The 144,179-nt window shown below is 33.1% G+C and overlaps 10 protein-coding genes across 26 annotated transcripts in view; 7 read left to right on the forward strand and 3 right to left on the reverse strand.

Annotated features, from left to right (window-relative positions):
• LOC128888004 (protein cycle) overlaps positions 1–10,375 on the forward strand; it is a 101,767-nt gene extending 91,392 nt beyond the window's left edge. For 8 of the 10 annotated variants that reach the window (XM_054144572.1, XM_054144580.1, XM_054144573.1 and 5 more), the window contains 8 exons: positions 220–402; positions 2,598–2,838; positions 3,484–3,622; positions 4,725–4,843; positions 4,930–5,012; positions 6,317–6,477; positions 8,959–9,106; positions 9,605–10,375. In XM_054144572.1, the coding sequence (XP_054000547.1) occupies positions 220–402; positions 2,598–2,838; positions 3,484–3,622; positions 4,725–4,843; positions 4,930–5,012; positions 6,317–6,477; positions 8,959–9,106; positions 9,605–9,789 (1,259 nt within the window). In that variant the 3' untranslated portion in view covers positions 9,790–10,375. Of the gene's footprint in view, positions 1–219; positions 403–2,597; positions 2,839–3,483; positions 3,623–4,724; positions 4,844–4,929; positions 5,013–6,316; positions 6,478–6,699; positions 8,939–8,958; positions 9,145–9,604 lie in introns of those variants that run through there. The other 2 variants (XM_054144577.1, XM_054144579.1) reach the window with 2 other exon arrangements.
• Positions 10,376–14,020: 3,645 nt separating this feature from the next.
• On the reverse strand, positions 14,021–18,615 carry LOC128888018 (transcriptional regulator ATRX homolog). Its single transcript, XM_054144599.1, has 4 exons — positions 18,320–18,615; positions 18,008–18,150; positions 17,744–17,939; positions 14,021–17,679 (listed from the first exon to the last, which is right to left on the reverse strand). The coding sequence occupies exons 1-4, from the start codon at positions 18,508–18,510 to the stop codon at positions 16,092–16,094; spliced, it is 2,118 nt and encodes a 705-aa protein (XP_054000574.1). The 5' UTR covers positions 18,511–18,615; the 3' UTR covers positions 14,021–16,091.
• A 252-nt stretch (positions 18,616–18,867) lies between these two features.
• LOC128887998 (breast cancer type 2 susceptibility protein homolog) lies at positions 18,868–24,068 on the forward strand. Its single transcript, XM_054144557.1, has 12 exons — positions 18,868–20,597; positions 20,787–20,933; positions 21,012–21,100; positions 21,201–21,434; positions 21,503–21,653; positions 21,727–21,939; positions 22,008–22,218; positions 22,292–22,485; positions 22,560–22,819; positions 22,910–23,093; positions 23,171–23,446; positions 23,557–24,068. Exons 1-12 carry the CDS (start codon positions 19,053–19,055, stop codon positions 23,935–23,937), a joined length of 3,885 nt encoding a protein of 1,294 aa, XP_054000532.1. The 5' UTR covers positions 18,868–19,052; the 3' UTR covers positions 23,938–24,068.
• A 135-nt stretch (positions 24,069–24,203) lies between these two features.
• On the forward strand, positions 24,204–27,962 carry LOC128888036 (uncharacterized). Its single transcript, XM_054144635.1, has 6 exons — positions 24,204–25,097; positions 25,290–25,761; positions 25,897–26,198; positions 26,502–26,740; positions 26,825–26,993; positions 27,060–27,962. Exons 1-6 carry the CDS (start codon positions 25,069–25,071, stop codon positions 27,301–27,303), a joined length of 1,455 nt encoding a protein of 484 aa, XP_054000610.1. The 5' UTR covers positions 24,204–25,068; the 3' UTR covers positions 27,304–27,962.
• A 3,503-nt stretch (positions 27,963–31,465) lies between these two features.
• LOC128888052 (arrestin domain-containing protein 2) lies at positions 31,466–45,194 on the forward strand. The gene is made up of 6 exons (XM_054144670.1): positions 31,466–32,077; positions 34,075–34,199; positions 35,194–35,411; positions 40,366–40,512; positions 42,848–43,069; positions 44,492–45,194. Exons 1-6 carry the CDS (start codon positions 31,965–31,967, stop codon positions 44,681–44,683), a joined length of 1,017 nt encoding a protein of 338 aa, XP_054000645.1. The 5' UTR covers positions 31,466–31,964; the 3' UTR covers positions 44,684–45,194.
• Positions 45,195–45,342: 148 nt separating this feature from the next.
• LOC128888100 (UPF0235 protein C15orf40 homolog) lies at positions 45,343–47,553 on the reverse strand. Of its 4 annotated transcripts, none has more exons than XM_054144740.1 (4): positions 47,066–47,553; positions 45,910–46,003; positions 45,698–45,837; positions 45,343–45,619 (listed from the first exon to the last, which is right to left on the reverse strand). In XM_054144740.1, exons 1-4 carry the CDS (start codon positions 47,189–47,191, stop codon positions 45,530–45,532), a joined length of 450 nt encoding a protein of 149 aa, XP_054000715.1. In that variant the 5' UTR covers positions 47,192–47,553; the 3' UTR covers positions 45,343–45,529. The 4 variants fall into 4 exon arrangements, with proteins under 4 accessions (XP_054000715.1, XP_054000716.1, XP_054000717.1 ...); XM_054144741.1 differs by having other exon boundaries at positions 45,698–45,825; positions 47,066–47,543; XM_054144742.1 differs by lacking the exon at positions 47,066–47,553 and adding an exon at positions 46,547–46,808.
• On the forward strand, positions 46,895–49,452 carry LOC128888070 (coiled-coil domain-containing protein 124). Of its 4 annotated transcripts, XM_054144690.1 has the most exons (5): positions 46,909–47,036; positions 47,571–47,838; positions 47,937–48,101; positions 48,256–48,524; positions 48,637–49,452. In XM_054144690.1, the coding sequence occupies exons 2-5, from the start codon at positions 47,740–47,742 to the stop codon at positions 48,833–48,835; spliced, it is 732 nt and encodes a 243-aa protein (XP_054000665.1). In that variant the 5' UTR covers positions 46,909–47,036; positions 47,571–47,739; the 3' UTR covers positions 48,836–49,452. The 4 variants fall into 4 exon arrangements, with proteins under 4 accessions (XP_054000666.1, XP_054000665.1, XP_054000668.1 ...); XM_054144691.1 differs by lacking the exon at positions 47,571–47,838 and having other exon boundaries at positions 46,895–47,036; XM_054144693.1 differs by lacking the exon at positions 46,909–47,036 and having other exon boundaries at positions 47,728–47,855.
• LOC128888010 (uncharacterized) lies at positions 48,934–61,014 on the reverse strand. Its single transcript, XM_054144590.1, has 3 exons — positions 58,206–61,014; positions 50,176–50,557; positions 48,934–49,637 (listed from the first exon to the last, which is right to left on the reverse strand). Exons 1-3 carry the CDS (start codon positions 60,071–60,073, stop codon positions 49,512–49,514), a joined length of 2,376 nt encoding a protein of 791 aa, XP_054000565.1. The 5' UTR covers positions 60,074–61,014; the 3' UTR covers positions 48,934–49,511.
• Positions 61,015–82,840: 21,826 nt separating this feature from the next.
• Positions 82,841–86,045, forward strand: LOC128887709 (uncharacterized; the record flags this gene model as incomplete). Its single annotated transcript, XM_054143909.1, has 3 exons — positions 82,841–83,077; positions 84,695–84,958; positions 85,981–86,045. Coding segments are annotated over exons 1-3 (543 nt in total), but the record flags the coding sequence as incomplete, so codon positions are not given.
• A 36,181-nt stretch (positions 86,046–122,226) lies between these two features.
• LOC128888003 (uncharacterized) overlaps positions 122,227–144,179 on the forward strand; it is a 46,532-nt gene continuing 24,579 nt past the window's right edge. The window contains exon 1 of one of the 2 annotated variants that reach the window (XM_054144570.1): positions 122,227–122,693. The gene's annotated coding sequence lies outside the window, so the exon portion shown is untranslated. The remainder of the gene's footprint in view (positions 122,694–144,179) is intronic. The other variant, XM_054144571.1, reaches the window with a different exon arrangement.

Here is a 144,179-nt window from a genome sequence, read left to right on the forward strand (position 1 = left end):
ATTTAAAATAAAAATATCTGATATATCCCATACCATATATGTTTTATTAGAAAATAAAATCCTAATGCTACTTCTGAAAAACTCGCTATAAACAATTATGAATTGGCACTGATGTGAATTTGATACAAAGTAATTCTATCATCTTTTTCAGTTGCGACATGAAATCTAAGTTACTGTACTGACTAAAAAGAAGTGTATTTTTGTTTCTTATTGTTGCAGCAATGTTACCAGTGAAGACGGACGTACCACAAGGTGTATCGAGACTCTGTCCAGGTGTTCGGAGGTCTTTTTTTTGTAGGATGAAACGAAAAGTGGAAAGTGTTCGTTGTGGCAAGTTACAAGTAAAAGAGGAAGCTGACACTACCAGCGGCTGTCATCGACGAAAAAAGCAACAAAACGTCGGTAAGCAGTTTTGCATTAATTACAAATCAAATAAATATTCGTCTGCTTCAAAGAATTGCCTTCGGCAAATTCAATAAGAATTATAGATCAGTTAGAGCAAAGATTATATAAACATAAATAGTTGCAAAGAATAATTTTCAGTATTAAATGTTGTTAATGCCTAAAGTTACGTTAAGGTTTCTGGTTTTTGAAACACACTTTTAGTTTTACAGAACAAAATTGTTATTCTAGAAATTAAACGAAAATGTGGAGTTAGGTGAATATATAGGAGTTAAATAAACAATAGGAATCGAAAAGAAACAATAATTAATGACAAAATTAGAATGAAAGGAAGTGCAACTAATTTGATTAATTTAGTTATTAGGAAAATAAAGGAATAGTCATGTGTTATATTTTTAAAATTGTTATATGAACAGGCATATACCAATTTTCTGTCTGAATATTTATTATGATATAAAACCGACAAGCTCTGTGAATGACAAATATTAAATGTCATAAAGACATCCAAAAAATCTTAAAATACAAAAGATGGAATCTTTTGAGATAATATAATCAGAAAAGAAGTTAAAACCAAGACCGAAAAGTTGGATTGAATAATTTTTGCTTACAAACTGTTATCCTTTATGATCAAATAAGACAACGTATCTTTTCAACGCGAGGCTTTGATAGTCCTGAGTACAAGTGGAAAAATTTGTAACAGCTGGAAAAGGATACTTTACGTAACTTATTATAAAACAAATTAACGAGTGGCAATAAATGTTTGCCTAGACATTCGCGGATTACAGTCGTTTCGTTGCGTTTTCCCGGAAGTTGATTCCGTATTTTCGATGAAAAGAGAGCCCATTATCCGGTCGTAACAATAACTGGAGTTTTTTTTTGTCCACGAACCAGGTAGATAAGACTGGAAATATATTGTTCTTTTCATAACGATGAATGTTTTCATAATATCTTAAAATTATCTTAACGGAAAATAATCTCTTAACAATATTCGTCATTTAATTGTCAAAGATTTCGAAGAAATTTTTATACAAACCTTGCTTTAACTTCTTGTCAGACGTAAATTTAAATGCATAAAGTAGATAAATTGCAATATTCTAAAAAATACGAGTTTAATTTTGTAAGAAGAGTCATGAAATGTTTGTAGAATAAAAAGCTGATATTTTTTGTAGTTAAAATAAATAAAGAAGTATTTATTTTTCCATGACGTTTGGATTTAAAGTGATAACTGTTTTCAAACATAAATAAATCTATAAACAAAAATAATTTGTGAAACCCTGATTATGAAATATATAACCTTTTATCATTCAGGAAAACATTTATAACAATTTTAAAAATATGCAACGCTACGAGGGCGTATTAAACATGCATCAGTAAAGGACTTATAGCATCTCTGACTCCTTTTCCTCATTCCTGAAATATCTCGATACGAATATTTGCCGCGCGACTCGTCAAAGGTGAAAAGTGGACACCATTTCGGTGACCGGTGAAAGGATCCCTTTAAATACCTTTCTTCTTGTACATTCTTTTTCTACATTTCTATTTCTAATCGTACACTTCTTTCCAATGTTAGGCAAATTTTTATATCAATGGAAAATGATACATAACAAATGTAAATAATATTCTAATTCCAAATATATAAATAATAGAAAATGATAGTATGGTGATTTTATGTATAATATTTAGTTTGTAGATTGGAAGTACGAAAAATAATTCAAACTTTTGAAATCTTGAAATCTTGACGTTCAATGACGAAGCTTTTCAGAAAACATTTATGTATATTATTATACATAATAATATTAATAATAATAATATATGTCATTCTACATAAAATAGTATGACAAATGCTAATTTCCTGAACATAAATCAATATATATATTTATATTACATAAAAGATTGCAATGAGTTATAGAATATTTCATAAAGTAAAAGAAATAATCCCCTTACCACCCCTAATAACTAAAAAAGAATAAATAATTTGTAATACTTCTATCTGTTGTCTAGTCTGTCTCTGTAAATTTACTTTATATTTCATCAGTATGAATGAGTAAAAAGTGAATTAAAAAAAAAGTCCGGCTCATCCAAAAATATTGTACAACCTATGCATTGGTTCCTTTCATTTATAATAACTAAATCGAATGGAATAGCGTTGTACTTTACTGTGTAATAAAAATCAATTTCAACGCGTATTTTCACAGATTGGAAGTACTGTGTGATTCAGTGCACTGGTTACCTAAAATCTTGGGCACCAGCAAAAATCGACCTCGAGGAACAGGAAGGTGACGGGGATGGGGATGCTTGCAATTTATCCTGTTTGGTAGCAGTCGGTCGTTTGCAGTCCACAATACCTGCGTCCTTGCCTAAGAAGCCACGATTAAGGCCTATAAAATTTATTTCGCGACACGCAATGGATGGGAAATTCCTATTCGTTGATCAAAGGTAATATTTTGTCAACAACTTTGGCATTAAATAATTGGAGGCTCATCTAATCGATTAATTTTATTTCTCGAGACATCTAATAGTTTAGACAGTGAAATTATGTAAATTATAAATGATACTATAATAATTCTTTTATATCTCGTGGTAGTTCCATTTTCGTGAATTGTTCAGTGATATATTGTAATTATGTATTTTATCTCGCGTAAAAATTGAATAGGGTGTTCATAGCGCGATACGAACTCATTTTAGTCTTAGGATGAGTTACTATAAATTTCTTACTATAAGTTACTATAAATTGAGAAGTGAAATAAGAAGAAAAAGGACAAATTTCAAATAGTATACACAAGAATGAAATTACAAGAAATGCCTCAACTTCATTTTCGTGTATATTATTTCAAATTTTATTTTTTTGTATATCTCTTATTTACGTTTAACTGAAATTGCAACAAACATATCAAACTAGTCCCAAGACGAAAATAAATTTTAATAATTTCGTACAAGTAGACTACCTTCCCAATGAATATTCTATTATTCCATTCTCTTTCTGTTCAATCATTAATGTTTCGAGATATCGAAGAGTTGCGTTAAGAATGTACTGTTACAGTCATTACTCATAAAGTTATTGACAGTGATAAATATTTTCAGGGCTACCTTAGTATTAGGTTTTCTACCGCAAGAGCTCCTCGGTACGAGCATGTACGAGTACTATCATCACGATGATATACCTCATCTCGCGGAATCTCACAAAGCTGCTCTTCAGGCCACTGAATGCGTCACCACGCAGGTAAATTGAATATTCAAAGAATCATAGAATGGTGGCTTTTTTTAATATCTAAATTAAAATATGAAGACTCTTTAATAGTCATTAACTTTGTTTAAGTAAAATGATATATTTTTGTACTTGTTTTGAAATAGCGAACTTCACGAAGGAAAAGTTTATTTATGTATTGTTTCTGGTTGACAGCGATTAGATTTTCCGATTCACAACGTAGAACTGTATCTCTTATGTCGAATATTACGCAATGATTGTGATCGTTGTTTGGAATTTCCAACGCATCACAGACACAATTGACGTGTTCGGCAAATATACTGTTCACTCGAAGCTGAATATTCACTTTTGCTTCTTCTGACGAAGATCTCAAACTCGTGAACCTTGACTATGTTTAGTAATTTAAATTTACGTGTAATTAGTAATAAGAGTGTATAGACACTCACGCCAATTATTCATTTATTTCAATGCATTACATTGGCCTAAATTTTGACCCTCTTCAGGTACAAGAAAATAGAATGTAAAATAAATTTGTAGCGATATAAATTATAATAATTATAAAACTAAAAGAAAAACGTAAAATGTTGTAGAAATTTAATTAAAATGACAATTGTAGAAACTAGAGAAAATTAAAGTACATGTGTATGTGTATTGAAGGGAGTATGGAGAACAATTCTGGGTTACAGAGAATATGGTACTACGAATAAGTAGAATTTAGTTCTTTCTTTCTCCGCAGAATATAATCTTCTATGATCTTTTCTTTTCGTTTTAATTAATCCCATTCAATAATATTTCCTAGCTTTAAGTTTTAAAATTATTATGATTTATAACTGCACAAATTTTATTTTGAATACTACATTTTTTGCAACGCATATATTCAATAAATGAATACTAATATTGCTGCATACACACTTATAATTGACTACGTACATGTATATTCATATCACTTTTTGAAAGAGCAGGCAGTTACGTTACTTGATATTTCTGTTTAATAATATTCACGTAATGTATTTCGACGTACACGACCAAAAATAATTTCTTATGGTAAAGTTTTATCAAATATTATTATAACTATTAATTGCAAATGTTCGTAACGAAATCGGATGGATTTCTTCAGATATACAGGTTTAGAACCAAGGGTTCCAGCTTCGTGAACCTTCAATCCGAATGGAAATCGTTCAGAAATCCGTGGACCAAAGATATCGAGTACCTAATAGCTAAAAATTCTGTTACTTCGTAAGTATCAACGATATTTTGTACGATGTTCTAGTAAGATGGAACGTATGTAAGCGCTTTTATGAATGAAACTGATCTGTGTGCAGCTGTGACCCTCGTTCGACCACAAATAGCGGAAATAGATCTGAGGATTCCAGCGTTCAGGGCAACTACGACTATTTCACGCAAAGTAAGAGTAAAATATATTAAATATATCTCCAACGTAAAGAACGTTAATCCTTGTAAAATGTTTTGGATCTAAGTACGTATTTAATCTGGTAGTCAAGTGGAAACACCTTTACAAAAAAAAAACTCAAAATTCCTAATATTTATACCTGTCGAAAAAAAGTCGTGGAAAATTCCTAGAAGTATTATTGTGAAAATTATTTGCTCAAATACAAGGTGGACCTAGTGAATGTAGCAAGTTGTAACTACATTATTAATCCTGTTAGAGAAAAATGTCAAAAGAAGAAGATGAATGATTTACGGAGTACTATACATATACAGGGTGTCCCAAAAATGTTGTAACATCTTGAAAGAGGTGATTCGGGGGGTGATTTGAAACAACTTTTTCCTTAGCGAAAATGTTGTCCGAGGCTTCGTTGAGGAGATATTAACGGAAAATACTGACCAATCAGAGCGCGCGTATACCGTTGGAGCGGCCGCGGTAGCGAAGGCTATGTGCTAAGCGGCCGTGCTCGTACGCGAACAAGTGACTCGACGCGTATCGAAGGACATTGGACGCGGCCGCTCAGCACGTAGCCCTCGCTACCGCGGCCGCTTCAACAGTATACGCGCGCTCTGATTGGTCAGTGTTTTCCTTTAATATCTCCTTAACGAAGCCTCGGACAACATTTTCGCTAAGGAAAAAGTTGTTTCAAATCACCTTCCGAACCACCCATTTCAAGGTGTTACAACATTTTTTGGACACCCTGTATATTTGCACGACCACATTTTTTTATAAATGCAATGGTGCATGTGCATTCCTATCCGTCCCTTTAGTGATCTATAAAATGTATAGAACTTGAATATATCTCATATCAGAGGTCACCTTAATTAAATAATGTAAACAATTAAAAAGCGTTGAATAAAATGTACAGAATGTAATCAATAAAGCATTTGAGGATTTTCTTCAATAGATAGTAGAATGACAAAAGGATTCAATGTATAAAAAAAACAGATATGCATTCTTGGTGACTCCGATTTTTTAATTTTCATTTGTAAACAAATATCGAAATTACAAATATTAAGTTCACTTTTAGGAATGTTCTCGCCTGGTTATCAAGTTAAAAGTATCGCTACTTATTTCTCCAACCCAGTGTTTCTTACAAGCCTAACACTGTCCTTTAATAAAGTGCAATCTCAAATTATATTAGAAAAAATTATTGTGAAAATTTTCAGTCCTTAGAGTGCAGATTGGAGTTGTATTCTCACAAGAATACTATTCGTGTTAGAAAATAGTAATCGACTAATTGTTTATAATTTTCTCTGTAGGTAACGGTGGATTAGAAAGATTGATCTCAAGCCACGTAGAGGTAAGTAAAATCGGACGACAAATAGCGGAAGAGGTTCTGGACCTTCAAAGACGCGGAGAGGATTCTTCTTCCGGTAGCAGTCCTGTGCCAGGACCAGAACCTACTTTGTTAAATACCGAGGTAGATACCCTACGAACCCATTCCAACTCACCTGCGTCTCAATCGAATTTATACACTCCAAATTCTTCCGATAGAAACATTCGCTTCAGACAAGGGGAAAATTACAATTTAATTTCATTGGTACACTTCTATTAACGCCTCTTATGTTAACCTTTTGCGGTCAAAGAATATTTATAATATGAAATTATCATCTTAAAGTAAAAGTTTCAAACCAAATTTCAGGTGCTCTCATCGATACCCATTGAAGAGGAACAGGCTGCATAAATTTAGAAGGTTTTAATTGAATTCTAAACTAAAGAGACCAATTCTGTTCAATATTTTTATACAAGCGGCTTAATTTGGTGGCTGTCAAAGAGGTTTATACAATTGAGTTTATTTTCTCTTGAGAAAACGTCATTAAAAAAGTAACTCAAAGTATCATTTAATAAAACAGAAATAAACAGATAAACATTTTTCTACTCGCACAGAAATGGTCAAAAAGGTGAAATTCGTCAACCTATATTCAACTTCGTCTAACTCTAAGCACTTTAATTGTACATCAATTTTAACTAAATGTAGTAAAAATTATTAACAGTCGAATGCTAGGTTATTATCAATTTCTGAAGCTATGTTCGTCGCAAGGTAACATCTCATGGTCAAATTTATCCATATCGCTACAAATTAATTTATTTGTGGCTACATCTACACATTCCTGTATCGCACACCTTTTATTTTATCCTAATGCTCTTAACCGTCGTCAATTTCTTGGTGAAGACATAAGAGTATGAGTTAAGAGTTTTCTTTGCTGGAACTTTCCAGCCAATCCAAACATCGAATACCCAAACAAAGTGTCTCAACGTTTAGTCGACATTGCAAACTTTATCGAGAAAGATGCTGATGGAGGTAGAGTGAACAGTTACCCACAGCTACACAAGTCTACGCATACCCATCTAATATGATACGAAATACTTTCTTTTTTTTTTTTATTATTTAAAAACCTCAGATAAGGTTCATATATACAGTAGTATGTATAATACAGTTTACGTGTACATTATATCCACAGTTTACATTCTTTTAAGAAATCAAAAATACATAGACAAGCTGCAATATTAGGTTTCGCAACAAGCGATTCAACATTAAGTGGGAGACAGTTTCATTTTTTGGAGCTTCTTAATTAGCTTGGTCCTTGAACTATCGTAGAGCCTGCATTGCCAAATCACATGATTGATGTCTTCGATTTCATAGCTGCATTTACATTTAGGGTCGCTTATTATCTTAATGCGGGCAAGAGAGCCAGCAAGATTATGATGCCCAGACCTAATACGATTTACTGTGACAATAAATTCTCTTTTATGTTTACTGCGAAAATACCATGGTCTGCTACTGTCATTGAGATATAATTGAAAGCATTTCATCCCTTTAAAGGCACCCTGATCCTTGATCATACTCAAAGTGACTGTTACATATACAGTGGGTGTAGAAAGTATTCGTACACCGATCAATTTCCAAAAATAATTATGTAAAATCGTAATTTATTAACTTATTTTTTATAAACAATGACATTCTACATATTCTCGAAAATCTCTAGAATAGATAGATAGAGTACAAACAAAATAGCTATTTATGTAAGTTACGAAATTAACACACACAAAAAACAATTAATCGATAGAAATATTGAAGAAATAAGTATTCGCACAACTGTTTAAGTTTTAAAACTTCATTAAAAAAAAAAAGAAATTTACATTAATTTACAAGTATATAATACTTCCTTCGTGGGATTTCCTTTTGATTTTATAATTATTGCAACTCTTCTAAGCATTAAATTAACTAAATTATTAGTTATTCGAAGTGGGATCTTCTTCGATTCCTCTATTAGAGCCATTTTTAAAAGTACTTTACTGGAAATTTGGTGTTTTCTAATTCGCAAGGAGCAATAAACTAATGTGTTTAATCGTCATAAAAATCGTACAAATATTTATTGCTTCTATACTTTTACCAGTTTTCCCATTTTTTTTGTTAATTTCACAAATTATATTAACTAGTAAATATTGTTTGGACTATATCCACACTGTATCTTAGAGACTTTCGAGAATATGTAAAATACCATTGATTACAAAAAAAGATGTTAAGAAACTACAATTTCACACAAAAGTTTTTTGGAAAATTGATCGGTGTACGAATACATTCTACACCCACTGTATAAATAAAAATATACTACTTTTGTGGCATCCTGAACCGAATTTTGAACTGGACAAAATGTTCCTTTATTTTGTTTGCTCCAGTAATGAAACGAACGACGAATCACTGATACATTTATACGCCTGATTGAACACATTCAATTTCACGAGTTGATTTCACTTTAAAATAAATCAGTCTACCTGAAAGACGAGTGAGCGACAGACCGCAAAGGGTTAATTTAGAAAATAGAAACTCGATATTTCGATAGAATTGTCTAAGATTGCTCATGTCGCAAAATTTTGCAAGAAACTTCGTTCTTGTTAGTCCCAGATTACCACAACCGCATCGCCAGAAAGAGTGCAGGATGTGTCGCAATCGGCGAGAGGTAGCAGCAACAGTAGCAGCAATCCTACACCAACGTACAACCACATTGCAAACAACTTGCAGCTGAACAGCATCGCGAACGACCAAGGTCATAGCTATTACTGTCTCTAAGGAGTCGTTTTCTTGGTGTGTAGTGTGATTGCCGGATTTACCAAAGAAAGATTAGCCCGCTCAGAGAAAACAAGATCAAGAAAATCTTGATCGATTGTCTTCGCGATTGCGAATTGCTGTTTTTCTTTGAGCGAAGTTGGGCGAAGGAAGTTCGTACTAAATATAAAAAAAAAAGATATCGAATCATATCGAAGAAAAGAAATACGTGTATTAAATTTAACGGTATATGCATTCCTTCGCAGTTTGCTATCTATTATTGAATTTTGATCTCCTCGCAGAAGCAACAAACTGATACAGGATATTTTCAATGTTGAACCACAATAGCTTGGATTATCAAAAGTTCGAACATCCAGCAATCAAGCCCGTAATACGATTATTCGTTTGGTAGAGCAATATCGTTTAAGACATTGATAACCGTAATACGCCAAGACATTGATGACTGTTGCCCATAACATAAAAATGCCCCTCCTTGTAGGAACGTCACCTGATGAAGACATGATGGATATGATCGGTGGTACGACGATAAACGAATCACCAAACCCGGTTCCGTCGGATGGCAACGACGAGGCAGCGATGGCCGTGATAATGAGCCTTCTAGAGGCCGACGCAGGCTTAGGTGGCCCCGTGGACTTTTCCGGTTTACCCTGGCCGCTTCCATAGTACATTTTAATCATGACGAGAGCAGTGAACTTCAGTGCCTGGAGTGCGACTCGCGTTTACTGTCCTAGTACCTAGAGAACTGTGTACACTGTACACAGCATCAAGTGAGGACCAAGTTGATATTTCTCTTTACGTTGTGTTTGAGTACGTGATCGATGTCTTATCATACCTGTGTTTCCACGTTCTGGGAATTCTGGTAATCGAACATTTCCATAAGTTCTCCTCTCCAATTTTTGTAAATAATTTGAGAACGTGTTTGGTGCTGAGACGGTGCTGTTTAAAGAATGCGGTTATTGTCGAGCGTTTAATTTAATAGACATATCATTTCTGTGATCAAGAACAGGATATCAAACGTACACGAACAGTTAATCGAATAAGTTTAAGTGAACTTTTGTCTTCATTTCGTGTGAGAATGAGACACAAAAATCGGTCCGGAGTTCGTGGCCATAATCTTCAAGCAATCGTCGCGTCGTAAACAGTTTCATCGAGGGTGATTCGTTGATAAACTTAAATGACCTTTGAAAATAAAACATATTTTTTTAATGTCACGTACAAGATTATTAAAAGGCTTTTCAGTAGACTGTAATCGAAGGTATGCTATTTTTAATTTTTCTACGCGAATGGATGCGACCTGAATACTTTGATAAATTTACATTTATCGTAATTCTAGTTGGCCTTGTTGATTTAAACAATTGTTTAGAGGTGCCAATTTAGAATATTCGCTCAAGACCCTCGCGCGACAACATCGGGTCTCCTACCTCAAGTTTTGCATTTTACTTTAATCTATTGATCTACTTCCGCCTAGTTTCATCTTCGATGAGAACAATATGCAGGTCGGTCTGAGTAGTAACACAAGCCACTTAATTATCTCGAAAAGCGTAAGTATTAAGGAAAAACTAATCGAAAATTGCACGATTCAGAAATAAGTATGGTAAACACCGATTGTTTCAGCCGCTCAAAGCCATCGTGAATTGCCTACAGATATATCTGTTGCTCCATTTATTGTATCGTCATACAAATACGCATACACTATTACAAAAAAAGGACTTGACTTGCCCTCCTTAAATAATATAAATAAATGAATAAACAGAAATCGATATAAATAAAATCAAATATTCGGTTGAATTGCTAAGTCTAATGATAGACACTAATATTTGTTAAGTGATCGGGTATCTACACTTAGTGGTTGAAATATAGGAACAAGGACATGTATTCTATCACTCTGCAGAAGTAGATCGAAATTCTCCTTGTTAATCTCTTAAAGACAAAGAAACGTAGTCGTACAATAAGAGAGCAGATGCCACTGACGTTCCTGATGTCATTTGTAGACTGGTGAAAGGCCTTGAGCAACCAAAACATCCAATAAATTTGAAGGTTTGAAAGCCTTCATTGTATAAATCCTATAATGATAATAACACCATCCCATTTAAAGAAGTAAAGATAATATTGGAACGTTTAACGTGCAGAAATATAATTATCGTAATGATAACAACCCCCCGTGAATCGTGCAAGTTTCGTTGAAAAAATGTCTGAATATATTTTCGAAGATATTTAAGTGACTGGACCACTCTGCACATACCCTGAGGTTTATTTTAAAAAATCGATTATATGGATATTTATATGTATATAAAATTGCACACTATCCGTTTCGTATGACGAAGACCTAAGCTAATGCTGTACATATATGTATCTCAACCTTTTACACGGTTATTAGTATAAATGTCTTGTCGTGCCACTCAATACAAGTGAAAGTAACACCTTACGGTTGTCAACACACCGTGAGAAATATTAGTTCTGAAAGATCTAATGATGAGATGTCCAAATTAAGGTCATTGAAATTTGAATTACGACGAATTCACTATACTACCTAATAGAGTAGTGGACCATAACAGTATACTAATATGCGAGACACGTATAGACAGACTCGTGCATTCGTATGTGTCAGCGGACTCTACCACTCCACTAAGTGGTATGGTAAAGTCGTCGTAATTTAAATCTCAACCGGCTTAGCCGTGGACATTTCTGATCTAACAAGGGAACATATCCAATTGTCACACACCGATTTTGATAAAATTGATGTGGTAGGTAGTTCTTAAAAAAAAATATTTGACACGTATTTTTTTTATCGGCAATCGTTCATATCGAAGGGGTGAAAACAGCTCCTAAAGTTGCGGGTGAATACAATGTTTTTTTAAATATCTTGAAAAGTAGAGGAGCTAGGACAAAATTTTTTTTTCAAAACGATGCATTTTTGAATGGATAATTTACTCGTGCCAAAAGAAATTGTTTATTTATTTATTTATTTATTTGAATAATTTATTTTTGAAATCAAATCGGCGTGTGACAATTGGATAAGTTCCCTCGTAAGGCTAGATGCATACTATCGATTTTCGCACGCATAATGGTTTAAACGCTATAGAAGTAGGTATGAATTCAAGAACAAATGTAGTATGACGCTTGATCTTCAAGCTCCAACATAGAAAAGATGATCAAGAATTTCTTATTTGATGGTTTTCGAATTCAATTATTATTTTGTTTTATAATTAATAGATCTCAAAACTCAAAATTAGCTCTGAAAATGTTTAATACGTTCGCCTATTCGATTTCTCAAATATTACTCACTCTACAAAGTAGAAAGTCGGTAATATGGATCATACAGGGATTTAAAGAAGCTCTCTGGAGGTACTAGTTCCGTCAACTAAGAAATGAGGAACTCAAATGTTTCAAATGCGCAAGGTAAATGGGCAAAAGACATTTACTACCACTACTACACGATGCGTAGTCATACTACACGAAAATACATAAAAGAACCTCATCACAGGCATCGTCATTGAGTAGCTTGCAACGACAAATAGTCTTTTGCGCATCTGCCTTCCGCATGTGCGGCACTTGGGTGACTTGTTTTCCCATTAACGGTGGTAGTAGTTCCTAAAGACTTTGTCCCCTGTTAATATATGGCCTGTATGCTTCTTGGTGACAGATTAAGGTTGCGTGTAAATATGTATCTCTCAGAATGCGTGATATGACGCTAAGCGTACCTAATTAAATTGTAAGAAACCATGGTAAGTCGTTTTGGGAGTCGTGAAGAGTCACGATGTTCGGTACGACATTCGTTGTTTTAAGTCAGTGGTTCTTAATCGTTTTAATCTCACGCATAATTTAAAAGAAGATTCTTAAACTTTCGGCACAGTTTAGAAACAGTAGAACTTGATATAATTCTCGAACTTAAATAGTCATAATATGAAGAATTCAGTAACAAATTGCTTGTGCAATACACTAACATTCGACAAAGGAAATAACTTGGTCCAAAGTAAGCGTCAGTTTAAATATAAGTATCTATATGTCATCTTGAACATCTATGTCTATTCATGTGTCTATAAACATCTTCTTGAACGTATTACATTTAGGTCTTCTTCGGTAAAGCATACTGAAATGAAATATCAGTCTAAAAAAAAAAAGAAATATTAAAAAAGAAACGTTAGGGTCAATATCGCTATAAAGGTCACTGATACAATTTTAAAGAATTTGGTAATAATATTTTCATATGACATCTAATTGATCTGTATTCTTTAGTTTGAATATGAATTAATTTATGAATATATACATGAAGAAGAAATAATTTCTTTTCAAAAAAATAAAATTGATCCAATAAAATGTTAAACTGATGCTGGTTTCAGATCTAAATTTTACCTCTATTGAATTGTGATAAAAAAAAACTATTAAAGTGGTTAAGAATCACTGCTTTAAAAACTTAGGACCACGACAAGAATCGGACGACGCGATATTAGAATCGAGTGTAGTGACTAAAACACGATCAATGCCATCAGCGTCTGCTGTGATGAGTTGTTAGGTTACAAATGCTATAAGATTGCAAGATGCTAGTACACTAATTAGGGGTGTCTTGTGATAACATGAACGAAACCTTCGCGCCGTTTCACTTCCAATACAATTCTAAGATTGAGGCAAAATTGGCTATCGAATTAAACATTTGCTCTGGTGATTGAAATCTTTACTTTTTGGATTACAATGATCTCTGATCATCGTACATTCTTGGAATATAAATTTTTAGAGACTCTCGAAATACACTCAAGGAACCATGTATCGATGCAGAATATTTTATTCTTAAATAGATGTAGAATTCTTCTATTTTTTGTTTAGCATTTTTCATCACGAAAATAGATTTTTATTCAAGTAAGTAATTTATTCGTGTATATCTCGTTTCTGCGTACCCTTTTCATTATATGTATAATCTTCTTGTCTCAGGTAAATCTTGCCTCGGATTTGTATTTTTATAAACTTTATCACGTAATTTTTTCACGCAACGATACGTCCTATTGTTTTCTACATATAGATTTGTAAAAGAATATTTTTCCAAATTACTCCATTATGCAGCTAAGTGAATCGATTTAAACAAAAATTAATTTACATATGTTACATAAAAATAATGTACATAAAGCGTGTATATGTAAATAAATATATATTACCACACAATATAGTATATATGTTATTTCAAACAAAATATTATTGCGCGAGGAGAAAATTTGATCACACTATTAAATATAGAAAAATTTATATAAGCCATTCTTAAAGTTCACATCATCTTTTTCTTCAATCATTTAAATTTCCTTATAAAGCATTATGAATATCGGGAAACAAAACATATTTTTTAGAGTATATATTTTAATTACAGTAAATCTTACTAGTTAAGTATTGCATTGTTTAATAATTACTATGCTGATTATTTTAACAAATTTTAATTTCATCCATTAAAATATTCGTACTAAAATGGAAGAACTCTGCTGATTAAATTAAAAAATTACTACATCATTTTCTGGTATATAAACTAAGTATGTTAATCTTTAATATATTTTGTGAAATAAAATGAGCCAATCGTATTATACTTACCTGAATGTATATAAATGACATTAACATTTTCAAGCTAAGAATTTCGTAAGGTAATTCGTATTTGCAAATGTCAAAATGAACTTGCCTATATACGTTTTCAAATTTTATTATCTTCGTACATTTTATTATTTTTATTATATTTATACCACAGCAATTAACAGTAGTATAAAATTCCGTCAAAATTCAAATTCGCAGAACATGCAATAATTGTAATGTAAAATACTAAATTTGTATGTACCAATAAACATGTTTTTGTATTTCTTAACATTTACCATCACTGATTCCGTAAACATTCTGAAGCCATCTTTACTAAATGTAATTTTTTTAAGTTTACATTGTTGTACATTACAATAGGAGAAAAGATGTAGATATAAAATTAGAAAACATCAAAATATCTTATAAAAATTTTTATTACTGTAGTCTATAGAAGTCATATTTGTACTTTAATTTGTCAAATATATAATATTCGCTAAAGTCATGATATATTTATTTGATGGTAATGTCTTATCGCAATGTGATACATTATGTACAGGTGAAACTCACCGCTACATAAGAAATACGAAAATAATAATAAAATAAAGTCGCTTATTACACAAAAGGAACAAAAATATAATGAATCGTTAAAGTTCATTGACAATTTATATATAATATATACAAGTTGATTGTTAACATAGTTAGTATCAATATTTTCATATGTATATATAATGTATAGATACAGGGTGTTTCTTAATATGTGGGTGCTTTTCAGAAGGTAAGGTCCCGACATCAGTACGAATTGAAAAGTCCATACCAATTTGCGAACTGAGACTTCGTTGTCGAGATATAAGCAGTTGAAATTTACAGGTGCGACTTACGGCGCGGGCAGTTTGGATCCCTGTTAGCTGCTCGCGCGACCGTAACATGTACGCACTCACACAGGAAAAATACACACCGATGCACACTCGCTGGTGCAAAATGACCTAGGAGTCTCCAAAACAGTTTGGGCCAGGTAACGCGAGGTCATTACCATCCAGTTTTCACGGGTTAGTCCAATGACCTCGTACTACCTGGCGTAGAATGTCTCGAGTCATTTTCCACCAGTGAGTGTGCGTAGGTGTGTATTTGTCCCGTGTAATTGCGTATATGTGCGACCGTGCGATCAGCTGATTGGGCTGAAACATCGCTCGTACTGATGTCAAGATCTTACTCTCCAAAAAGGGCCCACATATTAAGAAACATCCCGTATACACATACACTTGTGCGTGTATATGTCTGTTAATATATCCTACATACATGTAAATGTACTTATAGTACTTTATATTTCTCATGCATACACGTGTAATGAATTCTTTCTTTTTACAAAGTATGTTGACCACAGTCTATGTTATCAAAAAGTACATTAAAATGCTCTACATGCCCTAGCTATCACTTGATCTTTCACATTTAACTTTAACCTTACTAAAGTCAAATTCAGAATTGGATTTTCTAGGTTTATTTAATTGTTTACTTGGCGATTTTTTGCTATGTTTTTTCTGTTTTTCATCATCACTATCTCTCTCATCGTCGTCCGATGTAACGTTCGTTATTAATTTCTCTGCTTTTACTTTTAACTTCCTATTATTTCTGAGACCTTCTTCATCATCACTTATAACAGTATTCAAATTAAATTTATGTTTCTTCTTAGGCGAATTTCTATTTGAAGAGTCTGTATCATAATTTTCTCGAATGTTTTCAGTTGCATCATTATTGGTAGCAGTATCAGATACTTCTTCTTTAACCACGCTATAATCAAATTCAGGTTCTACTTTAATTTCACTTATGTCCAGAAGATTCTTCTTTGAACGTTTTTTCCGTTTCTTTTTAATTGTATTATCGTTGGCATCTTCTTCCGCATCATAATTAGAACTGCATGTAGATATATTCAAGTCAGAATCTTTTTTCAATACTTTCTTTGTTTTTACGTGATTTTCATCTTCACTATTCACTTTTTCTGTCTTTATCTGCATATGTGGAAACACAAATTCAGACTCTGATATACTTGATGTTTTTGAACGTCTTTTTACCGGAGTCTTTTCAGGTTTTCTAATGCTCGTATCACTTTCAGAAACCTCTGCTTTTACAGAGTGTTTACGTTTTCTATGTTGTTTCTGGGTTGGAGCATCTTCTGTTTTAACGTTCACTTCGTTCAGTTTTTCCGTTTTAATATCAATTAATGGTTCTGTGTTGTCTATATCAGATGTTCTGGTCTTTGAGATCTTTTTACTCGAACTCTTTATATATTTATTTACAGTAAAATCGTCTGCAGAATTATCAGTTTCATCTGCGTGTTTTCTCTTTGTCGAATTTTTCTTTAAACTAATTTTGCTTTCAGACATATTTTCTCTCACAATCTGTTCTGAAGTACTACTTTCGGAATCTTGTTCTAATTTTATTTTGCTAACTCTATTTTTGGATTCCATATTAGATACATTGTTCGATATTTTTAGTGGAGATTTTACAGACTTTTCATTGTTCCCTTCATCCATGCTACTTTGCGAACTAAAAGTATTGGATTTTTTCTTTGCCTTTTTCTTTATAGTAGTAGATTCTTCTAATTCTTCAATGTCCTCAAATTTACCATTTATGGAACTGTTGTTCAGGTGCTGTTCCTGCACCGTTTCTGTCTTAATCGATTTACGTTTGGATTTTTTAGTTTCTTCAGATTTTTTAGCACGTTTTTGATCTTCCTTCTTTACATCAATGTGTTCGATTATTTTCTCTTTTTCAATTTTTTTCTTAGATTTTTTTTTATCAGAAACTTCTTTCTTTATTTCTGGTACATCATCATCAGAACTATGTTCAGAGTCAGTAGCAAAAAATGTATGTCGTTTATTATTCTTAGCAATAGTTTTTAATTCCTTATTACTTATACTTTCATCGTCATCTTTATTGTTGTGACTATTGTTATTAGACGACAACCTTCTATTAGGTGTTTTTTCTGTTAGTTTACATCCTCGTAAATAATCACTGAAATAATAAAGTCATAAATAATAGTAGACTAATAAGAGAAACAAATGAAAATATTACTTACTCTGGATTTAAAGTACCACGAATAAATGGTAATTTACTACTAAAATCAAGAAGAGTTACTTTAAATCGTACTTCTTGACCAATTTCAAGGTTATCACCAGGCCAATTCTCTTCGTCATCTAGTTTTGGAATTGATACGTTGAATGCTTTATGTACAAGAACACCAATATGGTCTAATCCTTTCTTATTGACAATTCCTATAGATTATTACTCGTAAAATAATAAATTAAAAACTTTAAAGCTGCTTAATAGTAAAACAGTTTACCTTTTAATGAACAACCCACTTCAGGTCTAAATATATAAAAATCTGCTTCAATGTCAACATGAATAAAACAAGTATCATAAAATATGTCACCTAATGGTGTTAGCAACTTTGGATTTTTATAAGCTAACAGGAATCCTTTTAACCTGGAACAAGTAAAATTTTAGAAATGCGATAACCATTTATAATTTTCTAAAAGCTATGTAAACAGAACCTCAAAAGCGTTTGTTTTTTTTAATCATTGTATGCCAAAAATACGTTAACAAAGTGAAAATTTATAATTTAAATTAAAATAAAAATACACTTGTTACGTACTCATCATCGTAAGAGTTTAAATTCGAGCTAAGTATTTCATTTAACGCGGCATTCAGATTCGTTAAATGAAATGGGTGCAAACCAAAGTGTTTTTTAAATTTTTCAAAATAAACATGCGAGTCTTCATCCTCGAGTAGACCCGTGAGCTCTAAAATTGACCACGTAATTCCTGTATATGTTTTAAATTTCATTTTGATAAACTAGACAATATAAAACGATTTTTCCGTCAAAAACACATGTATCATTAGAAAAACGTGCAGAGGTTAAGTGCGTATTTTGCCGGTACAGCAGACAATCGACAAGGATCACGGTGACGTACGTTATCAATATTGTTTTATCACGAAAGAATAGCATTACTTTCTGGGGAAATGATTTTCATTCGATTTCTAAATTCTTCATAAATTGGAAAAAGATTTTTAGGTAGATTTAAAAATTCTGGAATAACAAACTCAAATTAGTCAAAGTAGCTTTCATATTTTATATATTGCTCTCCGTGGTTTGAGCCAGATCTATTTGGATCTATTACGATGTATTAATTTGTAAATCTTAACAGATGGCACTGTACGACATATAAATTTAATATAAATTGCGTGGAAGTCGTAAACACATAATAAGCAATAGAGTTTCTTATACACGTAATATGTTAAAAAATCACGAATAGAATTATAAAAGTATATATGACTTTTATTGCCAATATTATGTAGAGGCAAGTTTTTTCAATGAATATATTCATATGGAATACAAAGTAAATTCAGTAAATATGAATTTCAATAATAAAAATGTTACCTCTACATTTGGTTTTACTACGGCTGGTGGTAGTTCAATCAAAGTGTCTGATACAGCATTATCGAAAGCACAGCAACTTTTTAAAGACGAATTAAATGAAACTGTCAAAGATGAAGAAGCATGGAAACTTCAAATTCAAACCAAGATACCTGATGCGAAAGTAGAAAATACTGGATTTCAAATGTTAAATGGTGAATCTCTTGAGACAAGGAATGGAGCATTATTAAAAGGAGTATTACATTCTGCAAAAATCATAGATAATAAGAAAAATGCCATTGTCCCTTCTGGATTCAAAACCGCTAGTGGCAGATCAATTGATATTTCTGATGAAGTCTTGTCAAAAGCAGTTCAACAATTTGAAGATAACATAGAGGCACAGACTAATGAATTTAATATGTGTGAAATCAATAATAAATTTCAAATCACAGACGAAATGTTATTTCATAAAGAAACCATAGAGAGTTCAATAAATGCAATGCCTTTGATAGGTTTTAGTACTGCAAGAGGTAGTTCAATTAATGTTTCCAAAAAAGCTTTGACAAAAGCAAAGCAGTTATTTGCAAATGATTTAGAGGATGCACATGAATTTGAAGACATGCATGTAGTTGAAGAACAGTTGAACAAACAAGAAATACAAGTTAAAAACATTGGGTTTCAAACTGCAAGTGGTCAGGATATGAATATCTCAGAGGAAGCTTTATTAAAAGCAAAAACATTGTTTAATGAAGAAACCTTGGAAGATTTTGAAAGTAGTACCTTTTTAACTAAATCTTTGCAGAAACGCAAAATAAAAGATTTAGATGAGGATGTTCCGGTAAATAAACAAGTACCATCTAATCAGTTTAAAAAGTTACGATTTAGTGGACAGTTTGAAATTCAAAGAAATGTTCACAAGAATGTAACAAATACTGAAAACAATCAAAATCATGCAGTTCCTTCAAAATCAATTGAAATTACAATTGCAACCAATGATGTTGATGAATTAGTTGATAATATCCAACAGAGTGAAATGAATTCAGAGAATAATGAAATAGATGATAATTGCTTGATTTCACATGAAATTATAGAGAGTGCAGCTGCACTTTTAGCAGATGAAAAAAGTTCAGATTCTTGTGAGCAATGGATTTCACCCATAGAAAATATGGAGAATAGAGATGTTTTAAATGTACCATCTAGTCCTGTAATAGGTGGACAATTTATTCCTAAAAAGCGAAAAAGTATAATGAAAGGTAAAAAAAAGAAAAGTCTCAATGGCTTGAAGAATAAAAAGCATAAATCTGTCCACATAGAGGAATCAGAACAATTAAACGATAATTGTGTAAACTCAAATCATTGTATGAAAGAAGAAACTGATTTATTAACAGAAAAGCAAGAATTCACAAATAAAGAAGAGAAAGTTGTTAGTGATTTTGATGACACACAATTAATGATGTTCTTCATGGATGAATCTGCAAATATCTTAGAAAAACGTTTAGAAGCTGGCATAGAACAAGTAAGTTATATACTTTGTATAGATAAACTTTCAATACAAAGTTTGTAATACTATTTAGAGTTGGATCTCTTTATTTCAAAAGCCTCTATAAACCAAAATTTGATTCATTTCCAATTACTAAAAGGCCTATAAATTTATTTGTTGTTTACACTATACATTCTTTCATTTTGATCATTATTGTACTTATAGGATAGACAGATCAAGTTGAAAGAGATTAATAAACCAAAGCCAACGATTAGTGTACTATATTTCCATAGGAAAACTAATCGTAATAATCGTGTATCTTGGAGAGAAATTAGTAAAGGGGGTACACCTATTCTATGTACATATGAAGAGGTAATTAGAATCAAACAAAAATGATATCCATTGCAAATTAATCTACTGAATTGTATTCGTAAATCCTTTTGTTACTAGCTTGTTAAACGAAAATTTCCACCAGAAATTTTGGATGTAACAGCTGATAATGCAGAAGAATACAAATTTCAGTGTAAAGATTTTTATGAGTAAGAAATGTTTCAGTTAATAATATATTTTCAATTATATTTTGTACATATATATGTGTACTAAATTCTTCATAAATTAAATATATCCTAATATGTTTAGGCAAGATATAGTACAAAATAATATTGAGGGTATACAACTGGAAGATGGAGCACATTTGATTCTAGATGAAAATGGTTATGTAGGGATAACAAATATTAGGAGATCTTTTTTAGCAAGTCCAGGAGTGGATCCTAAATTGATTCCTACTGAATGGGTGGAAAATCATTATAAGTGGATTGTATGGAAGTTAGCATCAATGGACAGAATAAAATTTACTTCAGTTACTTTGCCAAGGTACAAATTGTAATTATGTAAATAATTTGAAATTAATAACAATGCATACAAATGTAATTGCTTTATAGAGCATTGACTCCTGCTAGAGTAATGATGGAATTAAAATATCGTTATGATCGGGAAATTGACAGATCTGAAAGATCTGCTTTAAGAAAAATTTTAGAAAAAGATGATGTGGCATCTAAGAGGATAGTTTTGTGTGTATCATGTATTTCTGATGTAAGTTTTTGTGTAGTGTAGATAGGAAACTATTTTAATGTAAATTGTATAAGATTTGTGTTTTCTTGTATAGTGTGAGGATACTGCCATTTTAAATCAAAGTTCAGCTCAGTTGAAAGCATCATCAAAAAAAGTAGTGTTGACGGATGGATGGTATAGTGTTCAAGCATTTATTGATCAAGCAATGATTCAAAATGTAATATCTGGTAAAGTAAAAGAAGGGACAAAATTAATGATATACGGATCTGAATTATTAAATAGTGATCAAGGATGTTCACCCTTAGAAGTAAATATCCTTTTTTAAAATAACTTTTCATGCTATTGATTAGTATACTAGAAATTATTAATTCATAGGTCCCAGAAAATGTATGTTTAAAAATACATACAAATTCTACGAGAAGAGCAAGGTGGGATACAAAATTGGGATATATAGCACCTTCGGGGCCAATGTGTATTAAATTAAAAAGTATTTGCCCTAATGGTGGTTTAATTGGGAAAATTAAAGTTTTAATTGCGAGAGTATATCCAATTCTGTATTACGAGAAAACTGCAAGTGGAGAATCCAGTGAGACATACACTTTTACGAATTTTGTGGTCTTTAATTGCATTTTCAACTAGTCTATATTCTGCAATTTTAGTTTTCCGTAATGCGAGATGTGAAGAGAAAGCTAATATTGCTTATGAAAAGGAATATCGATCGATAATAGAGGCATTTTACACCAAAGCAGAGACAAATTTTTCTACAAAAAGAAGAAAAAATGTTTCAAATCCAGATAGTATTGATTTAGCAGCAATTGATTTGGATGAAGATTGTGAAAGATTGTCAAAAAAGGTATTGATTGAAGTTGTAGGATCTATGTAGTTTTTCTTTTTTTTTTTTTTTTTTTACATGTCATATTGTTACAGGAATTTATTACAAAACAAGAACAAGAGCAACTAATAAATAAATGTCGCATGAAAGAAGAAAACTTAAGGCAAAAATTGGAATCTAGATTGCAAGAAAGTTTACCACCGCCACGACAAGTGACACCAGTTTTAAAAATTCGAGTTATTGAAGAAGAGTCAAGCGCTATTCTTTCAATTTGGTCTCCCAATGAAGAACTTCCAGATATTCTAAAAGAAGGAAATTACGTATCGATTTGTAATATTACGTCTTTGGCGAAAAGGTATTGTATATAGTATATGATTGATTTTATATATCTTTTTATTTTTAATTATTGTTTAATTATCACATATACCTTTCTATATTTTAATAGGGGTAATGAGTCGCAATTAAGTACAAGTCGAAATACATTATTTAATCGAATAAATGATTCTAATATAATTTATCCTCGGAGAATTTATACAGCATTATGTGATATAAATAAATCCACCTTTGCTCCAACTTATGGAGAATTTGATACTGTGGGAATTGTTGTTTCTATTGGCAATGAACCAAATGTACGTTGACATTCAAACCATGTATTAATTATAATAAAACTAAAAATAATTGATGTTTTTTTTTTCTACTTTTATAGGGTATGAAAAATTTTGAAAGTGTATATTTCGCGTATCCATCTACGAATTCTGAGTCTTCGTATTTGTCAGTACTGTTTTGGAATGGGATAGCCACTCACGGATATGCCGAAATTTTGACTGTGGGATCTTTCGTTGCTTGTAGTAATTTAGAATGGCGACGAGCTACATCGTGGAATATACCAATAGCCTATTGCACAGAACGAAGTACTTTCACGCGAAATCCTCGGCAAAATCATCTTCAACAACCATTCGAAGATTTAAAGCGCTTGATTACGGTACTTATATACATATTTTGAAAACATTTATAGAAATGAATATACTTTTTTTTTTTAATATATACTGTACGTACATAATTAGCATTTAATAATTATAAATATTTTTTAAGGACAATAATACATATATAACTAAATGTGCGGCAGAAATTTTAGAAGAAGCTCCAAAAAAATCTATAACTAGAATGTCGGATCACTATACGCCAGATAGGAATATTGACAAATTTTTATCGAAAGAAAATAGGAATTACTCATTGCCAGAACTTTCACAAAGGAGTTTAACAAATAATGAAACAGTAAAATCTGCTTCCATACAAAGGCGACTTGAAAAACTACAATATTATGGTGAACCATCAAGTCTATCTCCAATTGTGCTCAAAAATAGCTCGAAGCGTGTATTATTAGATTTTCAATCCCCTGTTCGATCATCAAGTGCGAAACCAGAAAAAGCTCAGATATCATTAAGTACAAAATTTGCACAAAATCCCAGATGATAATTTATATATCTTCAAGTGTTAGGTATTTATCAAATGATTGGATTGTTGTTAATTTAATATCCAATGGAATGTATAAACTATTTATAATATTTTGTGTATAATAAATTATTTGTTAAACTTTCATGGTAGGAATATGTATTAATTAATTTTAACCAAATGTATAATTGGAATTTGAAGTACATATTCAGTAAACATCTACAAAAAAATGCTCAACCTGCTTTGCATTCAAGTCAACTGTTGAATTTGTGCATTCAAAAAAAGTGAACAGAATTATTTTTATTTTTGTAATGTACTTTAATGTGTATATTTTATATTTATTTTTAAAGATTTCAAAAGGGAACAAATAACATTAAAGGGAAAGATTTTTGTACATAATTGTTTTACAATTATAACCAACAAACATCAAAGTATGTAAAAACTTAATTTTGTAATGAAATATACTGGAATATTTTACATTACTTAATATTAAATAGTATTAAATCATCACTGTCAATACAACATTGGATTCTTTCTCCCTTCATACTGTGCAATTTTATTTCAGCAACTATTTCTGTGAAACTCCCGCGTTCATTAAATAGTTACTACAAAGACATTTCTCCACCTATTTACTTTTGAATCATTCGTAATGTGTTCGAATATTTGGTCTGTATCGAATAATTACTATTCATTTTTTGTTTTTTACGAGTTACATGTTATCTAAATTTTCAGAATAAACAAATCCTTTTGAGCAATATGTCAATGAACGGATGTTTATAGAGAAATTGGATAGTTTAGATATTGACCAATAGTAGGTACGCGATTTCGGTTCGGTATGTGAAGCATGCCTATTTGTATAAAATATCAATTCTGGTTTCTGCTATATGTCAAGTATGTCAGTTGATTAATCCGTATCTGATGGTAAAGTTATGTTTTTTTAATTAGCCAAAGGATTTACGAATCATTTATGATGAGATGGCGATAAAATGATTCAAATTAAAGTTTTAGGCCAAAGATGCTCTTATAATAAAATAATCAATAAAATTATCGTGCACTCTGAAAGATTTCGCGTAACAAGAACTACGAAAAGGTTTTTGATTAAATGATAAAAGTGACTTTAATTGATCGAAGATACATTTTAAGAAGCATGAAATGCATAAAAAAACACATAAACGGAGCATGTACGTCTTGTCGTAATGTTTTCTTTAAATGTTAAATCGTATTGCTTATATTTCATTATATTAACTTAGTTTAATACATATTTTTGTTTTTTAACTGTTGATTTTTTATATAAAAATTTGTAAAATTTGTGCTAAATAGGAAATGTCTTTTATCACTAAATAAATTGAAATAAAGTTTATATTTGAATGTAGATTAAATTCAGTTACACAAAAAGTAAAAGCGACAGAAAACTTACCAAAAATAAGGGATTATAAAGATAATGAGAATGAATCAAGTGACCACTTTCAACTGCCAAGCTTACAAAAGAAGAAAGCTTGGAAAGATATTGACGATCGTGTGTCAATATGGAATGAAAGTACTACAGCAACATGTGTATCTTACTCATCAGAATTGGAAGACATTGCAACACGGAAAGTTATACAGCAATGGGATGCTATTGAAAATACACTTTACGAAGATGGTGATCAAGTGACACAAACAGCTCTTTTGGAAGAATGTATTCAGTGGAGAACACAAATACCACATTTAAGAATAGTTGGAAAGAATTCATTTCTATTACCTACAGACAAACAGCAAGATCCAGAAAAGAATTATAATCAAATAAAAGATACTTTTGATTCACTTGATGAAGATATATTTTCAGAACATAATTTTTCCACAAAGGTAAGATATATTTTCTATATTTTTTGTTTATTTTATTTAAAAATTTCATTAACACATTCCATAAGTTTATAGGAATACTTTGCTAACAAAAAAATTAAAATCTATATCATGAAATGGATGATCTATAATTTACAGGAAAGAAGAATTTCGTCAAAATATAGATTGCAAAGCACACAGCAAGATAAAGTCTTTGATATGCTTTTCGAATATGTAATGTCTGAGTTATTTCCAAATAAGGAAAATGGAATTGATTCATTGGGCAATGAATTAAATGATGTTTTGCAAATACGTATGGCACCTGTTCACAGTAACAAAAGTTCTGCAAAAAGTACAAAGTTGAGCTGGTTTGAAGAAACCATTCCTCTTGAAAATAAATTTCCAAATAGTAGGAGTAGAGGAATAGAAGCTGCTCAAACAAAGATTGGAGAAACTCCAAAGTATGTATACCATACATCTCTGACATAATCATATAATTTTCTTTATTTCATTTAATATTTTAAAGATAAGAGAAGTATATGGTTACATCATTTGATATTTCACAAAGCTTACCAACAAATAAAACAAAAATTTATATCTTTATCTCATGAATATACTTACTGTATCTGTTAATAATAGCCTGTAATGATTTTCTTATGGTCTTAGAAAAGTATTTTATATACAAATTATGTGTAAGGACATATGATTATTTACTGATGATTCACTGTATAATTTTCTATAAGAAATATATTTGGTGTTTACAGAAAATATGATAATCTTAAACATAATGATAGAATAAAAAGTGGACGAGATACAATGGGTGCCGTGGAAGATAAACTTTTTAGGCCTCACACTAGTAGAAATAAACTTGGAACTGTTTTTAATGAAAAAATTGTAGTTAGTCCTGTGCCTTATATTTTGTCAACTAGAGAAAGTTTTTCTACTATCAAGACTACTCCGATTAAGTTTATGGGACAAACATTAGATGTTACTACATTTCCTGGTGCGTTGTATATTTTTTTAAGTAATACACGCGGTATTCAAACGGTTCATAATATATTTTAACATTATTACTATTTTATACTAGGCTCAAGTAGAAATATTTCTTACTTCAAAAATTCAGGGAAGAATTCAACTGCGACAAAACTTCCAAATTATCAATCTGCTTGGCATGCATCTGTTTCTCCTGCCAGGTGGCCGACAAATATAAGGCTTGCTCCATTAGATACTTCACGACTTCCCAATACCAAGAATAGGTATGTAGAATATATTGTGATATTCTGTATCTATAAGTATCTCTTATACTGTCCTTATAATTTTAGATCTCTGACATCATCGTCGGTAGTTTTACAACGCAACAGAAAACCCTTAAGTCCTATTTCTCGTTCCACTCTACCTTACTCTGCACAAACTACTCATAATAATAACGAAGCTTTAGAAATTCAAGGAAGACATATAATACCTGGACAATCTCCTAAGCTAAGCATGGATAATACTGGTTGGGATTATAATGCTAGAAGTAGAAATAGCAAAAAGAAAAGAGGGCAATCAATAACGAAAATATAATGAATATGAATCAATTGTATTAGTTGCAAAAACGAATTTCATATTCGCATAAAATTATTTTTATCTTTATAACTTGAACAGTTATACTATTTTATAGAAGTAACAAGAAGAGAAGTGTAAGATCAGGATGTAATTGAAACAGTTGATTTAAATTGGTTAGGGTAAAAAGTTCAGTTTTTTATATTAACATAAGAGTTTTATTTGTGTATTCAAAAAATACAAATTTTGCAGTCTGTTTCTCATTGAAAAAGCTATTATGAATAATACCATGAAAGTACAGCCATAGTTTCAATAATGGGGAGTAACATTTTGTATTAAATATAAATACATTGTTATTGTTAAATAATCATAAGAAACCTGGATGTGTTGAAGTATTAAAATGTGTTCTAACTTTAAATGTTTTACGATATAAACGGAGATAAATTTCGTACGCGGTTAAAAATGGTACGAGCTAGTACTAAGTGTGCAAATGTATATTTTGAATACTCTTGTTGTTCGATAGATAAATGTATCGTTGTAACTGTCTCTACCTCACTCAATATCTATGTGTTATTTAATTGATGCACACGCTTACGTGCGCAGGTGAATATATTTTTGTAATGCACACATTTGTAAATATATGTATTTAGTGTAAATATAAAATAATCTGTATGTTAAAATATACTTTAATTCATTTAATCATGTAAGTAGCGCAGTAATAAATCACTGCCTATTTCTTGAAGAAATAACTCTACACTTATCTTAGACCCGCCCCAGCCCCAGCCGCAGCCTCAACCCAAACCCTTTTTTTATCGAGTGTAAATGCATGACGGATATCAACAATTACGTGTTGAATTATGATAATTGTAATGTACGTTACATTTATATGCAGAGAATAATAGAGAATTTATGTTTTGAATAATTTCATGTCTATTGCGACATCTAGCTGGTTGATGTGGGAACTATTTCACGACAAACTTGGGCGGTTTGCCGAGAGAAAGCGTCACATTTTTCGGTGTTTTTATTTATTTAAAAAACTTGAAATAAGTCAATTATTAGTATACAAATCAATAATTAGGTGTTGAATTATAATAATTGTAACGTACATTACATTTACATGCAGAGAAAAATAGAGAATTTATGTTTATGAATAATTTCATGTCTATTGCGTCATCTAGGAGCAAGATGTGGGAACTATTTCACGACAAACTTGGGGAGTTTCCCGGGAGATGGCGCCACATTTTTCGATGTTTTTATTTATTTAAAAAACTTGAAATCAGTCAATTATTAGTATACAAATCAACAATTAGAAGTAGAATTATGATAATTACGATGTACAATTATATGAATATGCAAAAAAAAGTAAAAAATGTAAATAATGTGAAAAATTAGTTCGATCGATGCCGATCTCATGCACTTATATGATGAGCAATGAATTTAATAAATAATAAAGGATAATTTTTAACAATTATAGTGCTGCTCATTTCTCTGGAGTAATTATACATCCCATTCATTAGTTTAAATGACTGGTTGAGTAGCATTATTTTTTAATACAGTCGAATAAAAAAAAATGCTTCGGGTGGAAAGTGTTAAATAAATAATATTCCTCGCATTCGCTGTGTTAAGCTTAAAAATGCTCTTGTCCGCAAAGGGATAAACAACTCGGGAACCTTCGAGTACGTTCGAACTGTTTCTTTCTTTCGGATTGTTCGGTTTATTCGACCCGCTTCACAGTGTGATATTTCAGCGATCTAGCGCGGCAAACGGTAATTTTCGAAATGTTTTAAGTGTGTTTATGGATATTATAAATCTTTTATATTACAAAAATAAAAAATACAGCTTCGAATCATTTTATTTTTTGAGACAATCGCATTTATATTCCGAAAAAACGAAGTTCAACACGGTTGCTTCAATACTTTCGACTTATAGAATTGGAACCAAAATTTAAAAATGTGGTAACATTCTCGGAATACATTACTAAAGAATTGAATACCAACACTTATAATACACACTTTTGTATTAATAGGACCGACATACAAGTTTTCCAGTTCTTAGATCATACAGGTTTAAGGATTCCATTTCGCTCGGAATGTAAGTACATTACAAATAGGATAATTTTATATAATGTAAGAAAACAAAATTTCAGAAAATACGTATTTCGTAGTTTGATCTGTAGTTTAAATGCACAAATTATCGTAAAAATTGACTAACATTTTGCAATAAAAATATATTAATGTTAATATTCACATAATTTATAAAAATGAATTTTTCTGACAAACTGTTATATACCGAATACTTTGTTTTTCTACGGAACACTAGTACCAGCCACGGTTTCTTGATGTTGTCTCTGCTAATCTAAATTTAATTTCACTTTACACTTTACACTTTACACTTTACACTTTACACTTTACACTTTGCACTTTGCACTTTACAAGTTCGCAGCTATTAGCTCGCTATTATTCGCAACGAAGGATTGTTCGTCACTAATAATACCGATTACCAGGTCTCACCACGTGGAGGTTGCTGCGACTAGAGACCCGGAGATAGAAGGAATCAAAGTTTCTTCGATCTCCCTCTATATAGAGTATACATACGTAGATGCATACTCTACATAGAGCCGACGAGCTTAATACTAAGTACGAAACCGTGAAATCAAAGGAAAACAAAATTCCTTTCGATTTCCGAAGTCTATGTCTGACTTTGTCAAATAATTATTTAAACTAAATGGAAGCTAAATGGAAATTGCGACACGACGCGACCATGCAACTGGACTTACTGAGTCAGTCCCGTTTCCTCTTGATGGATCTGGACTCGAGAGGAAGACGACCGACGCCTCCGAACCAGTCCTCCACATCCTGCACCCCGTTGGGAGCCACGACGGACCCGACTTGCACCCGTCTCACTGCGCTTTGGACTTACTGCACTGCGCCGGGAGCCTGGACTACACCAGACGGGATACAGGGAGTAGAGAACCGATCCGGAGGAGCCGATTCCTTTTGTCTTCCTCTTGAATACAGATCCACCAGGAGGATGGCAACCGACCTTTCTGTCCAGTTACACAGTTGGTCACTTCACTTATAGCATCAAGCAATAGTGACCGAAGTGGAGAACGAAGTTGCGAGTCTAATATGGACCTACGAACAAACAAAAGAATTCAACAAATGATTAATAATTATTTGATAGAGGAAAGACACTCGTACATCCATGCCTTAAAACTAACTTAGATACATGCCTTAAAACTAACCAAACCAAACTAAGCTACCCACAAGCAATACCAAGCTACGATAACTAAGGGAAACTACACTACGCAAAAATAGGAAGGACGCGAGACACGGTCCTTACAGGTCGCGAGCACGTTCGCGAGATCCGTACCGACCGAAGGATCGTCGAAGAATGAGACCGCACCTTCGTATACCTGCGTCGGTCAAGGGTCGCGGCTCGCTTGTGCCTCTCGAAGTAGAGAAGGGGAAGGTCGAACAACAACCCTGTGACGTTCAATTCGAAGGCTCGTTGTATGTATCGAGAAAATAATTCGCGAAACATTAATATCACAGCAAAATCATATTCCCCATTATTGTTTAAGTAATAAGTATTGTTAATAATTAATGCAACTGTTGTCAGAAATTAATATTTGAGCTTCCTTATTGAGAATAGTGAAAAACTTACTAATCTCTTTACAAAGAATCTCTAAACAAAGAATCCACCACGAAAGAAAAATTTATTGTTAAACGAATAGAAGAATACAGAAATACAAAAGATAAGTATATAAAATATTATACTCCGCAATAAAAATGTTATTGCACATTCTCTTAAGTTCAACTTGAGATCTTACGATCCGGTATGTTGCATTGGGGTCAAAATAATTGTAATGTTTTTTTTTTTTAATCAACTCAAAACCGAATCCGTTTCAGATCTCATATTAGAGATCATATAGAGATGGGAGAAAATACGAAAGCAACTACGTTAAGGGTAGGCAATATGTCGAATACAGAAAAATACAAGTCTCGGAGCTGTTGTATGCATCGCGTAAAAAAGTCGGCAGCGGTGTGACCAAGCCAGGAGGATCTAATCCAGCCCGTATGCACGAGAAACTGGAAGCGGTTCTCCATTGGTCGGTGGAGGAAAGCAGGTAACCACACCGTGTGCTGGAGGTGGAAACATGTACGAAGGTAGGGGAGCGAAAGTGAGCACAGCTCCAAGAATGGGCAGGAAGAGACGGGCTCCTTTAGCCTGCGGCTGAAACTTTTGACGGATAATAACGTAAAATAGTCGTTATCAGCGTGTGTCTCTCTCTCTCTCTCTGTACGCTTCGTCCAAGTTCGCGTCTGTTATCGGAAGCTGGTGCACGAATATTGTCGAGGGAAGCGCGGTGAAAAATGAGAGTGCTCGGTGACGCGATCGGTGGATCGTGAAAAGCCTACCTGGCCGCGAGTGAGAATTCCCGGCGACGTTACAAAAAGAGAGAAACGTTGCGTATGCAAGGTTATGGGCGTGCTGTTTGGCGCGATTAGGCGTGTGTGCTGCCAGTGAGTCTCACCGACATGCGTGCAGTCCTCGATTGGAAAAAATTTCGTGAGCGCGGACTCGGTGCATAATCAGTTACCGCGACGCCGTTCCGTAGCGATCCTCGACGTTGTCCTCCGCGCTGATTCCGCGTATACGACGCGAAACACCACGTAACCATGACGCGAAAGTTGAGCAAGTTTCTCATACTTTTTGACAACACGAATCTGTTGTACTTTCCCGGCCACTTTTTGTCCGGTCGTGTGCTCATCGAGTTGGACGACGAGGCCTAGTAAGTATGCAAGCAATTCGCGCGACATTTCTGATAAGAAATTCGTAATATCCTAAATTACCTAAACGACGCGAATCTTTATTTTAAAGGTTGATTTAGACATTTCGTTGATCATCGAGGTAGTTGATGAAACGAAAAGAAATGTTGTACGTATAAGTTACAAGGAAAATAAGTTTGCTGGATCTTGCAAGCATTTATGGATATTTCAATTCTTGGATTTAGATTATCCTTCTTTGGGGAGCGGAAAAATTGAATTGTAATTGAATTATTTGATTACTATGTATACGTGAATTTTAATAATTGCAGTGTATGTGTTAACAATGTATAGCGACATTTACTGAAATCTTCTTCGAGTGCTCTAAATAAAATTGAATTAATTGGTTGAATATATACGTGAATTTCAATATAATTGAATTCATGTAATTGAATTAATTGATTACAATGTACACGTGAATGTCAATAATTGCAATAGTAGTTACTAACATGTCTCGTATTATTCAGAGTGTACTGTATGTAATTAGATTAATTGTTTACAATATAATGTATGATGATAGATAATAAAAAGTACTAAAAAATAATATATTCCCTTAAAAATATACATTTACGAGTATTCAATTATGAACATTCGTTAAAGCTTATTCGAAATGCTAGTCAACAAACGATTTTTGAACATCTATTTTACTATCCCTAAAAATAGCTATATACTTATAATAAAGCAAAAATAGTATTCATTACACGAGTAAAGATCGTCTGCGTCAATATTAAGAATATCCTGCCATAACTTACAAAATGTTAATGAAATAAAACCATCGATAAAAATAAAATTGAATGACACCAGAATATGAATTTCAATAAACAGTTTTCTAATTAATTCACTTGCGTGTTTTAAAATTCTTGATAGTGACGGGTATCTGAAAGCGTGTGAAAGTCCGTGGATTACATCAAATAATTATGTTTCATAAGACGTACCTCTAATCGCGACTGGTTCGTGTTTAGTGTTGGCGGGTAACTTTTTACAAATTAAAACGTTGCTCTGAAATGACTGATAAAAAATTACATAAATAATGAACATAAACACAGATCATCTTTAGCTTTTAATATCTCTTGAGTCATGCGCTTACGATTCACGACTATACAGACGCCTTTACGGTTAATCAGTAGAAGTTACTGGAAAGTATGTTTTCATTCCGATAGAAATAAATTAGTTACGCTTTACAAAGTATTTATGACTGAAATATCAATAATATCTTGTAATATCTGTAAGATTTTTTCGCTATGTAATCGTGGTTAACAAATCATTTTATTCGAATAATAAATGTCGGATTTTATTCGAATAGTCATTCAAAGAAACTTATTCGCTCATCTTGAAATATAATTTAATCCTGTTACTCAAATTTTTATTAAACGAATGTTATTTTATTTATAATGTGTAAGAGTTAACTTTTATTTGTTACTTGAGATGTTTATCTAGACAAAACTTTCGAATGTACAAAAACGTGGATAAATTACTTTCTTTCTATAATAATATATTTATCATCAGAGTTTAACAATTATAATAATATACCGTCCTTATATCATTTCAAATATTATACTAATCTCTTTTAACAAATGTCTCTATGTCTTTATTTCATGGATATTCGTGATGTTTCGTTTTGAATCACATTACTTACAATACATAGAGCAATAAATGTCGGTTATTTATCGGTGTAACATTTTTAAAGTATCTAATTGGACTGAAAGCTTTAATTAAAGAACTTCTGATTCAACGAATAAAAATTTATTTGAATAAAATATATTAAAAACAGCTCGACATTGAACTTATTTAAAGAAAAACAATTTATTGTATATTATTTTCTTAATTAGTGGACGACTTCCGAAAAGATTGATAACCAACTGCTCTAAACGGATTCGTTTCGATGTAACGGAAATTTTCGTAAATTGTACAATGTTAAAGTAGCCAGTTGCATTACATTCATGATCAATTTTGTGTGTCGCAGCGTTTCAGGATTACATTTTCACGTAATCGGCGAAGGAGTGGTTCGCGTGCGTAGTCAACGCGCAGAAAGGGTCTACGACAAGGAAAATTACATAGATTTTCGTATGAGATTACTGGGAGAACCAGGTAATTAACAAAAATTTCTGAACATATTTTTTCCAGAATGCGCAATTATTCATTAATTACAAGAATTGAGGGATTTATTAATTAAACTGTATCAATGGAGTTTCAAAAATTGTGGACGCCAGACCAACGTATTTTTTTCTACATCATTCCCCTTTGAAGAATATATTTATTTAATAAATTAATGTTCCTTTATGAAGAAATAAATTCCCTTGACATACATATGCATACCTAAATATGCAAAATTTAAATTCTCCGAATAAACCTTTATTGACTAAGTACTTCAACTATTTAATGAATTCTTCAATTTATGAATATATTATACTATATTGGTTATACTATGATATATTATACTATATTTCAATTATTAAACGAAGTCTTCAGTTACTGACTAAATAATTTTATATTAAATGTTTCAATGATTGAATGAATTATTGCATACGTGTAGAATGAGCATTTCATTTATTGGATAACTATTCAATTAACAAATAAATTGTACTGTTTTGACTGAATATTTAAATGATTCTATAAATGATTCTAAATTGAATGAATACCCTAAATTATTGAATGATTAACCACATTGTACATAGAACAAATATTTCAATTCATGAATGAATACATCCACGTTATTGGATGCATTATACTATACCGAACCAATTCTGAAATCATTAAATGAAATAAATGATATTATGTCGAATGGTTCAAGAACGTAACCGTCTTTCCACGTTCAACAACCCAATGAAACAATTTCGTATTCTGTTCAATGATCAAATCGACCGATTCTACTCCCTACGCTATTGTGTCGTTCGCCAGTTTTCACATTAATGGTGCATTCTCCATACGCGTATGCATTCAAATTCGATACCCAGCCGGCATCGTATAAATATCTTTTTCACATAAACATGTCCCGGCACACCTGAGACTCACGTGGCGCATAATAATGTCAAAACTGTTCTTCCTTGTTCTCTGTTCATCGTTCGACGACACCGCCACCCAGGAGAAGGACCGTCGCTACTGTCGCCGGGGATCCACAGCTTTCCATTTAAATTAGGTTTGCCACTGGGCCTACCGTCCACTTTCCTGGGCAAACACGGCTGGGTCCAATATTATTGCAAGGCTGCCTTACGCGAACCAGGCGGCCTGACCCACAAGAATCAGCAAGTCTTCATCGTGATGAATCCCATCGATCTGAATTTGGAACCACCGATCCTGGCGGTGAGTTCCCTTGCATTATGGATGATACGGCGCACAGTGTTCCCGATGGCCGAAAACCTGGCTAAAATGCAGTTTTCGAAGTTTCGAACACACTTTTTTCAATATTGTGCGTGTGTTGTATACATATGAGTGCATTAAAGGCCGTTTGAAATTTTAAAAAATAGTAATCGGTTACTGATATACAGAGGTTCAAGGTGACGCATGTTTATTGTGTCACAGAAAGTTTATCCTCAATAGATTCATATGTAAATCATTTTACCATAAAAGTAGATGTTTTAAACATAAACTTTCCACAAGAACAAAGTAAAATATCTTTGGATTCACTATTGTAATTCCCTTCTCGATATGGTATAAATTTTAGTTATCTTTCGATGAATCGGAAGGAAAACAAAGATGATAGTCACCGAGTGACACGCTCTGCCAAGTTTCTTGGTATAAAGTAACATGTCAGGTATGATATCCAATTGAGAAAACTTGCGCAAATTTGCGCCATTTTAAGTTATTTAAATTTAAAGTCCATGCTTATAAGGAAAAGAAGACTGTTTACGCGGCATTAAAACAAACCTTATTATCCTTAATTTTAATTTAACATTAATTTAGTATTGTTAGTTCTGCCAATGTATTCTAACTATGTTGCCCTATAAACCTAGAAATCCCATTTCATAAAAAATTCATAATAATTTAATATTTTTAATATGCATCTCGACCATATTGGATCTGTCATTTTGAATTTTGCAATTCTGATACTAGATTCGTAATTTGCGGCCCAAATAACTTTTAAATACCAAGTTTCATTAAAAATCTAATAACTTTGTAATATGCATGTCGGCCATATTGGATCTGCCATTTTGAATTTTGCAATTCTGATACCAGATTCGTAATTTGCGGCCCAAATAACCATAAAATACCAAGTTTCATGAAAATGTAACAACTTTTTAATATACGTGTCGGCCATATTGGATCCGCCATTTTAAATTTTGAAACTATGATACCAGATTCGTAGTTTGCGGCCCAAACAACCCTAAAATACCAAGTTTCACGAAGATTCGAAAACTCCTTATTTTGACCAGGTTTTCGGCCATCGTGATCACTATGCGGGGTTTCATATTTATGTACCTTCCCTCGTGCCCTTATTACGAAGCCATGGCGTTTCGATAAAGATCGTTCGGAAAAGTTTCCAGGGCCAACGGTAGCATTCTCATCGCTAACGATAGCTGTACATATTTATGGGGCACAGTTATCCTTCAACAAGCGGGATTTTCTTTTCTTAACGCACGCTTATTTTCTCACTATTATTACACTGCTTCGATTAAGGGGGTCAAATCTTTTTAACCGACTTCGAAAAGGAGGAGGTTACTCAATTCGACATGTATATTTTTTTTTTTCTTTATATGGTTTTATTTTTCGTTGCATCTACTGCCTGGTAATTAGCGACAGATTTAATTGGATTTCTATTTGATCAGTGCTACTACATATATACTATTGTGGAGTTTAGTGTCCTTGAGATAGTGAGATCAAATCTTGTATTAGTGCAGACATTAATTCTGTGCTTTTATATTCAATTATTTATAACTCTGGTTTCAGTAAAAATATTTAATAGTCATTTTGTTACATTGAGCTATCAACTTTCTAAGTCCTTAGATCTCCACGAATGCATTTTTATAATGAATCTATAGAAGTAAATAACCTAAGATGGCGATTTCAATATATTTATATGTCTGAAGTTCAGTAGCCAACAAATTTTACTTCTTGTTTTCCTAACAGATTACAAGTGTACTAAATAATTGCAATAATTGTAGGTGCATAATAGTAAGCAAAATTTCATGGCTACTAAAGTTCGTATGGATGTATTTTAATGGCTATCAGGTTGAGACTTATGTTATGTGTACCGATACATTGTAAAATCCAGAAAACAAGTCAAAATTACGCGCATCAAAATTGGGCATACAAATTACACGCATAAACGCCTACTTGAGAAGACCATTAAACCCACCTGCCATACATGCAACGAAATTCTAACAATAGAACACATAATATTTACTTGTAAAAATACGGAACCACTCCGCATACAATACGAACTCCCCACTAGTTTAAAGGAAGCGTGAAACACAAAAGAAAACTTAAATAAAATAATACAGCTACTTAAAGATGCACATATGTATATGGACCAACATCTAACATCGGAGAAAACCTCATAAGAAACTGTCGCTAATAACCAAAGGTTGATGCATTTGTATAAATGTAGCAGGTGCCTTAATACTTATAGTTGGCCGTGTACTTTTTACAAAATGTTTAGTGAATATTTCTTACACTGTACGAATACTTCTTACACTGACTGTAGATTCATTGTAGAAATGAATTCATGGAGTTTAGGTTGAGGACTTAGAAGGTTGGTACTCTAATGCAACAAAACAACAAGTAAATATTTCTATTTGAATTAGAGTTATAAATGATTGGATATAAGGGGACAGAATTAATTTCTACACCTAATATAATTCGCAATCAATTGATCACTGGAATGTGAGTTTTTATCAGTTGTATAAAGACAAAGTCGTAGAAAGTCATAATGTAAAATTCCCATTGGTTTCGAATATCATTCGAGTATTTATTAAACTCAAGGTTCTTTGATCTCATCAATTGTTTTCTTGAGAACGATGGTTTTGGAAATTTTAAATAAGAGGTACAGCACATCTTCTCTAAGAGACCTGTGGTTACCCTCGCCACTTCCTGGAATAAAAACATCGAGCAATTACGTCGAAAGAAAAGAATTCTGAATTAACTTTTTATAAACATTAATGATCAAAACGTGTTCAATGTCGCCATTGCTCTTATACCCAATAAATATACTCGATTTAAGAGTGTATGTAGCAAAATATGTAGCACATGTTAGTAATTGAAATGATTTTTAAATATTCTAGAGATATGTAGGTCAGTCGAGCAGCGATATCGAGAGAAAAAGATCTGAATTAATTTTATATAAACATTAACAGCTAACTAAATCATGTTTAATTTTGCCATTATTCTTATCTCCAATAAATATACTCGGTTTAACAGTGTATCAACTGATGGTTATTAGAGCACGAACAGAAAAACAGACCTATTTAATTGAACACGGGTGTTTATCGTTTGAATCTCGTTTCGAGGTACACATAAGTTAACGCAATAACACAAATTAATTACACGAAGACTGAAACGGATGTTGCGGGTGTCCGTAATGATTTCACCCACTTTGCAACCTGTGTAACGAGGAAATTTGTTATATTACTTTGAGTGTTGCGAAAAGCGCGCTTTTCGAGCACGTTTTCTTTCTCGCGATGCGATTAAAGGTATTCTCGTGGCGTTTTAGCATAACCGAGATCTGCATAGAGGTCAGCGACCTGCGTAGAAAGCGATCGCGACCCTTGACCTCAGGTTACGGTGACTTTTTCTACCTTGGTCGACATTTTGATTTAAGTGACTCTTTAGTCTTAATGATGTATTTCTATTGAAGTAACTTGTTTTATTTTTAAAGACAAGAAATCCAATTTTATTTTCTGATGTCTCTTTCGATATCTTCAGGGACGAATCCTGTTTAAAATAAATTATTAACTTTCGTAACCTATAGCAATAATTTTGTGACTTAATATCACACAGAATTGTTTCGTTTCTTTATAGTCATAAATGATATTATTGCTATATTTTTTCATAGTCTTAATTCAATTTTCAATGCATATCTGTGACTATTTCACACACAATCAAGTATTAGAATAGTATACAAAATTGATTCTTGACATAAATCTGTTCGTCAATGTCTAAAGATCCATATAAGCCAAGCACTATTACAATAAATTACACGTAATATAACGCGATTGCTATTTATACATTTTGTAACGAAGTAACTCCGAGCGCAAAAGGTTAAGAATGCTTTAATTTCTACTTCTTCACTAGGACATAAATAACTAAATACACATCCTTGAATTATCTTGAAGTGGTTCTTTTTTTATCTTTTTGTAGGATGTGAAATATGAAAAACAAAAACGTGGCCGAGGCTACCGGTCCTCTATTCCCTGTGAGTATCAATAATTTTGTGACTCACTCTCCGAAGATGCTCCAAAATTAATGTTACCCTCGAAAACAAAGTTTGGCCAATTATTATTTTATCCTCAAAGTGAGCTTCTCATATTTCCGCAACACGTCGTAGAATTGCAAAACGGTTCGCTTCGAGATCGGTTCCGTGACATTTCAAGGAAGTCCCATCTGTTTACGCAGTTTGTTGTGGGCTGAGCGTTCCCGTTTAGAAGACAAGGAGAGGGGATACATTCGCATAACACGATAACGTGTAATACAAGATAATTGTTACGTAGGCATGTGACATTCAGCATCGATCGCGACCGCATTGTTAATCCAACTGTACAGTAGCATTCATTGCACACGCCTTGTATTGCATAATCGACGGGTTTCTAAGTGATATCCCATGTATTGATGTCTCGTGGGTTATAAAAATAAATGAAACTTCAAGTCGCAAGGAATCCGAAAGTACATTAACCACGAGAACTTTGGTAAATCTTTTTCAGAGATCTTCTTTTTAAAATTAAAACACTTTACTTTAATCATACCTGTTTGATTACTTTTCTTTCGAGTTAATTTACATGTAAAAGATTTTTCATGGTTTAGGATTTTCCTTTCTAATAATAAAATACGTCTAACAGCGTAGTCATAATTTAATATAAATACTTATAAATATACTGTACAAATATAATATATTAATAAATAATAATAAAATATAACACATATTTATATAATTATTGTTTAATACAATATATTAAACAAACCAGATGCATTATATGCTATGTATGTTTCGTTAAAAAAACGAAGTGCTTTAGAAGACCAAGCTTGATACAATTCTTCTTAGAAATTAATTTAATACATTGAAGACTGTATCATGATTCACCTTTCGATTTGCATTTTTTAACAGCAACCAGCAAGACAGGAAATCGAACAACGAGTCGGTGTCTCGTGTGTCTCTGGAGGGCCTGTATTCTGCAGGGTGAGTCTCGATCGTGGCGGATACGTACCTGGTGAGACTATTGGCATTTCAGCGACCGTCAGCAATCGGAGTAAGGTACGTATGTATCGCGTTTCGACTCCACGGTTAACCAAAAGAATTTCTACCGTGGAAATAGGGTCAGCATAATACGATACTATTGCGTATCTTTTAAAACGTGAAACGGAATCTTTCGATTTGAATCTAATCTGAGCGTGAAGAAAGTCGTCAACGCCTCTCTACAAAAATATTATTCTAATCCTAGAATGATTTCTGGTGTTATTTTACACTCCTTCAAGCTGAAATTTTGGCAAGATTAAATTAGATGGATTCATAGTGTCTATTACCTTTTGTTTCTATTTTGATAGTCGATGCCATCTATATGCTCTTTATTCAGTAGTCAAACTTAACAAATTAGATGAATTTGTAGAGCATATTAGTACTTTTTTTTTTTATAGAAAAAACAATCTATATGCCCTTTATTTAGTAATTCACTTCAAGCTTGCAGAATACCTTGGAATAAAATAGCTAAGAACATAATAACTATAAAATATATACAGAATGATAATTGATGCTTAAAAAACTTATGAATATTTTTGTTGAATGGAATAGAACAAATTAAGGAATGTGGAACTAAATAGCAGTAAGTAATACAGTGAACACAAAATTTATCCATAGGTGCTTTGATTCATTCAACTAAAATAGATTATTCGTAAGTTTTTTCTTTATCATTGCTGTATTATTTGTACTATCATTTTTTATCTACTTTGTAGTGTACTAATTAATTTGTGTATAACTTTTTTTTTTGAGTTTGAAAAAGCCAAAATGTATGAATTATCTTAGTTTCAAAAGGAATTACTAGTTTACTTTACGATTGTCTGAAAGAATAAAAAGCATTCAAAGATCATTTCATGAATGATATAATCAGAAGAATTTATCAAATTAAAATAAAATTCTCCATAGACCTCAAGAAGTTCAATTTTTCTTGAATTTTCTAAATTGAATGGTTCAACAATGTTTATTCTTTACGAAAAAGGAACAAAATTCTCAAAAAGAATATCAAGAACAATCAGTAATTTTGTAGTACTTTGATGCATTCCACTTTTCAAAGGCGATTACTAATGTTTACTGAAGCAAGAAAATTTACAGTGAGATTGGACACTGAATACTTACCACAGATGCCAAGGAAATGTAACATAAAACGATGCAAAGAAAACAGAACAAATTCCAGTCGATTGATGTCTAGGACCGTTACAATTCCGCGAACCGTCAGATGCACGTTGCAAATCAATAAATTGTGTCGTGAAAGACGATTTATATGTATAAATTCTAGTTGTTGAGGTCAAGTAGCTGTACCGTGAAGCTTTGCTTCTGCTTGTTTGTTGACTTATCGAGAACTTGCAAAAGGAAATAAAGAAAACTTTGATTTACAAAAACTTTTATCGAAAGACAGAGATAGACAAAATTTTGTTCAAATAATAAAGAACGTATAGCAATTTACTTGCAACACTTATTCGATCGAATAATTTCGTCCTATAGCTCAAGTTCTAATTTTTATTTGACGAGTAACAGACGTGCAGTCGTTCATTTTTTATTTATTTGTCAACAATTGTATCTAGATAAGAATTTACACATTTCTGCTAAAATTGTTTTCGATTATGATAAATACAAGTATAAAAAAAAAATCGAAATGAGATTTAAATTTAAATTTGAATGAAAGATAATAGGAAAGTCACTCAATTTTTTAACAGTACAAAACTATTAAATAAACTCATATGAAACTTTTGGAAAAAAAAACACAGTACCTCTAGTATAAATACAAAGATGTTACAGAATAGGAAAACAAGATTCTCCATTTAGGAAATCAATACGAGAAACATTAAACCTGTTAAGAATACAAAATTAGAACTGGTAAGATCCTTTTCGAGAAAAATACATTATATCTGCAATAGAAATATAAAGACAAAATTGTTTGATTAAGAAAATGCTAGTAATAATAAATAAAAAAATGTACGATCATGGTTCATAACTATATCTGCTACGAAGCCAACACTAAAGAGATAACTTCATAAATCATTTATCGACGAAAGGGAGAAAGAATAATATAATAATATACAAAGTATGATCTATAAGATTTAGTAAAATTTATTAACGACTTCATAAGTCTTATTTAATAAGTCATATTTTTCAGATCGTTATTGAAATTAAGGAACGGTCCACATACTTTTGACCAGGAGTATACTTCTAGCGTTAAATATATTAATTTTGAAAAGTATTAATTCTTAATACAAGTTACTAGAATTAATAGAATTATTAGCGTTTGGCTGCAATGTTTACGTTATTCTTGCACGGCGCGTAGGTGACGCAAAGATCAGCGTGCGAGTGTGTATAAAGGATTGAAATGATTCAACAGGTAACGATGAAATCGACTAAAGCATCCTTGACCGAAACAATTCAGTACCTGTGCCGAGGCAAAGTGCTCGCGAGCGAAACGCGAGAGTTGGCAAGCGTTTCCAGAGGGAAAATCCGTCCTGGCGAAGGCGAGGAGTGGTTGAACGAGCAAATGTACGTTCCACCATTACCGCCTACCAATCTGCGAGGTTGCCACCTCATCAACGTTCTTTATCACGTTTACGTGAGTAAAAGTGGTCTTCAAGACGTTATTCTAATAATTAGAATCATGCCTAGCATGACTAATGGCTACACTCTCTTCTTGCTTCCACTTCCATCGTGAAATACTTGAGCACGCTCGAACGATACATGGAGTTTCTTTTTATCTTCTAATTATGAGAATGCTATTCCCTAATACGCTACATTTTAGAGAACGGGCAGACATGAGATTTTAAGTATAGTTCTATAGAACTTTCAAATACCTTCACAAACCAATTATTGTTAAATCGAGCGTGGTGAATCCACGAGTACGTTCTTGTCTGCTATTTCTTGCAATATAGTTGGTCTAACGGTCCTAAACGAATTTCTAAATGGACAAAATTCTAATCTATAGCTGTTAAACCTCCATGTTATCATTCTAGGATAGTATATGCTATGCATTTGTTTGGTGTTTCTTACAATTCAGCTGATCTAATGTTTCTAAATAAACTTCTGAGTGGACGAATTTCCAACTTACTGCTTAGTAAAATATGTCTGAACACTAAACATGTACAAAATTGTTCATTGTTCAAACCTCGACGTTATAATTGTAGGATAGTAAATACTGATCCTATCTGCGGGATATAGAACCTCACGAATTCGTATACAAGAATGATCTAGCAGCTACGAACTATAACTATAACACTCCTGTAATTTCACATATTTGGTATATTAATGGGTTACCCTATTTATTGAATTAAATTCTCTAACGAAGACTAAAAATATGTATTATTTTTATTTTTTTGACGAGCATTCTATAGCCAAATTCAGCTTCTTGCCTGTCGAATAGAAGACTAACTAAGCAATTAGGAAACCAATAGTACGATACAAGATAAATTAATACCAGTATTATAATATAAATATGTAAGCAAAAACACAAGTAAAAGAAAAGGAAAAATATAAAAAAACAACAGTGAAAAGAGCAAGAATAGATATGAAATAGGATATTCCTAGAATATGAATATGATCCTATTTTGTTCAGGAAAAAATGAAACCAATGTAACATGAATCAGAATCTATAGTAATTTAAAAGAACTGTTTATCATTATATTATGACTATATCTTTAACTTTTGCATATATGTAGTGATGTAGTTGATGATACTTTCATTTCATTCAAAGAAGTTTCTCCATTTCTAGACACTTTACATATAATTTAGAAATATTAAATTCTACTTCACATGTTCTAAACTACTCAACAATACGTAATTTTCTTTTTGCTCTATAAGATCGTTATTTGTATTTTATATATTTACTTTCGTGATAACAGAAGTCAATTTAGTTTTCTCTCCAGAATTAATAAATTACAAACAAAGTGCTTCTACTATACAAAAGTAAATAACATATTTAATCAATTGTTACAATGCGATTGTTTCTTGTGTTGCGTACATGAATTTTGTTTCGTTACAGTTTGTAATAAGTCCAAAGAGCTTGGATAAGGAGATCAAGCTGCAAATACCAATTGTCCTAGCCACGTATCCTCTGAGACAGGAAGGTGCGCCGGCGGGAACCGCGCCATCGAAAAGAGGAGCGCATTATCCGTCAACGTTGCCGATATTTCGCCCATGGCTGGACGATAAAGCTTTCGAAATACAAGAGTGAACGTTTAATTAACTTTCACCGACGTCCTCGATATGCGGGTATAAATTTCTCGATGGGAATCATTTCGGAGTTACGTCCAATGACCACGCGAAATATGAAAAAGAAAAAATCTCTGAGCCTCCGAAAGTATTAATACGCTTATAACAATGCTTGTTCTAAAATGAAATTCAACTAAACGAATTGACGTGTTCATATTTCTCAAACTGAAATTCAACTAAATGAACTGAACACATTTATATTTCTTTTTATACAAATATAGTAATAGAAAGGAAAGACTAAAAGTACTTATAAACTACGATTATTTCCTCGAATAGATTCCATTTTTTAAAATGTTTTCTTCATTTTTACTGTAAAGTGAAGAATGTAACTTCCTTCTTCGAAACACAGGAAATACAGAAAGTTTCCTTTAGACAAAAAGCTTGCATTTAGTAATTAAATATGAAGTATTTTATCAAAAACTCGTTGATACTTTGTAAATGTTATGTTATAAACTAATAAATATCGTAATCGCCGTTTCTTAGCGTAACAAAAAATATACGTGGAAGAAATTCGATATTCATGTCTGAAAAGGACTCGAACTCGTGACGAACTTCTTCCAGCGTACACTCGATAGCTGAAATTAACGCTGTCACTAAGGAATTAATTTTACCACATAACAATTGTATAAAGACACCAGTTTATTGTATAAATTAATTGAACATATTATGTTGACACGATTGCCATATTTATGTACAGTAAATATGACTCATCTGAAGGAGAGTAAAACATTTTTTTATATATGTATAAAAGATAGGTATTATGACAATAAAAGATTAAAACGCGTTAATAAATCAAGCGTTACTATTATCAAGTTCCCATCTCTCCTTTCAATTTTTCCAAAACTTTCTCCACCGTGCTTCCAGACACTAGCACGACCTTTTGTCGACTTTTGGATCCCTATAAAAAAAGGATTCCTCGATGACGATAATATCAAAATCATAACACATTATAAAATTATCAAGACAGTAAACTAACTCTATCTAACGATACGTCGGACTTCCTCATTCCTAATACGGAAGCTAAATATTTTACAAGTTCCGTATTTGCTTCACCCTCGACGGGAGGTGCGGATATCGCAACCCCCACTGCCTCGTCGGATATATCTACAAAGAAATCTATTTTCACGAAAAAGACTCCCAATTTGTTAATTTCCGAATTTTATATCCTCAATTACAACGTAAAATTACCCGTTATATTGTTATGTTTCGCTCCAGGCTTCGCTTGTATTTTTATAGTTACATTGCCATTTTTGTCTACGCCTATGGGTCCCTTATTAGGTTCCTGCCAAAAGTCATCTACTTGTAAAGAAAATATTAACGTTTATAGCGTATGATACAACACATACGGCATAAAATATTGTTACTATATAACGTCAAAAATATTTGGTATAATTTCTAAGTGACCTACATACAACAATGTGGCTTAATTTAAACTTCTATTCTTTTGTAATATGGATATTAATAATATTCAAAGTATCTCTGTGGAACTATCCAAGAACGAAGATTCTTAAAACTTCACATCACCTTTATTTCCTGAGACTTATAAAAATATTCAATAATACTGCATTGATTACAATTACATGAAATCGTTAAATCAGACTATTTCATGTACCATCAATGTTACTAAACATTACTTTTTTTGTACCAAAATAATATATACATAATATTGCTTAAATGTAAGTAGAAAATCTAACATTCCATAAGTTATAAATTGTCAGACAAAATGGAGGTTTGATGAAGTCTAAGAGTCCGCGTAATTCTAGCAGTATAAGTGACCTCAAATATACATATATTTCTTAAAAATGAACTCTTATTTAGTACTTGCCAATATTATCTTTGATTTTAAATCACATACAGTTAGCATAAACATGATTATCACGTATGTTTATAAACGCAAAAAGGAGTATCCTCCTGTATTCACATGTATTCATACATGCAGTGCGCTAAATCAGCTGTTTGTGCACCACATAACACTTTACACATTATTAAAGAAATAGATATTTATATTGCATCGCCAATTTCTCGCAGTGTAATGTAAAATATATTATCAACATTAGCCAAACATCATCGATGACTCGATAATCACTTTTACATTAATGATTATCGAAAAATTAAATTTGATACGGAAGGATCGACCGTTTCAAAAAGGAGCTAGTGAGTTGCGAATATAATGTTGCCGTTCGTGACTTCGCAAGCGACACCTAGCAGCATTAAGTGTAAATGAACGGTGTATCACAGAAAATGTCATGATATTTTCTTAATCGGTGATCAAATCTCGATCACGCTCAAAATTTTAATCCTCACCATTGGAACTGGTAAGCTACGTTTTGTATTATTTACTAACCTCCTTCGCCGCCGCTTTCTGAGCCTTTCCAGCTTTTTTCGATCCCTGCTTCGACATTTCACGACTATTAGTTAAGTGTTGCAAAATTTTTTTACGTAGACATATATTTCCATAGTACCGCGTCATTTGTCATTTATAAATCACTCGCACCATATTTATGGTTTGGTGCCTTCAGTTGAAAAGTATTCGGTTTATAATTTAACCTCAACTGTTCGAGCTGACCGATACGTCTGCGCACGTGTACCAGTACTGCCAACAAAATCATAGTGGAATACTCGTTGCCGCGCAATATTAAATCGATTAATTAATAGTACAGGGTGAAGCATTTAACAAGGGCTACCTTTATAGCTTGTCTACAATTGCAGATAGAAAAAAATTTTGTTTGTTTTCAAAAGGGATATACTCTGACGTCATTAGTCTTTTTTTCGTTTATTCGCGAATACGATATGCTTTTTTTTATTTATCTTCTAATAAAGTATTTTAAATCGTATACTTATGATTACAGCTCGTTCAGGATCGTAATACTTTAGGCAATATTTTACTACAAAAAACTGAGTAAAACCTTTTGCCTTGTCTGGTTGTTGGTATATTACTCTTGTGATTACCATATGGATCACAGAATGTAGACACACATTCAATTATATTGCATGATTTCTACTAATCTGAATCCATGAATGCTATTAGCTTGTGGTATGTTACTAGCTAAGGTGTATCCTTGCAAATTTCCAAGATATGTACATGAACATAGAGAGTTGATACGGTTTTTATTTCTGGTGAATGTCAGTAGAGTGTAAGATAAACATACATGTACATGCTGATAGATTTTTTCATGAAATCTCATGTGATAATATTGATGATATGCATTATCTAGATCAACATGCCCAAGAAATTTGTTGGAGAGAACAGCAAAGCTGTTGCTGCCAGAGCAAGAAAGGCAGCAGCCAAGGAAGCTGAATCTACAAGAAAAGCTTTAGAAGCTGAAGAGAAGGCCTGGCAGGATGATGATAAGCAAGTGTTGAAGAAAAAGCAAAAACAGGTATGCAATAATATTTATTAACTTCAATTTCATTATTTCAATAAGTGGTTTTCCAAATTGTAAGAGACCCTTTCTAGGGATCTATTGCATTTCTGTGGAAAATGTTGATTTTTAACTGTTATTTTGGTTGTATCAATTTCGATATAACTTACAGGAAGAACTGGAAAAGAAACGTCAACAACAATTAGAAAAGAAAGCAGAGGTTAAAGCTTTGCTTGAAAAAGAATTGGCAACTATAAAAGTGGGCGGCAAGCAACCTGCTGCAAAAATTACGAGGGCAGAAATTGTGATTGCAACGGAAAAGCGAAATCAGGTAGCACTGAATAAGAAAGAGGAAGAGAAACCGATTGAGGAAAATTTGAATCGATTAACGATCGAAGGTGAAACGGCACACGGTATAGACGAAGCGTTGTCTGTTTTAAGGTATCTATTCACATAATCATTTTGAGAATGTAATTCAATTGTTTCGCGTTAAAAAAAGGAAAGGATTATTTGAAGTACAAATCATTTAAGCTTGCGATACTTTCTTTTTTAGTACAAAGGAACCTGAAATCGATCGCCATCCTGAGAAACGTATGAAAGCTGCGTTCGCTAGTTTCGAAGAAAGGATGATGCCTATCATTAAAGAACAAAATCCAACGTTAAGGTTAAGTCAATTAAAACAAATATTGAAGAAGGAATGGATGAAGTCTCCCGAAAACCCACTTAATCAAAAATTACTCCTGAATCGTTGATATTAAATAACTAAACAAGAACACAAACACGCATAACGACTGATTAAATGGCTAACTGGAATACATGAAACAAGACTTATAAATATAATTATAAAGGATTCAAGTATCTATACACAATTTTATTGTAAACGAATAAGTTATACTCCACTAAAATACATAAAATAACATTGTATAAATCATCTTTGGTATAACTTATACGCTACTACATAGCCTCTACATTGTATTTTACAACTTGATTGACAAACAAACCTTCGCTGAGGCTGCGTAAATTTGAACAAACGTCTTAACAATCGTGTACGTCTTTTGGCACAGTTATCATGCAGACTTATACAATTTCTTTACAAATATAAACGTTCTATGAAAAGTTCGTAAAAAAGATAATTATAAAGATCGGTTACGTCATTACAGTCGTATAAAAAGTATCTATACAAACGAATTTTCACCAATAGAATCTAGGTTATGTACAATAGATTCCAATCGTTGTGTCGATGCATTAAATTCGCCGCAGCAAATTAAGCAGAAGGCACCATATTTTTGTTGTTGTCTAACAATGTACAATGAGTCAAATACCCGTACGAAGAACTTGATTCAAATATAAATCTTATCACGTATTAACATATGGTCCGCGAAATCTCCTTTCAGTGAAACATACATAACCTAACTATTTATTTTGTTGCTACCATTTTTTGTTTTTCCACAAGTCTATGAAACAGTGAATCATGTGATTCACTTGCTCTGGGCAATCAGTCATGGGAGTATGGCCGGCAGCTGGGATGGCTTCCAGGAAAGCTTTCAACATGGTCTAAAACATTACATACGATGGTAACAGTTAATATCAAAAGTACAATTAAAATTACTGTGGAACTAATCAAACGTATTTTAGCAAATATTAGGTTTTAAAATATCTTTAGCAAATATAAATAATTCAATATTTCCGCACTGATAAAAATGACCAAAAATTATTTCAGTGCAAAGGAATATATAGGAATTATTTTCGAAAATAATAGAGATATAACAAATATTAAATATGAAATAAGTTTAGCTTTTAATGAGCAATCCCAAAATTTAAATAAAAATTTCACCAAGTCACAGATGGCGCCAATCAGATAATTACAATTGATTGACTACAATGATACCACTTGGTTGAAGTTTTGCGCAAGATTTTGCAGTTAATCAAGTGAGCGAATATATTTCTCGATAAAGAAAGAACATATATAAAGATATTTTTCTACATTTTTGGTTTATTTTTGCAAAAGGAATCATCCTATGATTCCTTGGTTGTACATGATTATCTAGACATTCTATGTATAATAGAAATGAATAGACATTGGAAATCTTACCCTTTCCATTTGGCATTCCTGCACGAGCGAGACTTTGTTGTCCCTTAAGCCGTGTATGAGAAGCGTTGGCGCGCATATCCTTCTATGGAATACGTAGTCTCCTTCCGGCCAAACCATGCCGTTCAAAACATATTTCATGTGCGAGGGCCATTGTTCCGGCGGTTCGGGGCCGCAGTAAGGGTGTTGACGACCCCTCGCCGAGTACAATATGTCTCTGTGAAGGCCGCACATTAAAAAAGGCGTCAGGATCGCTCTGAGGCAACAGTGACCGGTGCTTTCGGTGCTGGGCGCTGCTAATGCCGTTGGACCACCTCCGGATATCAGGACTAGCTGGTGTATACTACTGTCGTATTTGCAGGCCAAGGCGGCTGCGAAGCTGCATCTGTAATAAACGGTAATGACGTAATCGTCGCTTTATTATCATACTAAATTACACATAAAATTATATTAAAATGTAAAACGAAGAGGAAGAATTGTTGGTTTTATAAGTAAATTAAGTTGCATCAACTACTAACGGTTATTAACGACTTAACTTAAGTAAACGTTAAATTTTGTTAAATAAATTAGAGTGTTTCAGAAAAATAATAACTTTCCTGCTATTGTTTTGGGACAATTGGAAACTACCTACTACTTACTACCACTACTACTACTATCATTAGTTCTAGTATTTATTTATTGGAATCCCATTTATTTTCTTTAAGATCTCAACTTCGGAATAAATTTCGTTTAGTTCTTTAGTAAAAAAAACTCTATTATCAACGTGTTAATGTGTTTTCAAAAAACAAATACATTCCTACTTTTGATCAAAAGTTATCTTTTTATTCTATTCCTTTTAAATTTTAGCGATGCTTCAGCGTTGACTTAGGAAGATTAAAATTCTCTAAAATTGTACTTGCCTTAAAAAGATTGAGAATCACTGTTCCGAAGGTTCAACAGCATTGCAAGAGTTCACTCTTAATGGAAATCTGAATTTCTGTTTAATTTATACGCGCGTCGACTGATAATGTCCTTTCCCCATAATTCATATCGCGGTCGCAGTGCGTTTAACCGCGATCCTAACTCAATGCCGCAATCCGTGTAGGAAATAGGTGTTAATTTTTGTAACTCAACCGAGGAATGGCTATTGAACCGTACGTGGTTCGAGGGACTTAGCCCAACGGCCTACATGTCGTGTTGCAATGTCGTGTGATGAATTAATAGAACTCGTGTCGTTATTACGACGTCGCCGTCGTGTGGGTCGTGATTACCGGCCAAGTGGCCATATGTATTCACGATTTACACAATAAAAGTCCAAAGAATTCCATCGAGGGATTCCTAAAGTGATACAGGGCGAGTCTAAAGGGGTGTCGTAATGTTACAGATTCACGTAAACTGCTTACACATTCCCTTTCACGTCATTAACCCTTTCGCGAGTAAGTATTTTGGGTAAATACACACGGTTTATGAGTAAGCTTTGTTGCTTACATACACACCAACGTATATAAGCAATATTATATTAGAATATTAATATTATTTGCTATATTGAATATAATAATGTAATATTATATTATTTATTTTATGGAGTATTTTATTTATTATATGATGTTGAACATTTTTCCCGAAAGTTTCTACCTTAATGACTCCACAGTTTCTTTATGAGATTTAATATGCCACTCAAAACTTTAATATTGTTAAATGTTACTAAATATTAGGATGGTCCTAATATCAATAATTTCTTAAATCTATGCATCCCGTAAATACCTTGTAAATACATACAAAAAATTTCTGCAAAATTGAATCTTTTAATTTTAACATTAACACGTGTCCCAAACCTTGAAAAGTTTTAAATAAAAAATACATGCCATTCTAACGATCAGTTACTTTTTTTTTTAGAACTCCGATAAACACTGAGAAAATGATTTTACATTTATCAGATTTGTAACTTGTAATAATAGAAACACGGCCTAAAAATGTCAAATTTTTGTTTCAATTATTTCCTTATATATCAGCCTAGTAAATATTTTTCCTAGTAAATATTCTTTATCCAAATTTTTATTTGTAATATTATTTACGTAAGAAAATGTGAAGCACATAAGAATTTACATATCTTTTGCATTTGTAGGTAGATATATTTTTATTTGGAGATGTTTGCAATATTATTTTATTATGACAAATGATGTCGATCAGTTGGCCATCTAATAAACATCTAAGTATTAATATATGCTAAAGAGACTCTCAGTATACGATTCTTTTTTTTTTGGAAACCTGCTCTGAGGACTTCTTTCTATAGACTCCATTATATACTTTTTGAAACAAAGAATGAAGTAGTCGTTCAAGGGTTAAACTTGTTCTGTATCTTGCAATACGTTTCGCGTAAAAATTTGCACGAGCCCGCTTACAGATTAGCAGATAATGCGTGGATAAGATACATGGGACAAGTGCACTATGTTGCAAGCTTTTTTCTTGTTTACCTCGGGCCTCTGCAACGTTCCGTTGCGTAAAAATGTAAATGCGAGGACTAACCACCGATGACCATCGCTTACCTTCAAGAAGTATGCAATAATACAGCAATTCTTGCAATTCAAATTGTTTCACACTGCAATCCATATTAATTAACACTAACGTTAAACGAAAGCTCCATCGTGAAATAACATTAGATCTAGGTTTAAAAGATTTCTTTTTAGAACAGTAATTTTCAAATTTTGTTAACGGCTCTCTTCCAAAGTACAATTATTAAAGAATAAGTCGTAAATAATTACTCCAATCATTTCCATATTTTGTTGAAGGGACCCTCCCAAACAACAATTATTGAAAAATAAATTGTGATATATATGTATGTATTAGGTGGACTGGAAAGTAATGTCGTTTCTTTTACATTAAATTTAAATAAATTTTTTATAAATTTCTATTTTTAATTATTAATTATATAATCGCTCCTTTCTTATCGATAGCCTTTCGAATAGCCTAAGCCATCTAGTGTGCAAATTGTCAATGCCAGATCGATAAAAATCAATGAGGCGATGAATGATAAACAAGTATCTAAAATTGCAAAAACGACATTATTTTCCGGCTCACCTAATATACATGATACACAAGGTGTTTCGTTTAAAGCGGAATAGTTAAATATTTCACGAGGGGATGAAGTTATAAACAAAATATTTTTGTAAAAGTTAATTGGTTAATTATATGCAGCCAATAATTTGCTTGTAAGTGAAGTAGGGCCAGATATTTAAAAAACAAATTAATTCTTTAAACGGAATCTTATATATTTTTATCCATGATGAGATGCCATTTGTTTAGAAAAATTCACTGACCTATAATACGAAGTCATTTATTCTAATGTAAGGCCTTAAATTAGAGATTAGGCTCCGTAGATTTAACTAAACATAATTAAAGCATAATTTATTTAGACTTTCTTCAATAGACGTAGAAAGTTGGAATATTTATGGGACTTACTGTATGTGTATAGATTAAGTACACAACTGATTAGTAGCGTACCGGTGTTCCCAAAGGAAAGGAGATATCGATAAATGCGGTGGAATTATTTTCGCGAAAAGAAGCGAAGATACAGAAAGAGCGCAACCAGTGCACCGTCCATATCCCAAGGGCGGCAAAAATGAATCGATCACCCCGCAAATCGGAAGATCTGAATGTGAATTAATGCGCTCTGAGGTTCACCCATTATCCGTTTTGTCGGTTAAACGAGTACAGGTAATCGCGCGGGTTCGCAAACGATTCAAACGTCAAAGAATTTGTAATCCACAGATATTCGATAAGGCACAGTCTCGAGTGCACACTGCAATTACGATGCACCAGATGCTTTCAAATGGCCGAAGATAAGTTACGCGATTGCGACCGAGTTCCTACTAGTCGCGGATAAATAATTCTGTAATGGTAATGAGAAAGGTCTCGATGATACGAGTCGTAAATAAACTTTGAATGCAGACTTTATGATTTGATAGAATTTGTTGCACGAAACAGAGAAGTCGGTAACAGAATATAGTTGTAACTCCGTTACAGATTATAATTTTGTTTACTCGAGAATGTGCTTTAAACCTTTGTCTACGGTTATTTTAAAAATCTGTGAAAAATGGAGAAATTATAGTAAATTTATAGAAGGAAGATAATGTATAAATGGAGTTTAATTAAAATTCTCACAGTAAAAACATAATTTGCTGTTACAATTTCAATCGAGCAAGGTATACATTTTTTTGTTTATAAATTTCATACAATTTCTTTATTTTTCACTGATTTTTAAAATAATATTATACAAAGAGACCTAAATAAAGAATTAACAGAGCTAATGCTGAAGGTTGCACGATGTATGTCTTGTTTATCCAAGCCTAATAAATCATAATAATTATATCCATAACATTTTCATATCCATAAAAATTGATAAAGTTATATAAAAAAGAAAGTATACACGTACGTATTATTTTGATTTATGTATTACTTTTTACATACATGTTCAGTGTTGGGCAAGATGTAATTCATGATTATTATTACTGATTACTTTGACAATTGTAAATTATCTGATTCTTATCACTTATTAAACTCATCACTGAAATTAAAAAGATATTGATGCAATTTCTATGAGAATACAAATTATTAAATAATTAACTAAAATGGAGCACAATAATGATACAAAAAATATTACAAAAATAATTACAAAGTAATCATGGAGTAATCATCGTCCAACTCTTGTTTTATTCATTATAAATATATCACGCAAACTATTACTGATTCAGACTCTGATATTTAACATTAACATAATTATTTTAATACTTAGCAAGGCCTAAATATTTGAGTAAATAACATAATAATCGATATTGCTTTACTAGCCAACTAATTAATTAGTTTTTTATTTAACTGCTGATATCTACGGAAAGAAAGCCCACGATTGCAAAATGTAAAAGACATATTCGATTGGTATTAATATGAAAAAAACTTGGAAAAAAATTCCACTTTTTCACTGATACTCTGTATAATGGTTCCACGGGATGAAATGGTTGACGGTTTCGACCATGAAATAATTTCCTTCATAGCATGTGAACGCACGCGACAATTGTCTGGTATTCAAGGACACGTGTCAAACTGTAACGTGTAGTGTATTTAACGTGTAATTACATTGTTAATTAATTTGCACCGAGAATATAAGAATTTAAAAGAGGAGTTTACTTCGATTGGTAGATTGCAGACAAACAGATGCGTGACGTGTGTTCAAATTATAGCAGTCTCATCAATTGCAGCTATATTTTATTACTGGATCTTGGGGGAAGAATAGTTAAGTCGAATTGGTAATAAATAATATTTTCAAATTGTTAAATTGTGTTTGGAATTACAGTCTCGTTTTGAAAATCTCACCTTTACACCTATTTTTTTTATAATCAATACTGCTTTTACTAATACTTCAATCAACTGCAATAAATTGCTCACTTTATTTTCTTCTTTTACAATTTCAATGTTATACTTTTGTTTTCTCTGTCTCAACATTTCCGTACAAGTTTTCGTAATCGATCATCACTACAAATACTTTTGCATATTTAATTTTTTCTTCCTATTTATACCGTAGATTGGTGACAGTTTAATGTTACGTATTTTGTTAGGGCCAATTTAATACAGATAAACCATATCATCGGAATTAAAATAAATATGTTTGTCTCTGGATAACTTACAGATCAATATCTTATGTGTCGTAACATTAGAGGAATGATTTCTATTCCATATTAATTTATTACAGACTGGTTTTACCTTATTGCAATGTTGTTTGCGTAGAATAATAAAAAGAATCTGTAAAAGTATTAGGTTTGCAGTGTAAAATTTCACAAGTTATTCTACCACCGACGTACGTGTATGTTTCGTGTACTCTCTTGATCGGTATTAAATTGACATTGTCCTACCGCTTACGCAACAAGTATCTCGTTCATTCAATTGAAGATTAAAACGAGGAACAGTGCACGATGAGTTGCTTACATAAGTCGTTTATGTCATCGATATGCAATATTCCTTTTGCAAATGCGTGATGTAAAGACAAAATAGAGAAGGAAACAGTTTTATTGTTTCTAATCAAAAAACTACGATGACTCGAATCAATTTTCAAATTTGCATTACCTTTTTCTGAATGCAATTTTTTAAACATGAAAGCTACGGTTATGTCATACGACAAAATGAATTTTAAATATTTCAATTGTAATTTCATTTCGTACTGTGGGACCCTAAACGTTACTTAACCTCACTTAGAATGTATTATATCTCGCAATCATATCTTATTATCTTTTATTGACGTTCTCGTGTGACGATGAACATTATTCCGTCCTATATCGTTCAATTCGTCTTGACAGCTGTGGTTTCACACAGCATAAATGTTATAGTTTTTTATGTAAAAAAGATAAATCGATAACATACATAAATGAAAATTTTGGGTAATTGATTGAAATCGCATTTTAGAGAACCGGCAACCCCTTGACCTACACGCTACATCCCGATTGCTCGGACCATAGTAAACAGGAAGGTAGTAAAAGTCGGAACGAAATATCACGAGTCGGACTCGTGTTTATTGTTTATGGACCAAATTCCTTACCACGAGTCTCACTCGTGATTGTAGACGAAAGGGTTAATGTATCGTGTTCATAAATAATCTCCGTTTATTAACCTACAATTTATTTCCAAATATATTATCACATAATAAATTTGACTCAATTATATAATTACCATCGTTGATAATCATTTGTCTTCATTTAACAGGCAAACAAAAAATGACTATACCCAGGGAGGATTTCCCGAAAGCATGATTATTTGTTTCTTTCGGTGGAAGTTGTTCATGAGTCAACCCAATAAATCTCGAAAAAGAATGTTCCACGTCATAGGGATGCAATGGGTGCATATTTATATGCATGTCTTTCAACTAAAATATGCAATGTGTAAAATAATATTCGCTCATGCCTTCTAATGAAAACATGTATGCAAGACACATGTGTAATGCACAAAATAATATGTGCATATAACTTTTAACTGGAGATCACGGTTTTGAACGTGTATTAAGAAAGAAGAACACGTGTATTTTTAAATCCAAGTAAGTATGTATTGTGCATCGAAATACACGGGTGCGCATACATTGAATTATACAAGTGCAGTAGCCAATTAGTTTGTATACAAACTTTTATGTAAAAAAAAGCTTTTATCTAAAGATAACGCTTAATAATCCTTATTAATTTTGAAAAACTTGATAAGCATCAAAGAATATACATAAAAATAATATAAACATAAGAAGAATAAATATAACAGAATATTTTACGACCATGCTACTTCTCCACACAATATAAGGGTCTATTAACTATTAACAAGTATTTATTTTCTGTAATTTTCAACATGTGTGTTATTTTGGTATTTAGTTCTGTAACTTCATCAAAATTCAAGTATTTCATTTAAATTCATTTTCTATGACACTTAACTTTCAGAATTAATAATTTTCGTTTTTCAGTGAAAAGCTCTGTCACCCGCATATGAGTGACGTGGCGATCCGCGTGTTAATTATATGTCTCAATATCATTTGTAAAATAAATTTTCAGGTCAGGAGTAACAAATATCAATACATTGTTTCATAATAAAATTTAATTAATTAAATCACTGTTTCGATTCGATGTATGCGCACCCGTGTATTTCGATGCGCGTGTACTTACCTGGATGCGCGTGTATTAAAAATACACGGATTAAAACACGGATCCATTAATTACTCGTACAACTGTGTATTTCGATACACGTGAAATAGGGATCTCTACTCTTAACTAAAGTATGCAAAACATATATGTATATACAATGTGCACATATTTTTTAACTAAATAATGTAAAACACATGTAACGTGTCTTTTAACTGAAACGTACAAAACATATATGCAAAATAATGCGTGCATATCAAAATATACATTTGCATAAACATCCGCAATCTACGTTCTAATCAATTTCCTGTAAAAGCATGCATTTGCATGAGCATAGGCTGTCTAAGTCGGCCAGACGGAGAAACGAAAAGAGAAAATAGTTGAATAAATATTTACCCGTAATTATGCCCCACCAAGACGCACTTCTGCCCAGGCTTAAACGCGTAGTGGCACAGCACGGAGTCGAGATCCTTCAGCAGCTTGTTAAAGTGATAATCCCTGGATCGGCTAGGTGCCGAGCTCATGCCGTGGCCCAGCATGTCCGGCGCGATGCACGGATACCCCAGAGCTGAGAAATACTCCAGCTGATGCTCGAAGATTTCCGCGGACGATCCAAAGCCGTGGAGAAAAACGATCATCGGCTTCCTGTTTCTCCTAAACGTGACCAACTCGCGTGGACTTTGCTCGATCGATGTCTCCTCGATGTCGGGCCACATCTTCCTGTAATCCTCCAGCTCGATGGATGTTGCCTCCTTCTTCAACTGAAACGATCCCATCTTTTCGCTCCAGCTGCTCTTTTCCAAAGACTCGTCGGACGCGGCCGGATTCGCGCAGAACTTTTCCCGCAGCCTCGACATCGCTTTGCCCTTTTTGGGCCTGAGGGGCGGCTCGTCGCCGTTGCCCTTGAATTCCAACCGGAGATTCTCGAAACTGGGCTCGTTAACAATTTCCTCCAGCTCCTTGAGATCCACCGCGGCCACTCTGCCTTCCACGAGATTATCCGTCGAGATATCGATTCCTCCAGCGGTTTCAACGCTCGAATCCCGCGGCTCACCGCTTTCCGCGTCATTCTTTCCGATGACCTCCGATCCCTCCGTGGCTGGATCGTTGCTCAGCTGCTCGCCACTTCTCGGAATCACCGTCCCGTCCGTTCTCTTTGTCGGCTGGCCCTGCGGATCATTCTCCCGGCCACCTGTGCTCAGATCCTCCCAACTGTTGCTCAAGGGCGTTCTACCGAGTTTCTCGTCGATGATCTTCAGCAACGACTGCTCCAGGCTGGGCTCCTGGTCCGGCTGGAACTCGATCGTCTCGACGCTGTTTATCCCCGAATCGATGCAATCCAGCTGTTCCAAAGTGACATCCGTGCCCACCGTTCGCCTCAAGTAGAAATCCAACGAGTCTGGATCGTTTGTTGACCCGATGAACCCACGGTTCACGTATCCTTCGTTGCTCAGAATTTCTTTCTTGCACGCGGATTCCTTCTCGTTCTTCTCGAGCCTATCCGGACGGAACGAGAAGCTGATGTTGAACGACTCCTCGTTGCCCGAGGTTCGCTCAGTTTCCAGTTTCCCCGTCTCCGCGATGCTCTTATCGCGACTCGATCGTCTGCTCTGCGAGGTCCTCTTCTTCGTAACCGCTGCATCTTTGATCAAACTGTCCTCGACACCTGCGATGTACTTCACGGTGTCGTCGAGTATCTCCTCCAGGAGCACGTTGATGTACTTCTCCAAGTCCTTCACGATTTTGGTTTTGATCGTCTGCTCGTCCGGCAGTTGAACCTTTTCGTTCGAGTTGTCGGTTTCATCTTCTTTCACTGGTTGGTGATCAGATACCTGAAGTTTTTGCAGATTCACCGACACCCTCTGCTCGAGCTCCTCGATGGCGGACTCGTTCTTCTCACCCTCGCAGAGACTCGTCCTGATTCTGTTCAATTCCTCGGAAATGATTTGCTCTTCAGCGGTGCTCAGCCGTCGCGACTGCCGAAAAGAACATCTACAGTTTCCGGACGAGTGAGGTCTTCTGGCCCAGCGAGTAAAAAAATTGTCGATGGTGGACTCTGGTCGATCGCTTGTGTTCTCGTAGTACCAGCCGCTCTTCAAGCTCGGCTTCAGGATTCTCAAGGTACGACGCGGACCGACGATGAAGAAGTCGCAGTCGGGTAGCTCCACCTTTCCTGGACCCACGCGATTTCTGTTTCTCCAGTACTCGAAGAATTTCGTGTACCAAGGCGTACTTGGTACCGCTTGCTCTCCCTCCGTAGCCATATTTTAGATAACAATTCGGAACCTTTAGCGATCATAAAGGTCGATCGATCTAAAAGTATCGTCTGCTGTGCGAAATTGTCGATTGGTCCCTGCTGATCGTGAAATCTTTGCCAGCAACGACTCAGTCCCTTCTGTTCCCTGAGCTGCCAGGGCACAGTCACGAGCTGCCTGTTCGGTTCGCTATAAAACGGCCAGCTCGTGTACTCTCTGACCCACACACTACAGTGCTTCCTCTTCGCAACTAAAGACGAGTTTTAACCGTTGAATATCGTAATAATGACGCTGTAATCCGCGATAACGGTTAAGCTTGCGTTCCTGTCCATCCAAATCCGAGGTATGCGATCCTCTCGGCGTCTCCATTGACCTCGAACGGAAGTGAGTCACGAAGAATCGTTGCAATTTTCCTTGTTTACCATCTCACGCATACGCAGTGCGATTTACGATGGTTTCTTTATAATAAATCAGTCTTCCTACTCGATTCGCAATAGGTTTTCGAGGAACGGGTGTGACGATGATTCGATGATAACTTGTACCACATTTCCTGCATGCAATTATGATTGTGCATACTCTTCTAGGAAACCGAATACTTCCGCGTTCGTCGAGAGAAATAGGTCTAGAATAGATATTTTTATTATTTTCTCAACCGCGTTAAATTCACTCGAGACGTTTCTAATTTGTTCGTAGCTTCGTGGCTGGTTTAAAAGGCTTTGCTCAATTTTTTCCTGCGGCCTCGAGGTTCCACTGTATCGCAGTTTCAGCCTTGCAACACTTTTCCTGCTATTCCTGCAATCCTTGCTCGGTCAAACGTGATTTCCACGCGAAAAACGAAAGTAGCATTTCGTGTTGACCCTTGTTCTGTTAAGCTGTTCACGGCTCTACGAATCACCATTGATCGTTCCACCATCGGACACGTCTATAATTGCTGGTTTTGCTGCTTCGACCTACGAATAACAAGATTTTTTAAGTGAGACGGTGTTCTCAGTCTTTCCCCAGGGTCTTGAATGATAAATTTTTGAAACGATTCGGGAATATTTTTGTATGCGACGCGTACTGAACCTTTTTAGGAGACAAGATCCTTTCAGATATTTTATTTTTATACGTTATTAGGTGTAGAAATTAATTCTGTGTCTTTACATTTAATTATTTGTAACTCTAGTTTAAGTAAATATATTTACTCGTCATTCTGTTAAGTACCAACCATCTAAATTCTCAACCTAATCTTTTTGTTACAATGAATCTGAATACTATTAACAGATTATAAGTGTACTTAAAAATTGTTAGGTGCAGAAATTAATTATATTCCTTTACATTCGATCATTTATGACCTAAGCTTAAATAAAATTATTTACCCTACATTTTGGTTATCCACCAAAGGTTTTCCACCTAGATTTATTTCAGTCTCCGCCTCTTTTAAGAAATTATTGTTACATTTTTGTTTCCTTTTTTCAAATATTTTGAAAGCTTTTCTTACTAGAAAATTATACAAATGTTTCTAATTTGTATTACTTTAGTTTTCTACAAATTTTTAAATGTCTTTAAGACATCTTTGTATCTTTTTTTTAAACATATTTCTGGATTGTCCCAAAAACGATAAAAGTTACAACTACTTTATGCTAACAAGTTTGGTTAGAATAATGTACAGCGTGTTCTTTGAAACAGCATTCTGCACGAGAGCAACAAAGATTTATGGTGTTCCAGTTCGTAATTGAGAATCCGGTTCATGAATTAATACGATGGATAATTCAAAGAGAAACTCAATTTCTCAAGTGATAAGACTGTGTTCAGTTTGAACGGTACTAAAACATTTTTTTTCTTATTATACATGGTGTCCCAGCCTAAGTGATACGGAGCTCTAACTCCAAAACTATCGGCCGAATGCAAAATTTCAAATATGGAAATTGCATGGTAAAATGGGGCTCATGTTTCAGCGCGAAGGAATTTTCGTTAACTTTGTTATCTAACGTGATATAGAATATTGGGATTCTTCCCAATTTCCTTCGTTGGGCCTAGAATCCCAAACGAGACCCTCCGTATCGATTTCAAGAACCGCATGGTGCTTACTGCATCAATGGTATCGAGTTTTCTCCTTGAAAATGAGCAAACTTTGAAACGTTATAGCTTGAAAACTAATAAAAATCTTAATGAATTCGTCTTGAAAAGTACTATAGCATGGTATAAAAAAAAATATATAGTTCCATTCGAAAAACGAAACTTGACCATCATATCTCGTTAAATAACAAAGTTAACAAAAATTCCTTCTCGCTGAAACATGAAGCCCATTTTACCATGCAATTTCCATATTTGAAATTTTGCATTCGGCCGATAGTTTTGGAGTTAGAGCTCCGTATTACTTAGGCTGAGACACTATGTATGTCTCTCAAATACCCACCCCCCTCGCTACCAGCCCATTCATATTTCTTTTGTCTGTAGTTTTGCCCGAGTAGTCTCGACCACCGGTGTAATATGATCCTCACCGATTGATACGCTTCTGTCGAGTGTTTTCTTTTCTCGGACCTCTTCATCCTTTCACTATCTGTCCTTTTCTACGTTCGATGCTCGACTCGTGTCAAGTGTGAACATATAAAAACCTCGAGTGCAATGTTTTGGGTCTCCGATTTTGCATTCCTCCTTTAGTCGCCACTGTATCTTCTAATGTTTTGCCAACAAACTTCGAGTGTAGAGAAGGACAGCGAATGAAGAAGAGGACGGGGCGACATGGGAAAAATGCGACCAACACCGGGATTATTTCGGTGAGACAATATGTAGTAAATATGTTGGGAATTACGTCGTGTTTGGTCTCGTTTTAATCAGAAAAATGTCAGGAATACGATGGTAACAGTTTTACAACAAAAATGGTAATAATAAAAAAAGATTGATCGTTGCATTAGCATTATCTCATCGAGATATCCGATCCCGGATCATGTTACTGACCATTTATCGTAGAGAAACTTGTGCATTTAAGGGGCTATTATCGTCTAGAAACTTCAAAAATTCGATTTTTTTTTTTTGCATTATCTTATCATTTGGGGTTTTGAGAAAGTGCCTCTAAAATATTAATTTGAAATTCGTAGAGCTCTCATAGTTACAGAGGCTGAAAGGCTGTTCAGCAGTATTAGTGCTAAATGTATAGGAAATTTTAAACGCGTTTTTCTCGAAACGACATTTTTTAAGTCGGGCGCACGTTTTTCTCAAAAACTATTGGACCGACTGACTTCTGGTTTTACACACATTTCGAGGGCACCATCATCTATGGTCTGAACTAGAATTATACCGATAGCTTGAATATTTTAGCCCTGCTCTCATATTTTAGTTGACGATTTTCCGAGAAAAGTAAACCTTAATTTCCAAACAGCTGCGATTCCGCTAAAAAAATGTAGTACTTACTTAATTCTAGTTCAGACGATAACTACATTCATATAGATTGAAAAAAGAATTTGTTTTTCTGTCTCGGACGATTAGAACCGCCACAGCCTGTGTGCCCGATTGAACGAGCATCTCACGCCACAACCTGCATAACAGCGCATAACTTGTATAGATTTCAATGAAGTATTTCATAAAAATTTGTGTTGCTAGTTGAAACGTGTTTTATTATGCATAAAAAACCCTGGTACTGTAGGTTTGATAGTTTTCGCAAAATGAATTCCTAAAAATTACTGAAAAAACAAACTTCTAGACGATAATACCCCCTTAAGGAGACTGTTGAATTATATACATATTTCTCGTCGAATTATTTTTATTTTATTTTGCATCTAATTGAATGCCTCTCGATATAATTTCAGATATTCGTATTCTCACTACACGAGGATCGTGTCGCAACCGTTAATTTAAATATAAAAACAAGTTGTAAACAGTTCATGTGATAACAAATATTAAATCTCATGAGAACGGTAAAGTTACTTATATTGTTATACCTCTTAAAACTAATATTCAAATTATTATTGTATACTCATGGAGTATCCAAAATAATTCAGTGTCTATAGTTTTAGTTATTATTGCCTAACTCAATATCTGTTATTTAAATCTAGAAGATATATGGTTTATGTCAGTGAAAAAAAAAATGGTTGAATTTAATATGAGCTTCAGGAATATATAAAAATTCATCGACTCCATTTAAAATCATACAGTAGTATGATTAAAAGTTTTACTTTCTACATAATATAATACAAATTTCTAGTCAGTGAATTTCAGAAACAAAAATTCATGCAGCCATTTTAAATAGATTCTCAGAAAATTGCTTGTAACTAAGTTAGTGGAACAATCTTACTAGATAAGTTTCGAAATTCCATCGTTATAGAAATCAACACACGTGAACTAATCAACAATCTCTGTACTATGTGCAACGGAATAACCTTACCCTGGAGGAACCGCCTTCATAATCACGGTAGCCTCTACGCCAGGTGAGTATAATCTCTGTACTATGTATTATCACATTAATTTACAATTTCCAACCAACATACTCGAATCGAAAAATGCATATATAGAATTCAAGTTGTTAAACTCAAATAGTAACGGTACAATTGACAATGAAGATCTTGAAATTTTATAAATAATGATAAAGAGAAATATTTAATTTCAATATTATGTTTCTACTTCGGAACCAAATAAATTTTGTATAAACTACCTTCTTATGTCTATATTTCCGTGTGAACAATAAACAATTTTTAACAACTTGTATGAAGAAACATTAAGATCTATAGTTATGATATAATTGGAGTTAGTTATATTTTTATCTAGATAAGAAAAAACACATAATCATCTATAATAATAAAATGATTTATTTAAATAAAACTTAATCAATTTATTTAAGCAAAAATTTGATCAAAACAAAATTTATTTCAATTTATTTTTACGTAGATAGGAGTATCTTCATTTTAAGGAATAGAAGTTTATCTAGATACATTTGTATAATATCTAGATGAAAGTCGACAAATAATTTTATCTGTATGAAATTGATCTAAGTAGACATTCATGTGAATAACCTTCGATTATTAAATAATAATTATCTGCGTAGAACAGTTTTGTTTGCATAATTATCTATACATAAATATTAATTTAAAGTTCTTCAAACGATACCTAATTTGTATCTAATGCTATCAGCTATAAATTATACTATCGTTGACAGTTTCCTTTCCATCGGAGAAACCCACGCAATTTCAATTTGCAAATGATGAGGTCAATTGTTACGTCGCACTTTAACGCTGTTTCGCGTAATAGATGAACGGATAACGAGCAACAAATGAAAATAAAACGACAAAATATATTCCGCTGGATAATTTAATTATTATGTCAACGGAATCGAGGGTAAACATGCGTGGTCTATGTTCATGAATATACATTCAATTGATAATAGGAAAATAATCGTGCTTATCTATTCAGTAGTTCTCTATTATGTTCAATGATGACATACATTAGTGTTAGACAAATTGTAATTCATGACTGGTAAGGGAAGTACGCCAACTGTAACTCGAGTTTCTGAATAAAACTTAGTAGAGGCGAAGGATGAATAAATATTTTGCAAATACAAATTAAAAACGAAATTTGTTTCGTCATCCATTTTACTTCGTGAAATGAAATTTTGATAAAATTTATTCAAATCTAGTCATTTTTTGCTTTGTGCCATTTTAAATTTCTAAATGTTGAGTTCAGACTTAGAATCAGTGCCACAAACCTTCTTTATATCAAGTTTCATAAAAATCGTTCAAAAGGAACTCATTAAATATTCAAGACAAAATATGTAAAAATGATTGTTGTCTAATCCTTTCAGGAAATACTACGCTACACGCTGTGTTTACGATTTTTACTACTTTACTACGTCGTGCGTACACATTTCTAGGAACTAATGCAGGTCACTGGGTTAGTCATTCATTCATAATTCTCTATTAAATCGGAAACATTGAAGTGTCATAACTCGGCGTGGAATCGTCCGATTCGATTTTAACAAAACTCAAATTGAAGATCGGAATTTCTACTATCTAATAGATAGTTATTATCGTTATTAGATACTCTTAAACAATTGTTTTATTTACTGCTATACAGAAATATGATTGTATTATAGCAGTTGACATGCTGGTGAAATGTATGATTCGAACTAATAAAAGGTAATGAGCAAAAATTAAAAAAGGAACTTGTATATTAATATTATATTGGACAACAGTGCTATTGCACTATTATTAATTTTGATCTACCAAGGAATCTCAAACGGCTTAATTAAACGAAACTGCAGGTAAAAATAATTTCCATACGACACTATCTTCACCTTTCATAAAGTTGATCAAGACGGTATACGTAGATAAAATAACAAACTGAGATAAAAATGAGAATTATTCGTAAAAATATAGGAATTAAGTAAACGATTGCCAAAGACATAGATAAAAGGTCAAAATATGAAAAGAAAGATACGAAGAATCCAAGACAGGAAAAAGGATCATTAAAAAAAAAAAAAACAAAGAAGTAGAAAAGATCCATCTACTAAATATGTGAACGCGTAGTGCAATGCTTTGTTGTTTCTCAAATGTATTTCATAAACTTTCCACTGCCCATACTCCTTTCGCCCCCTCATTGTCGTCAAACTGGTTATCAGGATTTATTTTTCGCATTTCCCGCGCAAACGTGATCACGTTTAAAAACGAACAGCAGCCGCTTTTCTAGATATTCCGATCAGGCTTCGCGCATTTACAACGGCACGGAATAGTGTGTTGACAATTAAATGTCAGATACAAACCTATTTTTTTCAAACACATGCAAATTCACCGATGGAAAGGTTGATATCTGCGCACGAAAATTCGCATATGCAGAGTGAGAGTATACCTCGACCGCCTTTATACCGACCATCCTCGATATAATTACGTCCACGATCCATGTCCATTATGCAGGTTATTCGAATAAATCAGCTCTCGGCATGCCAGTCGGTTAGTCATGGAACTACGAGCGTCAGCCTCGAAACAATTTTTCCACGGGAACCGAGAATCCACGGACACGATAAAATAAGGAACTTTACTGTATTTACGATGAGAAGTGACAGAACAAATGTTTCCACATGACGATGGATGGCGTTACTTTGACATAACCACGTTTCAGTTCTTCCTTAATTACCTTTCTCTAACATTAGTCACGAGTATGTAACTACAGACCCCTGTTATGCACCACAGTTGGACGTTATTCGATTAACTTTAATGAATCTTTGTTAAGATAATCATACAGATAAAACGTACTTATTTGAGTAATTATCTTAAGTAGATTTTAGTAAGTATTCGTAGCTAGATAAAACGTGTAATAAAACATTGTCTTTATTAATTAATTGATTATCTCGAATTAAATCCATATAAATCTTTGTTTAGATAATTATGTAGATAAAGCGTATTTATTCGAGTGACTTTCTTAGATATATTAATAAGTATTCGTATGTAGATAAAATTTCAAACAAAACGTTATCTGAGATAACTTATCTCATTATCCAAGTAACTTCTTCTTCGAGTAACCAAGATCGATGAATGAATATTTATAACTAATCCCATACGTATCATGTATGCATACGTATGAAATATTGTACATGGCATTTGCGTGTTGTATGTGACTTTTGCACGGTAGTAGCCATATTTCTGTGTGCTTTTATTGCACATAACGTGATTATTATAAAAAACTGTACAGTTTGCTTAATATTCTCCTATATATGATTTTTTTGTAAATTGTGTGGCATTTTCCAAATTTTTATGTGGGCTTATATACTTGTTTTCATTTGTGGAGCACATGCCTTCTGCGAGGAATCTGCGTTATTTATATTTTTTTGTAATAAATACAAATAACTGTAGTATTTTTCTGTAATAATACTTCTGCTCAAAATATGTATATCAATTTGGCACAGTAAATGATTTTAGAATAGTTGGTGTAAAATGATTATTATATTATATTCTTAAGGAGGGTCTACAGTTACGCTGTAAGTCAATATACATAGAGTTACTATTGTCGCTTGATTCACGTAGTAGTAGATCTGGCATAGTATTTAGAATATTACAATGAATATTACAAGTTCGCAATTTTATATCGAAATAAAAAGAAATTATGTTAAACATTGATTTTTAGTCGTTATTATATCTATTATATTTATATTGTATCATAAAGTAATATAAATCAATTATTTTCAGACAAACTACAGTACTGTTTGTATTTGAACGCCCGTTTTTTAATCTCTAATACTATGCCAATAGCAGAAGACAAAACGCATTATCCTGGTATTCTTTAATTTATTATTGATACTACAAGTAGCCTCGGAGTATTTTGTAAATCAATATATGTTCCTTAGATATTTTTCTATAATGCATAAAATTTTCGATCCAATTTCGGCGTCAATTATTTTGTAGCACGTAATTGAGTGTGTTGAAAGCGCATTTTCCCATAGGAGCTCACGTTAAAAAGTGAACAATTGAAACATTTATTTCTTAACTTTTAGGTACCCTAGCCTTCCCAAAATTTGTGTGGGTGTTTTTGGGATAAAATCTAACCCGTATACAAATTTTTATAATTTTCTTGGCGTTACTTCTATTTGCACTAGAGCCTCCTTAAGTAATCTATTCCGCGGACACCACAAACACGCGGGTACGTAAGAGATAGTTTTCTCATTTATCTAGCAAACAAATATTTACCTGCCAACCATTATTTTTCCAAGAAACGATTATCTAAATATCGAATAAAGTTTCAACCGGAGTCACGAATCGCTCTCCAAATAAAAATGCAACCAACTCTCTCGTAGTACAGAATCCGAACGAAGCGGAACGAGATTCGCTGTTTCCACGGTAGCGTAACAATGACATTCTTCTCGCGCAAAAAACTTTCAAGGGAAAAACAATCGGGCATCCAACGCGCCATTGTCAAACATTTCTCCGAAACGTCGCGTCGCGTTCGTTCAGCACGCGTCCCGAAGCAAGCATCGCCAGCATTATACTTGCCCTTTGAACCTTGGTCGACGAACGCCTTTTTTCCACGCCGCGAACCACCGATAATCACACGTCGTTGAAGGCTGGTTCAAAGCAAACTGCGAGCTTTTCCCATCCCTGTGTACACTCCGGGACCACTTGTTGCTTTAGCCAGTGATTCTCACCTCCTGTTTGCCGACACTCGGTGAATCGTCTTTAGCACGCGACACACGATCACTCTTGCACAGTGCTTTCCGCGATTAACTCTTTGCAGCACGGTGACTGGCTCGGACGACCACCTAGAGAATGTCCTGTCGAGCACAGCGGTTGGCATCGGTGTTCACTTGGACCGATTTCCTTCGCACGTTTACACCAGCCTGAGAGTTAACCGCATTTCCATGCGCTTTCCGCTTCTTTTACCCTTGTCGCGTGCGAGATGTGACAAAGCTACGCAGCTTTCCGATCGTAACGTACATTTGACTACCGTAGTATCGAATTCTTGTGCCGCAAAGAGTTAACGCGCGCATTAAACCGTCAATTGGCACTTCCTCTCGGCCGAGACTGTTCTCGCGGTCGAAAATCGGACGTTCGTGGAACACGTACCGCGAGGGGGGTCCCACTTTCACGAGACACGAAAGCTGCCCGACAGGGGTACACGTACGAAATTCATGTTCACTGATCCGTTTTTCGTTGCCGATTGTCGACGGGGCACGAACGAGACAGGCACTGTTCCGACACGCACTGTCGCGTGTCGACGTCCACGGCGGTTCTCGACGGCAGAAACGTCCGCGAGGGTACCGCGTTACCGAGGGCACAGACCAGTCGTTGTTCGTCGAAGCACACCGTGTGGCAGACACGCGTCGACTGTATGCACGCCGAGGTAGCGCGCATTTTCGTAGGCGTGGAGCGGCGAATTAAAACGGGAAAATTAAGGACGATTGACACTGAACCGCAGCACGTCGGGTCACGGCGGCCATTGCGCGTCCCGAGGCACACGCACGCCGCGCACACGAGTCGGCGCCACCCCACTTCGCGCGCTTTTCCTACACGGTGTCCTGACAATCCAAGCCGCTCCTTTCTCCGTCCGCAAACACCCAGTGGCGCGCCTTATACCTGCGCGGGATTTGTTTCGAATCTCATAAAATTTGAAAAATTAACTCTTCTCTATCGAATTCTGGGATACCCCTGGGAAGACTGGTATTACCGTTACGGTCGTATGCCCGGGTAGGCCAATCAGTAGAGCATTTTTGTGTGACAAAAATAGTGACAGCGAACCGATTGTGCAGTTACATAAAAGGGGATGCGTAGATTAATAGGTATATGTTTTTCACTCCCAACTCTGTTCCGTTTTCTTGTTATTTACGATTTAATGGTAAAAAAATCGTGATTTTTCTCGTTTTCTTTGCTTATAAATTTTTAACTAATGCAGCAATATCAATGCTCCAATGAGATAAAATGTAGGTGATGAAAATATCTATAGAATGAGACCTCGAACGATCGGATAATGAGGAACGGAGAAAAATCTGGAAAATCGGAAAATTCAGCGTTTTTTCACAAATTTCGTATCTCCGCCATTTTTTAAACTGAAGCGCTGGCCTTTTGGGAACAAGTAGTGATTGACATGTTCTTTATGTGTGCAAAAAGCGGGGATTGTCGGATAGGTGGTTTTCTCACAATCGCAATCTGAATTTTTCAGTACGCTTTATTCCATCGGGCCTGTATGCGTTATCGTAAGACCGATCTTTATTTTTAAAAAAGGTTTGAATAGTTGACGTCGTGTACTACAAAACTTATATTCTAGTTTTTCGATAAAATGTGTTGAAGTATGAGAAAAAAGCCCTTGTAAAGTTGACTAAACACGGCCGAACGCTAAATCGCGGTCGAGTGGTGGGGGACACAGCGGCAGCCTAGGAGAAAGGTATATAAGGTAGGTTTACAAGGGCTTTTCTTGAAAAACCAAAGGAAATGTTCATTTTCATAAATTTTTCTTCTATATAAACTAAGAAAATTCATACAAAAAAATTTTAAACAACTTTTTTATCAAGTTAAAGTGAGTTTTTTCACCCAAAGAGCTCGTTCTTTTTTTCAAACTTGCAGTAATTTCACATTTCACTATGTTTGCGGGTATTTCTTAGTTCACGTAGAAGAAAAATGTATGAAAATGAAAATTTCTTTTGGTTTTTTTGTGTCAAATCAAAATTACGACCTGCATCTTTCCCGCCGATAAGAGGTTTCAATTGAGGTGCCCTACAATTTGAATATTTCTTGTTGAAAAAATGTGTACAGACTACTCAAATATGTATGAAAATAAAATAAAAAGATCGATGGAATTAATTGTTTTTTTCCATCCTAAAAAAATTTACGAAAAACGGCTTTTTTTTAGACCTCCTAATGCAGGATACCCCTTAACTCAATAACGCAATCTAGATGGGAGAATATAAATTTAAGAGCGAATAAGTAAACGGAAATAATATATATACATATATTACTATTATTACATTTGTATGCATATGTATAATACATGTATATACATACAGGGTGTTCCAAAACCCCCGTATGGAAACAGACAAATATTTCCAAAATGGAACATTGTGAGAAAAATGGTTTAGAGAAATGTTTTAGGGTTTCAAAAATTCTATTGAACGATCGTGTCCGTTTGACCTTCAAAAGACCGGTCAAAGTCACGTCAAGATCAACATGATTTTTTTAACGGAACACATTATTTTTTACCATGCACTGTGAAAGTTGGCTATGAGACCTTTTCAAAACACTAGTTTCAAATATTTTTTTTATTCGCGATAGATGGCGCTGTAATCGAAAATCGGGAAGTTTCTTGTGTGGCCCGTAAAGGGTCGAACACAAAATAAACACGAATATATGAATATATATAAATATATGAATTAAGCGAGCAACAATAACCAGCTAATTTATAAAGAGTTTACATTGTAGAAGAGAACCTTCTACCATTAGTATATGATCGATTCTGTCAAATATCGGGTAAAGATCCGGTCTCAAAATTTTCGATGTAGATTTTGCATTAAATTTTGATAAAATATGATAAAATAAAAAAAGAGCGCTCATTGAACTTCGTACTTGGTTGAGGTATGCAATGTTCTAGATTTAGAGCCAAATTTGTTCAACTTATTTATTAACGTAAAAAATTAATTAAAAATATCAAAACTTCATTTTCTGTCGGAAATTTTCTGAATTTAGCCAATAAGAAAAATAATGCCCCAACCCGCAATTATCTATCACGTTTAGTTTAGAATGTTAAAAGTTATCATAGAAGTTATATAATTTAGAAGTTATTTATAAACTAAACGTAATAGAGAATTGCGGATTACGGTAAACGCTAGCATTAAAAAGAATGTAATTAAGCCCTCGCTAGATAAAATGTTAACACGTTAGGCATCGTGCAGTAATTTCAATCGTCAAATATCGATGAAGGGTTTGAATTTAAATATAAATCTATTTATCAGAGTTTTCCAAGTCGCTAATTTCGTATTTAAAGTTAAAATTAATATAAATGTGAAATGATGGATTCAATATACCCGACTTATTTTCTAAGGAATGGTTGTATTCAAATATAGATCAATATAAAACAGTTTTTGAAAATTGCATATTTAATATAACCAAGGTTTTCTATAATATATGATTTTATATGAATTTAAATCGGCATACGAAAATATTTTTAAGTGCGTAAATAACAAAATTTCATTCGTTGTTTTTTAACAAATTGTGCAAATATTCTTCGAGAAATTGTATCTTATTGACATTATAAACTATAACAATTGTTGAATATCTATGCGATTATAGTTGTTTGGAATTATGCTTGAATTTTTGAATTCATTTGAGTCACTACTGGAAATCATATTTTACCTTTTTTGTTATTGTATTGGGTTAGTTGTTATATATTATACATTAAATTAAATATACACATAATCTCAAGGTAGTATTTGAAAAAAATAACTTTCAGTAAATTGTCAGTTTATTTGTAATGTTTAAACATTATAGCTAAAAGTGTTGATGAAAATTTTAAACAATGTCCTTTAATGAAATTGTAATTAAAAATAAATTTATTTTGCCAAATATTATGACTTTATATGTATATGGAAATACCCAACTGAATAATAAATATTGACATTCAGAGAAATCGAAATATGAAATTTAAATGAATATTATTTACAAAATGGCATTTATACTTTGACCTTCTTAAACGTGGGAACAGACATTTCTAGAAATTTACTGAGTACTTCTTTAAGTAGTTCCCCTGCGTTTAGAGAAACATTTTAATAGCACCCGTTGAATATTTATAAGCATAAATATTTATATGTAAATAGTCACACTGTGGTCATAGTTTACCCAGGTTATAAATTAAAATTTCGCAATAAGCTGATCGTGCGATTAACCACCGCTGACTAACCTGTGTTAGTCAATAAAAATAATAAAAAGTACTAATATTTTTTGCGAAATGATTTATGTATTTACAGTTCACTCCACTTGTTTCTTCGGCATTGCATTTCAACCATTTCTAATCAAGAATTCAACACGTGATATTTTAAAGTCAATAATCATTCGACGTATCAGTAGTAAACAAGAAAAAATCCACGTATGTTAATCGATTGGCATTAAAAGTAATAATGAATGCAATTAAAAAGGCATTATTTTAATGACACCTAGATACTTTGATGTTAATATACAGATAAACATAAACAATGTGTATCATTAATGTGAAAAAAGTAGTGTTACAAAAGAAAGAAGAAGAAAAAGTTCATATCTTAAATACTTCGCTGAAGGGGCTGAAGGGCTCCGAGGAGGCCATTGAGTTTGGAATCAGTGTTCGTGTATTCTACTGTTGTTACTGTTGAATATTTAGCTAAATAAAACACGCAGGTTTTAAGTCGTCCTTGGTGAAATATATTTAAAAAACAAAACGAGATTGAAATACGTTTTACAAAAAAGGTACGAGTGACGCGATCTACCGAGTAGTTCGATCCGTACGCTGTCGGATTTCTACGAAGACTAAAAATGCATAGAGTCATACCGTTGTTTCACTACACTCTGCGTGACAATAGACGAAGTTTTCGGAGTTCACGTATAAACCCAGTCGTAAAACTTGGCTCCAAACTTAGCTATTTCGGTCACTATTGACCTGTAGGTCGCGAACCAGACAAAATCAAATTTTGAAATTGTAATCTAACGATTTTTGTTCACAGAAATTCTACAGTTACGATATAGCAAATTACAAAAAATGGGAGACAGTAATTCTAGGACACCTGATATATGCCACTGATCCGGTAAGAGCCTACTGCGTTGAAAGCGCAGCGTGCTGTTCTCGCTAGCATGGTGCCCGTTACTTTTGTACCCCGCTCACGTCACAGGAACCGTGGCTCTGTCCATTCCCATAATCAGTTTTGGAACCACAATTCCATCAGGCGGCAGTATCTCCTAGATACCACAAGTGCAATCCAGCCGAACGATGCCAAACTGAATCCATGTCAATCCGTTAACTCGGCTACTCTTTTTCTTTTTATATTAGTTTCGAGGCAATTTTCATGATTTTTTTCCAGCCAAAGTACTCGACACAAGCTTTTGAAATTGTTTACGTTTGTTTATACATATATAAATGCAAGATTCACTACAATTGTCAACTGTCCTGTTCAATTTCTTTACAAGTTACAAATATATTAAGGATGCATTCCAATGTAAATACAAGGTTCTTCAGTAAGGACCAAGAACCAATTAAGATAAAACCAATTTTCTTTCCTTATTTTGAAGTATAACATGACAATTATGTTATATGACATCATTTAAATGTCAATCTCAACTTTGTTTACAGGAACGAATTCGTTAAACCCAATCATCAATCGCTTTGTTCAATATGTTTGATATTTATAAACTCATCAATATCACAATAATGGCTTTACTTCTTGGTCCAACAAAATCTTACAAGGGTGTGAACCAAAGTCTTTTCTCAAAATATTTCAAGTTGTCGTTGTTGAAAGGCCAAATTGTTAAGAACTACGAAGAATCAATCAATTTCAGTCATCCGCAACACTACCTCTTACAGCATCAATGATCTCTTCACTTCTTGGATTTCGATGTCCTATTGGCGGTTCAGTATCGCGAGGAGTGAAATACTACTCGAATTTTGCAACTATTCGACAAATAGCAAGCACAGTATCTATTACAGTGGACGATAATTTTCACGAAATACGCGTTGAGTATTTACAAAAGAACCTTTCATTGACGTATTAGATAATTACCAAACGTTATGGAAGCGTACATCTTACCATACTACATTTTCAGAGTGTGTTGAATATAAATGGCAGCTAGTATTGCTACAGAGTTGCCATTACATTTTAAAAATACATTGTCGCTATTAAAAAACTCCGTACATACATAAAAAAAGGAGCTTCTGTGGAAACTAAAAAAAGAGGAACTATAAGTCATACAATAAGAAATGATTTTATATTTAACGATACACATCTCGAAAGATAAAAAAGATTTATTATGTTATTTTATTATTAGTATTCTGAGAAAATCGTATTGAGCACTGGCTTATTTGAAATATTCAGATATGTAGGAATATTCACGATTACTATGTAAATGCGATTACCGTTGATGTCCGAAAGTCGCTCGAACGAAGAGATCTGTTTTATTCACTCATCCAAGAAGAATTGACGAGATTTCTCCGAAAGCAACGCAGAAGTGAAACACTCCGCGGACACACAAAAATTATTTTCCCTTGCTGCTGCTTTCCTTTGCAGGAACTAGATATTTATCCGTTTCCGGTACATGCACCGCGTTTTCTCATCCAGCAGCGATCCAAATGTAGAGCGAACACTATTCAAATAGAGGATCGATGGTTTATGGAAGAATCCGCGAGTACTTTCAAAAAAGAAACGCTGCTTTCTATTATAATTTGATTGAGATCACTTGAAATACACATTCTTTATTAAATTTAGAAATTGCATGCAAAGAAAATAGTATGTAGTTCGTTTAAATTCTAATGGATCAGATTTGAAAACAAGAAAACATTATCCAAATGATTATTTATGTGAATAATAAATTGCTTTTCAAATAAAAAGGTATTCGCTGGGCACAAATATGTAATTATCTGTCACTTTTATTCGCCATCTATTAAATATTCGAATAAGCGTTCCTCTCGAACCTACTTACGCTCTTTGTCAAATTTCACATAATGATTTCAAACAGTTTTCAATATTTCTCTATGAAAATTCCCTTTACTGACTAAAAATAAGATTCTATACCAAATGTCAAGCCTTTTAAAGAAATTTGCCGATTTATAAAGATTTTATAAACAGTTTTTCTAAATTTTTCGAACTGATTGATTATTTTTTCCCTGAACTATATTCCTATATTCCTTTCGTAACTTTGAAAAACGTGAAAATTTGACTCGATAGTTGGTAACCGTATAATCATTTTACAGGTGTAAAACATCATTTTGCAAATGATGACTCCATGCGCTGAAATGATGCGACAACTGAAGCTATAATTTTCTCGAGAATCCAGGATTGGCACGAAAAGACCACTTAACTCTAAACCAAAATTATTGGAAAAATATTTATACTATACATTGTAAACAATAAGTGACACCCTTCTTGTGAATTACAAATTTATTTACTACTCATCATTTTTTAATTAAACATCTTAAAATATGCAATTTGTATTTAAGGAAATAATATCGTAATTGCGATTCGTAAAAAAGTGAAGTATCGAAGAATAAGGAAATAAAGATTGGTCGTAACGCTGTTTGATTGAAACGAGTCACAGATAAGTACTGTCACGTATGATGACGTGCTTCTGATGATCGAACGGTACTAACAAAATGAGGTTGCACATTAATGGTAGTGTAAAATTTGGACGCTCGCGATAAACGGTTCGTGTAGAATATGTATATTTCGCCACATTTATTCGAACGCGGTGAAAGTTCGATCTACAATGATAACATTGTGGAAGAAAATGTGAGAAAACATCTTCTGTTAATTAAACTTATTTTATGATCACTATTGCAATTGATTATTATAAGATAACACGATAATAGTATTCGTTAGTCAATTTATCATCATTGAAATAAATTAATACTCATAAATGACATTTGCAATCTTGTAATTATAAGTTAGTAATTTATAACCATTCAATCGAATGATACTGTAGCTTTTATTCTTTTTTTCTTCTAGCATTAATCTTATTAGCTTAATATCAATTCATCAATTGATATTAATAAATCAATTCATTTCAATGAATTTGATTGATGATTTCAATTGAATCAATAAATCAATTCATTTATTTATTTAATATTAATTCCTTCCAAGATTAATGATTAAAAGTTTATAATCTGATTATTATATTCTCCTTCAATATTTGTGTTCTTAATTAGTAAAATATAAAGATTTTCATAATTTTTTCATAACCAGGAATAGAATTTTAAGTGTCGTGAATTCACGTCAGCGATTACGAATGTGTTAATATTTCCGTTGAATTCACGAATCATTTGAAATAAACGCTTCGATAGTGAAATATTTGTATAACTTACTGAACTAATAACTAAGTAAATGAATGAATGTGTTACATACAACAGTGTTGTCAGGCAATCGTATGATTTTTATTAACGACGACATCATTTGAATTGATCTCTGCAATCCTTCTGATAATGCTAACAAAAAATGAAATCCGGTATCCGTTACTTAGAACTTAAATCGTGACACCTCTAGCGGCATTGTCAGAGTAAACATCAAGCAAGATTAAGCCTGGAACCAGTAATAACATCAAATAGTCATGTGTGTACTTCTAACAACTGTTTCTATGTTAGAAATTGATCTAGTGAATGTTTACTTCGCATACATTTCTGACCGATTGTAAGATATCATTTACTTATCTCGTTCCTATTTCATTCACAATTAGTTGATTCTTACGAGTATTGTAAGTAAAATACAGCTTTTTAATTTAAAAAGAATACAGTTTTGTTGACAAAAGTAAGGGTAACCTTGATAACATTCAAAAAATTATGTTATAGAATCCAAGTTCTTACGTAAACCACACACTGTAATAAATAGTAATTAAACTTTAGGGTAAAATAACCCTATACGAGTGGATAGGAAAAGTTTCAAATTTCATTTTACACACGATTCTTTTGTGAATACAGTTATATAATATGTTTCACAAGCGCGAAACAATTATAGTTTTCATTATATGACTGAATTAATAATTGGTGCTAATAGTGTGCAATAAAAATAATTCTACTTTTACATAGTTTAGATTAGTTATGTATGTATACTAATAGTACTTATTATCAAATCACAGGTAAGCAAAATCATTAAGTTCACATTTTTGTACTACTATAATTAAAATAAATATAATTATTGAAGAAAACCATTCTATATACAAACGTAGCTCAATATTTTCTTCTATATTAAAAGGCGTTAAACATAATCAACTGTATCCTACAGAAATTTCGTCGGAAAACTTTTAATTTAAAAATCGTCACTAAAATTTACAATTTTGTACAAACGGAATGTGTTGAAATGATAATACCACTTAACCTTGTACATTTGCAAACAATTAAATATAACTATAATATTTGTAGATCTCAAAAACAGCTCAAATTTAAATATCGAAGCGTTTAAAATACATAGATGCCTGTTTTTGAGATTGAAAAGTATCGGTTTCTATTTCTTCCACGTACAAGCTTTTAATTAATAAATTGTTTTCGTTTTTTATTTTGTTTCTGTATTTAATTTCTTCTATTTCCTTTTGCGTTATTAGCCATGGTTATTTAGACTAACATATCGCGGGTTTTACATGAAAAGTACGTGCTTGATTAGAAAATGCGCACAGTTACGAGGCATTAATATTCCGGTCGTCGATTTTGTACCGTATGACCAACGATTAAAATTATTTTCAGCGAGTGCAATACGGGACCGTGACCCGAATCATTGGAAATGGTAACATAATATTTCACACCTATGATGACAATCATTGCAAAAATCGTTTCTCTTTTTACTCAAGTATTTCGCCTAATTCTAAAAGTTTTCTTGGTATGGTCGCATTCCGAGCAAAATAGCGTTTAATTACTCGTAATAATTATCGTTTACAAAGTCTATTGAATTAAAGTCACGACCAGTGGAAGTCTAACGAACACGCTAATTGTGCCATGACGAACGTAAACCATTTCTATAAACAGTTGACCTATTAACATAGCTCTGTGCCTGAATTAAAATCTCAAATTCCAATTTAAAACTACATTTGTGACGATATGAGTCGTAGAAAATAATCGAATGTTATTTAGAATAATTATATTTAACATTTTGCATATAAAATTTGACATTTGGCATTTGAAATCGAACGCCATATTGATATTTCGTAAATAATATTACACAGAAAATTCGAACTACCAAGGAACATGAATTCAAAATTATAGTTTCGAACTAGCTCCCAAAGTTCCTTTGTTAAACCTTGAACTGCTTTGCATATGTAACTGCCAATCACCCTTGAGTTATCTTTCATATGCAAACCTAGATGTTGGTTGCTGACATAAATATAGAAAGTGATACGTATCACGCGTATTTGCTTTAGAAGATTTGCGACAAGCGTGATGCTTCTTTATCGTATTGCCCTTATTTAAATCGCGGAAAAAAGTAACAAAATGATACGAGATATTATAGAATATAGTACTTGGCCTATATTTTCGGTAATAACAAATATAATTACATTTTGGTCACACTTTACAAATGTTGACAGTGCAAGTATAACCTGTACCTTCGGTATTGGAGTCCGGTAAAAAATTCATAGCCTCCAAACCTCGTAGCAAATTCTTATATTGCATTACGTATTTAATCATTTTTTTTTTAAATATTCCTTTTTAATCGTTTCTTTCAAGAATGGTTTTTACGAATTATTTCTTTTCCACGTACTTTTACTGGAAAATTGTTTCGAACAAAGAAAATTGTAAATACAGATGGATGTGAAGGAAATATTTTGGAAACGAAGGTGAGCAGAATTCATTCTTCGGAAAAAAATAATCCGTGTTCCAGCACACGAACATTAAAGCACTTTATTTTTCCCAAATTGGCTTACAATTAATTAGGTCATCTGAAGCATCAGAGCTATTGACGCAGATATGTGGTGGTATAACTAGATACTCAAACGATTAAGAACAAGTTCCAACGGATTAGTGATGCTCGCATAGTGGAACGTTAAAAGATACGATCGAATTTTCATATGTATAAATGTGTTATGCATATATAAAGTAGGTTATGTCGGCGATAACCGATAATTTTTTATTCAGAAATAGATACTGAATTCAAAATAGGTTATTTGATAGACCAGATAGAATTATTTACATAGACAGTTATTTTCTAGTAGATATCTTTCTGTCTAGACCTACTTTTAAGAATAAGCTTTTTCGATCCTGATGCTTTAAGACTCTCTAAGAAAATACAATTGTATTTATAATGTCAATCATTTGTATATTTTAAATATCGTTTATTAATCGTAAAAACAAGGAAAATTCAGAAATAGTACAATGAAAATTTATTAGAATTGGTAATACATGACGAATGAAAGCGATAGGTAATTGCATCGACAAATATATTTTTATTTGAGTAGCAATTTAGCTTTCCTTCAACAATCATATGAATAACTCTTTAGGATGCATAATAATTGCATTAGATGCATCAGAATCTTAACTAACTATATACTACCTATTTACAGAAAAATAATAACAGAACTTCTGTAGTCTCAATTCATTTTTCGTTTAAACTGAAGCTGTTTAAACTTTAAATGAAACGTACTCTCATTTATCAAGTATAAGAATAAATTTCGCCCATATCTTACTATATTGCTCACTGTCGTCTCATTGATCATTGTAATATTTAATGAGTCGTGAATCATAGTGGTGTAACTTACATACAAAATTTAGTTATAGCATAACTTCAGATATATGGTTTTCCGTTGAACTATGAATCCATGGCGTAGCTCAATCTCCTTTGTTTACTTACACCTTGCACCACTATGCTTCTCAGACCGCCATTTTATGCAAAATACGTCATTATCCTATCTCAGACATGTGTGGTATCGCATCGAAATTTTTTCGGAGCTCCCTTAAGAATCAGCTTGGAACAAATATAAACGTAGCCGGTTGCTAAATGTTTGCTGTCTTCACCGTGTTTATGCAGCTATCGTAGGGGAACTGAGGGTAGCCCCGGCCATTTTACTCTTTTTGATATTTCGCGTATAACAAGGTACATGAAGAGAAAAACAATAACTCCAAGGTAATTCAGAAACATTTATTTACGTAATAAAGAACAAACAGAAACTAAAACATTTTTAAACTTAATATAAAACTATAAAAAGAGCCTTATTTTTTTACCTCTCCTAAAAAAGTGGCGGATACCCGCTTACACCCTCATAAAATTTCAAATTCAAATCGTTTTTTCGAAATACAATGATCATAATTTTAATATTTGTGTGATGGGTTTATATCTATACGCGAGCCTAGCCTTTACAAATACACCACTGAATCCAATCCTCGTCAATAATTTCGCCACAAACAACACACTACACAACACACTTCCAGATTCAGGTGATAGAAACTGTTTTCTTCGCGCGCGTTTTCACGTTTTTTTTATTGTCTATAGTAACGTCTTAGGACCTTTGCACTTTTCTATTAAATTCTTCGTGTATGACAGCGAATATCAAAATCTCACATTTCTGAGTTCTTCGACGTGCAACCAACCGTCTTTTTGAAACATTTGAGACAGGCGTCACGATTTAACGCATGTCGTTGAATACGATAAAAGAGAATCATGTGCGTGCATGCATTGTTAGCGAGTCGTTGTACTCGGTGCCACGTGTCTTTTGTTTGGATTTAGAAGAAGTATATGTAATGTCATGCGAATAAGATTTGTTAAAGCCTAATACCATAAATGGTTCACGCGACACGGAACGTGTTGGACTGTTAATCACAATTGTTATCAGAAATCAACGATACTGTTTTCTTACATTGTTTACGTATTTTCAAAGAATATGAATTGAACTGCGGTCAAAAAAGTTGAAAATTGAATTTTTTAGATGTGCTTAAAGAGAATGTATCAATTTTTACCATTCTTGGTAAAACCGTTTTGCAATCAAAAACATACTTGAAATTGAATTGAACAAATTATCGAATGCTATTTAAAACATACCTGAAACATTGTCACAGTTAAAGATAAATTAAGTAAATTTTTCTCTGTAAAAAAAATCACGAAGAATACTTAATATTTGGCCTTCTAACATGATTTCCCTCCTTCAAGGATCTTTCTGGTGTAACGACCGAAAACTGAAGCATACTTTAGGAATTTCTTTCGAGATCTATAAAATAAAGAACGATCTCAATGTTTTTATAACTAATAATGCTATTCAAAAAGAGGTTATGTTTGGCTTTCTAATGCGGTTTCACCCTTTGAAGATCAAACGATAGTCAAACGTATTCTACCAACGAAAAAAGAACGTTTTCGTGAACGTCCTCTGACAGGATAATAGTGGACAGTGGGCAAAAGTTATAGAATCGTGTTTATCGGTCAGATTGTAGATACTCGCGCGTCTTTCCTAAGAACTGGGACTGAGTGTGATTCCAGCGGGTCGGTTTACGATAAGCAGTGCAAATTTGTCGTGGTATTACAAACGCGGTGAAAAATTGTCGCGCTAAAATATTAGCCTAGAGTGCGACGTCCCTGCTATCTCCTAGCGCGGCGCAAAAATACCTTATGCCATTGGAACAGGGATCGGCGCCCTGGTTATTTACCGAAGGGGAAGTAACACGAATATAAAGGGACGCACGGATCGCATTGGACGACTGTTTCCTTAGAGTGTCTCGGGATGAAGTCGCGAATATTCTGCTTTATCGCCATTTTCGTTGGCACGCTCGCGTTCTACGTGCTTGCTATCCCAGTATCGTCGGTGGAACCAACGACGTCAACGACACAGGAGAACATCGATTGCACTAATCCGAACTTCAAGACGTACATATATTGCCTCAAGAGACTGAAGAGACACCATCATCACAATGACGATCCGAATCATGGAGAATATGGTAATAAAATATGGCTGTGGCTAAAGTAATACATTTACGTACCTCCTCGATCGAGTGTCATCCGAGTGGTCGAATCATTTTATGGGGTACGCCAGATTTGGAGGCACAGCGTATTCATAGGTTTTCAAACACTTGTCAAAGTAATAGTACCGCAATAATCCGTTTTTATTATTATTATTATTACTATTAGTCTTTGAAACCCCAAAGTAGGTTTATTCTAAAGTTGCCGGAAAGACCGAATATTCAAGCGGCTTCCAAGCCGAGTCAAACCGGGACCCGATTTCCGAACCGAGTCGAGTACTTGAAAAAACCGAGTAGCTTGAAAGATTCAAGCTACCCGAAAGAAACCAAGTAACTTGAATTTTTCAAGCTACCCGAATAAAATCGAGCGGTCCGGAAAAACTAAGCGGCCCGAAAGAACCGAGCAACTCGAATGGTTTCAAGCTTTTCCGAGTAGACATGTTAGTCCGCCGCCGGGCAACAATGGTATCATAAAAGGGACGTAGCAAACTAGACCCAAAGAAGGCCGACCATCATTTTCCGTATTTCTTATCGGATCTTAACGGATGTATTACCAATCGATTCCTTATGTTCTCCCGATGAAAACGGTACCAGACACGATACAATTCGGATTATTTAGAAGGAAATTATACGGAAAAAGCGATTTGCACGCTTTTTGCCTATCTTCGTTAAAAATAGTCCGATTTACATAGTGTTTAGAAGCGTGGTTTCATCAGGAAAACGCAAGGAATCCATCGGCGTTACTCCCGTAATAATACGATGCATATGAAGTGAAATCGGGTGATTACTGAAAGCCATAAACCAAGGGTTGAACCATCCAAAGCGCACGTGTGCCGACTTTAACCCACGACGGACCTGAAAGGGCCCGAGCATTAATGTGTGAAATGTTTGTCATGATATGTTCACTTTTTGTTGTGTTTTATAAAAGTTAAAGAAACAAATTGCCCTACTGAATTCCTGATGTTATACTGATGAAAATGCTACCAAACACGATATAATATCGATTAATTTAAGATTTTTCTGCTGTGTAACAGCATGATATGTAGAATTTACATTATACGAATAATTAAAATGATTTGATTGATGTTTTCGGATACTATAACAGCCCTAGTTTATTCCAGCTTATATTAATCACGTGCAATATTTTAGGAATTACATTAGAATTACATCAGATCAGAGGTTCCCAAACTTTTTAGACCCGCGACTCCCTTAGTATACAGATTATTTTCGGCGGCTCCTTTAATACCAATCGATATGAGACTAATCTGAAATATGTTAAACAGACTATATTTTGTGGCGCAAGCTAACTAAATATAAGTGTTACTATTTCATAAGACTTAATTTCTTTATTGTTAAACTTTACCAATATTTAATTTTCTTTCTCTTACATTTAAAAAAAAAAAAACGTCAAACAAGAGAAGCTTTCGTACCTGAAAATTCTGATTGAAGTGAAACTTTGTACGAATGTAAAACATATTGAAGTATGCAAAGAACGAAGGTCGAAGGATTGTTTATCTTATTGTATTATTACAAATACGATTAAACTCAATCCTAGGTCAATTAACTCAACTTAAGACGAAAAATCATTTCTTTTAGACGAAATATGCAAGACGTCGTGTATGAAGAAATGCGAGTACGAACGTTCGATAAGTGACTGTCAGGATTATTGTAGTTACTGTCTACGAAGAACGAAGCACAAGCAACAGGTGATCACTGAAACCGAGTACGAAACCGAAAGTGCAAAACCAAGCATTTGTAAGAATAACACTGACTGCGAAGTACATCCAAAGGATAGTAAACCTTTCAATGTCACGATTATAGTGGATGTTAATACCAGTTCGGCCAATGGATCATCAAGTGGTAAATAGTCACTGTTTTCAGGTGTTAACTAGTTAGCTGTCGTGAATTTTTTGAAAAGTGTAGAGGAAAGTGATTTAAGTCGAATCCCCAATTTTCCTTATATTATGTTTCTTAACATTGACGATAAAATTAAACTTTTAGTTGCAAAAGAGTCTTTGGTCAGTTATGTAACAGCTTACCTTGGCAGAATTCATGCAAAAAATGACAGTGAAAAATATTTTCGAATTTACACAGAAGTGTCAAAAATGATTTTAAAATATTTATTCCATTCGCTATTTGTTAATTAGAAACTGCTTAACAAAATAAGTTAAGAATCTGACATAACTGGAGGGGCCTGACTTTGGTCACTTTTTTCTATACTTAATATGTATAGCAAAAAGTAAACGATGCCGAGTACACTCGCCAAGTACAGAGTATACGTGGCTGTTATTACATAGAATTAAAATGTGTAATAACTTTATTGTAATATCTATTGGACAATGGCACGAAACATGTGCTCGGTAAGACGGCTCGAGCAAGACTCTCCATATTTTGATGAACGTCCTCGTACGGACACATCCACACCCAGAACGCGCACACACACAGAAGCGCACAGACCATACTCATCCTTACAAGTGCAATGAAATGACTGTTTTATTTTTGTATCTTGTTGCTGACAAGGCTTTTGACTCATCCGAGGCAACGAATGGGTAAAAAAGAGATCTTTTTGGCACGAGATTCGCGACAAAAACCGAACGCGTACATATTTTTTTTCCTTTACTTTGCGAACACATTATTATTTCATCATTTCTTTTCTATCCGAAACAAAGAAAGTAAATTGAAAAGAAAAAACAAAGTAAATTGTATTTCTTTTCTTCCCCATTTATAGTCAAGGTCACGTGACACGTAATTTTTTTATGTATGCTACCATTCCAAGTGCCACTAACTAATACACCTATCAGTAATTGTAACATCTCCCCTATGATGCGAGTAAAGCGTCGAATATTATTGACTTAATTGTATTGTTCATTTCGATGTTTCAGTATCTCCACCGGTAGTCTTCCTTCCGTTCCCTCCATATGCTCCGTTTCCTCCGTATCCTACCTATTGTCCTCCAAATCCTTGGAATCCTTCACATCCTTGGTGTCCTCCAAGGCATCACTGTAATCAGCAATCGTGTTGCTCTCATGAATCCTCGCAAACACATTGGCAGTCCTGCACTCCAGTAAGTTTGTTTACATTTAATTTAATATCGCGTTCTATGTAGATAGAACAGTGAATCCTGTTTAACACGTTGACTGCGAAGGACGCACGGTGTACGTTCTGTAATTCTCGCCACAGCGGCGGCGGACGCACAGTGTGCGTTTCATCCTTTCTTCCTTTTAGAACGCTCCCCGCCCTTGAATTTTCGATGTTTCGACTTGAAACTTGTTATATGGGTTCATCATTAGTCCGTCTGTTTACCTTCTCGGCCGTTTCAGTCTTGGAAAAGAAAATGTGTGTTTTCCGCCGTCTCGCTTCTCATCCTCTATTGTTGCTACCCACCGTTCTTTCCGTGCTCCACGTGGTAACAACCACGAATTAAGAGGCCCCGACTCGGGTACGGATCATGCCTCACGTGTAAGGCTCACACGTTGACGGGACTGACCGATGTCGCCTTCGAGTTTGAAGCTTGTTCAAATAGTACCAAGAAGTGGTGTGGTTGCCCACATCTCTAACACAGAGAATCTTCGATCGTTTTAGACAGGATTCACTGAATTGCAATGGTGGCTAAATTGCATCTCTTTTATTACTTTTAACTCTTCTTTAATTGAATCTTTTTTGACTATTACTGCTTTCTTTCTGCAGTCTTCAAATACTATATTAAAGGGCGGAAAGCTACGTAGGACGGCCCAAGAAAAACGCATGTTTTCGAGTTTTTTGTTTTTTTGATAAACGAACATTTTTCTAATAATAAGTTTAACCTTATTCGTAAGAACGTTTTTCATTGCGTGTGTCTCGATTTATGTATTTAAAAAATAACTTACATTATCGAACTTATGTCAATGTTATTATTTACATGAGTATTCCGCGGTGACCACTCTATCTCAGAGCTGAGTTATCAGAAATGTAAAGAAACAAGCATTTTTGAATAATATACTACATTGTCTAAGTACTAGTTTCATTAAATCCATACAGAAGAATTTCCATTTATAAAAAGAATACAATTATCGAATGCACACGCACCATTGTATTTACAAAAAGAAAAAAATGAACTCCTTTAAATATAGTATACTCTTTGAATCACTTTTGAATCTTATTTCTTTGACATTTTTTTCAACAGCGCTAGAAGAGTTACGACTTATAATACTTACTTGATCCACTCTGCATATCGTAACAAAATTTAGCCCTCACTGTAACAATGTGTATAAACATTTTTTCATGAACTATTTGAACGTGTGTAAGTTAACGAGATTGCACTCTGAAGAGTCACATTTATTTTAATAAAATGTTATATAATAATTTACTTAACATTTTATACACATACTTTTTTATTAATCTTGGACGTGTATATAATAATATATTTTCAATATTTTAGTCCTCATACATAAAATTAATTAACTACTTTCTCAGAGAAGTATTGCCATCGGGTCAAAGTTTAACTCCTACCTACATGTATTTTGAATTTCATGATTTCTTGAGGCGCCATAAATTTCAAAATTTCAGAAACAAAGTACAAAATTCTTTGTATACCGACGCCCATACGTATTTACAGTACATTTACTACAAACTGTTTGGTATTTTGTTTGTTTAAATGCTTTAAAGGGGGAAAAGTGCACGTTCGTCGTCTCAGCGGACGGCGAGCAGAAAAATTAGTGGCGCCACCGTGCCGCGATAGCATCTCTTTGTGGTGTCAATTATTTGCGTATTTGCCGTGCCTTGAAATGATTGTGGTGCTCCAGATCTGGTTTTCTGATCTGATCTGATTTTCATTAATTATACGTTTCATATTTATCCTAGTGCCCCCAACCTCAACCTCATCCGATTGGATACGATTGCTCGGTATGTAACTATCCGCAGACATACTACCTGTGTACCATACCTTGTTTACAAATGCAAAGGCCTGTCCACAAGCCTTGTGTAAGTCCAGACTGCGTGGGAGGTAAGTCTGAGGCAGGTATAAATGCAATTTGTAACACTAACATCTTGACGTAGCGAGAAAAAATCGCATAAATCTTATTACAAAATCGCCAATAAACCTTTTTGTAACGTTGTTTGGAAAACAGTTACAAAATTACAATAGAATTTGTGTTTACAACGATAAAAGGTAGATGATGATACATATGGATAGTGAATGCAAAAAGTTTCCGGCCATATTTTAATCTTATTATATTGGTCAGATAAAATTTCTTTGCCAAAAAGGGTTTGCGTATATACAATCTCTTTGTCCTACAGCTAATACCTAACGTAAACATGATTGATTGCAGTTGCTACATTCGTTGTCAATATTGTTCGTTTGTTTCATCTAATAAAATGCATGATTTGCTTTACGAATATTGACGATACTTTATCTTAGAATGTGTACTGTTGGCATATATCTTACAAGGGTCTCGGTCTATATTTCTGCGACTCTGATCTTCTTCCTTTTTGCAATCTGATAGATTACAGATGTCTGTTCGTGAGATGTTAGATTTAATGACTTGATAATTATAAATATACGGAGTGGTTCCACACTCGAAGCTGTAACTCTAGCAATTCTAAAGATTACTTTCCTCAAATTTGACACAATTCCCTAAATCTCTCGAGAAATTGACCAAGAAATCAATTTCTAAATAAATTTTTCTGTGTTAAAGTGTCAGTAGTAATAGTATAGCATTGTTCAGTATTCAAAGTTGTTCCTCTAACAATATTAGAGATTTCTTTTCTTAAATGTGACTCATTTGATACACTATTACTCTTAGTACTTCGAGAAATTGATCAAGAAATCGATTTGTAAACAAATTTTTCTGCGTTAAACAGTCAGTAGCCTTCAGTTACACCTTTAGCACTGTTCAATATCCAAGGTTGTTGCTCTAGCAATATTAGAGATTTCTTTTCTCAAATTTGACTTATTTGATACATTATTACTCTTAGTACTTTCAGAAATTTATCAAGAAATCGGTTTGTAAACAAATTTTACTGTCTTAAAGTCTGAGTAGCCGTCAATCAAGTGCTTGCTATTATTCCACGCTCAAAACTCTATTTTTAACAGCTATAGATACTTCTTTCCCCAAATTTAACACATCATTCCCTAAATCTTTCCAGAAATTTACCAAGAAATTTACAGTCTGTACTCCCTTTTTTGTCTCGTTATTAAATATATTATAATGTTTTTAATGATACATTAATTCTGACGATTACTTCTATTTACAGGCACGGCCCTCTATTGACCATTCCGTAGACCAAGTACATATCTAAAGTTAAATGGTTGCGAAATATTCTTTGGTATAATCAACATTGTTATCATAACTATCGAACGAGAAAAACATGGTAAATGAATATTCATAAAAGGTGTCTCGAAGAAGTCTGTATGTGAGAATCATTACATTATTTAGTATTAAAGTGATGCGTATTAATTCTCTTATTTACTCATATATTTACGTAATGATATCGCACTATAACTGCAGTAAATAATCACGCTAATCAAATAATCATTTTATCAAATATTAATAAGTAATCAAATCTTTGTGTACAGAATGTTGTAACTCATACGTATTCTCATATCATCATAGAAATCGTTATCAAAAATGGAGGAAACATTTTCTGAATAATGTTCAAATTACAAAAGTACCAGTTCATTCATAAATTTAGGAAAACGATGAGCCTACTTTGTTTAAAAATACGATTTTTTAAATTAAAATTGGGATATCAATTTTAAAACGTTCATAAAATAAAAGTTAAGCTGGTACAATACAATAATAATAACAATACGTCCTTATATTGTAATCTGTACTGCTGGAGACTAAAAAGATCTGGAGACTAAAATGATTTTCTGTGATAATATAAAAAATGCCAAAGCAGCGATAATAATGCTACCGATGTAATCGTTTATATTAATTGATCACATAAATGACATTACTTGTTGTATTCGATTGATTACGTGCGTTACGAAAGTGTGAAAATTCTGATCAATAAGAACGCCGCGCTTTTCAGATCAGATCTCTTCAGTACGCAACAGTACACGAATGTTTTTGATATATTTATGAATAGACTACGGATTTAATGTATTTTTGACATTCACTAGCGTAGACAATATATGTATAATATGCAAAAATTAAAAAAAAAAGTATGAATTACCTACAGCACTGCGCCTGTGTGATGCAATCTGCATAACGCTGAAGCCTCTTAATTGCATACCTAATGGCGTTGTATTTAACAGTAGAAATACTAAACTGGCAACAGTTTTCAGTTCTAATTGATCCAGGATAATTAAGTTTACAAGTAATTTTTTAATAATAATATATGATATAGAATACATAACAGATATTCTTACATCATTCATTGGTATGTCTAATTGTTGCTTTATTCTTCGTGTTCAGCACTACTTAAGCATTTTTAACACGCGAACCTTTCTTATAATGTGAAATTATTAACAATCACCATTTTTTTTTCGAAGTCTATAGATACGGGCAAATTAATGTAATCATAACCATTCTCACTATGTAAAGAATTTTCTGAAAGAAATTTGAAGATTTTGTTTTTTAATCAAACACAAATGACATTAAATGTACATGACATTATTTAAGTGTCTAGCATAACTACGCTGACAGTAATTAGTTATTAAATAACAAAATCCTAAAACCCCTTTTGGAAAAGGCTTTACAAGTACATGAACATGTTATTGTGATGGTCAAATTATCATATTTATTTTAAGATGTTCTACTCTACATTATAATTTTGTATTTTGGAGTGTATATTACTTTAAATAACAATGCTTATATCCACTACTAGCGCATTTTACTTTTTTTTTTATTTAAGTGCGAAGTCGAATACATTAACCATACCACACTGTACCTAGATATTTAATTTCATTCTTGAAAATCACGAGTTGGTGTCAGATAAATATATTAATCACTCCATATGTTTCTGCTGCCGAGAGTGTTTGTATTTAATAAATAAATATAAGGATTTCATAACGACTGTAGAAGAACTTTGCCAGAATGGTGAAAGATTACAATTCTTTCATAACACTTAAAGGTATCTTTCACATATGTATAATATTTTTGCATAGTAAAACAATAAGTGGCATGAACTTGTGGGATGATCTCACGACTGAAAAGTGCAGTTATTCAAAACGTTTCGTGAAGAGATATCCTAAAGGGGGTTTAGAAATTTATTTTTTAATCAATCACAAATGGTATGGAATACATGTGATTTTTTAATTTTAAATAAATATTCACATGATTAAAATGAAACATGAAAAATGATGTTATTTAAGTTGTCCACCACGACTAAGCTAACAGATGTTCTTTGTCATTAAAAAATCCTAAAGCACCTATTCAATCTATTACAATGCATTCTAATATGTTTATAGTTTGTTAATATAACGTTTTCTTTTGAAATTGAGTAGACAACATTATTACTATTTGTTGTTCACTGGCGTTGTTTAATGTGTGGTTCCTTCAAGCCATAACAGGTTGTTCTCTCAAATCACCCTCATATGCTTTAATTTATGACTCATACACGTGGTGACCTTTGATGGAAGCAATATTACACACATACCCGCTTTAAAGTTCCATCCACGTAGTGACGGCAGCAGTATTAATGGATCTTCTATGGCCCTCTGTTGTAAACCCTCGATACAATAATTAGATTCCCACGAGTTGTCGATAAACACATACGAATTCTTCAGAATCATTTCACGCGGTGATTTATTGATAATATTCTTCCAATTTAAAATTCGAGATCATTCAAATTGGAAATGGGGTAAATGAAAGAATAAAATACTAACTTTATCAAACAAAAATTTCGATTTTATTTCTAAAATATCATGAGTAAGCTGTGATCTTTTCTCTGCGAGGAGTTGGTCAAGACTAATAGACAAACGTTATAAGCAAAAAGTAGAAAGAATTTCTAGCTGTATGCATTGAAATTTCCACACATTTGTTTAAGCTCTAGGAAATAGGAGGCTATATGAAGGGTCTTCAATGGCAAGGTTATATCCTAAACTTTCTCTTTTCTTATTCAGCAGTAACAGATATATGTACATATACATTGTTCATAAATTCTCAGTACATTTATTTTTGCAGCACGATAAAAGGTTATATTATAGTAAATATTCCAAGAATGCAAAATCACGTTTATGAAAATTAATCCTTTCCAAATTAATTCATTTTTTTTAGCGAAGAAGGCCCAAATTAGAATTTAAACTAATCCCACTGTTATTATGTGATCATTGAAATTAAAATTCTTTACATATGATATTATCTTAACCCTTACCCTTTGAGTGCCAGGGGAAGGTTTCACACATATCCGAAAAATGCCAGACAATTTTAAGCAAAAATGCATGATTGTAAACAAAAATGTATATTTCGGTCAATTTTATTTTAAGGTTCATGAAATTTGTAAACAATACTAAGAACATGTTAGACTTTGCTTTATTACCAAAAAAATAAAAAGATAAAACGTTATAGGTTTATACAAAAAATAAATTTGTATAAGGAAAATATTTTCACAAAAACTTGAACTTGAATTTCAAGCAGACTAAAGAAGACACCTGCTTATCAGTCGTTATATTATATATTATACGCATAACAGTATGTGAAATAAAATTGAAGTGTACAAACAAATCTATGTGCAATAAATATTGACGTTATTTTCGCAAAGCAAAATTGATTTTTGAATGCGTTATAACACTTACAGCTTCGATCAGTGACATATCGTTTTTGAGCCTTTTTGCAAGTGTATGAAGGAACGACATATTGCTCCTTGGTACTCAAAAGGTTAATAATATTATCATAAACGAAAACATATCAATATATTTTCGGTAATAGCATCATTTAATGACTGCTGTCACTCAAAATCACTCAAAAAGTGAACAAAATTATTTCATTCTTTTCAGTGCTATTCCTGACGTTTGTTACATTTTGTTTGAAAAAGTTCTTCTATCCAGTTATTTTACCTGTTTCTATTGACCCATGCTTCAATTGGCACCAGTTCCCCCTCTTACTTGTTTTATGAACAATTTCTGAATATACCTTTTTTTTTGGCAGCTGTTACGGTATTGTAGTTAAACAATATCTAACAATAAACCCTTCGACCGGTAACTACAGGTATAACATTCCTTCAGCAAGCATCGCGCGTTCGCGGTCTGCGCGAACCGATCGCGATTCCTCGAAGCTCGGGCGATTTTTACAGCGTGCCTGCTAGAATAAAACAGAATCGATTACCGTTATACACTTTTACGTCGAGCCGCGGCGAGCTCGCACGCACCGACTTCGCGTTTCATTTCACCTGCGCGGCTAGGAGCAAGGAACAATTCCGTCGGTTTCCTTAACCCCCAGTCGTAAACTGTAATGGCACAGTATTTCGCCACGGTGCACCTGAACGGAACGCCGTTGCTCCTCCAGCACCTGTTCCCGGGCACCTGACGTCAAGGTTCGCTTCTCCGCAGGGGTTCGAGCACAAAGGACCATCGATTGTCATCTGCGCGAAAACTTCGACGCTAAAACACCGAACCCTGGCACGTAGCCTGCTTGGATTTCGAATTCGAATGCATTGTATCGTTGCTGGGGGTTGAATTGATAAGATTTGTATCATCGATATTCGAGAAACTTAATGCTGAAGTGATCAATGGCAAGAATCGATAGGTAGAGCGGGTAACATTAACATTCGGATAAATTTCAATATTCGAAACTTTGGTATAAATAATTTACAATTTTTTATTTGTCACTGTGTAACTTTGTTTATAGTGAAAAATAAAGTAATTGGAGTACATACGGAATTAAAACATGTGTATGTAGGTTTGTTGACTCTTCAACAGGGTTAGAATGACTTTATTCCTATACTCCTCTGTTACATTTACGGTATCTACCTTACATTTACCTTAATAGTATTTAAATATTTAGTTTAGTTAACGAATGTATAGAGTTTACATATTTCATTCGTAATGTTTCTTATAAAATAATACTTTGACCTTACTTCAGTAATTGTCGCGTGGAATTAGTTTAAAGTAATCGGTGGCAAGTATCGATAGTAGAGTGAGTTACTTTACATAATCTATCATATATCTAACAAATGATGTTACTTACGTTAATCATATTTGAAATGCTTGCAAAATCCTCTATAGCAAACTATGATTATGTGGCCGAATAAGCAACCACTTTTTCATTGACAAAATAAATGTTCAATTTATTTATAAACTTATATTTTATAAAATCATTTCATGAAATTATTTTACAAATTCATAAGTTATTATCAAGTAATTCAATCAGAATTTACAATAACTTAAAATTATTATAAAACGTCAGTATCAAGAGTCGTAAAAGCAAAATACATTGTTACGTGAAAAATATCGCTGCAATTACAAAATAAACATTAACAACACTTGCCAACAGCGACTATTTTATATTTTCTGAATGGAAATCTGACAACAATAGTGGTCCACTGTAGCTGTCAGTTACTGTTTATAGTTTATGTGTAGTACTTGTTCAGATATATCTTCAGGCACGTTCTAATGAGTGTTACTCAATGAAATTCACAGACGAAGTAATAGGTGCGCATCTAATGATTTAAAAAGATTCCAACTGGCTAGTCCGCCCTATGGAATATATCTCATAGACGCGAACCTATTATGCGTTTCGCAATACGTTGGATAATGTTGGATAATAGCGAAAGTGGTCGCAGCATCCTGCCGTGGGAATGGCAACTTGTTTCTCCTACTCGCGCATCCATCTGCGAGCCGCGGATGAATTCTTTTCTGAACGGTAGTTATCGAAGAATCGATCCAACGTCGTCACTCAAACAAGATTAATCTGCATTATTTATGTACTCGATATGATGTAGACATACTAGAGCGTTCCTACTGAGAAAATGATCTCTGAGAATTTTATTCTTTACTGAGAATACTGTGCTCGCCTGAGTATTTGATTTTTTCTGAGAATATTATCCTTGTCTAAGAAATTGAGTGTTCACTGAGGATATAGCCCTTCATGAAGAACATTAATCCTTAGTGAAAATACGATCCTGTACTAAGAAAATCATCCTTGCTGAAAATTGTATTCTTTATTTATGATATTATCCTTTATTGAGAACAGTGATCTTTACTAAAAGCATTGTTCTTTAATGAACAAATTATTCTTCTCCAAGAATTTGTTTCTTTACTAATTGTGAGAATATGATCTTTCAAACATACTGGTAATATTGTAAAATTGTTTGTACTTTCCCGAAATTTTGTGATTTTCCATTTAACACAATAGTGTATAAAAGTTATTTATATTTCTAGTTTACTCATAGCTCAGCGTACACATCAGCTCGTTATTTGATGAGCAGTACTTTAAAAATGATCACAGTATATACTTACATCAATTTAATTGTACAATTTCAAGAATGGTCGGAATGTAGATACACAAAAATGTAAGATATAAAAGTAAGTACATATTCTGAGAAAAAGAACGAAAAAAAAGGATAATATTTGATTAAAAATCAGGAAAACATAGATAGAAAAAGGAACAAATCTGGAAGGTGTAACATTATATTAAGAATCAAAGAATCGTAGATACAAAAGTTTGCATAGATGCAACAACGAAAATAGGTTTTCGTTGCACCTGTTACACTTTTATTCGAAGAAGACTTACGTCCAGCCAAAAATTCGTTCGTTTTAGGAAACGGTCGACGAAGCCATACTAGCCGATGTGGAGCATGTGGTAGGTATCAATTGAAACCAAGTTCATAAATTTTGGCTACCGCAACAACTGATGCCTGTGTTATCGTAGCGATACACTTTCTTTCTCGCCACTTTGGGCTTCAGCTCGACCGCATGCCAAACGAATGCCAGCTGACGGGATCACTTTAGAAATTATCTCGTATATACGTGAACATATCATATTCACAAAACAGTTACGTGTTGTGCCGATAAAAAGCTTTTCTTTTCTTTTTTTTAATGGAAGGTATTCAAACCTCTCAGGCACCCCTCGCAGATGCAGCGAATGGCTATTTGCATTGGAAGGTTAAGAAAGCATAACGATGTTGCAGCATCGTTTAAGCAAATTCATTCATGTATAAACATTTTTTATGTGTACAAAAATAGAAACTTTTGAATTTTTAGTAACATACCGTCAATGTAAGAAGTATTCGTACAGCAACCAATTTAAAAAAAATAGTTCCTGTTCGAATACTTATTACACTGACTGTATCTCTCTATCTATTTAATATCAAGTAGGTACTGTTTAGAAGATGAGACATACTTCCATTTAGGATTTTATTCCTTTCTTGTAATTGTGAAAATATGAATTTGCATAAACATCTTTACTTTAATGACAACCATAACTAATACTTACCAAGGCTGTACGAGAATTAAGTGAGAATCTGATTTTCTAGACTAAATATATTTTTCGTTTAATTATTTGTTAATAATCACATCAACTTCCCAAATAGATAATTAACGACCCAGTTTCAGTAAAGACTACTGATTATATATCAACACTTTTGGAAACTATTTACTAGCTTAAATAATTTGCAAACCTGTACTTTATGATGTTCCAAAATATCTATTTGAAATATACAATACATCTTGGAGTCATTTAAATGTACCATTACTTTTTATTACAGTAATTTATTATATTATCTATAGTACTTAATAAAAAAGAAATGGCTCATTTGTACAGTGGTGCGTTTCAGTAGAAACCAGCTGGTAATTGTACTGTTACAGTGGACAAGTACAAGAAGGGTTTCGGTTAATGTGCACTCGGTGTGCGTGCTCCCAGGACGATAAGATTTTATTTCTCCGGTCGTGAAGCCGGACAGCGTGGGTCGTCCTGTCTCCCAAGAATAAAATTTACTGGTGAATACCGTCTGTTGTGCTCGAGGCCACAGGATCTTTTCTTCCTGGCCAGGAATCGTTCCACGCGACGTGCACTTGATCCTTGGATAAGGACCGTTACCACGCTGAGATGAAACGAAAGACAAAGCAACGAGAGTGAATTCCAAAGTTTATAAACCTCGAACATCGGCTCCTTTAAAACGGGGAATTATGTAGCATTAAAAAAGTTACGAATGAAGTTGATAAACGAAACATTCTTTTTAAATTGTCGTGTGGGTTAGAAGCTACCGATCCTTTAGGAGGTATTTGTGATTTTTGACTGATTTCTTTTGCAGTGAAAGTATTCTACATAAATGTTTATTTCTATATATATATGTAGAAGATACTCTAGAGTTTTAGAGATTATAACTTTGGAATTATAAATTTTTCATTTATATTATTTAGTAAAAATATTTTAAAGATCTTAAGCAACAAGAATATTAACAGAAAAAAATCTGTGTTTTAATCCAGAAAGAAGAGTGCCTCCTTAATCTTTGCAGTTATTTATTGTAAAAACAGATATCATTTATTACGCTCCATGCATAAAGTTTATTAGAATTTTCTTGACTTCTCTAAACGTTCTTTTCTTGAATTCTCTAAATATTATATACGAGAAGTAAATAATCTTGCATAATTATTTAAAACTGTACACGCAATCAGTAAAATTTCATTCAATGTAACCTATGCCAAGATCTAATCCAGAAGTCGAAATCTACGTAATTCCAAATAATAATATTTGTACCGACAACCTGGGTTTTTAATTTAATAGTGATACTATTCAACGCAGAATGTACACAAGAGAATTCAATCCAGCTTATAGCATGTAATCGAATTTTTCAATCGACTTGAAGCGATTACAACACCCTTGCACGTAATGTTAATGATTTCGAGAAGGAAGTGCCTATCATGCAGATTACAGTGTTGCACGTAGATACTTATGTATGTCGAAAAAAAATTTGCATCGAATGGCTGACCGGGCGTACCAATAATATCTATCGTCTAGCAATCTCTTTCAATCTTCCTACACTATTTTCTCCGTCATCGTTATAAATTATAGAACGTTATCTAAATAGTATCATGCACGAGCATGAAATTGTTGACTCTGGTCGTTGATCCGTATCGAAGGTACTCTGTTTTCTTCAGCGCAAATACTTCGATCACCGACCTTCTTCGATCTCATCGAACAAGTGAATTGGCAAAGGACTGCCATGTTTATTAATGTTATAATGTTATGATGAAATATTAATTTCAACCTTTATGAAGTTAAAATATGTGAAGTAAATAATGTTTTTTGAAATAAAATAAGTAGAATAATAGTAAATAGTAATCATGTATTATTTATCAACAATTCAACTGATGAAAAAAAAGATATTATAATATTAGGAGAATATAAATTTTGTCAAAGGCAATGGTGTACCTAATGTAATTAAAAGAATAAACATTACTATTTTTATTGAAAATTTAACCAAATTGAAATATAGGAAGTAATATTGTTTGAATTAAAATAAATAGATGAATAATAATAATTAATTCATTTGTGATGAAAGTGATGGAAGATAAAGATAGCCAGTTAATATAATGTAGAAAAATATAAAATTTTGCAAAAGCTATGGTACTTCATGTAATTTTAAGAATAAACATGCTATTGCTATTTAAAATTGAAACAACTAGTGTAAATCTTATCCACAAATTTAAAGACAATCTTGGGTTAAGTAACAGTATTACTTAATTAAAGAAAAAGTATAGAAGGAATTTGGTAGATTTCGGCTTTTGGATTAGGTCTTGCTCAGCATAGATTATATTAAATAAAAATTTACTGATTATATGTCCAACCTGATATAATCATACAAGATTCTACATCGTATTAAAGAAAACTTAGACAGATATAAACAAAAGACTCGATATTACCCCCGCAATTAAAAAATACAAAAAAAAATTAAATTAACTGTACAATGATATTCATATTAACCTACTGGAACTATTTTTCCCATAATTGTTATTATTTGTATTTAAATATAAAAATTAAAGCCCGTTCCATTTCTGAGACATTGGCGGAATGCGCTATAGTATGTACAGGGTATCCCAAAAGTCGGGGAGGAGCCTGAAATGAGGGATAGCTGAGACGATTCTGAACAACAATTTCCTTTGCAAAAATGTCGGATGGGGCTTCGTTAAGAAGATATTAAGAGAAAACTCCGACCAATCAGAGCGCGCGTAGACCGTTGGAGCGGCCGCGGTAGCGAAGGCTATGCGCTAGGCGGCAGCGCTTGTACGCGAACAAGTGATTCGACGTGCATCGAAGGACATTGACGCTTCTGCCTAGCACGTAGCCTTCGCTACCGCGGCCGCTCGAACGGTCTACGCGCGCTCTGATTGGTCGGGGTTTTCTCTTGATATCTCCTTAACGAAGCCCCATCCGGCATTTTTGCAAAGGAAATTGTTGTTCAGAATCGTCTCAGCTATCCCCCATTTCAGGCTCCTCCCCGACTTTTGGGACACCCTGTATACTAAAAAAATTGTCCCTATGTGTAAAAATGTGTCCCAAAAATTGGACATTGGCGGATAATGGATTAATGATAAATAGACCGCGGATCTTTATGCAAAATAAAATCTTCGCGAACATGCCTACAAAAATTGAACCTAAATACGAATTTATTTTATTCTGCACAAATTATAACATGAACTTTACTTTCAATCTTTTTTATATTCTTGCATATTGTTTTGTATTTTGTAGGTTTTTGCACATTCAAATTTCCTATAAATGCATAAAGATCCGCAGTCTAATGATAAATAAATAGCCACATAAAATGAACAGTATCTCGATGGAATGAAAATATAAGGAAATAATTTCATATTTGTAACAAAACTATAATTACAATCACGAGTCCAATAAACACACAAGAATCCTACTCTTAAAAAAATTCCTAAATCAAGTGAATAATTTCAATTGTTCGGTTCAAGTTAAAGCGTAACAGCACCAGGTTGCTATACGCTTGTAAAGTGAAGTAAATGCCAATGTATAATAAGTTGCCACAGAAAATTGCCCGACGTCGCAAGAGGACTCGGTTGGCTAGTAAACCAGCGGAATCGCAAAAAGTAAAGTTTGAATTACAGAGACAGTTATGGTTAAATGAATACACGTTAACGTCAACCGTAAATATTAGATCGGTAGGAAGGTACAAGTTTAATTATCCGATGTATTAACGGAAACGATAGGCGATCGGCAACGACCACAGGCGATCTGCCCCTGATCCGTTGGCATCATTCAGCTTAAAGGCCTCCATGGTCTAATCTACACCTGGCATACGATCTAACTCGTCGAGTTTATAGAGCAAACGGCGCAACACCGATAGACCACCCACGGACCCGCCCAGCTGGGTTCTCCCTTCGTCGGGCTGAGAACTCATCGAACGTCTGGACGGGCCCTGGATATCCGACTTCCGCCATGCCATCGCGGTAACAGTACATACGCTCCTCTTTGCCCCCACGAACAAACTGGACATTAAATTTTCACGGTTCAGTGCCATTGAACGCGAGTCCTTCTCGAGGACTGCCACGATGACGTTGACGTTCACGGGGAACCCCGAGGAGACCCTCGAAGACGTCCCATATGGCTCGAGCAAACTGCTCTGCGGAGGTAAAATATCACGTTTGTGCACTATGTACGATGAATATTTTTTAAATTGAATCACTTAGATTCGGGATACTTACTGTTAATTCTGATTAAATTCGTGAAATCAATTTATAAAATGAATTAATAAGACAGACACATGAAATAATTTCATCAAATTAATTTATGTAATAATCTCATGAAATGTGTTTATAAAATAACTCGTGAAATGAATTTATAAAATGAGCTCATAAAATGGATTTATGATATTAACTCATGAAATGAATTTATAAAATGAGCTCATGAACTGAATTTACGAAATGAAAGTGAATTAATAAATTAAACCCATGAAATAAATTCGTTAAATTAATTTATGTAATAATCTCATGAGATGTATTTACAAAATATACTCGTGGAATAAATTTATAAAATGAATTTACACGTTTTGAATTCTATTGCGTTAAACGTGGAAATCTAAAAATTCTATAAAAGTACAAACGGACGTACCGATATTAATATTGTGGTCGAATGAATAAACATGTAGTATAAATACTTTATTCCAATTTATATTAATTATTTAAATGTTGCCGTGTGAAATAATCTGGATATTAAATTTTCATGGTTCAGTGTCATGTAACGCGAGTCTTGGTGAACTGGCACGACATTTATGTCTACGGAGAACCCCAAGAAGCCCCTCGAAGACATTCCATATGGTGCACGCAAACTGCACTGCGGAGGTCCCAATTAGACAAGGGCCTCACGTGTCCTAATATCAAGGTAGCGTACCTGTGGGTCAATGTTGGCCAACCCCTCACAAGGTGGGTTATAATTCATTCCTAGCCGCAATAAAAATGGTTGACTAACGAGGGAATACCTGGATGGAAGTTTCTGCAGTTGTAGAAACAGCAAAAATAATATATATGTATTTGTTTTTGTGCTGTAAATCAGGATTGAGTGATGTAATCACCCTTGTTAGTAATAACAAGAACATAATAACTATTCTCTAAAGTTTGACTCTAATGGTACTAATTCCGAGAGGATTAGAGATAGAAAGAGGACGTCTCAACGAATAGTCACTGACTCCTTCACGAAGGTTTATGTTGTTGAACTGTCAGTCGAACGCAACCGGTAGAGCTAGTCTTGTAATATAAAAAATAACTACATACTTCTAATTACAATATTTTCGTTCTATCTTCTACCGTTTGCAAGTTGATGTTTCAGGGAGTTCAGGGATAATAAATAATAATTAAACTTAATTTTTAGTGATTGGTATAATATAATAAAGTGATTTTTCTAGTCTTTAAGAGCAACTGTTTGATTTTCTTCACCGATTTTGTATATATAAATTGTTACAAAGAAGTAAAATAGTTGCATATTTGTAGTCTTTTTAAATAAACAATTAATTGTTTTATAAAAAGAACACAATTCACTAAAATTAGAGTCAAATAAAGAAAAATAATTAGCCTACTATGCATGTAAATGTACCTATAACGTGAAAAATAATTGAAGATATTCCAATGTTTATCTAAATAAAAGTTATATATATATATATATATATATATATATATATATATATATATAACTTGCAATATAATTGTAATTTTCATATAATGTTAATCGAATGTGTTTCTCAAGATATAAAATCTTTCAATATCTTCGATTAAACTTCGATATTTAAACTTATATATATATATATATATATATCTTTAAATTTATTAATTTGTTGTATAATTGAAAATTGCAATAAAAATCAAATGTTTTCTAAAAAGAACTGTAAGAGAATGTTCTTTAATAAAACAGGTATGGTATGGAATATATCCGATATTTTCATTTTACTTGAAAGTACACCTACCCCCAGTTATTAAAAATCAATATCATAAAAGCCCCTTTTCGAAGGTCCTCTACGACAATTACTCGAGAAATAGGATTATTCCTTATAATATATATTGGATTTCCAATTAAATTTAGGTACCCAAACTTACGGTTCGTTTCCGTTTCTGCTAAATTTGTCTGGTGGACCGTGAATAAATAGGACTGGAGGGTAATTTCGAAACCTTTTAAAGGGCAGGAAGTCGAAGTCAATCGTCGACGCGTTTCACAAGGCGCCTAAAGCGTCTCGTCGTCGAGACTCAAGGCGACAACGTTAAGCCGTCAATCTAGGAAATTCCGGTTGTAAAAAAGGGTGGAGATTGTCGCGGAAATTGCCGCCAGGCATATCCCCTAATTCTATGAAAGTTAATGCCGACTTTATAGACAATTTGTTTCCCTCGGAATTGCTTGCCCCACCCTTCGGAAATTTCAATTAGAATTGAACTCTATTTTCATGAAATTCCGATACATGTCAGTTTCTGCGATGTATTATAGATAGACTACGGATCCTTATGCAAAATAAAATCATTGCAAACTTACCTACAAAAATTGAACTTAAGTAGGAATTTATTTTATTCTAGACTTAGTATCCATAAAAGTTCCGATGAGTTTAAATCCTACTATTATTGACAAATTAATGAGGATTAACCCTTTGACCTACGTATCACTTTTCATACAACGTGTCTGAATCGTGTTTTTCATGTTCGACTCGGATTTTGAATTATACTAAACAATTAATAATAAAATACTCATATCGTTAAAATAGGAATTATACTTTTTGGTCAGTAATAACTTTATTATAATTATATAATAATTATAATTCATATCTTATAAATATTTAAAGCTTGCGCTGAGACTAAAACGATTATCAGTAATTTAACAGAAAAGAATACTTGAAAGTATAAGTCATTGCATATCCATTGCTAGGACAAGTTTGGAAAGTCTTCTAAAATCATGTTAAAATTAAAATGATATATTCAATAATTAGTCGTACTATATTGGCAAAGTGGGGTGATAAATCTTCGCGAGACGTTTAACTCGGAAGAGAAAAATAATCCGTACAGAAAGAATGACGGAATAGGGAGCCATTAACGTGCTGGAGGACGGACAATCCTCGATGACTCCAAAAGGCGCCCCAGGCGTCGCATCGTCGAGACGTCGTCGTCCAGTGGAGAATATAAGGATCCGCTCGACCGTAAAACGATTGGTTATATTTAACATTGTTAAGAATGAATGGAAAGTTCGTTGAGACTCGCCAGAAGGGTTGGAGTAGTATTCTGCATGAAGATGTCCGTTGGCTTCCAGTGAACTCATAATTTGAATACTTAAGAATTTGCAGCAGCTTGCAAGCAGCTTGCAAGCACCTTCCAGGAAGCTTCGTGGAAATAATTTTATGGCAATCATTTACTATTATTTTGCGAACGCTTGATTAAAAATATGAAATAGAAAAATGTACGTTGTACAGGGTGAAAAAGTAATTGCGGTTGTTTGAAATTGATTGTTATTTATTTGGTACTTGGAATATTTCTTAGAATATTCCTAAGAAGAATGAATTCTTGAGACATATTGAAAGGAATTTGTTGAATTATTGGTGAGTTCAAGTATTTTATTATAAAACATTTTCGATGATGTTTCGAATCATTTTCAGTGAAAATGATTTTATTACTCATTTGAAATTATATATTTGATTGTGGACGATATATAATCTTATAAATTTATTTTATTCATTTTCTATATGCTGTAGAAGGTAATTTCAATATATTTCTTGCTTCTTTGTTATTATTGATAACGTGGTACAAGGTCAGTATTTATTGAAATCATACAGAAAATTATAATTTAAGTTTCTATACACGAATAAATCAAAAGATTATAAATTTATAGCGGGGATGTGCGCTTCAATTGCGTACAACTATTGTCCGAAAAACTTAACAGAACTTTATTCATTTTAATAAAATTTTAATGAAATTGATAGGATATAGAATTAAATTGAAAATCAAATTTACATTAGAATTTTGATTTTTAAAATACAATGTTAATGAAATTCAAAATCAAGTATTAGTGAAATTTAGAATCAGAACAAAATGTGAATGCGATGATTTAACACAATATAACAAATACATACATATACAACAAACAATTTAAAAATACTTTTTCTGAAAACTGTACAATTTAAGACATGCTCTTGTATTATGTATTAAGATATGCTTTGAGAACTTGGTTCCAACTATAATAAGAGTTTTCAAGGATTTCGTAGTTTCTACTTGTGTCCTGTAAAGTTGTAAACTGTGTGGAATTGGGCATTAAATTGCGACGCAGAAACGACGAAAACGGTTTAATTGTAGACGGGGGAGGGAAAATATAAGTCATAAATGTTTCCCATCGGGTTTTATTGCCGATATTATCTCAACGGTACTTACAGGGTAGAAGTTTGCACCCTCGCCCTTTAGAACGCGTCTGGAACCATTACCTGACTTAAGAAATTTGGTGCCTTGGACATTTTGAGTCGCTATGAGGGCCATGGTCAAATTCCTTTCTAAGTTTCCGAAATGATTTATATATCGAGGTGCATGGTAGCACTAGACTGTAATATTTTTCAAAAACGTACAATAATTATAGAGACGAAGCGTTTCCTCAAATAGATAACAGATCGAAGCATTGCAAGCTGCACATCATTTCGTGTAATCTAATAGTATTTTACGAATTAATTATAATCCTATATTATAATTTCATGTAAGCTAACAATAGTCTATGTTAATTTTAACCAACGAGGATCAAGTAAATACGAATATGATATACTATACACTATTTAATGAACAAGTGCAATATAAATCAGTGACGTATTATTTATTCAACAGGATATAAATGTTCTTTTATAAATAGAGAAATAATAATGGACAAATTAAGTATTTAATAAATGACAGCAAGATTGATTTCAAAGTAGATACAGATTGATTTATATATATATAAATATATAAAAATATATATAAATATATAAAAATATATAAAAATATATATATAAAGTGAATGCATGCGTTTATGTATATAATATATGTATATCTATAAAGAACCAGAATATAAATCAAATCTTATTTTCTTCTTTTGCGCATTAGGTGCGTGTACGTTAATCAAGCCTCTTCTGGACAAGTGCAAATTGCACACATTTGTTAAACGACTTGTCGATCAATCAGTTCATGCTTCCACTATAGATTAATCATATCTGTGAAATAGTATAGACAATTTGTATGTACAATAAATATTAAAATAAAATGAGACAAAAAAACGAGAGAAAAATGGAGTTAGACATGTAGAACAATTTTAATATGAATAATACAAAAATTATCAAGCTAAATGTTCGACATAATAAATACTCAATTAAAATGAAATGTTCCTTTGTTCAGAAACTTGTTCGAGAACAATGAAGAAACTGAATACTTATACTTTTATATATCAATAATGAACCATTCGATTGCCTCTGCATGAAAAATAAAAAAGTTGATGCTGTAGAATATTTTAATGAACCATAAAATAGAGGATTACTGAAAGCAGTAATGACGACGCAGTCTATAGTATTAGCACAGCTGGGACACATCAGATAACAGTAACGGAACAGGCTACCACGGTTACCTTCACAGAGGGCTAAATTGTCGTAGCAATTGCGCGCTCGGAGCGTATAAAATTTGCATTAAATTTTGTAGCTTGCGAGGATCATGAGCTTTCCATTAAAAATTCTTCTGAACAATTCAGAACTCGTGGAACTGTAAAATGGTAGTCATCTTACAATTACAACGTTTGCATTGCTCTACGTACATGAACAATCGTTTTATCCATTACGAATGCTCTAATGGATGAGCATAGTGGAGTACTCAGAGTTTTAAATAATTCGTAAAAAGATGATTTTTATTTTAGACTATACTGTAAAAAGTAATTCATGAACGCATGACTTTTCTTTTAGAAACAATTCATCGAAGCATGATTTTTATTTTTGATAGTAACTTACATAAAAAAATATGACTATTTGTTTGTAATTAAAGAAATAGCACCTGAAAATATGACTTCTATTTTAACATTTAAATTAATTCGCGTTCAGGACTCGAATATTCTCAGTGGAAATTTTGATCGTACTTTATATGGTCAGTATTGTGTGAATGTCAAAAAATGTGTAAGATTACGTCAAAATGGCTTAGCGAACCGCCCAATAAAAATGGGACCGAGGATATAATCTCTTCCCACGTTTTACCTTTGTCACCTGCCAACTTTTTCTCTTTCGAACGGTTCGGAGTGGGGAATAGTTTATCTGATTTCGAGGACAATGTATTAACGAGGTATTATTTCGGGAACGGAAATTTTATGTTCATAGCTTACAGCGAAATTCGATCACCAATTAATAGAAAATCTGAGCTTCCCTTTACGACGCTATCGAGTTTATCTCGACAGAGCTTCTCATCCTAATGGCTGGATATAAATACATTCAGAATGTTTAGAAACTGAATGAACGACTATGGATTATCTAAAATATTAGTTTGTTTCGGAACGGCACGCTTTTAAAGAATACAGGATATATTATTCAGAAGGAATTGGCAGTTTTCGAAACTTTTCTCAAGAAGTATTAAAGAAATAAAAAAATCGAATAGAAGATATTATAAGGAACCTTAACTTTTTGTGAAATGAATAAATAATTGCATCAGAATGAAAATTGATGTGGACGTATTTCATTCGTGTTGCATCCCTCCAGAAGTATAGCATAACATACTAGGTGGAGAGAGTCCAATACGACCCTCGTTGAAATTACGTGATTTACAATATATTGAATTACCCTAATTACAATTAAATGCAATAAAAAAGAAATGAAACTTAATCTTCCTTTATTTTATACGGGTCATTTTATACATAAAAATAAAACCAATTACTTACTGACATCTTTAATCAGTGCCATTTCAACGACGACTCGGTACTGCATTCGGCGAACATAAGATAAGATTGCAGATTAATGATATTATAATTATTTTAACGTCGAAGGAAAGAAATTTAGATTTGAATCGAGCGTCGATGCTTCCTCAATTAAATCGACTTCACATTGAAGGAAATAGTAATTCCATGATATCTTCGATCCAGATCTGAAAAATAATAACATTCAAATATTCCGCGGGACCGCAAACGCACAGTTGGATGCTGCGCGAATAAGAACAACGAAAGATGAACTCTCTAGGTGTGGTCACTACCAGTGACGTCACTAGGAGGGTGAAATTCATACCAGATGACATTATTAGAAGGGATGATATTAAAATGATGGAAATACAATCTTCGTTCAAAAATTTATTATATTTTATGAGAATTATTTGTCTTTCACTTATTGTGTATGGATCAGCTCTGAGGACCAAAGAGGAAAGTTCTGATTTAATCAAAATGTTCGTTAAGGGTTGAAATTCTTTTGTATATATTTGATTTTGTTAGTATTAATATTTAATATCTCCATTCAGGAATATATTTTCATATGAATTTGTTTGCTACTGTTCTATTATTAACTTCCCGATTTATAGCGAAGTTATTGTATTTGCCTTTAAAATGAAAAATCAATTTTTTAGCAGATCTCCATGTTTCAAAGTCATTGGAGTAATTTTAGCCTATTTTTAATTGTGTGTGTGTGTGTGTGTGTGTGTGTGTGTGTGTGTGTGTGTGTGTGCGCGCGCGCGCGCGCGTGTGTGTAAACAAATTTTTCGTTAACGTTTTCTAAAAAAACTAATAGCGAGATCAAAATGATACATATATTACTATTATTACATTTGTATGCATATATATAACACATGCACATACACATACTTACATACAGGGTGCTCCAAAAGTATGGAAACAGTCAAATATTTCCAAAATGGAACATTTGTGAGAAAAATTGTTTAGAGAAATGTTTTAGGGTTTCCAAAATCTCTGCTGAACGATCGTGTCCGTTTGACCTTCAAAGGACCGGTCAAAGTCACGTCAAGGTCAACATGATTTTTTTAACGGAACACATTATTTTTTATCATGCCCTGTGAAAGCTGGCTATGAGACTTTTTTAAAATACTAGTTTCAAATATTTTTTTTTTATTCGCGATAGATGGCGCTGTAATCGGAAATCGGGAAGTTCCTTGTGTGGCCCGTAAAGGGTCGCACACAAAATAAACATGAATATATGAATATATATAAATATATGAATTAAACGAGCAACAATAACCAGCTAGTTTGAATCGTTATTAATCAGTAATCAATTAATGATAACTAGATTGAACAGACAACTACATGTTGTTTTTACTTTTTATTTATTCCACCAATAAAATTCTGCCCATCCCTGGGTGGCATTAGTCCTAAAGACGCCACTGGTCGACGTGGTAAGCTCGCTGTACTTGAAATACGAGTAAAATGTAAATTCGGTCTACTACCTGAGAATTACAACTGGCTATTCTCCAAGGGATTCGTTGTGAACAGTTAAGAGGAAAGTTCAAGAACAAGAGAGCCTACAGTCACGATGCTGCGGTGACGTTTCGCTTGGTCTCTTTCCATTTCGATTAGGTTCCGTACAGTTGTTTCCGCGTATATTTCAATATCCTTAGCGCAATGCTTTGTCCAGTAAGTGCATTTATCCAAGCAGCTTTCGAATTAACCTTTACAGACAAACAATTTTACATTCGTACATTGTAATGTAGATTAATTTTCAGTTTAAAAAAAACAATAACCAATAGGTTCAACATTGTTACCCTTTTGAGGGATATTAATACGTATGTGCACGTTTGCCTTTATATAAAAATTACAATAACTTGCGATCACAGTACCTTTCAGAATTAAAAACATACATATACACGTGTATATTAATTATTGTGTTATTTTTATACAATTATATATAAATATTTAGCTTCTATCGCATCTGAAAACCTCTACGAAGATAGCTGAAACTTCTCTTACAAACCTATTGTTTAATTTTGTTTGTAATTTAACAATAACGAAACAATAATTATTAATCGATAAATACTATTAAAATTATTAAAATTCACGAATAAATTGCATTGTTTTAATACAATTCTATTTATTGAATTCCCAAGTAACTCTATCCAGGCGAAGAATATGTATATCCAAAGAAAAAAAATTAAAAATCAAATTTGCTCTTGCAAATATGGATGTTAGTATAAAATATACATTGACCTTTCACGTATTTCTAGGTGTACAATAAAAAGGTACGATTAATGTCAACGCACTGGCGCGTATTGCAACCGATAATCCTCGCGACTCGACTCGTTCCTTTTTATTCGGATTCGAAGCAACAAAGTTAATCGTCTAATGGGTGATGCATATTCAACGCGCATATTCAATCTCGCGTAATGAAAAATGAATCAAGGTACACCGAATGTACCCGTTCCGTCGTTTGCCGTGGTATTGAAGTCAATGGAAGCTATAACACTCCATTACATTACACGATACACTGTAATAGTTCCCGATTATGTACGGCTTAGATCTAATGAACTTGTAATCTCGCTCGGGGACCAGCTACGAGTAGGTGTATCGCTATATAAAGGAACCGTTAAATGATAGAAGTTATCGTTAGCAATAAACGAACGCTTCAGTATTATCACGTTAACCATACAGGTTACCATACAGGTAGAAATATAAAAGCTGGATATGCCGATTTTTATTTCAACATCAACGTACAGTGAGTGCCAGTTAAATTTGCTATTTTATGGTTCTAACACATTTTCGTCTATAAAGTATGAAAATCCAATGCGTTAACGTGCAAAGTGCGTGTAGAATATATATGTTATAAAGGAATGTTTTCTTTTGTGTAAATTGTACAGGAAATATAGCGCTTATTATTGATAATATAATTCTATTATAGTACTATAATGTATGTTAGCGTGCTACGTGCATGTATTATTAATAATATAATTATATTATAATATTATAATGTGTGTAAATGTGCAAAGTGTTTCTGCATTGAAAATATAGCCACGAATAAAATGATTGAAATGAAATAAACGTGAATATTTACAAACGTTTTTAAATATGTATAATGGAGATACAAGAAGTTTGCAGTCTGGGCCTGAGAAACAATAATTATTCGTTTCTGACCTTCCTTAATTTTAAAAAATTTCTTTCAAAATATAATAATTTATTATACACTAGATGACCTTTTTAATTATACACTATAACTTAACTGTTACTTGAGGAATATATATAGGAATATTCATAAAAGTACCACAATATATTACGTTAATATATTAGGTCATCCTGAAAGTTTATGTCACTCATTACTGTGCTGTTCTAATTGATACGTGAAACATACATTTAAGCGTTAAGGAAAAATATAATTTTTTTCATGTTACAATCTTTACACATCTTTTTGAGGTAGTTACCGTTACTATACAATTTCTATAACGTTTTTATTAAATATTGTAAGAGACACTTTTAGTTAGTAATCCTTTTGACGAGATATTTGTTATAACACATAAAGAGGAACTTCATAAGTCAAATTCGACAATACTTTAAACACTTTATTCTTAATACTTAATTCACTTTAAATCTCTGTAACTTAATTTCACAGAAATATAGAATATATATTCATGCGTCTTTATCATGTAACGTAACTATAATAATTGGAATCAACAAAGACATTCGCCAATTCTCAAAAACATTCGAAAAACACAGACACATTATATGTTGTACACACGCCACATCACACAACTATACACGCATTACATATCATGCACAAATTATACAAATGCACGCGCATTAAGTATATGTTACAATGTAAACTCAATCTGTAACACGACATATGGTGTGACCTCCATGCATAAAATATATATTATATACACATAAAATATATTTTGTAATGTTTTGTATATACCACTATCTTTAGGACAAAACATGTAAATTAAATTATTATGCTGTTTACAATATTGTCATACAAACAGTTGTACAAATAATTAATGTAATGCCACGAGAAATGTGCTTACACTGTCTTGGAATTCAGGGCCTCATTCGTTCCTAATCATAAATCGCATTAAGGTTTCCCTTTAACCGTTAGATGCAGGTTGGCCCGTTGCATAGTGAATGTATAACAGGGCATCGATACCTGTTCGTTTTATTTCATACGCATGGATAATTCGCGAGCTATAAAAGACATTAGTGGAACAGAAATGGACGCACGATAAACCTTTTAATACAGGGCTCAGTCGACGGTATGGCGCGCCAATTTTGGTAAGGAGTCGCGGCGCGGCGCTATGCGCATTACGAAACGATTCATTAAATTAGTCTGATGATAATTTAGTGAGGATAATTTAGAATTACGAGCGCGGGAAGAATTTACACGTTCGGAAGCGTCCTGGCATCGCCAAACTTTCATTAACCAGCAGCGAAATTTTCAGTTTTTCGACTTGCTTTTTACTTCACGTTTCTTTTTTTTCCATTTAAACTTCCCCGACAATCGCACGTAGAATTTTGGTAATAACGGGGCAGCGGATGTTCGCGTAAATTTACATATTGATAACGGTGGAAATGGGATTTTAAGAAGAATTTATTTCATCGTTTAAGGTTTTACAAGGTATGCTCAATTTGGAACTTTGAAAACTGGATTCTTCAATTTTTTAATCGTGGCAGATATTTGGACATGTTAATTTCCTATTGTGTACGTGAATTTGTTTATATTTTGTCAAGCTGTACACATTTTTTCAAATTCAAATAATTGATTTTGTTTAACTATTTATTAAGAGTTTTAAAATGTTGTGTTTTGTTTTTCATTCACAAAGTTTATATAACATACACGTTATATAAACGTTTTACGATTTGAATAATTTTCGCAAACGTATTGCATATTTCAAATAGATTGTTTGGAGCATCACAAGGTATTAGAGCTCTTTTAATTGTTTAAACTTAAATCAATAAATATTTTCCAAAAATGTTGATATACAATCAATAATCTTCAAGAACAATAAGTCATTGACAATCCATTTGATTAATTGAGGCGACTACAAATAAATAATTAAACAAGAAATAAGTTTATTTTACCAAACAGTTTCTTATTTTCTTCTTGTACGACCTTGATAAGCATCAACGATTTTTCAATCATTAAACCTCGGATGCTTATGCAAATTTATATTTTCACACGTACAAAAAAAGAAACGAAACCTAAATGAAAGTATGTCTTATTTTCTAAACGTTACAATACGTATATTATTTTTAATATATTACATACTTTTGCATTTGTGCAAATTCTCGTAGATTTTCCTATATTTCCATTTGTCATAAATGTATAAACATCTGCAGTCTAGTCATCGTTAATATACTATATATTATTTACTAAGGCAGATTTCTAAGAGATTGTTAAAAAATCCAAGCAATACTGAATTTAAATCTGTCTACATTTCGAAATTTTATAGGATGTACTATAGAAATTATGTTAAATTTCAACTTGCAGTTTACGCAGCCTATGCATATGTAACATTTTCTGCCCTTATTAAGGTTTGCACCTTGCACAGACACGTTGGGTGCAATTATATAATTTGCATAACGTAGAGCTTGACCTTGTGATGCATGCAATTTGTAAGTATTTACATGTCAAGTTATTTAACAAAATAAATAACATTATTCCAAATTGTTTTATATTATTGTTCATACAAATAAATATTTTTTGCAATAATTTTTCACAGTATCTATATTCTAATAGTATTCAACAAATTTGTTTGAAAGATTTTTCAAAGTTAAACATATAAAAGTGTTGTTGAATTATGAATTAAAAATATTAGAGCATAATAGTATACTCCATATTAAAAACTCGAAATTATTGACATGATTTAAAACAGTTAACTTGGAGCTAACATTCATTTGAACTAATTTACCTGATTTTAAAATAGAATAAAGATGCTATTTACAAAGTGCTTTTATAATTTTCTTTATTTTACATATCAAATAATTTCATGCTTTCCGAGATCTAGAATTTATAATACATATAATTACTACTCGAGGAACAGTTATTAAGTATAGCATTGCGTATTACATTTTAATTTAATTATTTATGATTCAATTTTTCAGAAGGAATTCAAATTGAAAGAATGCAAAATTCTATTTGCAATCGAAATTGCAAATTTTCCAGAAATATAATGTTAATTCTAGTAGGTACAGATGTCAGATGTAAGATATCCAGAATTAAGAATTTAAAATGCGTCTTACATTCAAATCATCCTCATTGCTGTTTGCTGTTTTAATTAATTAAAAAACCGTTAGTACATCTGCCTCGCCTACTTTGCACCTTACTCTCTCCAGTTTACAACAACAGACATATCGAGTTTACTAAAGTCGAAACCAAATGAAATACAAAGTTTATTACATTTAACATGAATTCCATACACAAATTAAACAAATGTGCTGTTTCTCGAATTTGAAATTTCTAATTGTATAATTCATAGTATTAGCATTGTATTATATCTGGAGCACATTTTAAACTTGGAATTTATTCAATACGAATTCTTTTGAACGGTATTTACAATCTGTCGCTAATAAAATTTAGAAAAAGGAAATATAAAAAAACAGAAAAAACTGTTGGAAATTTAAATGCGAGGATGTGTAAACCGAACGTGCTCCGAACCGGTGAAAGTAATTATTGTAAGCAACCTGTCTGTTCACACGCCGTTGCAGCTTGCCGCAGAACTATTTCCGTTGAGGACACCTATTGCCACAATTAATTTCAGTTTTTCACGCAGCTGAAGCGCAAGCGCGCACGTACTGGGTTAAAGGTGCGTAACGAGAGGCGACAGTTGGACATTTTGCAGTTGATGAGACTCCTCACCTGTCCCGCTGGTGCTGCCTTGGCTAGACACCTTTCGCTCTCAACCTGTTAATTATTGTATGTAAGATTGAATTATAAGAAAAACGGTTTGCAAATTTTCTGAGTTCATATTTTAAAATCAATTAGGTGCATCCTTTTCATGTATTATCTTTTTATGATAAGCTCTTATGATTGCTATCGTCATGTACGGCAATTTCGTTTTCAAATGAAACACAAGTTGTATAGTTATATAATTACATTTATAGTTACAATATAGTTACATTTATATAATTCATATAATAGCTATACAATACACTTAGATATTATTTATACTTGTATTTATTATTATATAAATCACATAAATCAAATACATTCCACAGAATTTGAGATTTATTAAAAAACAAAATTCTAAATACCCTTTTGGAAAACCTTTTATAGATAGATAGGCAGATAGATAATTTATTCCTTGTAATTTTTACATAAGGAAGAACTTTAGCTTACATAACATAATTACAAATCATAAAAAGAAAATGAAAAGTAAATATGTAACCTATATTACTTGCCTCTGAAACAAATACAACTAAAGCTAACTCTAAATTTATAAATTCTGCAGTTTATTACTCCTTCTATGCTCTGTTTTCCTAACACTCACACCGCCCTTTTACTCTGGAAAAAAAAACAGAAAATAATTTTTCAATAGATAAAATAAAGTTTATGCAATAGTGGATTAAATAACTTCTCTACTTAAAATTCTAAACAATTTTCCCGGGTAAATTAAATATTTTACGACACAGCGCAGACAACCTGCACAAAAAAAATTAATTTCCAAGCACGATCAGTAAACACAACTGACCCTAAATGACCCGCAATTATTATAAAATATGTACAGTGACCAGAGGTATTTCTTATCACGTTCAGCCCCAAGTTTCGCCCATCGTCGTACAAATAGAGACTCAGACAGGGATTTCCGAAAGGTTCGCGACGGGATAATCCGGGATGAGACCTGGTGCATCCTTATAAAAGACGTGTCTCGCATTTCGAGTCAGGTACTGAGATTTTCACCGACCACACCACGTTCCTCCTCGAAGAGCATTTCTCCGTGATATTTATGAGCACTTCTTCCTCGTCGTGTGATCAATGCTAGAAATGGTATCGTGTAGTCGTAGGCACGAGTGTCCTTCGGATTTTCAAAAATCTCTTCCGCCCCTCGGACGACAGCAAGTGTTCACGACGAAGATGGAAAAACCATGACTACGAAACGCAGCGCACTCGCTTTACGCTTCTGTACCTGGTTGAATAAATTAGAATAAATTTCATAGTCGGCGACATTGCTCAGAATATCCAGTAGTATCGGTGTATGCTAACGACAAAGCCAGTTCAAGTGAAAGGAGCATCACGGCCAAGTTTCAGATTGGTCCCATAAATTGAACGATTAGACTAATTGAGGTTGTCCTTTTATGGACAATTAAGGGAAAGAGGTAGCCGTCGTTAACGTCCACGTCACAGATATTCGAAAACAAATCTCTCATTAGGCGAAAGTTAGTATGGGGGCACTCGCGCAATTGTTTGAGGATTTGTTGAGTTTACCACGAATTTTTTGTTTGTTAAATGGTTTTATTTTACCCTTTGAGTGCCAAGGAGCAATGCATCGCTCCTCGTAATATTGCGTTAATGTCAATCTATATGCGTGAGAATTGTAGAGTATACATGCAATGAATTCTTAGTTTTATTTATTTCCATTTTCGTTATTCTTCGTGTGAATGCAAAAAATTATTCTGCAAGAATTGGGAAAGTTAATCAAATTGAAAAGGAACTTGACAATACTGCTAGAAAGTTTTAAGAAAATAAATTTGTCCATTATTTGTCTATTATTATTTATGGGACACACATAAGTTCTCATTTTTCAGTCAAAGTTGTTTTAAATTATTCTTATTTGTGTTTCCATTGAATGATCTTGACATGTACAAGAAAATTGTAAAACGTTGAAAGTAATTTCTCCACTTTCCTTAATCTTTGCTCCAATTTACTTATTGTGTTGTCTGGTAGCTTTCTGTTTATCAGTGTAATTTCTCTAACTTTTTACGAATACATTGCTGCTGAAAAACATACAATGGAACATCGATAAGCTCAACTTCGATACTCGAATGTGAAATGCGTTCACCACATTACACTAATAAGTGAAATCGGTGATTAGTGATTACTTAGAGATGAGTGAAGTTGGAGATGGATGGAATAGATAGCAGTGATCAGATATCATTAAAATTTTCACTTAGACTTAGACTTATTCGTTACTCGTTACATTAAAATTTTCAGTTATAGAACTTTCAGTTACAGAATTTAATATTCCTAAACGAACCACTTAAAATTGAATTCTTGTATCGAGTAAATGTCACGAATAAATTTTTACACGTTGGTTTAATTCAATGTCTATTATTCAAATAAAATGTTGTCCATTAGTTCCGTAACAGTTTAGTGCTTACTGGTTTGGTTACCTTGATTATTGCATGAATCTTAATATTTGCAGGATTCAATTGTAATATATATTACAATTAAACTCCAGGAACGTTAAGCATCAACATTTTATTTACGTTATATTACAATTACCTGTAACTATTATTAAATAATATTAAAAACTTTGCAAGAGATATATAGACTTATTACAAAGCATATAATTTCTAAGGGAATCCTAAAATAAAGATTTTAGTATAAATTTTATATTGTGTCTTTACTTTAAACTTTATGTTAAATAAATTGATGTGAAATTATGGCATTATAAATAATTACAATTAAACGTAAAAGATGATATCATTTAATTGATTACCATTATATATTACTATTGGTAATAAAAAAACAAAATCTCAAAACTCCTTTTGGAAAGCCTATTATTTACAAGCTCTTGGGTCTCTTACTATTCATGTTCTCTCAGAAAGTATACATTACTCATTCACGTTATTCATTCAAGTTGTATTATGAAATTTTTATCTGGATAATTTTGTCCACCTCTGTCACGAACTACTGACAGGTCCACGTAATTCCGTGTATCGTTTGCGAACGTTGCGCAAACACTCGAGTCAAAAGCGTCAAAATCGCTCGAATCCCTCGATTCATCACGCCTGACCACGTGTGAGAAAGGCGTAGGCTCCCTAGATGTTTCTTAAGCGCCGATGTTCGTGCATACCCACGCAGCCCACGTTGGAACATTTTAGATTAGTGCCCACAGATAACGCGTATACGCGCTCAGGAGCGTACGTCACGACCGAGAAATTGGCCGGGATTTGGACGTCCTTTCATTCTTTCATTTTTGATAATTTAAACATTATCAAAAGAGCGCCAAAAGGAAAATATTATTGGGATATACAGAACAATATTTATATTTGTATTTTGTGAGACTTAATTTACATTTTTTAATTCTTCTTCAACTTTTTGACTAATTATTCAACTAATTATTAATTTTAGCTTAAATTTTCTTAAAATTTTTAGGATTCTCCGGAACATTTACATTAGTCTTAAGGTTAAGCGATTACTTATGTGTATTCATAATTTGTTAAGGGAATAATTTTGTTTAGGAATTTTAATCACATTGTGAAGTTTCTTGTAAGAATTATTAATTGGTCGTCAAATTAAATAGGAAAGGAAAATTCCATTCTTCTTTGATATTTTTAGAAAAAGAAAACAAATTTTTAAATACAATTAATGTATAATAATATAATTACTATATATTCTAAGGATAACAAAGAAGTCTGATGTCGATAAATATAAATAAATAAATATAGAATATTACATACAGAAATTAATTCTCTGCCTTCACATTCAATTAATTATAACTCAAGTTTAATAAGAAATATTCACCTACCATTTGTTCAATACATTATATTATTATATATGTTTCTTGAATTGTGTGGCTCGGGAGATATGAAAATACGCATAAAAAATCTAAAAAGAGCACATAATTAATTTTTACACTGAATATATAATTTACTAAAAATAAAAAACGTACAATTTTTACCAACCTAATAATAATTATACCCCTTGAATAATTCCAAATTGCGGAGGACCAAGTTCGTATTGAAATCAGTTGTACTCGCCTCAGCGATTTTTAATGTCGAGGCTGATGATTTCGGTCAGATAACGACGTAAGAACTAAGATTACTATTATCGAGAAGATTAGTGGAATTGATATTGGACCAAGTCGTTTCGATTAATGTTTTTCGAATAATTCGAGACAATCTTGATGACAGATGTCATTTTTTATTGTTCCGTGGGTGAAACGTTTTGTCAAATCGTTATATCGGATCTAGATCTGTGAATTTTAATGAACTATTCGTAATACTAGCTGCTCTTATTTATAGCAGAATTGAGTACTAAATTGCAATCATGTATTACCGCATAGTCACACGTTGAAATAGTTGCTCACACGGTATACATATACAATCAGCTAAATGTATTTGATTAACCCTGAACTGGTGGGGTGAAAAGTTATTTACATAACTGGTAGGATAAGCTCAATTGGATTTCGATCAAAACTGTAGGCGGAATGTGGACTTTACCTACCCTAATATGACTGTACATAAGTTAAAACTCAATTAACTTGCGAAGCTATAAATTGCAGAACCAAAATAAAAGGAGAACGTTAATAATACATAAGTATCAAGAGGAATGTTTTCTTCTTGGCTAGCTAGAACAATAGAATACATTCATCCAGTTCAACGTTTAGGTTACTTTAGATGGCGTAATTGTGATCTTCGATGGGAATACAAGAATCCTTAACAATAAATCAGTTTGAACCAGCACATTCGTACTCTTTGACTTTTAGATTAGACGTGTGGTTCAAGTTCACTTTTGATGGTTTCACATTATTATTACTATTATTTTGATTTTGAGATAAAATTTGGCAAAGTTACTGCGTACGTTCTTTCCAATGGTTATTCACATATGGACAATATTTGATTTAAATAATTAAAATTTTGATTCATCACGTATAAATCACAAACTATCGAATTTAATAATGGTTCTACAAAGAATGTACTTACCGATGGTTTGATATCGTTAACTTTGAACTAATATTTATTGATACCGAGAACCTTTTCTCATATAGAAAAATTAAGACTAATAACTGTTAAATTATTTACCTACTAAAGAACAAAAGGAAATAGTACACGATAGAATAAAATTATTACTTTGAGAATGCAATTATATTTTCCGAATTCAAAGTCGTGATTTAGTTTGAATAATATGTTCAGATATGGAATGTTAGTATTTGTTAACAATAAGGCGTGCTCATTTGAAATGTATTTCATTACAAATCGTTGGACTATCAAAATCAACGATACTCGTGCTCACTTTCATTAACAAGCATTAGAAATGCATGGGATGAACCGGAAGAATGATAAAACGAGTCATCAACGAGAGGAAAAGGAATTTGTTTGACGAAGAATAGATGAATAATTAGGAAGCGAGAGTGTTATCTTGCATCCCGTTTCGATTGATATGATTTAAATTCAAATGAGCAAATCATACGTAAATCATAGATGAGGTCATATATCATTGAAGTGTCCTTAAAAAGAAAAAAGAATAATTTCCATCAGTTTTGACAAAACTGCTTGCTAAAACAATTGTCATAAATGGGAAATAAATTTACCATTGAATTCACACTTTATTCTCAAAATCAAATTTTATATCACATGTAAGTGTTTAAAATAAAATTTATGTTTATGGTTCCTCCCAAACTATGGTAACAAACATGATATAGGAAAAATAATAGTTTCAGCAGGGAATTTCCTATTTTTATCCTTTTATTGTTATTGAAACGGAGATTCTCGAATTTGAACTGAAACGATGTTGATATTTACGTGTAAAAGATTACATAATGTTATAAATTCCTTAAGGTGTCAAAAGACACCTCGTGTTTTATGTATGTATAATCTCATTTTTATAATATCGACAAAAGCAATTATATCTGAAGTGCGTGACTTTATGAGAAATCAGTGAAGTAATATGTAGTCTTTCGATTCGAAAAGGTTCCTCATCCCTATTCTAAACGCTGTTCTTCGAGCACGTCATTGCGAAAGATTGATTCCGAATTGAAAGGAGTATTCTGCGATTAAAAAAGAGTTATGCTTCGTACAATACACGAAATGGATTATATTTCAGACCGCGAAACAAACTTGATTCAGCGCGGTTCTAAGCTTTCAACGAGCCTATTGCTCGCGCCTGACTTCTAAAAGAAGACGGAATAAACGTAAGAAGAAGCAGAGGGGAACAGGTTCTAGATTCATTCACATCTCGCCGAGGCCTTGAGCCCGACAAAAAGCATTCTATGCAGTTCCTACCATAAACTCATCCTGTATTCCACCGGTACCCTCGAGCTACGAACTCCTGTCGTAAACGTCGAACGAGACAAACTAATAAATGTTGCAACGAAAAACTCGCACCTCTCGTTTCGCTTCTCCTCGATCGCGCATCATGCAATTCCTCGGAATTATGTAAATTCGACGGTGAAACCATTCTCTCCGACATCGATCAGGATCGAAAAACATAATCGTCGATAATAGAGCTTTGTACAACAGATAGAACAAATTTATAAGTACATTAATTAATAGTAGAACCTGTCAATAAAGAGTTTTCCAGAAAGAGCTTTAGAATTTCGTTTTTCAATTAATACGATGGGCATTTGAATGGCATCATATTTCATGTTAAATTGTAATCATTTGTATTGTCATAATCATTCCAATTTTATTTTTAAAGATCAAGTTTATATTAAAGTTTTTATTTATAGAATCTCCTTACAAACTAAACACTATTTTCTTTTTAAAGATTTTTGTTTGTATTCTTTAATGGTAAATACAAGTAATATTTTCACATATATTACTATGGCAAATTTCATCTGGATCGGATAAAAATAGCAGGAATATGTAATCTACTCCGATTTCCTCTTCTGCAAATTACACAGCGAAACTTAACTCTAAATTCTATAGATTTGAAGTATTTGTTAAATTCAATATTTTGTGATTTAAATATGATGAAGCATATTTTTTCCAATAAATCCTTAACAGAATTTAACGAAATATTTGTTTTGTAAACAGTGTTTTATGAATGATATAATATTGACTAAATTGCAATTTGTTCATAGTTGATTTCATTAGAACTCATACATGCAGTTTCATTTATATCAAAGGTGGACAAAACTTTCGAGTGAATAACAAATTTTAGATTTCTTAGAATAAAATGAAAGATATTTATAAATAACTTTGATCTAGCAGCGTGTATTCGATACTGTTTGCAACACTCTATCACATAATGTACTCAATTGAGACCAGAATAGAAAAAAATCTGCATAATAGAATTTTACCGAAGAAATGTTGCAGAATATGCACATAATGTACTTATATATATACACATATATATTATCTTGTATATCTTATATAAGAATACATAATATATATAATAATATATATAAGAATGTTCTTATATATATATCTTATAAATAAAATGTAAGGGTTATAGGGAAAAGAGGTTACGTATACGATTTTATTTTTTCATAACCAAATACGCCTACTATCTTTCACATTATTCTTCTAAAAATGACTGTAAAGTGTAAGGATCGAATGAATTCCTTACCACTTGCATTATATTAAAAAGAAACTTTAATACCCCTGTTAACATGTTAACCGTCAGATTAATACTCTTAAAAATTCCTACTTAGGTTAAATTTTGTTTATAGACTGCTGGGTACTATATAATCAAACATTTATCATGGTATTCATTTTTGTAATGTCATTGAAATTCAAGTATTGCATTCAGGTTCATTTTTTCCGACACTTAACTTTCAGAAATAATATTTTTAGTTCTTCGGTGAAAAGCGCTGAAGAACGTGGCGATCAACGTGATAAAAAATCGTTTGCATTCGCTTTGGAAGTTCGAAGCGAAGTATGCGAATAAAAGTGAAGCGGGTACGGCAGAAAACGAAAGAAAAAATACAAGCGGATAGGAAGAAAATACCAAAGATCGGTAAAGGCTGAAGGTTCGCTTACGAAGAGGCAAAAATGGGAAATGCTTTGCGAAGGGCGCGAATGATTTACACCACTCTGGTTCCCATCGAGTGAAATGCTATTCGCGAATACCTGCTGCCTACGGGGCCCTCGATAACCCCCTCCCCGGAACCCACGTGCATCGGCGCGTAGGCAGGAACGGCAGAGTTCCTCGTCGCCGCGACGCCGCTCGCCAGTTTCGACGGAGTCGTGCCGGCGTGTGTTTCTGTGGTTCGTTCGTTTGCCGTTTGATAGGAAACGCGCGAATCGGTGTCAAATTATTTTTCTAACAGTGTAGTTAAATTGGAAAAAGTTTTTGTTTTATTTTATTTTATTTTATTTTTCGTTTCTTGTGAAGTTCGCGTGGTGCGTTTTGCGAAGAAATCATCCGTTTAGCATGCATTGATTCGAGGAGTATCTTATAGTGAGAGGTGAGTGTTCCTTCATCGTTATCATCCTGTCTTCCAGGTTAACCCTCTGCGGTACTCTGCACTCGATTGGCGGCTCCAAATCGCCACTGGATTTTGCAATCTTTATGTTAGATTTGATAGCAATATCGATTCATGAATAGGTTTCTGAGATTTGTGTATACTTTTCCGGAAGTTTGAATAACGCGCGTTGAAATTTCGAAATTTGTTATTTTAAATTTAGTCGTTACCGGGATCCTGACGTCTTCATAATTCAGATTCGATTTAAGTCTTTCATTGTTTTGAAAACCTTGAGAATCTATAAAAATGGGCTTCTGTAGTGAAATCAATTCGAGTAAAGATAAATTTGATTTTATAACTTTACAGGACGAAGTCACTCATACGAAAATACAGATTTTAATAATAAAATTGGTGGGCTATGAAAATACACGAAATATTCAAATATAATACTTTCGTACGTTAATTTCCGTTTATTAAAATCTGTCACGAAACAAATTTTTTACCTGTAATCCACAGTCGCAAATATATGTCACTTTTAAAAATTGTGTATTCTGCTTATTTGGAGTGTTATAAATGAAAGCATGCCAATTGGAGCCATGTTATAACAAAAACCATTCTTATCTGTGATACACGAAAATGACGAGCGCTAAGGGTTAACTTCAGACATGTTGCATTTCTTTTAGAAGCTAGAACTTTTCTGTGGATTGGTAGATTACTTTGTTAATTTAACATCGATATTGATATTAGGAAAAGTTAATCTAAGTACCATTTGATGATTGTATTGAATGCAGTATAACTTTACGAAGTTTTATAATATTCTTCAATAAATAATTTAACCAGTGTAATTTAAGTGAAATGAATTCATATTTCACTCGAATATATCTCGAATCTTATGATCTTTTAAATAATCATTAGTGTAGGACTTAGGCAACAGTGTCGGTGATTTAGGAGAACTTAATTCAGGATTCATTTTATAATCACGTTGCGTTTAGAATCTACAACTTTATTCATTAAAAAAAAAAAAAAATATTTAATAGAAGTCGATCGTAATATATGCGAATCTCCGTCGGTTCCTCGTCTACTAAATCCTAATCTTTTAAAGGCCAATGTCAAGTATGGAGATCACCACTAGAATTTTAAATAAATATTCATGATTAAATTTTCCAAAGATTACCTCGTATTTGGCAGCAAGTGTCATTCCGAGATTCATTCACGTCATCAATTTGAATTTTTTGTACTTTTCGAATGAAATATGATTCATGTCTGCAGAGGGTAAACGTCAATTTAACTGTTACTTTGACGATTTCAAGCTAATTTAGGCTCGTTTTCCAACGCTTTTAAGAATGTTTACATCGTTTTGGAGTTATCGACTTCGCTTAAAGTTAGATGTAAATTAGTCGGTTCCGTTTCGCTTAGAATTTTCACTGCTAAATCAAGCAAGTCGTGTCTCCAGTCAAAAGGGTTGATACGTAGTATCACTTTTAGAAGAGCTTTTCGCTCGTCGTCCAGAAATAAATTCTAGATACTGCTCCTTACGTCAAGATTCATTTACCACATTTTCCTCGAACCGTCCTATGTTTCGAGTACTGTTGCTTTTATTCCGTGCTGTTGCTAAGGCAAACTTCGAATAGCAACCGCTTATCGTTTGTCAACTTCAGGCCCCGCGAGAGGACAAGACATCAATTAGCGGAAACTCGCTGATGTCGAGTGTTTACAAGAAGTTGAATGTCGCGCGACGGTTGGCGTTCAATCTATCAAAATAAAATTTCGAGTTTGCTGGACGAATTCAAACGAAATTTTATATGCAGCGAAACCGTTTCAATTGTGAATTTTATTGAAAGGACAGATTAACCCTTTGCGGGCAACCATTAGGGACCACATCGCACGCTGAACGCTGATAGGCGTTCATCGCACGTGGTCACCTGAATGACTAGACGCATGTACTCGTCGATTGTGGGCAAAAGAATAATTATGTAATATCTAAGAATTTTTAATACGTTTATAGTATCGTACATTTTTATTTCTCTTATTGTTGTTGAATATTACAATATTAAATAATGATGTAGCTTAGAATTTACCTCGTTGTTTGTTTATTTTTTGATATTTTGAGGATCTTTGGGTCTAGAAATGCAAATAAAGTAATTGCAAAATTCTGTATGTATGGATGTGTGTAAGTCTTCTGTTTGTTTTATATCTTAAGAATGTTTGATCAGAAACTGATGAAAGTTGTTATGGTGATTCTTATGTATAGTGCATTGTAACATTTAATTATTGAACAAATTTGATACAAGCTTGTATGTATATAAATTAATGGATGATTAAATGTATCAAGTAACAAATTTCCAAATTTCATTATTACATCTGAAGATGACCAAAAGTATGTTTCTATCGTCAGTGAGCACTATACGATCAATGAATATGATATTGTGTGTAACATCTACATGTTATATTCTTGCATGACAATTGAAGAAATTCAATTGTAACATTGATATATTCCGAAGAGTATACAAAAGAAAATGGAAGTTTTAAATAAATAACAGTATGTTCTGTAGAGTATGGTTATCATCTTTTAATTTAATTTCTAATTCGTTTACTAATAATCCATGAAGCGTGTCTCTAACATTGATTGAAAATTGTCTGTTTGAGTAATTTTTATGAGTATTGAAAAATTTTGCTCGATGTTTTCGAAGGCCAAGCAATCAGAATTTGCTCTACTTCCTCAGATGCTAATTTGACAGCAATTATACCGTCGTTATCGCCGTCGAAAGGCACACAATCGCTTCCGTGGTCGTTCGGTAGGTGTTTAGAGGTCGTTGATTTGGTAAATACACCCGATACACAGGTATAAATTATGTAAATGCGTCTTCTGTCCAGAGATGCATTTAATATATTCGCGTCATTCGTAATCGTGGTAGCCGACGATAAATCACAGCTGAATTCTCCCTCTCGGTATGAATACAAGGGGTACAAGAAGTGAGAAACAAACTTAAATTATTAGCCACTCGTCTTGGGAATTACTCTTGTAAATTATCCCGCTGATAATGCTGCAAACCAGTGTTTAATCATATGAAAACTTCCGCCAGAGATGCACGTATGGTTCGAGCATAGTAGTTAGGGGAATTTAATTCAGCTTCTGAAACTATTTTAAAGTTATTTCGTCAGATAGTATTTGTTTAGACTTTTCAGAACGTATAATATGGTGATAAAAATTAAAAAAAAAAATTATTTAAGTGCAGTGAAAATAAAAGAACTTTATCTATCACTCAAGATGAAAATAGAACTTTATAATTTGATCTTTAATTTGTGTCTTCTTTAAATATTATGTTAAAAATAGACAAATGCTTCAAACGAAAGCTACAGATTTTGTTTCAATTCTATATTTTATGTTGATACAATTATGTTCACCTTCGATTAATAATTATTAATATTTAAGGATTGATGGCTTACTTTACATTAATCACAATTTAGAGCAAAGAATATTGCTTTATTTAGAATTAATTCAGAAATTAATTCGGTTAAATAAATTCTAATTTAGAATTGTTAGCAATCTTGCGAGAATAGTTTAAGGAAAAGTTTACTTTCTGGCTGGCAGGTTCAGGTATTTTTATAATTAAAGTTTATGCAAAAATTGTATTTATAGTAAACTTTTTCTAATGAAATTTTATATGTTGCTCATCTACATTTTTATTTTATTAATCTACATACAGGATCGCCTGTTATTAGTCGTAAATTCAAAAAGGGGTTGATTCGTTCTATATTATAGGAATATGCCGATTGAAAGAAACGAAAGAAAAAGAAGGGGTCGTTTTATTGTTTTAAGATATATGAAATATGCTTGTGTACAAAAGGGTCTTGGGGAAAAACAGTTCAGAGGTGGTAAAAGTGCCGCGCTATTGAAAGATGTGTACATTTGGTCACGTGGTTCGGTAAATATTTCTAAACGTACCACCGTCGAACCATTGTGATCGCATTATATCCCGAAACGTGATGCTACCTGCGCTAAAACAGGTAAGAATTTCTTACCTGAAATCTATTTTGCGAGGAAACATTTATGTTCCGATAAACAGTCGCTAGATTTTCCCAAACAAATATCTCTTTCTGTCCAGAATTATCAATGTATACATAAGTACAGCAATAGTTGTATTTCTATTAATAGAATAGAGTTAGAATTAGATGCTACTAATTCTGTATTTCAAGAAAATAACGCAAGTACTAGCAACATATTGAAATTCAAAAACAATATTGACATATAAAGACATAATTGATATCTATATTTATAAATGACATGTAAATCGTATGTATACCAGAAGATTTTTGTAAAAATGTGAAGACCTCATACCATTTTAATTCTTAATATACTTAATTGCGTCTAATTATATTCTTTTCGTGCCTCTTCTTTTTTATTACCCTGAGTGCTTTTAAATTCTGTAACTTTAGAAGCAGTTCTAGGGTCTCAACTTACACCACGCATTTCTAGATTATTTATAGCTTAGTTTGTTTCCTGTAATCCGAAGTTCTGTTGGATTTTATTACAAGTGTTTCACAAGTATCTAAATTATTCTACGTTAAAGATAAGGAAATACAAATATTAGTATTAAGACACATCACCTAACGAATTAGCATTTGTAGATAGTTATTTATATCACAATAATAATACCATGAAATAACGTGACACAGAAGTAAATTTAAAATTAAATCATTCTTTTTGGTAACGCTATTCTAACAAATTTTTCAATTTATTTACGTAGAATTAGTTAGATAAAATAATCGATGGCTTTCGTTATGAGATCGATAATGCAATTTTTATTTTCCTTACGTGTATTTCTATCTATAATTATCAGACATATTTCAACATACCATTATTTTTATTCCATAAGTAACAACAATTCATCTCATTCGAATCTGATAAAATTTGCGTTCGCATGGATGTTTGAAATGACCCCCAAAAGTTATCCTAAGGTTAATAAAAACATTTTTAATTCTCCACATATTGTTACAAATTTTTTTGCACCGTGACCACTTTTCAACGGAATGAATCACCTCGTTGTTTATATCTACAGTTAGCGTTACACGATTCCGTATTCACGTTATTATTCTGTGTGAACTAAACAGTTTCGTACTGAAACCGTGTTACGGCATGAATTAATTTTGACCGTTATATGAGAATGTTTGAATAAGAAAAGGGATACTATGCAAGGTCATGCTCCATAGGGCAATAGAACGTTCGAATAGTAGAGTGGTCGGACAGTAGAGCATTTGGATAACGGAAGTGTTATTGTACCACCTCGTACTTCTTCTGATGATTGTGATGATTCGATACAAGCTGAGGGTATACCATCACATTATAATACGAAGTCTGAGAAATTTAATAATACATGTATCATATTTCCATATATACAGTAGTAGCAAATAAATATTTATATTTAAGTATTGATATATTAACTGGAGTATTAATATTTTAATTTTTACATATATTTAATTAGGTATAGATTAATAGAATTGCTTGTTAAATTAACATTCAATGTATGCACGTATATAATCGATATTACATTTATGTTTACATATATTTAATTTATGCCTACTATATATGTAAAATTAATGAATATTCATTGGTCTTATAAATTATAAATTAGTACTTAAATTTTTCACTTCTGTTTCCTTGGTTTACTGTAATATATTAATGTCAATTCTCTTTACTGTTTTACACAGTATGATTTTGAAGTAGGTAAAGTATCTTTATTCCATCTTCACCTTCAATATCATGATTATTTAAATTTTTAAATACATTATGATTCTTCAACAGAAAAAAAATGTAATGAGTCCTAATTCAACAAAAAATCCTTTCAATCTGTACTGAACATATTTATAAAATATCCAGAAAGTATAATTAAATATTAAATATCAATACCCCAATGAATATATTAATATTCAAATATAGATATTTATAATAGGTAATCAGTTTTGAACTGCGATATACATGTACGTAATGAAAATATGAAATATTATTATTACATTTCTCATGTTTCTATTATAATTTCTTATATAGAATTCTTTTATAAAATTGTTATTATATTTTTCAATAAAATTTCGATTGTATAAAATAAAAGTCCATATTTTTAGATGTAATGCAACTACTATGTAACGAAAATTTCTCTGTGTAAGTTCAGAATCTCAGAAATCTATCCACGGACTACGGATTTTGGTCCATGAGCTCCAGGCTAAGAACCCTGTTCTGGCTGGACGAACATCTTCCTTCTCCAAGATTATTTACAATTTTTCTCGTGGTCCATCATTGTATGGATTGATTCAATTCAAATGTTGGCCGTCTGGTTTCTTATACGGTGAACAATGAGCAGCAATTTGTATTTACAAAAATGGCGAACGACCGTATAATAGATGGTCTTAACTCGGGCCGGAGAGATTGTTCTTTACGGTGGAAGCGCAAAAGGATACAGCGTTAACGATAATTGCATTGTGCGACTGTTGATCTTATTGTTGGGATGCTAACTTGGATGACACGCGATCCCCTTGCATGGGCGTTAATGACCACCGACCCTCGAGCTTATCCAATCGTAGATGCGGCTTTCCTGCCAGCGATCGCAATCATCGTACTCATATTCGATTCTTATTGTCATTAGGATTTTGTCACACATTGCATTTATTTGTTTCCACGAGGAACTCCTGCGCTAATGCGATTGAGCAACGATAGTTTTCACGACGGTTAAAAATTGTATCTGATAGAATGTTCTGGACGTTGGTGATGGGCCATGACGATCATTGACGGCTTAGAATGTACATGTTGGACGTGGTTATTAGATTTCGTACTCAGAGTCGACGTATTGGTAATTTAAATAAAATTAATCATTTAGTAGTTTGTCTGGACTGGTGTCATCTTAACCTTTGCATTCGCACTGCATCCATGTGGTCATATGTATTTTAAGTTATTTAATGAAATATTACTGTAAATGTGTGTTAGTTTCTTTTATTTTGTTTGATAAGCGGTAGTAGCACGTATTTTTGCACATAAATCTTTAATAGGTTGGTGTTACTATATAATATTTTGTATTTTGAATACTTCCAAAATGTCATCTTATTTTCCTTAATCTATTATTTTTAACACAATATACGAAAATATAACACAAGTTTTTTTTCGTAGTTTTTAAATAATTAAAGAGTGAAATGATAAATTACACATGGATAAAATAAGTATTAAAATAATAGATAACAAGTAAGATCGACATATAATAATTTATTTATAAGGTTTATTCGATCGAACAATTAAATTTTCAATTGTCGAGTATGAAATATTTCGTTCTATAGATCAAATCCTAATTTTTATTGTCGGTTAGCTGATAACCGGTTCTTCATCTTTAGTTTGTTGCTTCAAATCTTTATCTAGATATGAATTTTATCTGTCTCTGATCTTATTATTAGTCTAACCGTCCTTAAGGTCACGGTGCAGTTTAGAAGAAGATTCTTAACCTTTTTAAACTCACGATATTGCTTAGGAAGGGAGATATTTAGGACAATTTTTAATAATGTATAATAATAGCAGTAAATTTATAACTATGAATTCTCATAGAACATTGTAATATACAGTAACAACAAATAATAATATCTAAAATCTCTAGATTCTATGACAGTCATAAATTCATTTGTTCAAACATATTTGATATAGGATAGTAAAGAGTTAGGAGTAGTATCCCGTAAGCTAGTGATTTTAATATAATTAAAATAAATTTAATAGTTTATATTAACTTAAAATGGTAGGCAGAAAAGTGAGCGTACTGTCAAATTTCATTACTTTTCTTTTTCTTTAACTATCACTTTCAAGAAGATGGCCGATCTTAAAAAAGATGACAGCTTTTAACAGGCCTTTGCTTACAAATGATTTAAATATTATATTCTGATTAGTGTTACACTATGTATAAAAGCATTAGTCTACCTTAAAATAAGAAGTACTAAACGTATTGTCGATGCCATAAGAACACTATTGCCGCTACCTGATAAACAAGAGCCGGGTGGTGCGTAAGCTAGGTGCGGAAAAGTCAGGTCTCGCACATTTAGCTTACGCACCGGGACTGTTCCTCAGTTGATGGCGTTGATGTTTCTTTGAGGTCGAATAAGCTTCGCGCCACCTGTTGAGTTTACCCGTCTAAACCGCCATTTTCAACAGAAAATCGGGAAAAATAAATATAGAAAGTAGCTTATAGATGTACATCCGGTTGTATAAGGATTGTAGTCTCAAACTATGTAAAGCCGTTCATTATGAAAGTGCTATAATTCTATTTTCCTTTCTTTCAAGATACAAAAGGGTTTCACAGCAATCGTGGTGTACAGGTGGTTTGTAGAACAATAATTGTATGATGTTTTTCATATTTTCTTGATGTTGCGGATCTAGAAATTTATTGTTGTCATTGGAAAAATATAAGACCACTCGTGTTTGTAGATTGACACCATTTTTGTATTTACTTTAACAATTGAATTAATGCCCAGCCATTCGTGAAGAAATATTTCTTTGTTCATAATTAGTTGCACCCCGCAGGTTCATCCGTGTGGAATACTATTTATTTTATGTCGTTCGCGTTCGACTGATTGTTCAACCGCGTGTTCCTTCGTGAATCAGTAAGTGACTGTTTTTTGTTTTCCGTAACTCAGATGTTTCATTCGATATTTCTCATTGTGAGTATATATAACGATGGCGCAACTTTATTTACAAATTTTGAGATTTCAAATTGAAAACGTATCTTTATCAAAATGATACATAGCCAATGGTACTCAGGGATAGTGTAGCTTGCTATTACTGAAAAATTATTTAAAATCGGTTCAGTAGTTCCGGAGATTGCCCCCTACATACAAACAAACAAACTTTAGCTCTTTATAATACTAGCATAGATGAAACAAAATCGACATACTTTGTAAATTGCTTTCAAATTGTTTTTTTTAATATTGCCTACAGAAACCACGTTTTTTCAAAAAGATGGATTTATATCACTTTCAGTATGAACTTTCATATATTCGCTAAATACCAGTCAAATTGTGAACGAGATAAGAGCAGCTTTTGTATAAATCAAGTCAGTTTACACAAACACGTTACAGAAGTGCACTTTCTCCGTTTCAAAATATTTCCTCCTTAAACGCAATTTGTCATGAGAATTATCAAATGTACGTAGTAGCTCCAATACTCGTCAAAGTTCGCGATAATTGCCCTAAGCGTACAGAATTCGTTTTCCGTTAGAATGCCTTTTCATAAGGACTAATTTCAAACAAACCTCTATTTCCATCCCTGATATATGCATAATCAGCAGTATTCATTGGCGCCCAGCCCCTTTCATTTCCAATATAATTTATACGTCGATAAAAAGCGACAGTCAACGCGCTTACCTCGTTACGCACGTCGCAAACACGATAAAAGCGTTTCCTAATGATTGGAACGAATTTTCGTCCCCTCGTTATTATTGACATAGGTTACTTTACACTGTCGTCAAAGGGGAGAAGTGAGAAATGGAAAGTTCCAACGGACATGGCACTCTGGATAATATGCATAGTAGAAGATTTTCATAAAAATGTACACACCCTAGACATTTTGGATTTTGTAACTGCATAAATTTCTCAATATAATAAAATGTAAAAGAATTATATCCTTTCCATATCTTTTCTTTTTTATTGGCATGGATGGTTTCAAGATTTGTAACCCTAGAAGCAGTTCTAGGGTCTCACCTGACACCACGCATTTCTAGATTACTTGTAGCTTACTTTGCTTCCTGTAATCTCAGGTTTTTGCTGCATTTAATTAAACAGTTTTACAAACATCTAAATTATGCTACGTTAAAAATGAAGAATACATCAATTTAAATATTAAAATACATCGTCTAAGGAATGAGTATTAAAATTTATATACTTTTCCTCTTTCATCAAATCGCTGTCACAATAAATATCTTACTTCCCTTTAACTCTTTGAGGGACGAATTTAAATGGAATTTTCTTTTTTTCTTTAATCGAATACATACAAACCAAAGCAAGTTTGATCTGTAAATCGATTTTGGCATATTGTCTCTCTTTAATATTTTATATTCTTTTATTTTAAAAGACATTGCGATAACGATAATTTTGATATAAAAGCAAACGTACATGTGTCAGTATCCTTCAAGGGGTTAACCGATTTTTATCTTTCATCTAACTAAGAACTAAGTATAAAATTAATTTCGTTGTTTTTGATACTGGATCTTTGACAAAGTTCGCTTTCTATTTACGTAATGATAGTTAGTATTGACGTTAGTATTGACACAGGTTACTTTACACTGTCGTCAAAGGGGAGAAGGAAGAAACGATTCCAGCAGGCAACCTGAACTCACCTGGGTAGATTTGTCGATCGATGACGTCACCCTCGACGAAACAGGCACTCCTGTATGTATCCTTGCGGCCGTGTACGCCTGTTCGATGCCGGTGAATAAAAAAGGACAAAACGGACGGCAAAGAAGAGGCACGGTGAAGGCAGGCAATCGGCCAACGAACTCTCGGGGCTCTAGCTGATACACCTCTTTCTCTTTAACCTCTCTTTCCCACTTTTCTCCCTCAGCAGGTCCTCTCCGTCTCGCGATTCCGCGACTTCTCCTCTCTGTGGCCACGCTCTTTCTCTCCTTTTTCCGTCCCCCTCTTTCTTCCACGACCTTCCTCCCCAACTTTTCTCCCGTTTCATCTAATCTCGCGATCTCCATCTGACCTTCCTCTGGCGCAACCGTGAACGCGTGTCATCCGGGCCCTAGATAAGAGGGAGCAAATGAGAAGTTATCACAGGTGCTCGTGGCATTGAGGGATTCTATACATTTGGATTTCACGAATTGTCCGGTTCAGCCGTGTCAAAATTTTTGCACGTGGTTCAGTTTGCAATTTATCATGTGCCCAGCTATACAGTGGATGTAGAAAGTATTCGTACACCAATCAATTTCCGAAAAAACTGTGTAAAATTATAATTTATTAACTTATTTTTTATAAACAATGGCATTTTACATGTTCTCCGAAATCTCTAGAATAAATAGATTACAAAAAAAAAATAGCTATTTATGTAAGTTGCAAAATTAACAAGAAAAAAAAACAATTAATCGATAGAAATGTTGGTGCAATAAGTATTCGCACAACTGTTTAAAAGTACTTTACTGGAAATTTGATGTTTTCTAATTCGTACGGAGCGATAAACTAATGTGTTTACGTTACAAACTCTGCTGTAAATGGTTCGTTATAAGAATCGTACTTATTGCTTGTATACTTTTACCCACTTCTCACATTTTTTTGTTAATTTCACAAATTATATTAATTAGTAAATGTTGTTTGGACTATATCTATTTTAGAGACTTCCGAGAATATGTAAAATATCATTGATTACAAAAAAAGATGTTAAGAAACTACAATTTCACACAAAAGTTTTTTGAGAAATTGATCGGTGTATGAATACATTCTACACCCACTGTATATGTACTGCTGATTCGCGAAGAAAATGAATCCGACGATACGAGTCGATTTCTTTACTGTTTCTAGATTCCTTTTAAGAGGACTATTTTAGCTCGTTATAAAGGGTTTTTCAAAAGTAACTACAAGCTTCTTTTTGCTTTGAGCTGCATATGTACTGTTTGTACAAAGGAAGAATGAATCTGATGATGTACGTCGATTGTGTCGTTGTTTTAACATTGCAAACCAAAAGTGTTTCACTATGTATTTTGTATATCCTGACACAAAGATATTCAAATACTTGAAGATTGAAGTTACAAATAAATGTAGTTGATATTTAAATTCAAACGTAGTAATCATTTGATAATATATCATTGCCATTCGTAGTTTTGTCTGTTGTGTTACGAGACATTAATTTCCTTTCTTCCATACAATTTGAAATATCTTATTTAACTCTTGGATTTGTTTGCCTACCTTACAGGTTGCACTGTAAATCACATTGTAACTTCATAATTTCAAGCAAAGAGGGTAGTTTTGGAAGCGTATTATCTCTGTTTGCAACTCCTGAAATTTTATCATTTTCTTCATTCAAAGATCTGTTAATCACTAAACTGTAGGTTCATGGTTTAATAACAGATATGTTGTACGATAAATTCATAAAAAGATGCAAATATATAAGTGCTATAATATAAGTTTATAAGTGCTTACATAGAACGGCTCGTCTATTTTTAATACAACTTGAACATCATATTCTTTGAATTAATGAGATGAAATTTACGTTACTCGTTAGAGATTCTTTATGCAACTTTGCCGTACCCTCTACGTATAAAATATTTATAACATATAATAATAACTGTAATGATTACATCAGAAACTACATATACACTTATACGATTTTTAATAAATTACTCTTAGAAATTCTGAAATCACGGTTGAACGTGCTATCAACGAAGACGTTGTCTTTTAATGTAAAATAATCCAGCGGAGATTATGAGTAATATCGGCAACTATACGATAATTTAGATGAAAATAAACGAAGTGGAAAGACGTCCAATCACGCCAAGCTAGTAGAGGATGTGTTTTGAAAATATTTAAGACGCTACGCCGGTCTTAACTTTCTTCAGATGCTGTAATACATGCTCTTTATCCGTTGAATCTCGGTCACGCGCTTCACGTATAATTAACGAGGAAACTAATTGTGCAGTTATACGTACACTGTAATACCTGCTAACAATCTAATTATGCGCTTTTTGTGAGTAAATACTAGTTATTTCGTTTCTTCGTCTCATGCATTATCATTGTTCCTCTTCCGCGCGGCTCGGTTGACTTTTTCCCGTTACCATTTTACGACACTTACGCAATTATTTAGATGATGAAGGCAAATCGCGTTCTTAAATATACACGTCTTTGCATAATCATTCTTGAACGTCAAGGTATCTCTCGAATCTCTCAAACTACTCTGAAATGACAACGTTCATGGTTTAATTGCATAGAGAACTAAATGGCCACTTTCTTGCTATGAAAAATAATTACGTTTTTTATCTAATTAAATGCGAATGGTTTGTTTAGAGGATATTTTAAAAAGAAACAATTTTTGATTTAGTATTAATATTTAAATGAGTACTGTGTATATTTTATAATATATAATAGAATATCGAGTTAAGACCCTGAATAGGGCTGTACATATTTTAATAACTCTTTCTGTAACGTATCGCAATTTAATAAAATTATGTTCAATAATATTTCACTAGATGTTTCTAGTCTGGGATATATCAAGATGGATATAATTAAACTGATTCTATCACATGATAATATGGTTGTACATACACTTGAAAATATATTTGCAGAAGCTTAGAGTACTATCGTTTGTTGTTTCAAAATGTATATTACACACGTGCCTGTATATTATTAGATACTCGTAGATGCCAATATTCTATTTATAGAAGACATCGTAATGTAAAAACAAACAAATGTACGCAATCTCTTTATTTAATGTCGCATCAGTTTAAAAGACATTAGCAATCAGTTCGAGTTACGTTTTTATCATTCAGTATGAATCTTGCATAAATTTAATAAACACACGTTTTTATCAGTTGCTTCCACTTATCCAAAATTAAATAGTAACATTACTATATTATTGTATAAAATATATTCTGCACATGTTTTGTATACAGTATGTATCATAAATGTAAAAAAATTCAAAATCTTGATTTTAATATAATTGGGTAGATACTTAGTTAATATTACTTGTTTCTATAATATTCTTTCCAACAGAAAATAAATTAATTACACTTTATTCTTCAATTGCTAAATTTCATCCTTGCCTTAGTCAATCTAAGTAATCAGTTCAATCAAAATTAGACACAAGTTCATATAGGTACATACCACTATGTATGTATATACGATACAAGGTATATTTAATTATACATATTTATATTAATATATTGACGACGACTACGCCGACAGCCGTATTTTGTTATTAAAAAACAAACTTTTAAAACCACTTCTGGAAAATACTTCAATATTTAAAAAATATAGTTTCAGGTGGTGTAGTTTAAATGAAATCATAGATACTGAAGGTGTAAACAAAGATTTTAATTTATAATCTGTGACATACTACTTTATATGTATCACGAACGTTATTAAAATTATTACAGCAACTGTATTAATACATGTAATAATTGCTGTAATAATTGTATGCATGTATATTTATTTATGTATGTATATTGTATGTATATTTATGTATGTAAATATTTCGTACGTGACGTGTAAACTTTCCTCGAGTTCTTTCTTTAAAGCGCAACATGGCTTTCGGCGATAAACGGAGAGGAGAATGTGTGCTGCAGTCGTTAAAAAAGCCTTCTTGGAAGTCTCGCGAAGTTTTGTGATTCTTTTTAGAATGCATACAAATTTTTCAGCCGGGTCGACAGTAATATCGCTACCGGGCCTTGAGCCAAGGCTCCGTGCGTCGCGTTTGGACTTAACGCGCGTCTATCGTCGAATCTGCTAATTGAAAAATACATTTTTATCTCTTGGAGCACTGCATCCTCCATCCTGACGCAGAGATTTCTCGAATGCATGACAGTAGAAACTTATCGACTGGTATTAGAATGAATGAGACACGTTTGCATAGACAAGGCTATAAATTTATCTGGAGTAATGGAAACAGGTCAGTTTTTCTATGTAAAATTTATGCAATCGACCCTGCTCTCTGATAGATCCATGGTATGATCTATAGTTGAGGTTAATAATACAAAACATGGTTGTACCCTCACTTTATATCGAATGTACTCTGCATCTATTTGCATACATTAATTTTCATTGTCTTTTGCTTAGCATTGAATTTTTTAATGCATAGAATCTTGGTGCTTTTTCATTAATCTTATAAATAAATTTATTTCTTTTCTATTTCTTCATCTATTCCTATTTTAGATTGACGTTTATTCTTTATGATTATTTATTGGAGAGGATCCAACTGATAAACAGTCGAAATGTTCGTAACAAAAATATACGTGTCGAATTGAGTAAGCTCCTTCTTTTCGAAGTCGGTTAATAAAGGGTTTTTCATTAAGAGCTTTAAGATTTCGATTTTTAGTGAAACATGGGAGGTATGGAATATGTCCCATTTATATAATTTATATAAAATACAATATTTACATGTATATTAGTATGCCTATCACGATTACGTTGATAAGCGTATTTTGTTGTTGAAAAACAAAATCGCAAATCCCTTTTCGAAGAACTCTGTACACTTATATCGAACGTGATGCTCATTTCAAAGAAATTTTTGTTCTCTTTAAATGTTTTCAGTTAACTTCCAAACAAATGAAGTATAATTTATATTGTGGTAATTGGGACATATTAGGTCTCAATCTTTTAGTTACAAATAAGCACGATTAAATCTTTTCAATCTATACAATTATATCTTAAATACAAATTTGCAAATATAGGAAGGCATGGATTTAACCTTTTCAGAGGTGGATTTGTTTTCTATGGAATAAATACAAAATTGAAATCGAAATTAAGCTATGGAATCTATTACGAAGATGTTCCTTCGTTATATCACAAGTAGACTGCGGATGTTTATGTATTTATCTCAAGTCGAAGTAGAAGAAAACGTATGGAAATGTTTTAGTTTCAATTCTTGTTTTGTATCTGTAAAAATATTAATTTGCATAAACATCCGCAGTCTAGTCATAATATTATAATGAATATTTATCGCAACACGTCTATATCTGCACATACAATGAAGAAGCTTACTATCAAGTTTCTTATTTACAACAGTATACAATTAAAAGAGTTGATAAATAATTATACTCGAAGGAACTCCGATACGTAAACCAGAAAAGTGGCATTGTATAATGTTAACTGTCGCATTTCCGAGTCACTTACCCACATTCGGTGATGTACTTAATTTATTCACCGTAATGTTTATCGAGATAACCACTACCGTTGCGCAAGGATGGCAATAGTATCGCGAAAGCGCGATAATTATTCATGAACGAGTTTACTCGTAACGCGTGACACGTGCACCGATGCTATTAGTTTCGGCACGATTATCCCTTGCCGAGTACTCATTGCTAAGTTTACCCTAGGGGTTGCCGAGCAATTACACCGTTTCGCGCTAATGATTACTTTGTGGAATCGCAATTAAGGAGACGCATTAAGCATACTCGCGAGGAGAAACGATAAACGAAGAACGTTCGGGTACGTTACTATCCACCTAAAACGGCAATGTATTATTTTTAAGTACGCGCCGCATTATAATCCTGCAGAATCTTATCGCCTATGGTCTCGTCCTGGAATTTGCGATGCTCTAATAACTCCCGCAGGTAAGCGTTTCTATTGAACATTTAAGAAGCGATTATGAACTTTGGCACAACGTAGGACGAAACGGTTGATCGGAAATTTCCTAAATGAGGGCAATTAAGGGAAAAGCTGAAGAGATATGAGAAATGGAGAGTTTATTATTATATTGTACTCTGTTGGACTTTGTATTGAGTGCTCAAGAAATATTCTTCTAATGGGTAATCGTCTAATATTTTCAGCGATAGTACTTGTCTCATAAGTTCCCGGACACTTGATGTTTGAATTTTTGACATTAAAATTCTTCGTGACATTTGATCCAAATCGGAATTGAACAATCGGCAAAAAGATGGATGAAAGCTATGAGAAGCGATGGCATTTATTTTAAAGATGAGATTTACTTATTCAAGTAAAATTGAATATTTTCTTGCATGGTTTCTTTCATTAGCTGCTGAATCATTAATATGAATGTGGTCAATAATTATTAGATGATCTAAACAATATTTGTGAAAGACTCAATAAGTGAGAGAAGAACACCAAATTGTAAACCCTTTAAGCCTTTGGTGTTAAATTAATTAAAAACTGTCCTACTTTTTGTTTAGCTATAATATTTTATTTAAAGCTGTTCATTTAATTGACAATCCTATGAACTAACACTGAATATTAAATAACCGAAAACAGAAATTTATGCAAATGAAAACACATGAGTACAGAGTAAGTTATTGACTGTTCTTCTGTGCAGCTTGTTTTATTTTTATTTACATCGTATACTTCAAAAAGTTATTTTAAAATAAAAATTGAGGTCGAAACAGCAGCCTGTTAATTGGCTGATCCTGTACAGATTGTGGCAACATCATCGCTTCGGTGAATGCAACTTTCAATTGCTACTTGAGACTATCAACTGCGAATTCAATGCATCGTCGCGACGCCTACGACGCCTGACGTCGTGGAGGCTTGTCCGGCGATTACCTGGCCGAACAATGGAAGCTATACTTTCCATAGCGAATATTCCGTGGACGATCGAATTAATTGCGAAAAGCCGAAGTTGTTGAATAAGGTCTTCCAGCAAGGGTCCACCGCGCACACCTGACCTAGCTTATACCTGCCCCTTTGGTCATGGGAACCTGCCCTACTGGAACACGTGGCTAGGGTTTCCAATGTGCCACGGAACAGATGTCGATTGTCCTTCCTCTTTGTCGTTCCTGCAGGTTATGCGCACCTCGTATACGTTTCCGACGATTCTCCCACGCTGAATCCATTGTACGACTCTTTTTTCCCATTTTCCTCGCATCGAGTGTTCGGATTCGGATCGATTCAGGGTAGTTTTCTGCTTTCGCGAGCGTGGATTCAGCGCTTTCAATCGGTTGCTCTTAGCATCGATGTTAAATTAAGCGTCTTCAATACTGGTTCCACTTTACGAGTTTATCTAGCACTTTCGTGTGTTGTTCGAAATTTTTTATATACGTATATACTGTTTATCAATATTGTTAGATTTTACGTTTTCTACCACTTTGATTCGCTAACTTTACATGGAAATAAATACATGGTTACATTCTCCAAGTAACCATGTAGGAACAAGTCATTCATTATGCATATTTATTTTATCGATACATTCGTTGATCGAGTATTCTTACCAATTTTTATTATTAATGTATTGTACAGGAAGTATTTTTACAGTTTAACATTATTAAACGGATATTTATGCAAATTCATGTTGTTATAGATATAGATGAAGAACCAATATTTAAATGAAAGTATGCGTTATGTTCATGTATTTTATAGTTGACATTTTGTATATTTTTTGCGTTTGTGCACATCCTTATACGTTTCCATTTGCATTCATGCATGAACATCCGCAGTCTCTTCATTATCGATGTTGGTCTCAATATGAACTAGTTACTTTCTTATCATTAGACCGCGGATTTTATACATTTATGGCGAACAGTAATATGTAAAACATGCAAAAAGTATACACAATATATATTGAATATATTCTATAATTTTGTATCGTAAATGCATAAAATCGATTTATTATTAATGTAAAGGGTTCTTTAAAAGAAACTTTACGATTGTTTTTTAACTAAACACAAATAGTATGAAATATATTAATCTTATACAATATATGTAATATATTACTGTGTATATAATATATGTATTGTACTTATACAATTTACATAATATATCTACATATTAATATATCCACCAGGACTACGCTAACAAGTGTATAATGTTTCTAAAAACAAAAATCCTAAAACCCTTCATTACTAACAATAAGAAATTCACTCTCAAACTCGGTATCATTATAATCACGCTGAAGATGCAAACAAAATCCTGCGACTTATAATCTGCACTATGCAACCTGTATATTACAATTAAGTAAGGTTTGTATAAATACTCCAATTTTTTATTTGAATTGCATGTATTGTAAATGAATGTATTTAAATTAAGATTTTGTTCATCCCTGATTGAACTCGAGGCTCGAGACGATCCCGCGACACAGCACTCGTTCTCTGACAATGAATTACCAGATCTTAACGCCTCGCTGTATTTTACACGGATACATAAGGAGTTCACACTGGTCGTGTTAATTCTTGCACTACGAGTACACCGTCTCATCTACAATTTCCGCGATTCTCCCACGTTCGGTGGAACATTGTTCGGTTGTCGTGGCTCGGCGTTGAATGCAAAACAAGCGTATCCTGGTCGGTGAGTTTGCATAAATCCACCGGTTTCGTTGTACCCTGAAAAGGTTCGCGTCGTAGTCGCTCCTTCTCGTCCTTAAATACGTTTCTACGCGATACGCGTAGGTACCGAGCAGTTATTCGATATAAAGACGTCTCTACCAGGTATCACGGGCCCTCGAATGGGTGGATAACGAGGAGAATTTTCATCGTTGCAAATGCAGCACTATTCAGCTTGATTTGTTTCAATGGTCGGTGATAGCGTGGCTGCTGCTTCGTTCTTACCTAACGTTTCTTTCCTTTGTACGAAATTTATACGCGGATTTGCGTGCATTATTCTATGGGAATCTCAACGTGCCTTGTCTATCCTATGGGTATATACTTCTTCGTTTGGTTGTACGTACATAATTTGAAACGGGAGTTTCGTTCGAAAATCGTGACGCGTTGTGCGAAGGATATTTGCCAAGCGTTCGACGTCGACTTTGATCCAACTTGACAGGCTTATTTTACAGTTGAGAGTAAAGGGACCCTTTCTTTCGTTTACCTGTGTTAGATTCCGGATAGGGAGTTAGTATGAATCTGGGAATGCAGAAGGATTTCTTTGGGAATTAATTTAAAAGCAAATGTTAGTCTTATAAACTGCAGATGTTCATGCATGTAAAATATGCAAATATATACAACGAAATATGCAATTGTAAAAAAAAATATTTACAATTTGCGAGTAATATGTTTAACATATATTTGACACAACATCGTTATCTGAAGTAATATAAGAAGATATTTATCAGTTATATTTTTATTAACACCTTATTTATGTCGAGTACCACAATTTGCATTACAATTGCATTACAATTACAATGAAAAATCATAAGATCATTAAAATTAATTAATGTATACTCCTGTTATTTCTGAAGTCTTCAACATTTTTTTGCATATGAGAGTACAAGCTATTTATTTACCAAATACACTCGCTTTAGCAGACTATGATACCAATCTACATGTGAAAAGTAATGCATTATAATTTCGCAATAATTTAAGCACAACAGGTTGTTTCTGGAACATTACAAATTTTATTCAATATTTGTGATATAGAAAAATGGTTATATTCAAATATAAATCAATTTCTGTAATAAAATCGCTATCTCGATATTACATCAGTGGTCACGACTAACGGCGTTATGTCGAGGGATTACTGCATTTTTCGTGTAAACATAAATATGTAATGACAGTAGTGATGTAGTAATAAATGAATAATCATAGCAGTGACCATAAATAATAATAGTGTCAATACGTAATAATAATAATGACGATAAATATACAACTTTTGATCTATTAATTTCCGAATAACAATAATTACATATGTTTCGCGTTGAACGATTTAAACCATACCCGCATTCGTTTAACGAAGTAAACTAGCGAATAAACGACTATACGTAATTTGTATTCCTCGTCAATTATTCGAAGAAAACTCAGCCCATCTCTGGTTGCCATTCTCTCGTCTATTAGTATCGGTTCGTTTAATAAGATCGCATCGAAGATACGTTCGCTTCTCTTCAGTGTATCCTGAATAAACATGGTCTACACGGCTGAACACTCGCGGTGGGATAAGCTACTTACGATTAGCGCAAGGACAGCTTGTGCGTTACAGTCTTGGCACGATTCTCATTGTGGCGAATGATCGCATTAGATTTGGTTCGTTTAAAACGAAATGTAGGCCTCCCGATGAAAATTCTCGGCGCTCCAGATCTTGCTGACGTGTTTTGCCGCATTTACGTTCCTCTCCTGATAAAAACAAAAGATACCTGCGCATACCTGGGATACATTTAACCGCGTTCATTCAACGCTTCATACTTCTCATGAAGCGGACGCAAAAAGTACTAATTATCGTCGACTGCTTCTGACGATTGCACAAACATTTAGATGCCGCTCTGGTGGCACTAACAAGCAACGTCCGCGAACCGCTCGATTTCTCCGAAGCTTTGCATACTTGTGGAAGGAGCCACTTTTTTTTTCTTAATTATACATTCGATTCGTGCTTGCTGATCAAAGAACAGAATGCATTGCGATGAGTCAGATGGATGGTAACTCTGTGGGTCCAAATAAAAGGTTTGTTTTTCGATTAACCAAATATACGTACGTACATATGTATTTATTCGTGTAATATACTAGGTGGAGTATGTTTATCAATGTTTACCGTGTTAGAATCACAAGGAAAAAAGATGTTCAAATTTCCAGATTTTATCAAAAGCAAAAAAGTTTGAGTCGATACTCAGATCACTATCGATTACATTAAAAATATATAGAACACAGGAAAATTTCGTAATTGAATTTGCTATGGTTTCAATTGTATACATTTTTAATCAACTTCGAAAAGGAGGAGGTTACTCAATTCGACATGTGTATCTTTTTTTTTGTCTGTAAATGATCAACGAAATCGTTTAACGTAAAACATGTATAATTAACATTCATAATAAGTCTTTCTTCAAGGATTAATTTGAATATATCTGTATTTAACTTTAGATGCCATACATCCTTATTAAAATGTTTATTTGACAAA

The sequence above is a fragment of the Hylaeus anthracinus genome, unplaced genomic scaffold (genome assembly GCF_026225885.1).
Source record: "Hylaeus anthracinus isolate JK02 unplaced genomic scaffold, UHH_iyHylAnth1.0_haploid 11989, whole genome shotgun sequence".
NCBI lineage: Eukaryota > Metazoa > Arthropoda > Insecta > Hymenoptera > Colletidae > Hylaeus > Hylaeus anthracinus.

Excerpts from the sequence above, each read along its gene's own strand:
- LOC128888018 (XM_054144599.1), bottom strand. The coding sequence starts at position 18,510 with ATGAAATTTAAAACATATACAGGAATTACGTGGTCAATTTTAGAGCTC. Across the intron at positions 18,151-18,319 it reads TTAAACTCTTACGATGATGA|GTTAAAAGGATTCCTGTTAG; the intron begins GTACGTAACAAG and ends TACTTGTTCCAG. Across the intron at positions 17,940-18,007 it reads AGTGGGTTGTTCATTAAAAG|GAATTGTCAATAAGAAAGGA; the intron begins GTAAACTGTTTT and ends AATAATCTATAG.
- LOC128887998 (XM_054144557.1), top strand. The coding sequence starts at position 19,053 with ATGGAATACAAAGTAAATTCAGTAAATATGAATTTCAATAATAAAAAT. Across the intron at positions 22,219-22,291 it reads AACTGCAAGTGGAGAATCCA|TTTTCCGTAATGCGAGATGT; the intron begins GTGAGACATACA and ends CTGCAATTTTAG. Across the intron at positions 22,820-22,909 it reads ATTACGTCTTTGGCGAAAAG|GGGTAATGAGTCGCAATTAA; the intron begins GTATTGTATATA and ends ATATTTTAATAG.
- LOC128888036 (XM_054144635.1), top strand. The coding sequence starts at position 25,069 with ATGCATAAAAAAACACATAAACGGAGCAT. Across the intron at positions 25,762-25,896 it reads AACATAATTTTTCCACAAAG|GAAAGAAGAATTTCGTCAAA; the intron begins GTAAGATATATT and ends TATAATTTACAG. Across the intron at positions 26,741-26,824 it reads AGATGTTACTACATTTCCTG|GCTCAAGTAGAAATATTTCT; the intron begins GTGCGTTGTATA and ends ATTTTATACTAG.
- LOC128888052 (XM_054144670.1), top strand. The coding sequence starts at position 31,965 with ATGACGCGAAAGTTGAGCAAGTTTCTCATACTTTTTGACAACACGAAT. Across the intron at positions 35,412-40,365 it reads TGGAACCACCGATCCTGGCG|CAACCAGCAAGACAGGAAAT; the intron begins GTGAGTTCCCTT and ends ATTTTTTAACAG. Across the intron at positions 40,513-42,847 it reads CCGTCAGCAATCGGAGTAAG|GTAACGATGAAATCGACTAA; the intron begins GTACGTATGTAT and ends ATGATTCAACAG.
- LOC128888100 (XM_054144740.1), bottom strand. The coding sequence starts at position 47,191 with ATGACGCGGTACTATGGAAATATATGTCTACGTAAAAAAATTTTGCAA. Across the intron at positions 46,004-47,065 it reads AGAAAGCGGCGGCGAAGGAG|GAACCTAATAAGGGACCCAT; the intron begins GTTAGTAAATAA and ends GACTTTTGGCAG. Across the intron at positions 45,838-45,909 it reads GAAACATAACAATATAACGG|ATTTCTTTGTAGATATATCC; the intron begins GTAATTTTACGT and ends TCGTGAAAATAG.
- LOC128888070 (XM_054144690.1), top strand. The coding sequence starts at position 47,740 with ATGCTATTAGCTTGTGGTATGTTACTAGCTAAGGTGTATCCTTGCAAA. Across the intron at positions 48,102-48,255 it reads TGAAGAAAAAGCAAAAACAG|GAAGAACTGGAAAAGAAACG; the intron begins GTATGCAATAAT and ends TATAACTTACAG. Across the intron at positions 48,525-48,636 it reads GAAGCGTTGTCTGTTTTAAG|TACAAAGGAACCTGAAATCG; the intron begins GTATCTATTCAC and ends TTTCTTTTTTAG.
- LOC128888010 (XM_054144590.1), bottom strand. The coding sequence starts at position 60,073 with ATGGCTACGGAGGGAGAGCAAGCGGTACCAAGTACGCCTTGGTACACG. Across the intron at positions 50,558-58,205 it reads TTGGTGGGGCATAATTACGG|ATGCAGCTTCGCAGCCGCCT; the intron begins GTAAATATTTAT and ends CGTTTATTACAG. Across the intron at positions 49,638-50,175 it reads AGGAATGCCAAATGGAAAGG|ACCATGTTGAAAGCTTTCCT; the intron begins GTAAGATTTCCA and ends GTAATGTTTTAG.